The 140,366-nt window shown below is 50.4% G+C and overlaps 5 protein-coding genes across 10 annotated transcripts in view; 1 reads left to right on the top strand and 4 right to left on the bottom strand.

Annotated features, from left to right (window-relative positions):
* Window positions 1-19,399: 19,399 nt before the first annotated feature.
* On the bottom strand, window positions 19,400-61,418 carry Eif4e2 (eukaryotic translation initiation factor 4E family member 2). 4 transcript variants are annotated; one of them, XM_045146911.1, is made up of 8 exons: window positions 61,311-61,418; window positions 48,302-48,416; window positions 46,253-46,387; window positions 41,675-41,779; window positions 37,953-38,105; window positions 37,723-37,859; window positions 30,467-30,545; window positions 19,400-21,819 (listed from the first exon to the last, which is right to left on the bottom strand). In XM_045146911.1, exons 1-7 carry the CDS (start codon window positions 61,328-61,330, stop codon window positions 30,500-30,502), a joined length of 711 nt encoding a protein of 236 aa, XP_045002846.1. In that variant the 5' UTR covers window positions 61,331-61,418; the 3' UTR covers window positions 19,400-21,819; window positions 30,467-30,499. The 4 variants fall into 4 exon arrangements, with proteins under 4 accessions (XP_045002846.1, XP_045002847.1, XP_045002843.1 ...); XM_045146912.1 differs by lacking the exon at window positions 30,467-30,545; XM_045146908.1 differs by lacking the exons at window positions 19,400-21,819; window positions 30,467-30,545 and adding an exon at window positions 35,759-36,022.
* A 148-nt stretch (window positions 61,419-61,566) lies between these two features.
* Window positions 61,567-74,667, bottom strand: Chrng (cholinergic receptor nicotinic gamma subunit). 3 transcript variants are annotated; one of them, XM_045148533.1, is made up of 12 exons: window positions 74,603-74,667; window positions 74,160-74,299; window positions 73,854-73,898; window positions 73,592-73,701; window positions 72,944-73,099; window positions 72,125-72,222; window positions 71,036-71,236; window positions 70,735-70,849; window positions 70,425-70,539; window positions 69,388-69,607; window positions 69,080-69,210; window positions 68,506-68,817 (listed from the first exon to the last, which is right to left on the bottom strand). In XM_045148533.1, exons 2-12 carry the CDS (start codon window positions 74,253-74,255, stop codon window positions 68,644-68,646), a joined length of 1,461 nt encoding a protein of 486 aa, XP_045004468.1. In that variant the 5' UTR covers window positions 74,256-74,299; window positions 74,603-74,667; the 3' UTR covers window positions 68,506-68,643. The 3 variants fall into 3 exon arrangements, with proteins under 3 accessions (XP_045004469.1, XP_045004468.1, XP_004662310.2); XM_004662253.2 differs by lacking the exon at window positions 74,603-74,667 and adding an exon at window positions 74,455-74,553; XM_045148534.1 differs by lacking the exons at window positions 68,506-68,817; window positions 69,080-69,210; window positions 74,603-74,667 and adding exons at window positions 61,567-61,872; window positions 74,455-74,553.
* Window positions 74,668-78,681: 4,014 nt separating this feature from the next.
* Chrnd (cholinergic receptor nicotinic delta subunit) lies at window positions 78,682-88,864 on the bottom strand. The gene is made up of 12 exons (XM_004662249.3): window positions 88,813-88,864; window positions 88,422-88,567; window positions 88,039-88,083; window positions 86,887-86,996; window positions 86,579-86,734; window positions 86,319-86,428; window positions 84,448-84,648; window positions 82,908-83,019; window positions 82,717-82,831; window positions 80,832-81,036; window positions 80,625-80,743; window positions 78,682-78,944 (listed from the first exon to the last, which is right to left on the bottom strand). The coding sequence occupies exons 1-12, from the start codon at window positions 88,862-88,864 to the stop codon at window positions 78,762-78,764; spliced, it is 1,554 nt and encodes a 517-aa protein (XP_004662306.1). The 3' UTR covers window positions 78,682-78,761.
* A 1,932-nt stretch (window positions 88,865-90,796) lies between these two features.
* Prss56 (serine protease 56) lies at window positions 90,797-95,468 on the bottom strand. Its single transcript, XM_004662219.2, is given in 13 exon segments — window positions 90,797-91,018; window positions 91,330-91,436; window positions 91,776-91,838; window positions 91,933-92,082; window positions 92,163-92,339; window positions 92,519-92,681; window positions 92,930-93,072; window positions 93,290-93,449; window positions 93,535-93,634; window positions 93,959-94,148; window positions 94,260-94,313; window positions 94,608-94,715; window positions 95,306-95,468. Coding segments are annotated over 13 exon segments (1,740 nt in total). The 5' UTR covers window positions 95,409-95,468.
* Window positions 95,469-133,630: 38,162 nt separating this feature from the next.
* Ecel1 (endothelin converting enzyme like 1) overlaps window positions 133,631-140,366 on the top strand; it is an 8,472-nt gene continuing 1,736 nt past the window's right edge. The window contains exons 1-14 of the mRNA XM_045147783.1: window positions 133,631-133,676; window positions 134,634-135,506; window positions 136,138-136,206; window positions 136,298-136,408; window positions 136,499-136,591; window positions 136,729-136,853; window positions 137,457-137,679; window positions 138,088-138,186; window positions 138,407-138,481; window positions 138,640-138,743; window positions 139,018-139,076; window positions 139,152-139,203; window positions 140,069-140,136; window positions 140,252-140,366. The exon at window positions 140,252-140,366 is cut by the window's right edge and continues 10 nt beyond it. Coding sequence (XP_045003718.1) covers window positions 134,730-135,506; window positions 136,138-136,206; window positions 136,298-136,408; window positions 136,499-136,591; window positions 136,729-136,853; window positions 137,457-137,679; window positions 138,088-138,186; window positions 138,407-138,481; window positions 138,640-138,743; window positions 139,018-139,076; window positions 139,152-139,203; window positions 140,069-140,136; window positions 140,252-140,366 — 1,970 coding nt within the window. The 5' untranslated portion in view covers window positions 133,631-133,676; window positions 134,634-134,729. The remainder of the gene's footprint in view (window positions 133,677-134,633; window positions 135,507-136,137; window positions 136,207-136,297; window positions 136,409-136,498; window positions 136,592-136,728; window positions 136,854-137,456; window positions 137,680-138,087; window positions 138,187-138,406; window positions 138,482-138,639; window positions 138,744-139,017; window positions 139,077-139,151; window positions 139,204-140,068; window positions 140,137-140,251) is intronic.

Here is a 140,366-nt window from a genome sequence, read left to right as displayed (position 1 = left end):
GGCCACCCTGAGACCACAGGGTGAATGTCAACCTGGGATAGAGTGAGACCTTACCTCAAAAAAAAAGAAAAAAAAAAAAAAAGAAAAGAAAAGAAAAACCACAGGTCAGCCTAGCTAGAGCAAAACCCTACCTTGAAACACCAATAGTAACAATGATAGATAAGTAAACAGATTCCTTGGAATGCACAGGAGTATGTGCACTAAAAGGCATGTATGAATGTACTATTAACTGCAGCTTTATTCATAAAAGCCCCAAGCTGGGGGCTAGGGAGATGGCTCACTGGTTAAAGGTTTTTGCTCGATTCCCCAGGACCCACGTAAGCCAGATGCACAAGGGGATGCATGCATCTGGAGTTCATTTATGGTGGCTGGAGGCCCTGGTGCACCCATTCTTTTCTCTCTCCTTTCTCTCTCTAATAAATAAAATAAAAATTAAAAAGTTGGGCTTGGGGCTGGAGAGATGGCTTAGCGGTTAAGCGCTTGCCTGTGAAGCCTAAGGACCCCGGTTCGAGGCTCGGTTCCCCAGGTCCCACGTTAGCCAGATGCACAAGGGGGCGCACGCGTCTGGAGTTCGTTTGCAGTGGCTGGAAGCCCTGGCGCGCCCACTCTCTCTCTCTCCCTCTATCTGTCTTTCTCTCTGTGTCTGACGCTCTCAAATAAATAAATAAATAAATAAGTAAAAATTAAAAAAAAAAAAGTTGGGCTTGTTGGCACATGCTTTTAATCCCTCCTACTTCTGCCTCCTGAGTGGGTCCTGGGGAATCGAGCCTGGGTCCTTTGGCTTTGCAGGCAAGTGCCTTAACTGCTAAACCATCTCTCCAGCCCCATTGGGGCTTTTTAATAAGCAATATATGTGGTTTTTTGAGATAGGGTCTTGAAAAGGATGAATTTTGTGAAGGTCAAGAGGAAGATAGACGCCAAACAGGAAAGAACACAAGAACGTGTGGCATTCGCACCAAGCAAGACGGGGTAGAATCACGATGGCTTGAGAGCGGCACTGGGAAGTAGGCATGAGGGGAAGATTTTGATAATATTCTGTTTTTTTTTTTTTTGAGTCAGGGTCCAAGATAGTCCAGATTGGCCTTAAATTCTCCATGTAGCCAAAGGTAGCCTTGAACTTATCCTCCTGCCTCCGCCTTCCAAGTAATAATAATACTATCCCACACAATAGCTGTGCACCAGCATGTCTGGTTTATGTGGCCCTGGGGTTGAACGTAGGGCTTCATGCATGCTGCAGTCTACCAACTGAGCCACACCCCTGCTCCTCAATTTTCCACTTCTGTCTGGGAATTCAATTCGTCCAGGTTCCTCACACAGCTAGGATGCAGTTAGAATCCGTCCTTGGTGTGTCTGGCTGATTTTTTTGTCTGTTTGTCTTTTTGAGGTAGGGTTTCACTCCAGTCCAGGCTGTCCTGGGATTCACTATGCAGTCTCAGAGTGGCTTAAACGTTCAGCGATCCTCCTACCTCTGTTGGGATTAAAGGCGTGTGCCACCACGCCCGGCTTTCTGGCTAATTTTACTAGGCTGATGTCCTTCTGGCTCATCCCTATTGTACCATCAGGGCTCCCTTCCTTTCCAAGGCTGGAACCTATGCTTATTGCATGTATAGACCGCATATTTTTGGTCCCTCCATCCTGCCAGGGAGACATCGAGTCTTCCTGCTGTTGGGTGCTGTGGGTGGTGCTGCTGAGGCCACAGCACAGAATTCTGAGTATGGTGTCACACCGCAATTAATACCTGGAATGATGATGTGTGTCAATAAAAATTTATTAAAAGAAAATGACTACACCATTTAAAAACAAAGTGTCTCAGCAAAGCATTCCCACGTTTGTTTATTATTTAATGTTTATTAGGGACATGGATGCTCAGGGATGCAGCCCTACAATTGCTTTTCTGAAAACAAACCAAACTCTATGTGTCTGGCAGCACCACCCAGCATGAAATCCAGACAACCAGGACTGGGCATAGACAGGCACCAAGAAGCTATGGCAGGAGATATGGGGGGGGGGGGGTAGAGCCATTTAAATGCAGCACCTGGCCTAGCAGAGTGGTTCACACCTATAACCCCAGCTCTTGGGAGACGAAGACAGGAGGATCAAGAGTTTAAGGCCAAGGGCTGAAGAGATGGTTAGTGGTTAAGGTGCTTCCCTGTGAAGCCTAAGAACCCAGGTTCGATTCTTCAGTACCCACATAAGCCAGATGCATAAGATGGTACACACATCTGGAGTTTGTTTGCAGTGGCTAGAGGCCCTGATGTACCCATTCTCTATCTGCCTCTCCCTCCCCCTCTCTCCAATAAATAAATAATTTTTTAAGAGAATATTTTGGTTTTACTTTGTTTGTTTTGTTTTTCAAGGTAGAGTTTCACTTTAGCACAGGCTGACCTGGATTCACTATGTAGTCTCAGGGTGGCCTCGAACTCATGGTGATCCTCCTATGTCTGCCTCCTGAGTGCTGGGATTAAAGGCGGGCACCACAACACCTGGCTTGCTTTTTCTATTTTGAGAGAGGGTCTCACTATGTAGTTCAAGGTGGTCTCAAACTCATTACCCTCCTTCCTCAGCCTCCCTAGTATGGAGATTATTTCAAGACAGGTAAACCAGGCTGCCTTCAAATTTACTATATACCAGGGGATGACCTTGAACTTCTGATTCCCCTGCCTCCACCTCCCATGTGCTAGGATTACAGCCCAGTTTACGTGGTGCTGGGGATGAACCTGGGGCTTCCTAGTGGGCGAGCACTCTGTCTACCTCCCCAGACCCACTGGGATTTATTTGTTTATTCAGGGTCTCTCTCTAGACCAGGCTAGTCTGGAACTCGCTCTGTGGTTCAAGGCTGGACTTGAACACATGGTGATCCTCCTGCCTCGGCCTTCCAAGTGCTGGAATTATATGTGTGAGCCATCACACCTGGTTCCTTGTGATTGTAAATGGCATTTTCCCAATGACTAATATGGTTTTGTGTCTCTGTTACCCATCTACATATCTTTGTGGAGGGAATGTTCGCAAATCTTTGGTCCACTTCTGTTGGGTTGCAGGTTTTCTTACAGAGTTGTGAAAGCTCTTTATATATTCTGGGTACTAGTCCTTTGGCAGACAGATGGATTATGGGTACTTAATTTGTTCTTAGTGATTTCTGAAGCTCCTGCTGTCTCCCTGTCAACAAAAATCTCAGAGGAAGATCAGTGCATGGAGTGCCCCAAGCCATGGAACACAGCTGACGTGATGCAAATTTTGACGTATAGCTCTTGGCTGGTGTCATGTGGTTTCCATATGTTGGGCCAGGCAGGTAAAGGTCCCGAAAAAGTACCTGCAGGCTCGTGTTATATCAGACCCTGGCCACTGGCTGGTTTCTGCAATGGGCCAGGCTGGGGGAACATAGCCCCCGGGGGGGGGGGGGAGGTCGGACAGGCTGCCCATGCTGCCCACAGTGGGGAATGCCACACACACCTCCGGGGCCTCCAGAGCTCCCCACGCCCTGGCTCCAGGATGTGGGCAAAGGACATGCTGTGGCCACTGGACAATCCTTGCCTCAGGGGATGCCATGCCTCCAGGGTGGGGAAGATGGAACTTCTCTGCCTGAGGGGAGACTTGGGAGTGGGGTTTCTGTCAGCTAATGAGGAGTCTCTCGGCCTTTCTCTGCAGGAGCCTCAGGGCCCACAGCTGGAGCTGACCTTCCACATAATCAATTCCTTAGGTGCCTGGGACCCTCCAGCTATGGGAAAGCTTCCTCCAAAGGTACTGTGGGTAAGGTGTGGGGTACACATCCTCAAGATCCAAGTGGATCAGCTGCGGAGCTGGGGTCTTCTTTAGGACAGACTCTTTTCTTTTGATGCAGGGTTTCACTCTAGTCCAGGCTGACCTGGAAGTCACCATGTAGTCTCAGGGTGGCCTTGAACTCATGGCGATCCTCCTGCCTCTGCCTCCCAAGTGCTGGAATTAAAGGCATGCGCCACCATGCCTGGCTTGGGACAGACTCTTAAGTGGCACCTTTTTCTCAGGATGGCCCCCTCTCTCAGTACGCTGTTCTCAAGAGGCCCCTGGATATCCAGTAGGCAGCACTGCCGTGCCAGAGGATAGGTGCCATCTGGACCCTTAATGACTCTTCTCAACCTTCCTCCTGATGGAACTAGAGCTTTTGCCCCCAGAGTCTTGCTGGGCTTGTCAGTGGAGCCCAGAAAATAGCCAATGACAGGAAAGCAAGGACAAAGCATGGGGACACTGCTGGCCTCTAGTAACACCTACAGAGTCTGGAATGTGTTTGTATGGAAAAAAAAATTAAGCACACAGGAGTATAAACTAAGCCAATTATACTAAGAGACAAGAATCACTATATATTTCTGAGCCAGGACCTCACTGCATTGATATGAGCTCTGCTGCTAAGTTATCCCCAGTTCTGGGACTGGGAGATGATAGATAGGTGGATAGATAGAGAAATAGATAGATAGATAGATAGATAGATAGATAGATGATACATTGATAGATAGATGACACATAGATGATAGGTGATATATAGGTAGATAGATAGATGATACATAGATAGATAGATAGATAGATAGATAGATAGATAGATAGATAGATAATAGATAGGTAGATAGATGATAGATAGGTCGGGCATGGTGACGCACGCCTTTAATCCCAGCACCCTGAGACAACTTAGTGAATTCCGGGTAAGCCTCGGTAGAGTGAGATCCTACCTCAAAAAAACAGAAAAAGATGATAGATAGGTAGATAGATAGATAGATGATAAGATAGATAGGTAGACAGACAGACAGACAGACAGACAGATAGATAGATAGATATCCACACCCGTGGAGCGATAGGTGTGGTGACCGTGACTTTGCTGTCCTATTGTACCCTCTTGTAACCCCTCGTGGCATGTGAGATGGCCTGTACCCCAAGTCCAGTCCTTTCACCTCCCGAGTTAGGAGTGGGAGAGGTGGTGTCTCATGCCACAAGGAGCTGAGCGGAGAGGTCACCGGCCCGGGGCAGGGAATTTAAGGCGGGTGCGGAGCGCCCCTCGGTGGAGGCAGCGAGGCACGGCTGCGCGCGCGCGGGCTCTGGGAGGACTTGGGGCCTCTATGGCCGGCCGGCTGCGCCTCCCTCCCCGGCGCCCGGCATCCCCTCACCGTTAAGCCCCCGCTCTGCGGCCCGAAGAGCTCGCGCCACCTCGCGGAGCCCGAGGCTGTTGGCAGGGATAGCCTGGGCGCGAACGAATCTCCCCCCCCCCCCCCCACCAAATGCTCTTTGCGCAGGTACACGTGGGGCCAGAACTCCCGCGTCCCATCCGGACCCGTGCCTGCACCGTGGAGCGCCCTCTTCGCAATGCCACCACCCCAGGGTCCTCCGGGACGAGACTTCACCGCACCCCAAAGCACTTGCCACGTGTGCGTCGTTCGGTGAGAAAATGACACCCTGGGCCAGGCACGGTTCAATTCTTGGTCTCAGAGGAAAACGATCCCATACTCACGCGAATTCAACATGCGCTGGGATAAACGGCCAAGATGAAGGGACACGGCAGTGAGAACACCCTTACGTGGGGGAGGTCAGGGTGGGCTTCCTGGAGGAGGTGACATTGCTTCTGACTTACAAGTATGGATCGCACAATGTCAGGCAGGGCGCTTGGTGGAGCCTCCATCCTGCCGGACGCTACGGTCAACCTCAGGACCCTGCAGCCGCTGGCAGGGGACGCTGGCTCCAGCACACCGACACATGGGGACAGTTTACCAAGGGGGATAGGAAGTATGATCCTATTTACAGATTTCAACAAGGATGGTTAGTTGGAGGCCAGGTTAAAATGGAAAGTTGGAGCCTTTGATTCCAGCACTCCGGAGGCAGAGGTGGGAGAATCGCCCTGAGCTGGAGGCCACCTGAGACTACACAGTGAATTTCAGGTCAACCTGGGCTAAAGGGAGACTGTGAAGGTTAAGTTCGTGTCAACTTGGTCTGTTTAGGACTCCACAGACACTCCTCATAAGTGGGTCTCTGAGGTTGCTTCCAAGAAGGATTAGCTAAAGGAGGAATCCTTCCCCCAAGGTGAGCCCTTCCCCCACAGAGCCGAGGGGAGGCTTTATCCAAAGAAGACAGGCCTTCTCCTCCCCTCTCACCTGGCTGCCAGTGATGTTTGTTATTTTGCTGTTTTCCAGTGTGGACTGCAGACCAGCGTGGACTGCAGAGCAGCGTCTCTCCAGGACGCCTCCAGGCCTTCAGTGCCGGATTGGGACTGCTGAGGCATCCAGCCTCGTGGACTGAGCAGCTACCGGGTTCCTTGACTTCTCAGGCCTGTGATCTGCTATTGTTGGACTGTGGTAAGCTAATCCAATAAATCCCCTTTTAATACAATTCATTCTATCAGCTCTGTTTCTCTAGAGAACCCTAATACAGAGACCTTACCACACACGCACACAAATTCTACTACTTTAAAAAATATTTTATATTTTATTTTTTATTATTGTCTTTTCGAGGTAGGGTCTCACTCTTGTCCAGGCTGACCTGGAATTCACTCTGTAGTCTCAGGGTGGCCTTGAACTCATGGCGATCCTCCTACCTGTGCCTCCCAAGTGCTGGGATTTAAGGCATGTGCCACCATACATGGCTAAAAAATATTTTAAAAATATTTTAAATTTATTTGCAAGCACAGAGAGATAGAGAGAAAAGTGACAGAGAGAATAGGCATGCCAGGGCCTCTAGCCACTACAAAGGAACTCCAGATGCATGCACCACTTTGTGCATTTGGGTTTATATGGGCACTAGCCAACTGAACTCAGGTAGGGAGACCTTGCAGGCAAGTGCCTTAACCACTACGCCATTTCTCCAGCCCCTAATTATTTTTTGTTTTAATTTTTTTTTTTTTTTTTTGAGGTAGGGTCTTGCTGTAGCCCAGGCTGACCTGGAATTCACTATGTAGTATCAGGATGGCCTTGAACTCACAGCGATCCTCCTACCTCTGCCTCCCGAGAGCTAGGATAAAAGGCGTGCGCCATCATGCTTGACTTTATTTTATTTTATTTTTCTTAATTTGAGAGCGAGAAAGAGGCAAATAGATAGAGTGAATGGGCACGCAAGGGCCTCCAGCCACTGCAAATGAACTCTAGACACATATGCCACCATGTGCATATGGTTTACGTGGGTCCCAGGGAATCAACCCTCTATCCTTTGGCTTTGCAGGCAAATGCCTTAACCACTAAGTCATCTTTTCTCCAGCCCAAATTCAACTGCTTTTATCCTTGTTGGGCCAGTTTATATTGTCTGATTGTTCTCCAAGCTAAAGGCCATTTTCCCTTCTTCCTCCTGTGTTGAGGAATTTTTATTGGGTAACAGATGCCCTGAAATTTTATTTTGGGCTGCTGGACGGTGTGAGGTGCTTTTATAGAGCGTTGAGGTTCTGTGGTAGGCAGGTCATTGACTTGCACGTCATGCTGGTCTTTTAAGACTTGTTTTCAAGCCTTTTCAGAAGGGATCTAGAGTAACCATTCCTTCCTGGCTATGTCACCACACATTCAAGGAGTGGCGGTGTGCACTTCATGTACCTGAACTCCGTGACATGCTGCCTCCTGACTCTGGTACGAGAACCTCAAACCTTTACCCATGCTGAGGAGCATTGGGAGTTGGTCTCTCCCTGCCCATGGCTTCTGCCTAGCCTTGAAGTTGGTGCACACCTCTGTATTCTTCCAGAACCCCAGGGCCCTTTGGGTGACACCCCTGTATTCTGCCCAACCCCAGGGGTATTTAGGTGCACACACCTGTATACTGTCATCCCCCAGGTTCCAGACCACAGGGTTCTTGGGTGCAAACCTCTGAATTCTGCCAGATCCCAGGGGTCTTTGGGGACACACCCCTGTATTCTGTTAGACCCTAGGTGCCCTTGGCTGCGCAGCCCTGTATTGTCAGACCCAAGGGGCCTTTGAGCATAAACCCCATGTATTCTACCAGACCCCAGAAGTTCCTGGATGCACACCCTGTATTCGGCCAGACCCCAGGAACTTTGTGCAGACATCAGCTCCCACTTTCGGTTCACTCTGTCCCTCTCTTCTGTCTTGGTCTTCAGACTTTGATCTCTGTCCCTTCAATCCGGCAAGTCTGGGCTGCAGGCTCCCTGTCTCTGCGTCAGCAGGGAGACAAGAGGCTCACCTCAGTTTTTCTCCCTCTGCTTGGTTCCCATTGTCAGTGTCTGAAAATAGCATTTTTTTTTTCATATTCTGTGTAGTTGTTTCTAGGGAGAGAACATGGGAACTATGTTCTGCTCTCAGCCCAGAAAGTGGACCTTCACGCAGGAACTGGAGTTGGCAGCTCCCCCCTTACTGCTTTCTGGTTTTGCTTGTTTTTTTTTGTTTTTTGTTTTTTTTCAGGTAGAGTCTCACTCTAGGCCAGGCTGACCTGGGATTCACTATTAGTCTCAGGGTGGCCTTAAGCTCATTCCTCCCTCTGCCTCCTGAGTGCTGATATTAAAGGCGTGTGCCGCCACGCCCGTATTCTTACTGTTTTATCCATGTATGCTACGTATGTATGTATGTATACACATATGTATGATGGGTTTTTTTTTGGGGGGGTGATCTGAGGTAGGGTCTCACAGGCTCACCTGGAACTCATTGTGCAGTCCCAGGCTGGCCTCAAACTCACTTCCCAAGTGCTAGGATTAAAGGCATGCGCCACCATATTCAGCTATATATGGCGTTTTTGCGAAAGGGTCTCACTCTCTAGCCTTTATTATCCTGTAATTCACTCTGTAGCCCAGGCAGGCCTGGAACTTGTGGCATTCCTGTCATTTTACCATTCCAAGGGCTGGGATTACAGATATAAACTCCTGTATCCTGCTTTTAGATATTTTTCTTTTTCTTTTGGTTTGGTTTAGTTTTTTGAGGTAGGGTCTCATTCTAGCTCAGGCTGTCCTGGAATTCACTATGTAGTCTTAGGGTGGCCTTGAACTCACAGTGATCCTCCTACTTCTGCCTCCCAAGTGCTGGGACTAAAGTCGTGCGCCACCACACTCAGTTAAGATATTTTTAAACTTTAAAAAAATATATGGGCTGGAGAGATGGCTTAGCGGTTAAGCGCTTGCCTGTGAAGCCTAAGGACCCCGGTTCGAGGCTCGGTTCCCCAGGTCCCATGTTAGCCAGATGCACAAGGGGGCGCATGCGTCTGGAGTTCGTTTGCAGAGGCTGGAAGCCCTGGCGTGCCCATTCTTTCTCTCTCCCTCTATCTGTCTTTCTCTCTGTGTCTGTCGCTCTCAAATAAATTTAAAAAAATTAAAAAATATATTTTTTGTTTGTTTGTTTGTTTATTTGAGAGTGACAGACAGAGAGAGAAAGAGGCAGATAGAGAGAATGAGCATGCCATGGCCTCCAGCCACTGCAAATGAACTCCAGATGTGTGCGCCACCTTGTGCATCTGGCTCACGTGGGTCCTGGGAAATCAAGCCTTGAACTGAGGTCTTTAGGCATCACAAGCAAGCACTTAATGGCTAAGCCATCTCTCTAGCCCTTAAGTTTTTTTTCTACTAGCTCACACTCTACTCTTTTTTTTTAAACTTAAAAAAATGTTTTATTTTTGTTTGTTGATTTGAGAGAGAGAAAGAGACAGATAGATACAGAGAGAGAAGGGCCATGCCAGGGCCTCCAGACATTGCAAACAAACTCCAGATGCAGTGCCACCTTGTCCATCTGTCTTATGTGGGTCCTGGGGAATTGAATAGAGATCCTTTGGCTTTAGAGGCAAACACCTTAACTGTTAAACCATCTCTCCAGTCCTTTTTAAACTTAACAAAAAAATTGTTTACTGGGTTGGAAAGATGGGTAGGCAGTTAAGGCACTTGGCTGCAAAGCTTAAGGACTCACATTCTCCTCCCCAGGACCCACATAAGCCAGATGACACAAGCACAAGGTCACACAGGCACACAAGGTGGTACACACATCTGGAGTTCAATTGCAGTGGCTGAAAGCCCTGGTGCGCCAATTCTTTCTCTCTCTCTCACTCTCTTGTTCTCCCTCACAAAAATTTATTTTTGCTAATTTATTTGAGAGGAGACAGAGAGCGAGAGGGTGAGTATGTGCTTGCCAGGGCATCCTGCCACTGCAAACGAACCCAGACACATGTGCCATGTTATGCATCTGGCTTTACATGGGCACTGGGGAATCAAACCCGGGCCATCGGGCTTTGCAAGTAAGCACCTTTAAGCACAAAGCCATCTCCCCAGCCCTGCTTTCACATCTTATGGAAGACAGTTTTTAAACTAGCAGAAAGGCTGCAGGATTCATCCCAACTGCATCCCTTCAGCTGGGTGTGCTGTTCACATTCTCTCAAGTTGCCTTTAGACACACATAGGCCCCTCTTCCAGATGCCCAGCGCAAGCAGCTGCCCTCTCTGGTCAATCTCCACCTGAGCCAGTCCCTCGGGTGTTGACGTTCAAGGTTCAGCTCTTCTGAAGAATGTAGCTCAGTCATCTTAGATTTGCCCAGTGTTCCTCAAGATTACGCCCAGGAAAGGCACACCACACATGCGGTCCCATTGCTGGTAGTAACTCTGTCAGTGATGAGATGGCACATGTCAGTCCTCTTCTTCCCTTTGTGTTTCATACATGTTTTCTGAGAAGACAACTTGAGACAGTGTTAAAACCCAGGCCTTCCCTACTCTTGCTCACTTGTCTGAGCAGACCTGCCTGGCTCCTGCTGGAGCACTTGCTATGGTGGCTGCCACAGTGACATTCCAACGTTCCTCTGTGGCTGTCCGCCAGCATTCCACTGTGTGAGGGGGACGTTCTATTCTCACAGCGTCCACTCGTTTGTAAGGTGGACTCCTAGATTCTCATGTTATTTAAAGGATTATAATTAGTTACTGTCAGTAACTTGATGTCATATGTCCCAAGTTTAGCTACGGGAAGCCCTTTGAAGATGGCTTTCCTGTCTTTCTAAAAAAGTTATTTATTAGATTGTGTGTGTGTGTGAAAGAGAGAATGGGTACACCAGAGCCTCTAGCCACTACAAACAAACTCCCACCATGCACATATGCATCTGGTTTACGTTGGTCCTGGGGAATTGAACCTGGGTCCTTTGGCTTTGCAGGCAAGTGCATTTACCTTTAAGCCACTCCTCCGGCCCTTTTCTGTCTTCTTTTGCTGTGCGTGTGTGTGTTCGTGTGTGTGGGTGTGTGAATGCCACACCACACGTCCCAGGACCCCTCCAGCGCCAGTCCTCACCTTCCACCTGCTTTGAAGCAGCGTCTCTCACGGTTCACTGCCGTGTCCCCCAGGCTAACTGGCCCACCAACTTCTGGGAGAGTCTCCAGTTTCCACCTCCCTTCTTGTCACAGACACACTGGCTGGATGTAGGCTCTGGGGACCCAAACTCATGCATTCACATTTGCATGGTGCACACCCTCTCCACTGAGCCATCTTCCTAGTCAGGCTTTTGTTTTTAACTATTATTTTTATTTATTTATTTGACAGAGAGAAAGAGGGAGAGAGAGAGAGAGAGAGAGAGAATGGGCATGTCAGGACCTCCAGCCACAGCAAACGAACTCCAGACACATGTGCCACCTTGTGCATCTGGCTACTGTGGGTCCTGGGGAATCGAACCTAGGTCCTTTGGCTTTGCAAGCAAGTGCCTTAATTGATAAGGCATCTCTCCAGCACCAGTCTTTTGTTTTGTTTTAACTATAAAAAAATTATTGACAACTTCCATAATTATAGACAATAAGCCATAATAATTCCCTACCCCCCACTTTCCCCTGCACAATTGTTTTAACCTCTTTTTTTTTTTTTTTTTTTTTAATGTAGGGTCTCACTCTAGTCCCCGCTGACCTGTAGTCTTATGGTTATCCTCCTACCTCTGCCTCCTGAGTGCTGAGGTTAAAGGCGTGCACCACCACACCTGGCTCTTTTAACTTTTTTGAGGCAGGGTCTTACAGCAATCCTCCTACCTCAGTCTCCCGAGATCTGGGGTTAAAGGTGTGTACCACTACACCCAGCTAGCCTGGCTTTTATGCCTTAAAAAAGTTCCTTGGGGGAGGCAGAAGTAGAGGGATCGTCATGAGTTCGAGGCTACCCTGAGACTACATAGTGAATTCCAGGTCAGCCTGGGCTGGAGCCAGACCCTGCCTGGAAAAACAACAACAACAAAAATTTTTAAAAAGTTCCTTGGGCTGGCGAGATGGTTCAGTGGTTAAATGTGCTTCCTCCAGAGCATGAGGGGACCTGAGGTTGAGTGAGTTCAAATCTCCATGTCCTAAACCAGCTGGGTGTGGCCTCGTGTGCCTGTAGTAGAGGAGCCCTACAAGTGCTAGGGTTAGTAAAAGACTAGCTCCAAACAATACGAGGCCGAGGCCGTGATGGAGCTGGAGCAGCTGAGTGAGCGCTGCCTGTGGAGCGGACTCAAATGCAATAGAGGACAGCCACCACCAGACGGCGCTGCAGGCCCAGGGTGCTGCTCCAGGCTCACTGGCAGTGACTGCGCGACATGCGCCACCTGCTGGGTCTTCACGGCTTTTCTGGTTTTGGTTTACTGGGTGCTGATGCAGCCTTATATGGTCAGGGCTTCGCCTTCTCAGTGAAGACCTCCAATTCACACAGCCGCCAAGCAGCCAAGCTACCTGGCTCCCGAGCCAGCTGCCAGGTAAGAGAAGGTCACGTTCCTTTGGCAAAGGGACTCAGGGATATTAAGGCCACAAGACAAAGCCTTGAGTGGTTATTGCTGATGAAACCTGGGGTCTCCAAAGCTGGGCAAGCGCTCCGCCACTGAGCCACACTCCAAGCCGCTGGTCCTTCCTTAAATCTAATTTTTTTTCAAGGTAGGGTCTCACTTTAGCTCAGGCTGACTTGGAACTCATTCTATAGTCCCAGGCTGGTGCTGGGATTAAAGGCGTGCGCCACCACGCCCAGCACTTTCCTCCCCCCCACCCCCACTCAAGGTAGGGTCTCACTCTAGCCCAGGTTGACTATGCAGTGTCAGGGTGGCCTCAAACTCATGGTGATCTTCCTACCTCCCGCCTCCCAGTGCTGGGATTAAAGGCGTGCGCCACCATGCCTGGAACTTTTTTTTTCTTCCAAGGTAGGGTCTCATTCTAACCCAGGTTGGCCTGGAACTCATGTTGATCTCCTACCTCTGTCTCCAGAGTATTGGAATTAAAAGCTTTGCAGAATCATGCCTGGCTGCTTATTTCTGGAGAGAGGGTCTCATGTAGCCCAGGATAGACTTGAACTCCTGATCCTCCTCTTTCCACCTACCATGTGCTGGAATTATAGATATGTGCCACCATGCTGGGCTCAACAAATGGTGATTCAAAAACATGACTAAGGAATGGAGGTGTGGCAAGGCCCTGGGTTTCATTCCCAGTGTGTAGGGATGTGGGGAGTATGTGATATGAGTTTACACCCTGTAACCCTGTTCTCTATTGTGAAACAGACAGACAAATTTCTTTGGTGGTGCCAGAGATCAAACCCAAGGCTTCATGTAATGCTCCACCATTGAGGCACATCCCCAGCTGGGATCATTTGAATCCTCCTAGGGTAATCTCCATCCTCTTACCACAACGATCAGATAAGGAGAACCAGTTAATTGGTTCTTGGCCTTTCCTAGGTTAGGTTGGCCAGCTACTCCATCAAAGTCAGAGGCTCAGAGGGAGTTCCCTGCGGCTATGGGGAAAGACAATCCCTTGTTCATTAACTGCAGCTTCTGGATTCCTGCCCTTCTCGTCTCTCTGGAAGGAATGGGGTGCACTGTGAGTCCTGACAGCCTGCAGCCATTTCGGCTCCAGGACGGATGGTATGAAGGATGACGCTATCCTGAGGAAGACAGAGTACAGAGAAAGGAACCAGGTCCTTGTTGGTGTTGAGGAACCACCTAACCATAGCCACCTGAAGCCCACTGTACCAACCACACACATATGTACATGCACCTGCAAAAATGTACACCGATGTGTGCATACCTGCACACATGCATGTGTCTACCTACCTACACACACACACACAAAAGTAAAACCAACCTCAAAAAGAACCTGCAGAGACCCCATAGTTGGCCTTCTCTAGCAAGTGATGAATACAAGGTTATGCCACAGTAGAGAATCATTTTTTCTGACCAAACAAGATCATGGACTTTTCTAGAGCACCTCCCTGCTTCCAACCTGCACTTTCTGTGGATGGAGAAGCTTGAGATAGACAGGAGAGATGGCTCAGCAGTTAAGATACTTGCCTGCAAAACCTAACGGACGTGACTTCAATTCCCCAGTCCCACTTAAAGCCAGGTGCACAAAGCAGCACATGCATCTGGAGTTTGTTTGCAGAGGCCAGAGGTCCTGGTGTGCCCATTCTTTCTCCCACTCTCTCTCTCTCCTTGCAAATATATAAATAAGATTGACAGGAAAATCTGAGTGAAATGGAAAGTTCTCATCTAACCCTTGCTCCCCTCAGCTCTTCCCATTTGTCCGGCTACTGTGTACATTGATGGCAAAAGATAAGCGTATGGCTCTGTCTCACAGTCCATAGTTCACATTCGGCTTCACTGCTTGTGCTGACCACTCAGCAATATGCTGACAAGGTCGAAACGATGTTTCCATCATCGCATTAGCCCACAGACCAAGTTTCACTGCCTTACAAATCCCTGTGCTCCATTCGCCTCCCTCCCTACATAAGAGCTTCTTGCTGTCACCACAGCTCTATGTTTTACAGAATGTCATATAATTGGAAGGGTATTTGAGATTTTTAAATTTTTTTTTAATTTTTATTAGAATTTTCCATGATTATAAAAAAATATCCCATGGTAATTCCCTCCCCCCCCCCCACACACTTTCCCCTTTAATTTTTTTTATTTTTATTTTTTGGTTTTTAACTCTGGTCCAGTTGACCTGGAATCAACTATATAGTCTCAGGGTGGCCTCGAATTCATGGTGACCCTCCTACGTCTGCCTCTTATGTGCTGGCTTGTATTTGAGATTTCTTTGTGTCTTCTTAAGGTTTGCTAGTTATTTCCCCTCTCTCCCCGTTTCCTCTTTTCTTTCTTTCTTTCTTTCTTTTTCTTCTTCTTCTTCTTTTTTTTTTTTTTTGGTTTTTGGAGGTAGGGTCTCACTCCAGGCTAACCTGGAATTCACTATGTAGTTCACTATGGCCTCGAACTCATGGTGATCCTCCTACCTCTGCCTCCTGAGTGCTGGGATTGGGCGTGCGCCACCACACCCAGTCTTGGCTTGGTTTTAAAATAAAAAGCCTAGCCAGACGTGGTGGTGTACGCCCTGCATCTCAGCACTCGGGAGGCAGAGGTAGGAGGATCGCTGTAAGTTCGAGGCCACCCTGAGACTACATAGTGAATTCTAGGTCATCCTGAGCTAGAGTGAGACTCTACCTCAATAAAGAAATAAAAAGTTCTTTAACCAGGCATGGTGGGTGGCTCTTGTCTCTAATCCTAGCATGTGGGAACCTGAGGAAGAAGGACTGAGAGTGTTTAAGGCCAGCTTGGGCTATACTGTGAGCTCAGAGCTAGCCATGGATATGTAGTAAAAACCCACTCAAGGGGGCGGGGGAACACCAAAAAAGGCCTTCGTTTAGGTTAGAAATGTTTTGGGAGAGAGGAGGCATGCAGTGTTGGTGCTGGGGCAGTGTGGTAGGCAGGGAAGCCTGGGCGAAGCAGGGCTGCCAGGAGGAAAGATGGACGGCAGCAGCAGGTGCTGAGCGGGAGCCTGGGCCTGGGGGCCATCCGGGAGAGGGGGCGGGCACGCGACAGGTGCCGAGGCTGCTGAGATCTGACGCGGCCCCGCTCTGCACCGGCGCGAGGCATTTCCTGCCAGGCACCCAGGAGACGCATACCACCGTCTTCTACCTCTTCCTGGCAGCTGTGGTCTGGAAAGTCTGACCACAGGGCTGTCCTTTTGTGAAACACAATGGATGACTTTCCCAGAAGGCCAGGAGCTTCGAGCCTGGGCATCTAGAATCTTCCTGACCAAACTGCCAGGGCCTAAGTCAGCAGCTTGTCCGTTTGACATCACGAGACCTCCAGGGCAGTAGGGAGTTCAACTCCCCACAATCTCTGTTCCGAGATCCTCCCATCTCACACCTGGACAGAGGCTCAAAGCTCATCTGATCCACCCTTTTCTGCCACATCCCCTTCAGGCGGGCCTCGCAAGCCTGTCCATCTGCAGGGCCCTGGTGGCTTCTTCACTTTTAGAAAGCTTTCAAGCATTCATGCTCAGGAAGCTTTTTTTTAAAAAAAATTTGTTGTTGTTGTTTATTTTTATCTATTTGAGAGCCACAGTCAGAGAAAGAGACAGAGAGAGAGAGGGAGGGAGGGAGGGATAGGGAGTAAGGGAGGGAGAATGGGCGTGTCAGTCTCCAGCCTCTGCAAACAAACTCCAGACGCATGCGCCCCCTTGTGCATCTGGCTAACGTGGGACCTGGGGAATTGAGCCTTGAACCAGGGTCCTTAGGCTTCACAGGCAAGCGCTTAACCGCTAAGCCATCTCTCCAGCCCTTAGGAAGCTTTTCTGATACCTCAAGCTCTCCTCCCTGCAGCCTCAACCCTGCTGGTTCTCCACAAGGTCATTTCCATGAACAGTCACACCAGTATTTGCAGCCCTAGCCTGGCACCGTGCCTGCCTCCACATCCGGTGCCAGGGCCTCTTCGCACTCAGACTTGCCCTGGAGAACTGAGCAGTCCTGTGTAGTCAGGTTCTTTGCCCTCTGGAGGATCTGTGTAGACTTCCTGTTTCCACTGGGCTGTGCCGCGGAGCCACCACCTCCAGGGGCTCGGGTCTGTAACCCCTCTCCACACTGATTGGCCTGTTTTCCGACAGGTCAGGCAATTTATTCTATAAACTCACACCAGCTGCCTCGTTACTTTTCTTTTCTTGTAGCCATGGGAATTGAATCCAGGGCCTCACTGACACTGATGTACAGCTATAGCCACCTTTCCCCTGAATCTATTTAAAAGGTTTTGAGACAATGGCTCATGTAGACCATTCTGGTCTTGAACTTGCTATGTATCTGAGGATAACCTTGAACTTCTGACCCTCCTGTGCTTACCTCTGGCTTACACATGCACCATTATGTGCTTCTGGTTTCACAGGGGTACTGGGGAATTGAACCTGGATCCTTAGGCTTTATAGGCAAGTACCTTAACTGCTGAGCCATCTCTCCAGCCTGGCTTACCTTTTTTTTTTTTTCCTCAATGCAAGAGAAAGAGAAATGGCACGTCAGGGCCTCCAGCCACTGCAATCGAACTCCAGATATATGCAGCCCTTGTGCACATTGCCACACTGCATGCTTGTGTCACTGTGCACCTGGCTTATGTGGGACCTGGAGAATCAAACATGCGTCCTTAGGTTTCACAGGCAAGCACCTTAACCACTAGGCCATTTCTCCAGCCCTGTGGTTTACTTTTTAAAAAATATTTTAGGCCAGGTATGGTGGCATATGCCTTCAACCTCAGCACTCCAGAGGCAGAGGTAGGATGATCAGCATGAGCTGGAGGCCAGTCTGGAACTATACAGTGAAGTTTCAGGCCATCCTGATGCTAGAGCAAGACCCTACTTTGAAAAAAAGAAAAATTTTTACTTTTATTGATTGTATGTGTGTCTGGGAATCACAGATGGAGGCACCACTTTGCATCTGGCCTTTCATGGGTGGCTAGAGAATTGAATCTGGGCCAGCAGGCTTTGCAAACACCACCTTTAACCACTAAGCCATCTCCCCAGTCCCCATGGCTTACTTTTGCAGACTAAGTACTCAAGTTGCCCTTGACCTCTCAATCCTCCTACTTCAGCTTCTTGAGTAGCCAGGAATAGACTTGTCCCACTAGGAGTCATTTTTAATATTTTTATTTGTATATGTGTGTGCATGCACACACGTGCCAGGGTTTATTGCTGCTGCAGATGAACACCAGATGCTTGTGCTTTGTGTGTGTGTCTGGCTTTACATGGTTATTGGGGAATTGAATCCAAGCCAGCAGACTTTGCAAGCAAGTACCTTTAATCACTAAGCCATCTCCCCAGACTTCGGCCCCTGGCCTTTTTGTTGGAGACAAGGTCTACCTGTCTAGCTTCCTCATGCACCACCACACCCAGCTGCCCCTTGTTTCTCAAGCTCTGGTCTGCAACTGACAGGTCCTTTACATGGCCCACTGCCCTCAGCAATCGGCAAGCTTCAGCATGTTCTCAGTCTGCATCTTGGCTAGAGCTGTCAGAGATTCCACCATCTTGGTATAGGTCCTTTCTTGCCTTTCCCCCATGATCTGACATGTGACCTCCTTAGCAAACCCTCACCCTGGGGAATAGTTTACCCACTGACTGGTCAGTGAACTGGCACTGGTGGCAATTATCCTTTGGTTATCATAATCCAGCCACCATTCTGATGGGCTCCTTGGTGGGCCAAGTAAGCCATGCTCTTTTTCACTGTTCCCGCTCCACAGAGCCGAAGTCAGCTGGGAATGAAGGCATGAATCTGTAATCCCAGCACTTGGTAGGCTAGCGGCAGTAGAATGGAGAATGTGTGAACAGTGTGAACTACATAGTGAGACACAGTATCAAAAATCATAACACACTGCCCAAAACTCATTCTTTTTTCTTCAAGACAGGGTCTTGATCTAGCCTAGGTTGACCTGGAATTCACTATGTAGTCTTCTCAGGGTGATCTCAAACTCACAGCAATCCTCCAACCTCCGCCTCCTGAGTGCTGGGATTAAAGGCATGCACCACAACGTCCAGCAAAACCTAATTTTTTAAATGTCCTATTTCCTTTTCCTTATCCCTAGTTAAGAACTAACAGCATTATTTTGATACTAAAAGTAGAAATTGAGTCTGGACATGGTGGAGCGCACCTGTGATACCAGCAATCATAACAAAGTGGCAGGAGAATCATTGTAAATTCAAGGCCAGCCTGATCAACACAGTGAGACCCTATACAAAAAAAAAAAAGTAAACTGAATTATGGCAATGATTAGTACCAATTATAGATTTATTTCTATACTAAATCTGTATCAATGCATTATCTAGACTATTCCAGTTTTTTCTGGAATGCATTTAAAACAAAGACTAAGCTGGGCATGGTGGTGCACGCCTTTAATCCCAGCACTCAGGAGGCAGAGGTAGGAGGATTGCTGTGAGTTCGAGGGCACCCTGAGACTACAGGTCAGTGTGGGCTAGTGATACCCTTCCTAAAACAAAACAAAACAAAACAAAAAAAACCCCAAAGACTAGATAGCCAGACGTCGTGACCTACATCTGTAATCCCAGCACTCAGGAATCTGAGGTAGGAGGATTGTTATGAGTTCAAGGCCAGCTTGAGCTACAGAGCAAGTTCCAGGTCAGTCCGGGCTAGAGTGAGATCCCGTCTCCTAACACAAACACAAATAAATAAAACGAAGACTGGAACAGCTAGTGCCACCCGACCGCGTCCCAGGTCCCCTGTGTTAACAGACTGCACAGCTCTGCCGACATTCCCATTTATTACTGCAGCAGACAGCTGCTCTCAAAGTGCAGCTCTGCTCCCCCGCCACAGCCTTTGCTCCTGGCAAATTCATCCTTGGATCGTTGAAAGACTTCTCTCTGGATGGAGAAATACTGCCATTGCCAGTGTCACAGACATCACACACATGAACAGGACACAGAGAAGGGCTCTAGAGAGGGGCGGCGGCCAGTTTCAGACAGAAGTCAGTAATGGAGGCAGGGAGATCTGCCCCAATTGTGACTGTCCCTTCTCCAGCAGCAACGTATCACGTTGGTCACATCAGCCCTGGTAGGCCTTCTCTCATCTATTTCTAGAACAGGTGGTACTATAACCATAACCGTGTTAAAATTCAGTCTACCAGAGGCCTATGCAGTCAACATAAACGGAGACGCCTCCCAGGCAGGTTTGGAAAGAATGGGTGTTTGGGTAACCATCAATCTGCCCCTGAGCTGTTAGACAGAGTACCTGGGAGAACACTGGGCTTAAAAGCTGCCTAACAGGGACAGCCCCTTGCTGTAACTGGCACAGGGTCAGCATGGATTTGTTTTGTTTTTTCAAGGCAGAATCTCACTCTAGCCCAGGCTCACCTGGAACTCAACTCTGTAGAACCGGGTTGGACGACAACAAATGGCAACCCTCCACCTCTAGCTGGGTCAGCGAATTTTTGATGGCAAAAAAATTGACTGTCAAGTATTACAAGACCAAGAGCAAGGGGAAACATGAACAAATGGGAAGTGACCACTAGGACTGATGCAGCCTCACACACAGGCAAACTGCGCACATACACAGCCCCAGTCAGGGAGTTGTCCCAAGGAGGGCAAAGTCAGCCGCGTGCTCTTCTCTTTGGAGCTGTCATGGCAGTGAGTGGTGAGCATGAAGGCCCCTGGGCGTGCGTGTCATCTGCAGAGGCCACCTCTGCCCATGGTCGCCAAGCTGCTCCTGTTCTTCCCAAGCCTTTCACTACTGTCTGCACCCCAGAATGCCTTCTTCATAACCTTGGAGTTTCAATCAAGTTTCACCTGGACCGAAAGAACCCGGTCCTGGCTCCTGTACTTCCTGCTCTTTGAGAACAGCATCCCCAGACAGCAGTGATTCGAAGGGATTCCAAAGCTGGGGGGTCAGGAGAGATGTCTGTTGCTCTCATGTGATTCCTGACACCCGGTGTGAGAATCCCCAGGCTTCAAGGATATGTTTTAAAGAGAGGCCTTAATTTAAGGTACTGCGATCTCTGCTCACCAGAGCCAAGTAGACAGTGCTGCTTGCAGCTCCTGGAGTTGTTCATTCCTTCCTTGGATCCTGGGTGTTTGACCTCTCTGGCCTCAGTCCTTCTGGAGTCGGATGGCCCAGCTTTTCTGACGAGGGGCAGCCTGCAGGAGCCTTCACAAGGCCTCTCTCTGGGCATCGTGGCGTCACATTCCAGGTGATGAGGACTACTATAGCAGCACTTTACATCCACTGCAGACAGGCACAGCCATCAAGTTAAGCATCCAGCAAGGTCACCATTTCTTCAGATGTCCCAATTTCAGGGTGGAAGAAATGTATATACTAAATGTCAATAGGTGGCAATAACCAGCTGTCACTTCCCTTCCTCAATGTGGGACATGAAAGGACCCTCAGAAATAGGCATGGCACACAGGCCCTGCTCGTGTGGAGAGCTGGTTTCAGTCACTGCTCTCAGCTCCGAGCCTGCACTTAGGACCTGCACTGTAACCTAGCTCCCAACTGGATTACATCACCAAGGCAGACCCCGACTCATGTCAGCAGAACCAACACTGCTGCAGACTGGGTCACCCAAGGAGAGTCCCACAGAGGGGAAGTGGCAGGCATAAGGTGGAAATGACAAAATCCTAGGCAGTCACACATCAATGACATCCTCAGAGTGTAAGAGGAACACACAGCAACTAGACAGCAGAGCTAGAAGAGGCATTCGGTTCTGCTGGGACTCTCGGCAGAGGCTGTTTATGAGTGTGCAGGCATTCATAATACTGATAACCCTCAGCCCAGCCCCAGCACAGGCATGTTCACATGGCCACAGTGTCCTTTGCACAGCAAAAGTACAATAGGACACCACGAGGCATCTACACAGCACACAGCAAGATGAAAGGCTGCATCCCCCCCACAGAACCACACTGAAAACAATGTTTGTCTATTACAAAGTCCCATTCTCCATCTTTGCATGTTATAGTCAGTGATGCTGGAGGGTGTCTAGTGGAATCCATCCTCCAGGAATGAGTGCAAAAGGGGAGTACGTGGCTCAGGTACATCCCTTCAGTGAGCAGACAAAAGGACTGCCTGGAGCCTCCCATCCATTTCGGACAGACACACAGACAGAAAAGGGTTATTGCCAGCTTGTGTACTTTCACAATGTGATTTTTGTATTTCGAAAGCTTGAATTGTCCCTGAAAGAGAAAATGGAGAAATAGAGTATTCAATACATGCTGTCTAGACACGACCACACACACACAGGGGTGGACTCAACTCCGCAGCTCAGGCTCTCGACACCCCAGCACCTTCCTTCCTCACTTGCCAGTCTAATGCCAATTAGCAGCCTGCCTCCAGGTCCTGCACAAACTTCCACCCTGTGGTTTGCAAAGGCCAAAGATTAGCAGCCACTCAACGCAGAGCTGGAGGGCTCTGGTCAGACATGACTGTTACAGCGCATTCACACAAGGGAGCACTGCAGTTTTAAAGGACAAAGCAGCTTTCTACAAAAAGAGAGAGCCCGAGACTGACTGACAATCCCAGGTGGAAAGCAGTGGGTTTATACCACCCCTTTGGTGTGGGTGGAGCTGGGGGACAGCGGTTACACACTTGTATTTATTTGCTTGTATAAACCTTGGGAAACTCTAAAAGGCCACAATAAAAAACACCATCAGGAGCTGGAGAAATGGCTCAGAAGTTAAGGCATTTGCCTGTGAAGCCTAAGGACCTTAGGTTCAACTCCCCAGAACCCACATAAGCCAGGTGCACAAGATGGCGCATACATCTGGAGTTTGTTTGCAGTGGCTAGAGGCACACCCATTCTCTCTCAAATAAATAAATAAAAACATTTAAAAAAAAACAAGATGGGGAGGTAATATGATGGAGAATGGAATTTCAGAGGGGAAAGTGGGGGGGGGGGAAGGGAATTACCATGGGATTTTTTTTTATAATCATGGAAAATGCTAATAAAAATTAAAAAAAAAAAAAAAAAACAAGCTGGGTGTGGTGATGCACGCCTTTAGTCCCAGCACTCGGGAGGCAGAGGTAGGAGGATCACTGTGAGTTCGAAGCCACCCTGAGACTCCATAGTGAATTCCAGGTCAGCCTGAGCTAGAGCAAGACCCTGTCTAAAAAAACAAAAAACAAAAACAAAAACAAACAAAAAAACACAAAAAAAAACAAAACCAGCAGCAGTGTTTTGGGGTGTGGGACAACCTAGGTTCAACTCCCCAGAACCCACGTAAGCCAGATGCACAAGATGGTGCATGCATCTGGAGTTTGTTTGCAGTGGCTAGAGGCATACCCATTCTCTCTCAAATAAATAAAAATATTAAAAGAAAAAACAGCAACAGTGTTTCAAGGGTGAGGCACACAGGGCACAGTGGTCACTGGGCAGGGGGAGTTAGGGGAAAGGGGTTACAATCAGACCATGCAATAAACAAACAGGAACTTGCACTCTACAAATCTTCCATTTCAAACTGAACTGCTAAGCCAGTTGTGGTTAGACATGTCTTTAATTCCAGCACTCTGGAGGCTAACAAAGGAGGATCATTTGAGTTTGGGGCTATCCTGGGCTACAGAGTAAGTTCCAGGCCAGTGCCTGGACTACAGGAAGACCCTGCCACAAAAAATAAATAAAAAATAAAATAAGGGGCTGGAGAGATGGCTTAGTGGTTAAGCGCTTGCCTGTGAAGGCTAAGGACCCCGGTTTGAGGCTTGGTTCCCCAGGTCCCACGTTAGCCAGATGCACAAGGGGGCGCACGCATCTGGAGTTCGTTTGCAGAGGCTGGAAGCCCTGGCGCGCCCATTCTCTCTCTCTTCCTCTATCTGTCTTTCTCTCTGTGTCTGTCGCTCTCAAATAAATAAATAAATAAATTAATTAAAAAAAATAAAATAAGGCTGGCTGTGGTGGTGCACACCTTTAATCCTTGAATTCCAGCAGTCAAGAGGCAGAGATAGGAGGATCACCATGAGTTCAAGGCCAGCCTGAGACTACATAGTGAATTCCAGGTCAGCCTGGGGCAGAGCGAGATCCTACCTCAGAAACAACAACAAAAACTCACCAAACAATAAAAACAAAAACCTCCATAAAACTAAAACAATATACCAAAAAACCAAAACTGAACTGCTTACAAAAGGAGGGACCTCTAGGTGTATCTCTGTGCCCTGTCACAGAAATGGCTAAACTTCAGAACCAAGACCGAGTGTCAGGGATCTCCTAGCATGTGTCTGGGTCTAAGGCACTGGATGCACCCAAGCTTGGCCAGTCTTTCCTGCCCCACACTAGAGATCCAAGGACATCACTACGTGAACCTCAAAACCCCACCAAGTGCTCGGACAGAGACTTTTTTTTTTCCTGGCATTTTTGTAGCTGGCATATATGAACCGGTGGCTCATTTACCAAGTTAGTGACCATTTCAACTGTTTTCATCTAAGGAGCTGAAAAGAGATACCTATCTTTCTAGATGGCATACAAAAAGGACAAATTCTGTCACAAGCAGCCAGCAGAAGATGACAAGGAGTCTAATCACATCTCAGAGGAAAGCAGGTGTAAGAGCGTGAGGGTTTTCCAAGCCTCCGCAGAGCTGGCATGTCGTCACTGTGCCTGCATTTCAGGAGCTGTCTCTCCTACATGTGTGGAATGCTGAAGAAAGGAACCATGTAGATACTGCCTCTGCTTCTCGGCGCCCCTCTGTGCCCTGCTCACCCTGGATCACTGGGCACCGTCAGGAGGGCTCTGCTCTCGTGAGAAGAGGAACAGAGAGCAGGGCTGAGGAAGGCAAGCTGCGCGTGCTCTACCTGAGGAGGAAGTGCTGTCCTGGAGAAGGGAGAGGAGCAGGTGAGTGTCTGCGGGTCAGCTGCTCAGTGCCGGAAGAGGGTTTTCAGGCTCATCACCTCTGTGGGTGCCAGGATTGGGATGGAAGCAGCCATCTCTCGGTGGCAGGCAACCTGTTTTACTACACTTTCCTACAGTCATCAGATATTACTCCTGTTACTTCTCTTCAGGGTTCTCTTTTCAGCAGAAAACCTTCAAAGACCTATCACTTGATGGTCCACTTAAAAAGTGGAAAAGGAAGATTAAGGGCCAGGGGAACCCAGGTGAGATAGTCCAAGTTTGATTCACAAGAGAACAGGCAGCAGTGATACTGCCAGTGACAGGCTGGAGCAGGGGATGGTGACAAGGGCCTGTGACTGTTGACTATAGCCTGTCTGAAAACTGGGTTTAGAAGAGTTTGGTGCTAAGAACTATATTCAGCTAGGTCCCAGCTATAGCACAAAGAAATGAGGTAACAAGTGAAAGACAGATGCTGACAGGAAATGGCAGAGGCCATATGAGACTTCTTTCTCTGTGCTTCTATTCTGTTCTTCTTGTTTGAGGCAGGGTTTCACTACATAGCGTAGAACAGGCTGGTCTCAAGCTTGTGATCATTTTGTCTCCCAAAAGCTACCAAGCCCATCTCCTTCTCCTCGGTTTTGGATTTTCTTCGAGGTAGGGGCTCATTCTAGGCCAGGATGACTTTGCACTCTGAAGTCCTAGGCTGCCTTGAATTCATAGCAATCCTCCTACCTCTGCCTCCCAAGTGCTAGGATTAAAGGTGCATACCACCACATCTGGCTATGTATGTATATTTTATTTTTATGTATTTATTTGAGATATTAATTTTTTGTCCTGATGAGATCTCAGAAATACCAGAGTCCCTTCCTAACTAGCCTCTATTTTCACATTCCCAGGTGTCTCCTAAGATTGGTGTTTGAATACTTTGACCTTCTTACTTCCAGAAAACATGGTAAGTTTGAACCATGAAACAGTGATCAGGGACTCAGAGGCAAAGGCTAAGTCCTGAAGGCAGAGAGGGGCAGATGTTGACCCAGAAGGCTGGCCCCTGATCTGGGATGCACACCTGCCAGAGTGCTGGCACCCAGTAGGAGTACCAAAGTGACTCTGAGCCCTCAGGTAAGTGCTGGTCATTGATAAAGGTGGAGCACACCTGGGTCTCTTCTCTGGAGACTGGCTTGGAAGGGGTAGTTATCACTGGCAACTAAAGGTACTAGCTTGTGTGCTAGAGAGATGGCTCAGCAGTTAAGGTGCTGGCCTATGAAACCTAAGGACCCAGGTTCAACTCCCCAGAATCCACGTAAGTCAGATGCACACGGCAGCACATGGATCCAGGGTTCATTTGCAGTGGAGTGGCTAGAGGCCCTGGCATGCCCCATTTTCTCTCTCATAACTAAAGTCGAGAATTTTTTAAAAAGGTGTGTGGGGGGGGGGGCTGGAGAGATGGCTTAGAGGTTCAGGCACTTGCCTGCAAAGCCAAAGGACCCAGGTTCAATTCTCTAGGACCCATGTAAGCCAGGTACACAAAGGAGCGCGTACATTTTGAGTTCGTTTACAGTGGCTAGAGGCCCTGGTGCACCTACTCTCCCTCTCTCTCAAATAAATAAATAATATTTTAAAAAGGTACTAGCTTGCAAAGCTTGAAAGCCCAGGTTTGATTGCCCAATACCCCCATAAAGCCAGATACACAAAGCAGCACATGCATCTGGAGTCTGTTTGTGGCGGCAGGAGGTCCTGGTGCACCATTCCTTCTCTTTCTCTCTGCTTGCAAATAAATATACAATATTAAAAAATAAAATAAAATCTGACTGTCATGGTGGCACATACCTTTAATCCCAGCATTTGAAAGGCAGAGGTAGGAGGTAGGAGGACCACTGAGTTCAAGGCCACATTGAGACTACACAGTGAATTCCAAGTCAGTCTGGGCTAGAGTGAGACCCTACCTCAAAAACCAAACAATTAAAAAAATTATAAAATAAATCTGGGCTGGGGAGATGGCTCTGTAGTTAAGGTACTTGCCTGTGAAGATTAAGGACCCAGGTTTGACTCCTCAGTACCCACGTAAGCCAGATGCACAAGGTGGCACATGCATCTGGAGTTCATTTGCAGTGGCTTCCCTGGCATGCCCATTCTCATTCTCTCTCTGCCTCTTTCTCTCTCAAATAAATAAATACTTAAAAAAATAGAATATTTTAGCCGGGCGTGGTGGCACACTCCTTTAATCCCAGCACTCGGGAGGCAGAGATAGGAGGATTGCAGTGAGTTCAAGGCCACCCTGAGACTCCATAGTGAATTCCAGGTCAGCCTGGGCTAGATTTGAGACCGTACCTCAAAAAACCAAAACAAAAAAAATCCATACACACGTGTGCACGTTTATGTGTACGATGAGTGTGCACACAGAGATCAGAGGACAATCTCAAGTGTCGGTCCTCACCTTCACCGTGTTGGAGACCATGTCTCCTGCTGTTTGCTGCAGCACACATGAGGATTCTCTTGCCTGGGTTTCCCATCTCCCGGTGGAGACGGGATTCCAAGCAAGGGCCTTTAATGGCTCTGCACCCTAAGGATGGGATTACAGATACGTTCTATCTTGTCAGCTTTACATGGGTTCTAGGGATCTGAACTGGGGTCCTCAAACTTGTATGACAGGACTTTATACACTGAGTTATTCCCAGGCCCCCTTTTTGGTGTGTGGGTGTGCACACATAGTATATGTACATGTGCAGATGTGTGTGCCCATGTAAAGGCCAGAGGAAGATGTCAGTGTTTTCCTGTAGATGTCCCTGAGACAGCATCTCTCATTGAAGCTGGAGCCTGCTGCTTTTTGCTCAGAGGGCTAACCAGCAAGCCCCAGTCATCTCTGTGTCTTCCCCATGCCGACATTACAGACATGTGCATCTTGTTACATGGGTGCTGGGATCAAAGTCAGGTATCATGCTCTTCAGGACGTGCTCTTAAGCACTAAGCCCATCAGTAAGTAAGACAAGGTGTCATGTAGCACAGGCTGACTTCAAAGTTGCTATGACCTTGAACAGTTGATTCTTCTGCAGCCACTTCCCGACAGCTGGGACCACAAGCATGCAGCACTGTGCCCCTGCTTGAGGCTGACCTGGAACTCCTATTCCTTTTCAACTTTTAATATAGTGCTAGGGACTGAATTCAGGGCTCGTCCCACGAGACAACCACTCTAGCAATTGAGCTACATACTTAATTCATAAGGTAAAAGTCAACTTTCTTCTTGCACTAAATGCCAACTGCATTGCCTAACAATATTATACAACTGTTCTAGACTTGCTGGCCCAGACATGTGGAAACCAGGATCGTCCCCTAGTGGCTCACTGGGACTTCTACTGAAGTCATGGCTCTGTAATTAAAGTAAAAAAACCAAAAAAGTCCCAAAATAAGTAATGATACAAAATAGCAGAGAAATTACAAATAAATATTTAAAGTTTAAGATTTATGTATATATGTATTTTAATTTTTTGAGACAGGGTCTAATGTAGTCCAGGCTGACCTTGAACTTCTGATTCTTGTTTTCACTTCCCAAATGCTAGAATTCCAGACATATGGTATTATACCTGGCTTAAAGACTTTCCCATGTAACCTCAGATGTACCAAGCTGTAAAAGTACCACCATGTGAGATGTATGGTATTCTGCAGAACTGGGGACCAAATGAATCCAGAACCTTGTCCATGCCAGGCAAATGCTCTACCACTCAGCTGTACCCTCAGTCCTAAAGTATTATTTGACAGTAGGTAAACTGCCAGTTAAACTATGGAAAACCTTTTGTATGATCATCCAGACTGACTACAAAAGCATGTTAGAAAGAATTATCTATCACGAAAACAAATTTATCACCATCCTTCTGAAATTTTAACTTATTTTCTCTATTTTAATTCACACCTAACAACTGCTATTAGAGCTGCCATGCACTTTCATTCTTTCTTCCCATTCCCATGTTTTTTTTCTTTTCTTTTCTTTTCTTTTCTTTTTCTTTCTTTCTTTTTTTTTTTTGGGGGGGGGTTTCAAGGTAGGGTCTCACTGTAGCCCAGGCTGACCTGGAATTCACTAAGTAGTCTCAGGGTGGCCTTGAACTCACACGATCCTCTTACCTCTGCTTCCTGGGTGGGATTAAAGGCGTGCGCCACCACGCCTGGTTCCACGACCATGTTTTAAATTTTGTTTCTGAGACAAGGTCTCATGTGGCCAAGGCTGGTCTTGAAATCTTGATCCTCCTGCCTCTGCATCTCGAGTGCTCAGAATACAAGCATGAACCACCATACCTGGCTTTCATTCCTTCGTGTATAATTAGCAGCCATTTTGAACTTTATTTTAATGAGATCTTCTAAGTTGCATTTTTTAAATGTGTCATTTGGAAACTGAATTTATTCTTTTTCTTTTTGTCTTTTTTTGAGGTAGGATCTCTCGCTCTAGCCCAAGCTGACCTGGAATTCACTATGTAGTCTCAGGCTGGCCTCGAACGCATGGTGATTCTCCTACCTCAGCCTCCCAAATGCTGAGATTAAAAGCATGCACCATCACACCCAGCTATTCTTTTTTCTTTTCTTTTCTTAAAACAGGGACTCAAACTACAGGTTAGGCTAGCATGGGACTCACTATGTAGCCAGATTGGCCTAGAACTCTTAATAATCCTCCTGTCTCAACTTTCTAATGCTGAGATTACAGGTGCAAGCTAAAACTGAATTTATAGTAACAGAATCGAACTATGAAAGTGAGAGGGCAGCCATGTATAGTGGTACATGCTTGAATCCTAGCACTTGAGAAGTGGAGGTAGGAGTTCAACATCATCCCCACAGTAAATTTGAGGAAACTTGGATTACACAACTGTCTCAAAAAAAAAAAAAAAAAAAAGTGAGGCTGGGCATGGCAGTGCACGCCTTTAATCCCAGCACTCAGGAGGCAGACGTAGGAGGACTGTCATGAGTACAAGGCCACCCTGAGACTACACAGTGAATTCCAGGTCAGCCTGGGCTAGAGCGAGACCCTACCTCAAACAAACAACAACAAGTGGAGGGCTACATCACCCACATATACTAATCACACCAGACATAGTGAATTCCAGGTCAGCCTGAGCCAGAGTTAGACCCTACCTCAAAAAACCAAAAAAAAAACAAAACAAAACAAAACAAAAAAAAAAACTAATCACACCAGACCACGAAGCCCCTAGACTCAGAGCATCAATTCTGGAGTGTCTAAGGGCTGCAGGTCTTCTTTTCTGAAAACCCCTTACTTCCTTCCTGGGGCTTGTGGGGGACCCTCTACAGCACCATTGCAGTGGATCTCTGCTCTAATTTCAGAAGGACTGGGTCCCAGGGAGGGGTCACTTCACACCCAGAAGCAAGCTCTCATAGATGGCACATGCAGACACTGCTTTTACCCATCCCTCTCATTCCAGTTACACTCACTCAATCCTTCTGCTAGACAGACATGGACTAGACACTGTAGATGAAATGCACATACTTGAGTGAGTCCTGGAGTTGCCCCAGCCTTCCCAGCTTTGGAATCCCCAAGTTGTCAGCAAACATGACTGGTTAAAATACAGCTGCACAGTCTCTGACACAGCCCTGGAATCCACCCCCGCCCTGCTTACTTTCATTCTAGAAATGGAATGTATAGTAGCCTCACAACTGACAGACACCACCAGCAAACAAGACATACCTCTCACCTAACCCACCACTGGGCCTGTGGAATTGCCCTTTGGCCACAGAACATTGGCAGATGACTTGAAAAGATCTAGGGTACATTACTATCATGAAATGGCAGCATCCAAAGAGATCTCAGAGATCTGTTGGTCCACAGAGCCTTGTTTTCCAAACAGGAGCGCAGAAGAATAATGAGGTCAAATGACCTGCATAGGGTAGTTTAGGACTCCCATGTTTCTCTGAGACTTGATGCTGGCACGGGAAGAGGACATCCTTTTGGGAAGAGGGCTCCTATGGCTGAGAGGTATGTCATGGGGTTACAGAGAAGGTAGACAAGGCCCTACCCTGAGTGTGAGAGACAGAGGGGGAGCGTCCGATCAGCGGCCGCTGCTGTTCACCAGGCCATGAAACTCCTCCCAGGCCCTGGCAAACCAGAGACAAAAAACATAATAGCACATTCAGATCAAACACTTTGAACAAAGAGAGCAGACACCATTACCCCACCTCCCACTTCAATGTCCTCCAGGATGAGTGGAGCCACAAGGAGGTAGGTACAGAGTGGTGAGGATCCCAGACTTTCTTCTTAGATGGGCTGGGCGGCTGGCTTCTGGCCTGTTCTACTAGGGATGTGTGGAAACCTCCCTCGAGGACCTGCCAGTGTTTCTTCCACAAGGGGAGGCCAGGGCTAAAGCTCAGCCAGATCAGAAACACTTCAACTCACTGTGGCACAGGGTAACATTATCTCTTGCCTTCTTCACCAGGCCTGGCCCTGAGGGGAAATCCCAGCACCCACCAGCCCTGGGACACCTGGAGACCGTGAGGTTACACATCACTTTCCCGACTTTCTACCCTTCTAAACTCAGACCCTAAACATGTCATACCCCAATGTTTCTGAAATACCCATGTAACTATTATTTTTAAATTTGTGTAGGCAGTTCGAAATTTCCACACAACAGGGCTCTACTTTCAAGCTGATGAACTCAACTTAGAAATGGGGTTAGGAAGGAATGAGAAATGAGACTAGGGTCCTGGAGACTGCTAAGTAAGAGGAAAAAACTAGGTCCCCTGGGGTTTTGGAAGCTCTAACTTTTTTTCTAACTTTTTGCCTAACCACTTCTCAGAACCAAAGTGGTGAGTTTCCTGGTAATTATATGTAAAGCTGATGCTTCTGTATTCAAAGTTTCTTTACTAACCTCTTTTCCCCAGCAATTATTTTATTCTTGGTTTAAGTTCATAACATAGGACCCAGGGTGACAGGTACGTCACTCACTACACATTTAGAAATGTATTTCACTACCAGCTCTTACAAATAGTTGTTTTTTAGCTTTTTATTTTGAGGTAGGGTGTCACTCTGACCTGGAATTGACTCTGTAGCCTCAGGATGGCCTTGAACTGAAGTGATCCTCCTTTCTCTCCTGAGTGCTGGGATTAAAATTGTGTGCCACTGGCACATGCCTTTAATCCCAGCACTTGGGAGGCAGAGGTAGGAGGATAGCTCTGAGTTAGAGGCCATACTGAGATTACATAGTGAATTCCAGGTCAGCCTGAGCTAGAGTGAGACCCTACCTTGGGGAAAAAAAAAAAAAGGAATAACAAAAACAAAATTGTATGCCACCACACTTGCTAGATTTTATTTTTCTTTTTTAGTAGATTTTATTTTTCTAAAAAAGCAATGGGAGCTGGACATGGTGGTGCATCTTTAATGCAACACTCAGGAGACAGAGGTAGGAGGATCGCTGTGAGTTTGAGGTGAACCTGGGGCTAGAGAGTGAGTTCCAGGACAACCTGGGCCACAGTGAGACCCTACCTCAAAAACAACAACAATAATAAAAAGCAATGGAGCTTTCATATTCTAGACAATGTATTTCTCCTGAGTTACCAGTTACCAGCTGTGCCAATTGACTTGAAGAAAAATCATGACACTGTCCAAGAAATGTGCCAGGCTTTATGAATGCCCACACTCAGTTTCCACAGCAAGATGCACATGCATATCCCTTTCTGGAGACATGGTGATGAGTAGTCCTCTGCATCCAGGGGAACATTAGAGACAATTCCACTTTTCACTCCAGATGAAAACAAATACAAATCCAATGCTTTTTGGTAAGGTCCTGGGCAAACTCTTCTCTAATGGTGAGATGTGACTTTTATTTTAAGCAACTTTTGGCAATAAAGAATCACTTAGCTGGGCTGAAGTTCATCTCTTTCATCCTTGTTTCCACAACAGCTCGTATCTACCACACTGGGCTAAACAGAGCAATTCACCGGGTCAAGGTCCTGAAGAAGTGTGGGCTTCAGGGTTACTGCTACGCCACTCCAGTAACAAACCGTTTTCCCAGTTCCTTCAGAAAGACCTTTACTGTTTGTGAAACCTGGACATACGGACTGGGTTCAGAAATTTCCTTGCATGGATTCAGTAGAAATGAACATGTCATAAGCTTCAATGTAGTCACTCATTCTCATAGGCCAGCCAGATGTAAATTTCCAGCCAATTTCCTCCTGGCATCCCAGTATGTTGGGTACTATTAAAACTTCCTTCTTTCTTTTGGGCTGGGGAGATGGTTCAATGGTTACAGTTGCTTGCTTGCAAAGTCTGCCAGCCCAGGTTTGACTCCCCACTACCCACGTAAAGCCAGATGCACAAGATGGCACATGCATTTGGAGTTCATCTGCAGTGGCAGGAGGCCCTGGCATGCCTATATTCTTTCTATAGCTATCTGCTCACACACACACACACACACACACACACACACACACACACACAAAAACGTGCCTCAAAGGTAAAAAGTTACATTTAAAAATGTCATATGGAAAGCCAGGTGTGGTGGTGCACGCTTTTAATCCCAGCACTCGGGAGGCAGAGGTAAGAGGACTGCTGTGAGTTTGAGGCCACCCTGAGAATACAGAGCAAATTCCAGGTCAGTCTGGGCTAGAGTGAGACCCTACCTCAAAAAAAAAAAAAAAAAAAAGGTCACATGGGGCTGGAGAGATGGCTTAGTGGTTAAGGCATTGCCTGCAAAATCTAAAGACCTAGGTTCAATTTCCCAGTACCCACATAAGCCAGATACACAAGATGGTGCATGCATCTGGAGTTCATTTACACTGGCTGGAGGCTCTGGAGCACCTATTCTCTGTATCTGCCTCTCTCTCTAATAAATAAAATATTTTTTAAATGTCCTATGAGTGAAGTTTCTTAAAACAGTCACTGAGATAAATATAGCTTACTGGGAATTCTGAACAGATTCCAATGACAACAAGAGTCTTTTCAAGCTCACTAGTCCCATCTCACTTATCAGAAGGCAAATTCTGAGAGCAAAGAGACCTCATTTCTGTTGTCGTTCTATGCTTCCCCACCCCTGCTCAGAGGCCATAGGAATCAGAGCCTTGCTTGTGGCCAGCCCTCAATATCCCACTAAGAGCTCAGCCTGCAAATCTAGGCTTCTCTTGTCTTAAGTGCCAGCATGGGTGCTCAATGCACAATGCAAGGCCATGCCGGCCATTTTGTTGGTATGATCCAATGTTGCGGGTTATGACTTAGCTAGGGAAGAGTTGGTTCTTATCTGCATATTAACGTTCAATGTTTCCACAATACAATGATGCCCAGACCTGGTGAAGGAAAATCTCAATAAATCCAACCTGTCTCTTGTCTAGAATGAAGAGGAGCCACCAGTCCTCTGTGAGAGGTGTCAGCACCCAGCACTGTGCTCCACTAAGGGGAACTTTTGTCCCTGTCTGTCCCCACCCACAGCCTTTTTATTCCAGGCCAAATGTCCCTGGAATAATCAGTGGACAATTCCAAAGACATTCCTCACAAAGCACAATGCTGTTTGTATTACTCTATATCAGTGGTGTCCTGGGGGCCCTGGAATTCTGGCTGGGCATAAGTTTTCTTCTCAAAGTCAAGGATAGACCATGAGTCACTTAGTGCTTGCAAGGATCCAAACCTATGAAAACTCAACTACAAATATGCCTTATTAAGAGGAGCCATGAGCTGGCTTGGCAGGACACACCTCCAATACCAGCACTCAGACAATGAATTGGAGGACAGTATGGGCTACAGAGACTCTAGGCCAGCCTGGTCTATGCAGTGACACCATCTAACAATACAATGCAATAAGCGTCACACTTTAGGGACAGGTAGCAGTTAGACAAAGCACTTGCAGCAAAACAGTTCATCACTCCGCATGTGGCAGTGACACCTCCTGGTCACCTAGGGGAATTGCAGGAAGAAGCCACAGGCACAGGGACATGGAAGGTGGGAAAGAGGTGAAAGGACATTGGAAACAGGACTAAAACACAGCAAGCTGGGGGAATGCTTGACTAAAGCCACTGGACTAAAGAACCTGAGCCATCCCTAAAAACATGCTCTGCACTCTCTGAGCAGGCCCAACCACCTCCAGAGCACTTGGGAGAGAATAATGGCCAAGCTCTGGGGGCCTCAAGGTCAGCTGGCACTGACATACTCTGGAAGGTGACTTCAAGTTTATTCTCTGATAGTTACAATGGGGTTAAAATTAAGGTAAACACATGTATACTCACAGCAAAAGATAAGGTGGAAGGGGCCAGAGATCATTCTTTGGCAAATGTTAGAAACACAAATGAGCATTCCAGCACACCTCTCAGTTCCTGGGTGCTTTATCCAACTTTGGGAATGCAATCAGCGGAGGAGGAATGACACAACACTGCCAGAACACTAAGCCCACGGTTTCACTGTGAATTTTGTGGGCTCCTGGGCAATACAGAGACTGCTAGAGTTGTCAGCCAGAAGCACTGGGGCACTGCTATCAGGATGGGACAGCCATTCTAGAAAACTCAACTTTACACGTACTCCACAAGGAGCCTGAGCCAGAGTTTACAAAAATATTATTTTCAGTTTTAGAGGTAGCTCCCAAGAAAATCTAAAGTAATATGAAATTTGTTAAAATTCCCCATGCAGGTTAAGGGCCTGAAGGCCAAACTGCAGCACACATGAGGCAAAGCCAGGATGAGGGCCTCAGGGGCAAACTCCCACAGGACGAAGGCACCTCTCACCACAGACCCAGACACACTAGTCCTGGGCTGGGAGGAAGGATGGACTACCACCACGCAAGGTTACCAAAGACAAAGATGACCTGTTCTACAGCACAAGCACGAGGTAGAAGCTGGCAAAGAGCTTGTGGCTTGGGCAGCTTTGGCACCAGTAAGAACACCCTGTTAGCACAAAGGAAGGAAGTATGTATGTATGGCCACACAGAGACAGAAGCAGGACTTTAGCTCCAAGCAAGAAAGTTCTCTGAAGTACAGGCAAATGGAAGTTAGCAAAGAAATGCCAAGGATCCCCCTTTCCAACCTTAACAGACTTTCAAGCTGCATCAGAAATCAGATACCATTCTGGGTTGGTCATCAGTGTGAATGGACAGAAACTGGTATATTCAAATACCAGTTGTAGGGGTCTTTGAGAGCTGATATCACCTCATTATGTCAGACCTCAGCAGTCTTGGAACAAAGTACCACAAGACTATGTAATGGGCTCATGGATATGAAGCTGGTTCCCTGGACAGCCATGCATGGAGAAATCTGTGCCATCCCTTGACATGGTGACAGTCAGTCTGAAAGGCCACATCTTGATGCACCATAAAGAGCAAGAGCATGAGACAAGCTAGTTTAGCACCATTTATTTGTGATCTCAGCTGTTGTTGGAGCTGCTGTGTGTCAGCCTGTTCTCAAAGCATAACATGCTCTTCCATTCCTCTTGTCCAGGACAGAAGGGTCTTCCAGGTGGCACGCCAACAGAACAAGAGACTCCGATGAGGCCAGCTTCAATGATGGTGCCATCCAGAGAAGGAGAAGGTCATGGCACATTCAACCGCGGCTTCCAGAGGTTTTGAAAAAGGAGCCTTTGGGGGCCCAGCCTGCCTGGCATTCTAGTGGAAGTGCAAAAGGTGGCTCGTTGGGAGAGGAAGGAGAAGAAAGGGGGAAGCAAGGGAAAGTGGCATTTGGGTCTTGAGGAGGGTGTTACAGCTGCAGGGCTGGGGTCCCAGAGGCAGCCTCTGGAGAAAGTAGCACACAGCAAGGCCCATCTTCCTAGCAGGCTGTGGCATTGGCCCGCAGGCTCTCCTAGTCCTAGAAGGACTTGCACAGGTGAGCTACAAGTGAGGATGAACTGCCTCAGGCATTAGAAAGAGAACAGTAGAGAGAATGGTGGATGAGGCTGCTTGTTTTCTTTTACTACCCAGGTGCAAAGCTGGCTTTGGGGGATTGGTAAAACAGGGAAACTTGGGAATTTTGAAAGTAAGAGTTCTAGAAAAAGGTGTAGACCCTTGAGCCAGGACTGAACCTGACAGGAGGGCAGACATGCTGTATATAACCTGGAACAGAGTAAGACAGCTCTTCCTGCCTTAAGAAAAACAGTGGTAATTCAAGACTGCTGATGTGAGCATCCAGGGCCACAGATGGCAAAGAAGTGCTGGTGGCTATAGTGAGCCATAGCTTAGCCATCTGATTGTGGACCAATTCCCATGGCAGTGCTCCCATTTAAAAACTGGCAACTAGCTTGCATAAGCACACTCCACCCACAACACCATCTGTAAAAGTATGGGAAAATTCCCACATAGTCTGCCTGCTGACAAACACCACTGCTGGTGTGTACTAGTCCTGTAAGAGTGGCATGATGGTGACGCTACTGCTAACAATGATGACAGCACTGACACATGTTTCTCTTGAGTGTTCCCACTCTGAGGAGCCTCAGTTACAAAGATTAGGTCAGCCTCACCACAGTGTTATTAGATAAAGTATAACTGTCCTCCATTCTACAGCTAGGGAAGCTGAAGCCAAGTTGTGGAGACTCGCCAAAGGCCCATACTGACTTGGGGCCATGGGAGATAACTAAACCCTGACACCTAGCTGACTGGCTTTCCCTCCACCTTTGAGACAATCTCTCTCTGCTCCTCTTCCCGTCAACCAACCTCTCATAAAGAGCTGAGCTCACCTGTCACTCAGTCTCTAAAAAAGCAGTCTTCCCCAGTGATTCCCACCGTGGACAGCTCACTGCCCTGGGTCCTGAGCAGACTGCAAAGCTTCTTTCCCCTGTGATTCCACCTTCCCTTCTCCTTTCACAAACTGCCCTGCTTCCTCCAAGCTCTACACACAAGAAGTGGAGTCATCACTCCTGATAAGCAGTCAATCTCCCAAGACAAAGAAAAGAGACTAACACTAACAGGAGAAACAGGCATGCAAAAGTAGGGTGAGGAGTAGACAGGAAAGGGGACTTTACTGTCCAGTGAAATTATCTTAAAAATCAGCTAGAAAAAAGAAAGTATTTTGTCTTTCACTTTAAAATAGTGGCTAGCATAAGAAAGAGAAGACAGCTTATAAAAATGAAGCCAGCCCAGGCAGTACCACTGGGTTTCTGCAGAAGGGCTCTCTGCTCCACAGAACCTCAGTGTAGGTTAACAGGGAGCCATGCCAACAGGAACTGCAACAAGTGGCCAAAGCCCTGGAGGAGGCTAGTCCGGTCCTTCTCCACAAGCCAGTGTCATGTACGACTATATGCCTCTGGGCCCAACTATGGAGCTACTTCTGCTAAGCTTAGGGCCTTGGCCCTCCCAAACTCCCCAACACGTACTTGATGCTGTCGGTGTGAGTTTTGTATTCCATAATGGTGTTGGGAGGTAGGTTAAGCACACGCCGAAGTGTGTCCCGGATTCGGGCTGTGGTTGCTTGGTCGCTGGCAGTCTTATTCCATATAGAAATAATGTCCTCCTAAGGGAGGAACAGAGGTATCATCAAAGCAAAGCTGAGGCCACAGGGAGAGCAAGGACACACAAGAAAGCAAACTAGCCAGGGGCGGCTTACCTGGAAGCGGACAGAGACCACAGCCCCACAGATCTCCTCCCCAACCATGAACTGCTCCCCCAGCATGGCCAGGATGAGATTTTCCCAGCAACGGGAAGCCAAGCCCTTTCGCAACCGAATGATCCACTTGCCACCATTTTTATTTGCATCATCCTGTAGAAAGATAGAAAGTATCAGAGTTAAAATATGGGTCTACAGAGACTTGTTGCTGGTTCGAATTATCGGACTTAAGCTGGGCGTGGCGGCACATGCCTTTAATCCCAGCACTCGGGAGGTAGAGGTAGGAGGATCACTGAGAGTTCGAGGCCACCCTGAGACTCCATAGTGAATTCCAGGTCAGCCTGGGCTGGAGTGAAACCCTACCTTGAAAAAACAAAACAAAACAAAACAAAGAATTATCGGACTTGGAGATTTGTCACTGGCTAGAGTTGTTGGACTTGAAGCTACAGAGTTTGGTGTTTGCCCTGGTTGTTTTAAATCCTGTATTGGTTGAATATCTCTTTGCTATGCCCATGCCATCTTTTACAGTGTGAATGTTCATTCTGTGCCATTATGGATTTTTAGGAGATTTTTTGGTATTATGGCTCTGTTTATAAGACCTTGGACTATGGGGATGTATGAACATCATTGGAATTGATAAAAACTATGGGGACTTTTAAAGTTGGACTGAATGCATGGTATTTTATAACATGTATGAATATCAGCTTATGGGGGCCAGGGTGAAATGCGGTGGTTTGATTCAGGTGTCCCCCATAAACTTGAATGTTCTGAATGCTAGGTTCCCAGCTGATGGAGATTTGGGAATTTATGCTTCCTGGGGGCAGTGTATTGTTGGGGGTGGGGGCGGGCTTAGGGGTATTACAGCCAGTTTCCCCATGCCAGTGTTTGGCATACTCTCCTATTGCTATGGTCCACCTTATGTTGTCCAGGGGGTGATGTCCACCCTTTGCTCATGCCATCATTTTCCCCTGCCACCGTGGAGCTTCCCCTCGAGCCTAAACCAAAATAAACCTCTTTTCCCCAGGGGGGGAAAAAAAAAATATATATGGGTCTATAGCCTTTTCTTTTTGTTTTGTTTTTTTGAGACACGGCCTTACTCTGTAGCAGGCTGTTCTGAACTGACAGCATCTGCCTCAGCCTTCAAGTGCTGAAGCTGGGACTGAGCCACCATGCTCAACACAGAGCATTTTCTTTTACAAGAGTAGCATACAAACCAAAAATCCCTTAAAACACAAGGAAACATCCTTGAAGATAGCTAAGTCTGGTCATTTTCTCTTTCTTTCTTTCTTTTTTTTTTTTTTTTTTTGGTTTTAGATGTAGGGCCTTCCTCTAGCTCAGGCTGACCTGGAATTCACTATGTAGTCTCAGGGTGCCCTTCAACTCACATTGCTCCTCCTACCTCTGCCTGGGATTAAAGACATGTGCCACCACATGCTCTCTGGTTACTTTCTAATTGTTCAACTTTACAAAGGGTGGTTAGCCCCCAGGAAAAGAAGAAATAGGGAACAAAAAAAGAAAATCAAGGCATCAAGGCGAGGCATCCTTGGTATAAGCCATTAAAAAAAAAAAAACAAACAACTAGGTGGGGAGGTAATATGATGGAGAATGGAATGTCAAAGGGGAAAGTGTGGGGGGGGGGAGAGGGAGGGAATTACCATGGGATTTTTTTTATAATCATGGAAAATGCTAACAAAAATTAAAAAAAAATTAAAAAGGAAAAATAAAAAACCAAGTAGGAGCCAGGAGTGGTGGCGCACGCCTTTAATCCAAGCACTCAGGAGGTAGAGGTAGAAGGACTACTGTGAGTTCAAGGCCACCCTGAGACTCCATAGTGAATTCCAGGTCAGCCTGGACTAGAGTGAGACCTTACCTCGAAAAACCACACACACACACACACACACACACACAAACAAAAACAAACACTAGGGGCTGGAGGAATGGTTTAGCGATTAAGGCACTTGCCTATGAAGATTAAAGACCCAGGTTTGATTCTCTAGATCCCACATAAGCCAGGTGCACATGGTAGTACGTGCATCTGGAGTTCATTTGCCATGGCTAGAGGCCCTGGTGTGCCCATTCTCTCTCTCTCCTCCCTGTCTCTAATAAATAAATTTTAAAAAAATCTAAAAAGAACCCTAATTTTTTTTGTTTATTTTTATTTATTTATTTGAGAGCGTCAGACAGAAAGAGGCATACACACACACACATACACACACACACACACACACACACACACACACAGAGAGAGAGAATGGGCACACCAGGGTCTCCAGCCACTGCAAATGAACTCCAGATGCACGCGCCCCCTTGTGCATGTGGCTCTGCAAAGAAGTCAGTCACGAGGCTCAACTTGGAGTGTCTCATTACTCCAAGTATTTTAAAAAACATTTTTATTTATTTCAGAGAGAGGAACAGACAGATAGACAAAGAGTATGAACACTAGGGCCTCTTACTTTTTCAAACAAACTCTAGATACATATACCACTCTGTGTGTCTGGCTTTACATGGGTATTGAAGAACTGAGAACTGAACCTAGGCTGGCAGGCTTTGCAAGCAAGTGTCTGTAACTACTAAGCCACCTCCCCAGCCCATTCATGTTCTTTATTTACCACTTTAATCCTATGTCTACTATACAAATATATTCCATACTACACACACCCCTAAGAGAACAAGAGCAGTTTACTGCCCTTTTTTTTTTTTTTTTTTTGAAGTAGGGTCTTACTCTAGAGCCCAGGCTGATCTGGAATTCACTCTGTAGTTTCTGGATGGGAACTCACAGCTATCCTACCTCTGCCTCATGAGCACTGGGATTAAAGGTGTGCACCACCACACCCTGCTTAGAGAACGAGAGCATTTAAAAAAGCCTTTCCTGCTACAATACTACCATTTGAGTGACAGCACTATCTGTAAAACCACCCTGCAGCAGTAACCCTGAAGATAAGCAATGCTATCAATGTCTTTCCCTAGAGGTCCAAGTTCCAAGGACATATCAAATACTGTTACAGCTTTGAGAGTAGACTTCAAATAGTTTCAACTGGCAGCATTAAAAAAAAAAAGGATGGGGAGGGAGGTATTACCATGGGATATTTTTTATAATTATGGAAAATGTTAATAAAAATTGTGAAAATAAAAAAAACAACAACAAAAAAGAATACTGTTTATAGAACAATTTCACAGCATAGACACAGAAGACAGAGCTATAAAAATCATTATTTTTGTGGCAGGATTGGTGATGCATGCCTTTAATTCCAGAACTTGGAAAGCTGAGGTAGGATGATCACCATGAGTTCTAGGTCAGGCTGGGATAGAGTGAGACACTAACTCAAAATAAATAAATAAATAAAAATAAATCCAGCTGGGTGTGGTGGTGCACACCTTTAACCCCAGCACTTGGCAGGCAGAGGTAGAAGGATGGCCGTGAGTTTGAGGGCAGCCTGAGACTACTTAGTTAATTCCAGGTCAGCTTGGGCTAGTGAGACCCTACCTCAACCCCCCTCAAAAATAAAAATAAGTCCAGACAACCAATAAATAAATAAATAAATAAATAAAAGGACCCAGGTTTGATTCCCCAGAACCCACGTGAGCCAGATGCACAAAGTGGTACATGCATCTGGAGTTCTTTTGCAGTGGCTAGAGGCCCTGGTGTGCACATTCTCTCTCTTTCTCAAATTAAAAAAACCAAGCAAGCAAATCAAACTTGGTCAGGAAAGCAATGTACTCACCTCCCACATAGGTTTAATCCCTTCTTTGAAGAGATGAAAGTCACTGTGGCCTGTCAGGTCCCCGGGACGTACCATGTGGCTATAAAACCTCCAGAACTGCTCCACCTGCAGAAAAAAACCAGAGTACAAGAAATGTAACTTTTCTTTGACTGTTACATGAGAGATTTACTTAAGAGCATTAAGTGTGGAAGTGTGGAAGATACTGCCATACCTATCCTCTTTGGAGGGTATATTTTCATTTGGAGCACTGTGTAAAACAGAAAGCATACTAAGGGAAAAGCCTATAACATAGGTGGGTTTTTTTTTTTTTGTTTGTTTTGTTTTTTATTTTTCTTAGTAGGATTTCACTCTAGCCCAGGCTGACCTAGAATTCACCATATAGTCTCAGGCTGGCCTCGAACTCATGGCAATACTCCTACCTGTGCTTCCCAAGTGCTGGAATTACAGGTGTGCACCACCACACCTAGCCTGTTTGTTTTCTGAGGCAAGGTCTCATGTAGCCCAGCCTGGACTTGAACCTGTTCCTCCTGTCTATACCTCCCAAGTGCCAGGATTATAGGTATGTGCCATTACACCTAGCTATTATAGTTTGATCAAAGAAGAAAAAAACTTAACATACGCAATACAAGAACAAATTCTTTGGGTGAGAAATGCTGGCTTCAGCCGGAAGTTTTTAGGTAACACACACAGTGAGCTGGTATGTAACTTCAACCCCAAGCTATAGGATAATCATCTTGTAGTAAAAGCTCCAGCATTTTGCACTACAGAAAGCTCTGGTCTTTAGGTATGTTAAACATCACAAAGCATTTTCAGAACCAAATCAACTTTTTTTCTTTTAGTTATGTGAGAGAGGATCTACACTGTAACCCCGACTGGCTATAGTGGAACTCACTATGTAGCTTGGGCTGGCCTCAAACTTGTGGTAATCCTTCTGCTTCAATCTCCCAAATTCTACGATTAGTGGTGTGAGCCACAGCCAGCCCAAATCAATTCTCTCTCTCTCAGCAATCCTCCTACCTCCTACCTCCTAAGTGCTGGGATTAAAGACATGTGCCGCCTCCACACCACACACACACATTTTTTTTAAAACAAGGTTTCATGTAGCCCAGGTTGACCTCAAATCTACTATGTTCTCAAGGATGACCTTGAACTTCTGACCCTTTTGCCTCCACTTCCAAAGTCACTGGTGTGTGCCACCATGCCCAGTGGGATTAAACCTGAGGCTTTATGCATGCAAGGTAAGTATTCTACCAACTGAGCTACATCTCCAGGACCTCAACCAATTCATGATGAGACTATTTAGTTGGCCAATATAATATACAGTAACAATATAACATGAATTACATTTCAGCTCTGTTTAGCCACTGAGCATAAGAGACAGAAATAACCACATGTAGTACTCAATACCAGGTTGTCATTGCTGAGACTGGGACAGTGCAAAATAAAACAGGACAGTCTCTCAAAACTAGTTTCCATCCCTCTCCTCATCCAGAGTAAATGTTTCCCTTGATCCACCTTCAAATCCTGTAGAAAGCTAGATTTATACTTTTCTAAATGTATGCCATTTAAGGCCATGCGTGGTGGTGCTCACCTATAATTCCAGCACTCAAGAGACTGGGGAAGGAGGATTACCCAGCCCGAGCTAGAGTTTCACTCATCATTTTGATCCCTTTCTCTCATTAGCATCTTGATAAGAGACACTATAACCCTGTAATATGCAGAGCATATCTACTAATACTAGCCAACGAAGAGGCACAATTCAGGAGGAACGTGAAATCACTGGTGTCTGCCAACAGCATGCTGAGGAAGCTAAGTCACTCAGGAAGACACTGCAGTTGTGTACAGAAAACCGGTCCTGCCAGAGCAGATAAAGAGAAATTACTTTCCACCACATGAGATGACTTCAGTTTTCTCTGGAACAAGAACATATGAAATGTCTTACACATCTTAGGACTTCAATACAATATCTCATCCCTGCAATTGCTAGGCTTAACTACAAGAGAGCCGCTTAGAATATTAACTGGTCAGATGTATACAATGAGCAGTAATCTAAACCTTACCCACTCTAACAGAAAAAAAAAGTACACCCACTAGAACCAGCTACTTATAGGGAACATAAGGGGGTATGGTAGGGAAAAGTACAGCAATTCCTCAGTCAAGAAACACATCAACAGTAAGATTTCATACCTCTGATTTTTAGAGGCAAGCTGCACAATTTTGTACTCAAACCACAAGAGAAGTAAATTAATCAGCTTGAGAACTATTAAACTTTGGAAGATATCTTATGACAAATCCAATAATAAAATGAAGTATGTAGTATATGAGAAGCAAAAGGAACTCACAAGGCTGTCTCAACACTCTTCCTTACTATATAGCTGAGAAAATGGTTCTAGGACTTGCTCCAACACAAAGTCAAGGACTAAAATAGAACTTTCCAAGCTGGCCTTGAACTAGGTATTCTCACCATTGTAGGCCACTATGTCCAGGACTTATATCTTAAAGTCCAATGCTCTTCCCATTTCAAAATATTGCCACATTGATTGAGAACATTCAAGTACTATTAAATATTAGGATTAGGAAACAATGGGAAATACTGTTGTGGATTTGAAAAGTTTCACAGTATCACTAACTTCTCTGTGAGGAATTTGTGTCAGGAGCCATTTCTTTTTCTTTTTATGAGGTAGGATTTTGCTCTAGCTCAGGCTGACCTAGAATTTACTATGCAGTCTCAGCCTTGAACTCGTAGTGATCCTCCTACCTCTGCTGGGTGAGGTGGCACACACCTTTAATCCTAGCACTTGGGAGGGAGACTCTGCCTCAAAAAAAAAAAAACAAGAACTAGGAGGCAGAGTAATGGCTTAGCAGTTAAGGTGCTTGCCTGCAAAGCAAAAGGACCCAAGTTCAATTCCCCAGGACCCACATAAGCCAGATGGATAAGGCGGCCATTCATCTGGAGTTCACTGGGAGTGGATGGATGCTCTGGTGCACCCATTCTCTCTCTCTCTCAAATAAATAAAAATACTTTAAAAATTAAAAAAAAAGCCCCAAGAACTAAAGAACCACCCTCCTCCAAAAAATTGCTCAAGAAAATGACAAATCTGTTGGGTATGATGGCATAAACCTATAATCCCAGCACTAGGAAGGAGAAACAGATTGGAACACTGAGGTCATCTAGTGTACATAGCAAGTTCTACATTGTAAGACCTTGTTTAAAAAACAAAACAAAATCAGCCGGGCGTGGTGGCGCATGCCTTTAATCACAGCACTTGGGAGGCAGAGGTAGGAGGATTGCCATGAGTTCAAGGCCACCCTGAGATGACAGAGTGAATTCCAGGTCAGCCTGGACCAGAGTGAGACCCTACCTCGAAAAACCAAAAAAAAAAAAAAAAAAAAAAAAATCAAAACCAACCAACCACTAATAATACTACTAATAATAAATCTAAAAACCAACCAAACAGATTTAAAAATATACCAAAAACCAACCAAACCAAACCAATCAAAATCATATATGTGATTTCTACATAGAGACTATATCTCTGCTGAATAAGATTATTGTTGGAGGGCTAGAGAGATGGCTCAGTGTTTAAGATGCTTGCCTGCAAAGCCTAATGACCTGGGCTTGATTCCCCAGTACCTATGTAAAGCTAGACATACAAGGTGGCACAAGCATCTGGAGTTCATTTCCAGTGGCTAGGAGCCCTGGTGTGCCTACTCTGTCTGTCTCACTTCTATCTCTCTCCATTTACAAATAAATAAATTTCCAGGCCCAGTGGCACATGCCTTTAATCCCAGCACTGGGGAGGCAGAAGTAGTAGGATTACTTACAGTAAGTTCAAGGCCAACATGGGACTACACAGTGAGTTCCAGGTCAGCCTCAGCCACAGTAAAACCCTACCTTACAACAAAAAATGAACAAACAAACAAAAAACACCCAAATAAATAAATATTATGCCTGTGGAGCCTATGGGCCCAGGTTCAATTCCCCAATACCCACATAAGCTAGATGCACATGGTGGTGCATGTGTCTGGAGTTCGTTTACAGTGGCTTGCTGTTGCAGTGGGCCTGGCCATTCTCTCTCTCTCAAACGAATCAATTTAAAAAAAAATTTTTTTTTTAAGAAAAAGATTAATGTTGGAGTCAAGAACTTCAAATTCACAAATTTACTCACTTGGGTAAGACTGATGGCATGCACAAAAACAATTAGAGAATTTACTTTCTTTCTGAACACTGGGGGAAAAAAGCTACTTAAAATTTCAAACTGCTGTCTAACTGCACAAGGATAGGTAACATATATGACAATTTTTTGTGCAAAGACTCAATAGGTATCTGCCAAAATAAAGACCCTCAAAACAATAAACCTTTTAATTCTGTATTGTGTTACTCTAGCAAAGCTACCACGCTCACATTTGTTGATTACCTATGTTAATTAATAAGAAACCAAAGAAATGAACAAATCTGACCTGGAGACTCACATGAGCCAAGGAAACCAGACGTTAAACAGGTTACTAGGAAGACAGAGCAACAGTGGCATAATTACAGGCAGGAGTGTCTTACTCATTAAGACACTAAGTACTCACAGAGGCAAAAGTGCCAATCTGCTTAATGTTTTGCTCATAGCTCTGTGAGCTGGTGGGACGGCCGGGAGTCCTCCGAGAGTACCAGAAAGTATAGTTGTACTGCAGAGGGTGCTCTGCTGGTCCAGGGACAACAGCCTAGAAGTACAGAAGGTGGGTTAGTTCCAGACATTTGTCAGGTGCTGTGAGTCCAAGAAATCTTACAATGTCATTCCTTATTCCACAATTAAAAACCACGTTCAACCTTAATTACTTGCAATGTACTTAAGTCTGCTCAGAAAGTAATTTCCCTTGGTGGTAAATGATTCTAAGCTCCTATAACATTTGATTCTTGTTTCTAAGGTTTTATAACTATCTGCCTCACATAGCCACTTACGTTTACCATCTCAGCATGTGCCAGTCCATGCACTACTTCTCCTAGACACTCATCACTTAAACGAAGGTTGTTTACCTGCTTGTGCCTCAGCTTCCTGCCTGCGAGGTGGAGGACATACTGATAACTACTTCACAGGATTCCTGAGAGAATCAAATGAACTAGAACTGAACAAGCGTTCAATGAGTGTCAGCTCCTGTTGCCACTGCTATTATTAAATATATGCTCTGTGATTCACAGGCTCACTCATCTTTGTGTCTTCCTAACACATGGAAAGTGTGTATATATTTGGTGGAGCTGGGGATATACTTTGCTTGCAAAGCCTGCTGGCATGGGGTTCAATTTCCCAATATCTACATAAAGCCAGAGGCACAAGGTAGCAAGCACATAATTCTTGACTATGTCTGCAGTGACCAAGAGGATGCAGCATGCCTATTCTCTTTCTTGCAAATAAATAAATATTTATTTATTGAAAAAAGAAAATGGAAGGACCTCAGTATTGTGAAGTAAGTTGATTGCTCTCTAAGGGAAAAAATATGAACCTCTCATTCACTAAATTTTTTCTATTCCTAGTCATCTTTTTTCTTTTGTTTTTTTTGAGATAGGGTTTCACTTTAGTCTAGGCTGACCTGGAATTCACTCTGTAGTCTCAGGGTGACCTTGAACTCACAGTGATCCTCCTAACTCTGCCTCCCAAGGGCTGGGATTAAAGGCGTGCACTACCACACCCAGCTCCTAGTCACCTTTAAAAAAAAAAATTCATTTTATTTTAGTTTTTCAAGGTGGGGTCTCACTCTAGCCCAGGCTGACCTGGAATTCACTATGTAGTCTCAGGCTGGCCTCAAACTCACGGTGATCCTCCTCCCACTGCCTCCCAAGTGCTCCACCATGCCCAGCTCCCAGTCACATTTAACTTGGACTACTACGGACTAAAGAGTCTAAGCAGGGATGTATGTGCAGGATCTGAAATACGGAGTAGCTTCTGAAGCAGCTCCCAGTCCAGCTGAGCACCACGCATGCTCTCCACTCACATGAGGACACTGAGGAAGATTTAAGTCCCAAAACGAACTCTGGTGATTGCAAATTGTAACTAAGAATGATTTTTTTGTTGTTCATTTTTATTTATTTATTTGAGTGTGACAGAGAGAGAGAGAGAGAGAGAGAGAGAGAGAGAGAGAGAGAGAATGGGTATGCCAGGGCTTCCAGCCACTGCTAACGAACTCCAGACACATGTGCCCCCTTGTGTATCTGGCTAATGTGGGTCCTGAGGAATCGAGCCTCAAACCGGGGTCCTTAGGCTTCACAGGCAAGCGCTTAACCACTAAGCCATGTCTGTAGCCCCTAAGAATGATTATTAATCACTATGTGTGTGTGTGTTTTGCTGCAGTGCTAGGAACAGAACCTAGGGCATCACACATGCTAGACCAGGAATGTCCACTCTTGACATTGGGGTATGACCATGTTATCTACAAATGTGTTGGGCTGCATTCAGACCTATCCTGGAACCCATGAAGCCTGCTAGTTGAACACGTCTGTGCTAAATAAGCATCCCTACCCCATGATCTGTTTTGGAGAACAAAATCTGATATTCAGGAATAAGAAATAGAGTACTAGCAAGTTAATCTGATATTCAGGTCTCAAGTTCAAAGGTAACTACTTATGTATAGAGTAAAACATACCTTTCTCTTGCCACTGCTCTGACTCTTGTCTCGTTCCATTTTTTCCTTCTCACCATCTTTCTGTGTGCTGTTTTCTTCATTCTGATCATGGTCCCCACTGTCATCATCTTTCAAGCTACATGGAAAAGTAAAATAATGTCATTCTATGGCTAAGCTGATTAGATCATACAAACTACTATTTAAGCCAAAGTCACTCAAATCACAGGCCCATGAGATGTATCTGGGAGAAAGACAAAGAATGTAAAACCAGGAGGAATACCTAAAAATAAGATACCTTATTGCTGAAGACTCCATATACTTGGGCTGCAAGGCCACTGAGAAATCCTGCTGGAACTGAGCTGATCACCTCCTCCATGTAGACCAGCTGACAGAAAGCTGGAAGAAGCCATTCTACATGTAGTTCAATGGGAGCAAGAGATACCACCAGTGAAGATACTCAACAGTGGACACTGCAAGCCTTATAACTGGCCAGCCAGGCCAAATGAGCCAACAGGTGCAATAGTGGCATGTCTGTCATGGTGGAAACCAACTGCCCTCCAATTGGACTGGAGGCCCGCTCCATGGGGGGGAATACATCCCTGATACTGAAAACTTAAAACAGGAGTAGTCATGAGCCCTAATAGAAGAAACAGACACAGAGGGGTGGTGCCTCTGGCTAGAGGCGAGGTATTTGCTAGGGGGAAGAGAGGAGGATGCCGCCGGGCAGGACTCAGATTGCAGAGGGTCTTCCTTTTCATCATCCTTTATTCTAGATGGTAGGCACCAAGAGGGAGGGATGTAAAAGATGTGGAGGGTGGATAGAGAAGAGAGATTTGTTAGGGCCCCACTTAGGGAGTGATAGTGATTGAGATGACTGAAGAAGTGAGCAAACCAGCACTTGGGAGGCAGAGTTACACCTACGGGTGTAACATCTGCTGATGTCTGGAAAAATGTATATACTGTGCTTATCAAACTGCCCAGTAAGCACTTCTCTTAATATTTATACCCTTATATTAATGCTACTCTCACTTTGGGTAGAGAATCTTCTCTTTTCAGATGGCAGTGACCTTGGGATGACTCAGAAGGTATCATAGTGCTGGAAAGAAGTGACTGGAGTACTGAGTAACATCTCTATCACAACTTCCAAGGCTCAGGGTCTAATGTGGAAGAGGTGGTGGAAAGAATGTAAGAGCCAAAGGAAGGGTAGGACTCCTTACAACATGCTCCTCCAGGCACAAAATGGCCTGGATATCCATGACCTCATAGTGCCTGACACTACCTACTTAAGACCATCATAAGAGAAGGAAAAGATCATTACATCAAAATAAAAGAGAGACTTATTGAGATGGGGAATGGATATGATGGAGAATGGAATTTCAAAGGTGAAAGTGGGGGGGGGAGGGTATTACCATAGGATTTTTTTATAATCATGGCAAATATTAATAAAAAATTGAGAAAAAAAAATAAAAAAAAGATACCCGTCAGCTGGCTTGTGAACTGCAGAAAGCAATGCCTTTTGGTTTCCTAATAGGCTGCATGATAAAGCTAAAGGGATGGTTTGTGATGCCAAATATAAGCCAGTAACAAGAAATGTCTGGCTAATTCCCTTGGTATTTGAAGGTTAAAACCGTACCTGCCTACATTACATGCTACCGCTTCTCCTCTCCTACTCTTCCCCACTTCTATCTCTGCCTCCCAAGTGCTGGTTTGCTCTCTTCTTCAGTCATCTCAATCACTATCACTCCCTAAGTGGGGCCCTAACAAATCTCTCTTCTCTATTCACCCTCCACATCTTTTACATCCCTCTCTCTTGGTGCCTACCATCTAGAATAAAGGATGATGAAAAGGAAGACCCTCTGCAATCTGAGTCCTGCCCGGCAGCATCCTCCTCTCTTCCCCCTAGCAAATACCTCGCCTCTAGCCAGAGGCACCACCCCTCTGTGTCTGTTTCTTCTATTAGACAGAGTTTTCTTTCAGAGCAGTGCCTTCAGAATCTGATGCCCAGGACAAATGATGCTGGATAAATGCTAAGTGAAAAGGAAAATCAAAAGAAGGAATGAGTGCATTCTTGTCTCATAAGTAGCCAAATGTCAAACAACCTAAGAGGCCTTCAGGCACACCTACAATCCATCAGATGAAGACAAAAACACAGTGAGTGTACAAAGAATGTCATTTACTCCAGAACCGGAACATTAGCTCACCATATGTTTTCTCTAGAATCCTGTCCTGGGTTGCATCAAAGTATGTATAGTCAAAGGGAACCTGACAATTCACAAGACAGGTATCAGAAATACCCCAATTATAACTCAGATTATTATGCTATACAGATACAGAAACATGTCCTGGAGCATTCTGAATTTCTAGATTATGTTTTGTTTTGACCACAAATACCCAAAGCCTATTACAGAAAGCACTAGAACAGATCATCAGCTGGTCATATACTGTAGTGCCTACTCTGCCCAGGCCCCAGCCCTAGCTTTAGGACATAGTCATGCCCCGGGACATGAACCTCTCCATCTTTACAATGGTCAAGACACAACGAGGCAAGGCACAGGAGCACAGCTCAGTGCAGCTTGGCTATGCCTCAGGGCCTTGCTCCAAAATACAAACAGATCTTCCCCTCAGCATTGTGGCCATGCTGTTCCAGGCTGGCTGGCCTTGAACTCACAGCAATTCTCCTACCTCTGTGTCCCAAATGCTGAGATTAATGGTATACACCACCACACCCAGCTTTTTGGTTCGGCCTTCCCTAGGTAGGGTTTCACTCTAGCCCAGGCTGACCTGGAACTCACTTTGTAGTCCAGGCTGGCCTCAAACTCACAGCAATCTTCCTGATCTTCCTACCTCTGTGTCCCTAGTGCTGGGATTAAAGGCATGCACCACCACACTTGGTACTTTTTTTTTAAATATTTTACTTTTTATTTATTTATTAGAGACAGAAAGAGGGAGAGAGAGATAGAGAAAGTGAGAATGTGCACACCAGGGCCTCTAGCCACTGCAAATGAACTCCAGATGCATAAGCCACCATGTGCATCTGGCTTAAATGGGACCTGGAGAATCGAACCTGAGTCCTTAGGCTTCACAGGCATAGGCCTTAACCATTAAGCCATCTCTCCAGCCCTCTTTTTAAAAATGTATTTATTTATTTGCAAGAGTATAAGAGTATGGGTGTGCCAGGGGTTCTTGCAGTTGCAAATGAACTCCAGATGCATATGCCACTTTGTGCATCTGACTTCAAGTAGGCACTAGGGAACTGAACATGGGCCTGCAGACTTTCAAACAAGAGCTTTTAACTTCTGAGCCATCTCTCCAGCCTTCAGCATTTACTTCAGCCAGAAGAAGAAAGGCCAAAGATTCATGAACTAAGACAGCCACAGGGGCCATGAGTCAAGATATAAGCAATGGTAGAGGAAAGCCTGTGAAGGGAAAGAGAAGGGAGAATAAAACCAAGAAGTAGAGGAAGGTGTGGTTGTACTGTTGACACTGCCATCCCTCTGGCTTTGGGCAGCCTCCCTGGACTTCTCTGCGAATCTGTGCCTATGATACTCCCTTTCCTTTGATTAAATTTCCATTGTTTGATTTCCTTTTCAAGAGAAGTCCACCTAGGACAGAAGTCCTGTGGATTAAGACTTACCAACATTTACCAACCATCTATTGTGTATTAGCTATCAAGAGTGTCTGTCCCCAAGGATCTAACCAAGATAAGGGATACAGACTCAGATTGGTGCAAAAACTCCTGTTGTGCCCACATATTCCTACATCATACAACCTCTTATCTTATGCTTGGTCCAAACAAACTCACTCCACTGTAGTTGTTTCTACTTAGTGCAGTTACCCAATCTCCCCCACTCCTTGTGCTCAGCAGGAGGTCATGTCTTAACTACCCCTGGTTAGCTGTTCTTCAGGATGCCCATCTTCCGCTCTTCATATAACATCTGACTTGTCTTTGCTGTACTGTCACATCCAATTTTCTTCTTCCAATCAAGAATATCTCACGGAATTTTCTACAGCTTACACCCAAGACAATTAACTCTCCCTTCTGTAAGGTATGTGTCACAGCCAGGTTTGCAATGCTCGCAGAAATCACCTGACCACGAGCAGCTTTTGGGACCAAAAAAAAGGTTTATTTTGGCTTATAGGCTCAATGGGAAGCTCAATGGCAGGGAAAACAATGGCATGAGCAGAGGGTGGACATCACTTCTTGACTAACATCGGGTAGACAACAGGAACAGGAGAGTGCCAAACACTGGCAAGGGGAAACTGGCTATAAGCCTGGCCCCAACAATATACTGCCTCCAAGAGGCATTAATTCCCAAATCTCCATCAGCTGGAACCTAGCATTCAGAACACCTAAGTTTATGGGGACATCTGTATCAAACCATCATATTGCACCCCTGGACCCCATAAACTCATAATCATATGCAATGCATTCATCCAACTTGAAAAGTCTCCATAGTTTTTATCAATTCAAATGCTGTCCATACATCCCTATAGTCCAAGATCTTTTAACTGAGCCATAATACCAAAAACATCCCCAAAAACCTATAATAGCACAAAATAAACATTCACACTGCAAAAGATTGGGCACAGCAAAGAAATACTCAAGCAATACATGATTTAAACAGGGCAAACACCAAACTCTGTAGCTCCAAGTCCAACAACTCTAGCCAGTGGAAAGTCTCCAAGTCCAATATTTCTAACCAGCAACATCTCTGTAGTTCCAATTTCGCCCCTTCAGCTAGGCTACTCAAAGTCCTGGAAAACTTCATCGGGGCAGGCAGCTTTTTTAGCAACTGTCTAGTGGTCCCAACATCTCCACTGGGTCCCCACTGCAATCCATGGTTCATCTTCACGGCTTCATTGGGTCTCTATGCAGGCATCCAGCAAACCTGCTTCACACTGCCCAAGGCCATTTCCAACACACAAGACCACGTTGCAAACTCAATGACCCTCTCTTTCCTGCATTTCTTATACTCCACAGTATCAGGTGAGGTGCCAATTTGTTACTCCAAGGGGAATAAAGCAGACTTTGAAGAACAGGACACTCCTTGAGCACTCAGGCCCCTTCAAAAGAATCTACATTCTTCCTGTTGTCTCAGTGCAGGTCAGCTGGCCCAATCTCAAAGGCTGGAATCTCTCAAATGCAGCTGAATGGGCAGCAGTTCACCCAAAGACTTCATTTTTTTTTTCCTGTGCCATGTACCTCTGCTAACACCAGTCTGTTTCTATGCGAAGCAATCTTACACAACTTTTCAGGATATAGGCATAACAGCAAGTCTCTCATACAAACTGCTTCTAGCCCAGTCCAGACAAAGCTCCTTTTCACCCTCATAAGCCAAACCTCACAGTCCATAGTTCTAACTGCATTCAGGTCTGAATTTGACCAGAATAGTCCATCTAGCTGTACTTACAGCACTGCAAGACATCTCTTAAGCCAAGGTTTCAAATCCTGCCACATTCCTCTTGAAAATCAGCTCCTAAAGGCCAAAGCTACAGAGTCAGGAGTCTAGCAGCAATCTCACTCCTTGGTATCAACATTACTGTTGCAGTCAGATTTGCATTGCTGGCAGAAATTTCCCAACCAAGAGCAGCTTTGGGGGGAAAAAAAAAAGGTTTATTTTGTCTTATAGGTTCAAGGAGAAGCTGCATGATGGCAGGGGAAAACGATGGCATGAGTGGAAGGTGAACATCGCTTCCTGGGCAACAGGTACAGGAGTATGCGCCAATGGCAAGGGGAAACTGGCTATAATACCCATAAGCCTGCCCCCAACAATATACTGCCTCCAAGAGGCGTTAATTCCCAAATCTCCATCAGCTGAGAACCTAGCATTCTGAACACCTAAGTTTATCGGGGACTCCTGAATCAAACCACCACAGTATGCCCTAGGAATACAAACTATTTTTATCCTTTAGCTTCTAATCCCTATCATAACCTCTCAAGTCCTCTCTACTAGAGCTTGGCTGAAAGGCAGTCACCCACCCCAGCATCTCCAATTTTGGCCCCGAGGAAAGTATGTGAGTCCTTTTAAGTGGTTTTCCTGCAGTTATTGCTAGAAACAGAAATAAGGAAAGAGGGCTGGAGAGATAGCTTAGCAGTTAAGGCACTTGCCTGTGAAGCCTGAGGACCCATGTTCAACTCCTCAGATCCTACATAAGCTACACACACAAGGTGATGCATGCGTAAGGTCACACATGCATACAAAGGACACATGTGTCTGGGGTCTGACTGCAGTGGCTGGAGGCCTGGTGTGCCAATTCTTTCTCTTTATTGCGCTCTCTCGCGCGCTCTCTCTCTCTCTTTCTCTCAAAAAGGCACGTGCCACGACATCCAACAAAAAGAAAAAAAAAAGAAATAAAGAATTATGTCAAAAATAAATAATGTTTAAAAAACAGAAGCCGGGAATGGTGGCTCATGCCTTTAATCCCAGCACTCGGGAGGCAGAGGTGGGAAAAATCACTGTGAGTTCAAGACCACCCTAAGACTACATAGTGAGTTCCAGGTCAGCCTGGGCTAACGTGAGAGCCTACCTCAAAAACCAAAAAAAAAAAAAAAAAGGAGAAAAAAACTGTATTATTATCCTTCCTTAGACTATTTTGGACTCCCTCCTAAGCCAATAAATGGAAACCTGAATGGACCTTCATTTTGTGCAGCCCCCGAGTCCTCATTTTTATTTTGGTGATGCTGGTGAGAGAATTTCATTCATAGGCGGTCAAGTTATCTAACACTGAACTACACCCCAGCTCCACTGCTTTCATTTCTTGACGGAGGATCTAGCCAACCAAGGCAAACCTCTTACAACCTACTTCTCTGAAGCTGCTCTTCCTTGCTTGTAACTGGGTTTGAACAAAGCTCCAGCCCAAACTGACACATCAGTGCTTCACATGCTCAGGGAGGCAAGCTGTGTTAGAGGCCGCCCACACTGTGTGACACCTTGGCTAGCTCATCAAGCTTTTGCCCAGGTATTTACCTATACTAGACCAATTCTATGTAGACAGGAACTTGATCTAATTTACCAGTGTATCTCTAGCATCAGACACAGGAATCGATTTCCAAAATCAAGGTGATGAGTGACAAACAGGTGGTTAGGACAACAGTTAGACCAAGGGCTGGGAAGATGGTCTAGCAGTTAAAGGCTCTTGCTTACAAAGCCTGCTGGCCTGGGTTCAATTCCCTGATGCCTACATAAAGCCAGATGCACAAAGTTGTGTGTGCATGTATTTGCAGTTCATTTACAGCAGTAAGAGGCCTTAGCGTACCCATGTGTTCTCTCTCTCTCTCTTACACACACACACAAATAAAATAAAAATTAAAGATGGGCACAGTGGTGCACGCCTTTAATCCCAACACTTGGGAGGCAGAGGTAGGAGTGAGTTCACTGTGAGTTCAAGGCGACTCTAAGACTACATAGTGAATTCCAAGTCAGCCTGAGCTAAAGTAAGACAGTACCTTGAAAAACAAACAAACAAATAAACAAACTCCACCACCACCACCACAAAAATCAGCCAAAAAAAAAAAAAAAATTTAAAAAAGAATACACCAGGGGCTCAATGGATTAGCAGTCCTGCAAAGCCAAAGGACCCTGGTTCAATTCCCTAGGACCCACATAAGCCAACTGCACAAGATGGCATATGTGTATGGAGTTCAACTGCAGTGGCTAGAGGCCCTGGCATACCCATTTTTTCTCTCCCTCTCAAATCAATAAAAATAAAATATTTTTTTTTCTTAAAACAAAAACAACTCAGTAGCAAAGCCAGTAAGCTAGAAGACATATAAAGGGAAGAAAAAGGAAGGGAGGGGGGTACTTAATAGGATGGTACTGTATATATGTAAGTCAAAGAACAGATTAATGGGGGTGAAAAGGCCCAAGTGAGGTCAGGGGAAGAGACTGAATAAAGGAAAGGTGGAGGGAGGCCTAATCAAAATCTAAGAGGATATAAATAAGTCATATGGAAACCTACATTTTTGGACAGTGGAACACTCAGGAGCCATAGATTGTTGCTAGAAATTTTTCAGTGCCAGAGATGGGATACCTTCCAATGAGTTGTTGGCCAGGGAGGTCCCTGATGCCCCCAAAACATTATAGGCCATTGCCAAGGCCCTTGGTTTCCCACCAGGAATAGATGGTAAGACCCTATTGCTGAAGACTCCACATACTTGGGCTGCAAGGTCACTGAAAAATCCTGCTGAAACTGAGCTGAAAACCTCCTCCATATAGAACAGCTGACAGACAGCTGGAAGAAGCCATTCTGTATGCAGTTCAATGGAAGAGAGAGAAATCACCAGTGAAGATACTCAACAGTGGGCACTGCAAGCCTTATATTTGGCCAGCCAGGCCAAATGAGGCTGTAGGTGCAATAGTGGCACGTATGTCATGGTGGAAACCAATTGCCCTCTAATTGGACTGGAGGCCTGCTCCATGGGAGGGAATATATCCTGAAAACTTAAAACAGGGGTAGTCATGAGCCCTAGGGGTGTAACATCTGCTTCTGTCTAGCTAAATACTATGCTTCTTAAGCTGCCCAGTAAGCACTTCTCTTAATGCTCATACCCTTGTATTAATGCTACTCTTACTTTTGGAAGAGAATCTCTTTTCCGATGGCAATGACCTTGGGATGACTCAGAAGGCATCATGGTGCTGGAAAGAAGTGACAGGAGTGCTCAACACTGCAATATCTCTATCACATCTTCCAAGGCTCGGGGTCTATTGTGGAAGAGGTGGCGGAAAGAATGTAAGAGCCAAAGGAAGGGTAGGACTTCTTACAACATGCTGCCTCCAGACACAAAATGGTCTGGATATCCATGAATTCACAGTGCCTGACACTACCTACCATCATAATAGGAGGAAAAGATCATGACATCAAAATAAAAGAGAGACTGATTGAGAGGAGGAAGGGATGTGATGGAGAGTGTAGTTTCAAAGGGGAAAGTTAGGGAGAAAGAGGGCATTACCATGGGATATTGTTTATGATCATGAAAGTTAATAAAAACTTTTTTTGAAAAGAAAAAAGAATGCAACAAAAACTACTAATATAATGATGTAGAACAGAGAGCAATTCAAGATAAGTCTTGTCATCTAAAAGCAGGGCATGAAACAAAGCTTTTAACAGTTGGAAGTACAGCTGATAAGAAAGCATCTTAGATTTTACATCACCAGAGCAAAGGCAATGGGATCTAACAGCTTGGTGCCTCTTCTGACTAAAGCAGGTGCAAACTTTGGTTCCATTCAAAGAAGTAAGCCCAGAGTAAAGGAGGTGAGAGCTCCTGTTTACTCTGAGCACATCAGACAACACTACCTTTCTCACTGCAGGCCATATACACATACACCACACAAATGACTCTAGAAACCTGGAACTCATCTTTAGGGGAGAAGTAGCAAGAGTACAGACACCCAATATGTGGTAATAGTCTAAGCACTGCAGAATTTCCCCATGATAATCAAAATACAGCTGAGGATATGCCTCAGTGGGTGGATTGTCTGTCTAGCATGCACAAAGTCCTGAGTTAGTCCCCAACTCTGTAGAAACTAGACATGGTGACACACCTGTAATGCCAGCACTTGGGAGGTGGAGGCAGAAGGAACAGAAGTTCAAGGTCATTCTCAGCTACATAGCAAGTCCAAGATCAGCCTGGGCTACATGAGATCCTGTCAAGGGAAGGGAAAAGAAAGGAAATTAACACTAGGGGTAGGTGTGTGATCTCTTCAATTGCTAATTTCATGCTTTAATTTTAATTTAATTTTATTTATTTTTGTTTTGTTTTTCAAGGTAGGGTCTCACTGTAGCCCGGGCTGACCTGGAATTCACCATGTAGTCTCAGGGTGGTCTTAAACTCATGGTGATCCTCCTACCTCTGCATCCCAAGTGCTGGGAGAAGGCTTTGTGGTTAAGGCATTTGCCTGCAAAGCCAAAAGACCCTGGTTCGATTCCCCAAGGCCCATGAAAGCCAACTGCACAAGGCAGCATATGTGTCTGGAGTTCATTTGTTGTGGCTCAAATCCCTGGTGCACCCATACTCTCTCTCCTCCTACCCCCTCTCAAGTAAACAAATAAATAAACAAAAATTCATTTCAGCACTCCAGGGAGGCAGAGGTAGGAGGACTGCCATGAGTTTGAGGGCAGCTTGATATTATACAGTGAATTCCAGGTCAGCCTGGGCTAGAGTGAGACCCAACCTCAAAAAAACCAAAACAAACAAACAAACAAACAAAAAAGCCCAGATTAATTGATCAAGACAGCCTTGAACCAAAGTACAAGAGAAAACCTGAGCTGGCCCTTCCTGCTATCTTGGGCCAGCTACTTAACCTTAGAGAGCTGCATTTTCCTAACACGGACACAGACACACACACACACACACACACACACACACACACACGATCCTCTTTGAAGAGTTACTAGGAAGGAGGGAGTGAGAAATAGAGAGGGCAATGGAATGAATACATTCTGCAAAGCAGAAGGTGAACCAACTGGATAAAGAAAGAGAATGGGGGGGGGGTGGAGAGATGCCTTAGCTATTAAACTATTTGCCTGCAAAGCCTAAGGACTCAGGTTTGATTTCTCCCCAGTACCCACATTAGCCAGATGCACAAGGTGGCACAAGTGTATGGAGTTCATTTGCGGTGGCTGGAGGCCCTAGTGCACCAATTCTCTCTCTCTCTGCCTCTCTAATAAATAAATTAGTTAAATTTTTTTTAAAAAAAGAAAGAGGGCTGGAGACATGGCTTAGTAGTTAAGGCGCTTGCCTGCAAAGCCCAAGGACCCATGTTCAACTCTCCAGATCCCATGTAAGCCAGACACACAAAGATGAGGCAAGTGCAAGGCTGCACATGCCCACTAGGTGGTGCAAGCATCTGGAGCTCCATTGCAGTAGCTGAAATTCCAGCAAGCCAATTCTCTCTCCCCTGCCCTTTTTTTTGTTTTGTTTTTCAAGGTAGGATCTCACTCTAGCCCAGGCTGACCTAGAATTCACTATGTAGCCTCAGGGTGGCCTCCAACTCATGGTGATCCTCCTACTTCTGCCTCCTGAGTGCTGGGATTAAAGGTGTGTGCCACCATGCCTGGCTTCCCTTTCTCTCTCACTCTAAAATAAATAAATAAATAAATAAAAAAGAAAGAACAGGGGAGGGCAGTTGGGAGGGGTACGAATGAGAACAAAGTATAACAACATATACGTACAAAGAAGCCATGATGAAACCCATTACTTTGTATGCTAACCCCCCAAAATTAAAGAGAATGCATGAGAAGGAGACACCTAGCTAGAGGCCTTATAGAAGAAGACCATTATTACCATTCTTACTCTGAGACAGCTGACCCAGAGTATCTTCTCATTCAAATGAGCAGAGGGTTGCTGATGCAAAGCTTGGTTACTGCAGGGCTTCTGGTGGCCATGAGGGTGACAGAAGGGTTAGTACTCAGCTAAGCAGCAGGATGGGAAGACGCCAGCTCTTCCAATGTAGAGGTTCACAGCAACCAGCAAACCCACCCAAACTCTGGCTGGTTCGAGGGGAGGAATTCCAATCCTCCCTGAATCTGTACATCAGCACTTACCGTGTTGAAAAACTCCAGCTTCCCATCACAGCAAAAAGTCATAGTCTACTAAACAGTATTATGCTTCACAGTCCTGCCTCGTTATCAGCAGTTTACAAATGCACCTCCAAGCATCGTTGTGTGATTCTGATCCCTCTAGCAGGGGCCTAACCACTAAAGAGGTTGGGGTCACAATGGTTCATGCTGTCAAACAACTGGTGAGTCTGGGACTAGAAATGTAGACATGTGGGTCAGAAGGCAAATCAGACTACTAGAAAAAAGGTAAAAGCATAATCTGCCAAAGGAAGCAATACTTGCGAAACATTAACCTGGGTATTGTTAAACAAACAAAGACTGGAGAGGTGGCTGCGCAGTTAAGGTGCTTGCCTGCGAAGCCAAAGGACCCAGTACCCACATAAAGCCAGATGCACAAAGTGGCATATGTGTCTGAAGTTCCTTTGCAGTGGCTGGAGGCCCTGGTGCGCCCATTCCTATTCTCTCTGTCTAATAAGTAAATAAAATATTTAATAACAATAATAAAAAGAAACAGGGCTAGAGAGATGGCTTAGCAGTTAAGGTGCTTGCCTGCAAAACCAAAGGACCCAGGTTTGATTTCCTATGTAAGCCAGATGCACAAGGTGGCGCATGCATCTGGAGTTCCTCTGCAAAGGCTGATGGCCCTGGAGCGCTTCCTCTTTTCTTTCTTTCTTTCTCTCAAATAAAAGTAAATAAATAAATAAAGTATTTTCTTTAAAAGAAACAAAAATAAATAGATGCAAGAAAATAGAGCCACTGGAGAAAAATAACCCAAACACTTGGTATTTCCTCTCTTGACCTCCCAATTGCTTGATGCTGGAACTGGAGTGAGTACAAGAATCCAAGAGTGGGTGATGCCAAAGTGTTGGAAGACAGGAACAGGAAGGGGGAGGAGAAGAGGAAGCAGGAAGAGCCCCAGGAAGACAGAGAGCATTCCCTGCTGAGCGAGCAGCCGCCGCGGGCTGCCACATTACCTCATTGCAGCTGACAACTCTACGACACCGGGTTCTAGTTACCGTCCCCGCTCGCAGAAGAGGGAACCCGAGGTTCAGGGGGAGAGGTGACCTTCCCGGGGCACCCGGCGAGCGCGTGCGGGAAGAGAAGGCGGCAGGGCTGCGGCAACACCCAAACCGCCGAGGCCCCGCCCCTCCACGCCGCCCGCAGCCCGCACCCAGCGGCGGGGCGGGGCGAGCGAGATCTCCTTCCGGGCGGCGCGGGCGCCCCGGCCCCGGCACCCCACGCTCCGCCCCGGGCCCCGCGGGGCTCCGCACCGTCCTCCGCGCCGCGCCGCGCCGTTCTCCTCCCCGCCCGGCCTAGGGCGGCTCGGGCCGCGGCCACGCGCGGGAAAGAAAGGCCGGTGCCGCCGGGTGGACGCCGCCGAGCCTCGGGCGGCCGCGGGCGCCGACGGACGGTTGGGAAGGGCCGGGGCCTCGGGGGGAAGGGAGGTGGGGGACGGCCACGCGCCACTTACGCGTCGAACTTGTTGTTCATCCTCTCGCCGCCGCTGTCGCCACTGCCTCACCGAGTGACTTCCGCCCTGCCCGGTCCCTCCGGCGAGGGCCCGGCCACTTCCGGTTTCGCGCGGTGCAGCGGAACGAAGGATCGCGGGGCCGGTGCGGGACGGCTTTCCCGGAGGGAAGGCCCAGGGCGGCTGCGCCGGCGCGCGGCGGGTGCTCGGCCTCTCCGCTCCGCGCCGCCCGCCCAGGCGTTGACAGCTCGGGGTCGACCCCCGCCGCGGGTCGAGTCCCGGCTCCACCTTCAGCGCAGGCTGCGCGCGTCCTGGCCTCTTTGTCCCTTCACCTCCCGAGGCTGCTACCTCCACTGGCCACTCTGCGAACTCCAGGGACAGTGTCCGGCGCCAGATTCAGTAACCCTCAGTACATGGTACGAAGTGTCCACGGGAGCTACAGAGCTGATCTGCCCTCTGTGTCTTTTGGAGACATGGTGAAAAACGCAACCGAACCCATCCAGCGTTTGGGAGCAGCATTAACCTTGGCTACATGGTGAGAGGCCCGTCTGAGCTACAAGAGAACCTGTCTCAAAAAAGGAAAAAAAAAAAAAAGTCACACCAAGATGACATACGTGTAAGGCACTTACAGGAAGCTGAGATGGTCTCACTCATCAAATTAGCTCCACAACCAAAGCGCATGTTCCCCACATTCTCTAGGAACCTGTTGTAAAAACTACATATCTCTTCGGGCGTGCTGGCGTGGGAAGGCAGAGGTAGGAGAATCGCTGTGAGTTCGGGGCCACCCTGAGACTACATAGTAAATTCCAGGTCAGCCTGGGCTAGAGTGAGACACCCTGCCTCGAACCCCCCCCAAAAAAAAAAACAAAAAATAATATCTACATCCCTCTTGTAAGCCTTTCCCTACGCTGCCTGACAAAGCTACCCAACTCCCCTCACTATGGCCACGACTTTCCTAAACATAGGTACGTGCATGTATTTCTCATGAATAAAATGAACCGATAACCCTGTGCATATTGTCCCTGTACCCTCTTTCCCACAAGCTCATTTTTTAGGCTTTTAAAAAAATACTTATTAGAGAGAAAGACACAGGGAGTGAGAGAGAGAATGGGCGCACCAGGACCTCCAGCCACTGCAAATGAACTCCGGATGCCTGCATGCCCTTGTGCATCTGGCTTACATGGGTCTTGGGCAATTGAACCTGAGTCCTTTGGCTTTGCAGGCAAGTGCCTTAACCACTAAACAATCTCTCCAGCCCCATTTGTTAGGCTTTTATGTGGCATTTGAATCATTGGTGAGGATATATAGAAACTTGATATTTGAGCTGGGCATGGTGGTGCATGCCTTTAATCCCAGCACATGGGAAGCAGAGGTAGGAGGATCACCGGGAGTTTGAGGCCACCCTGAGACTTCGTAGTGAATTCCAGGTCAGCTTGGGCTAAAGTGAGACCCTACCTTGAAAAAACAAATAACAACAACAAACAAAACCCCAGATATTTGTATTGGTGGGTGCACAGATGTGTATGTCCATGTGAAGACCAGGAGACCACTGTGTATGTCATCCTCAGGAACCTGTCCCAACCCCCCCTTTTTTTTTTTTTGAGACAAGGTTTCAATGACCTAGAGCTTATGAAATAGGCTGGACTGGCTGGATAGTGAGCCCCAGGAATCCTATCTCCACCTCTCCAGTGCTGATGTTACAAGAATACTTCTGGGGATCCAGCTCAGGTCCTCATGCTTGCCTCACAAACACTTTACCAGCTGAGATATCTCTAGCCTCTGGTGCGTATGTTCACAGATAAGAAAACAGGCTCCCTAGACTGGTTCTGGTCAATTGCTACTTGGTCATTCAGACCTAGGTCATGCCTGCCCCCCCTCAGGAAAACCTCAGCTGATCACCCTATTTCTTACTACATAAAGTCAAGGGAGGCTGATGGAGACCTTTTCTTGACAGGCAGGTCCTTTGTTCCTATCCTCTTGCCTGCTTCTCCCTTGTCTTAACCCTCCTTTGGGACCAGTGTAAATGCCCTACCTTTTGCAAAGAGAGGGAAGAAGGAATCACTGGTCAGGCTATAAAATACCTCATATTAAGAGTGTCCATCCTCTTTTTTATCTGTTCCCTTTGCCCTTCAAACTGCAGATTTTTTTTTAAGTGGGGATTTATTCCTACTTGATTAAAGATGAGTGGAATTCTAGATGTGGTCATTTGTGTCATAATTTTTTGTTTCATCTTGTTTTTTTGATTTTTTCCCCTCCCTTGAGTGTATGCTTAGTTGTTGAGTATATATATTTGGGACCATTAAAACATTTTTTGATGTAATATAACCTAACGTGTTGGTACCTGTTTCACCATGTGTAATTTTTTGTTTTACATCACAGTTCTTAATTTGTTTAGAGTTTTATGAAAGATGGTATAGTTTTTATTGACAAAAGCAAAGGAATCTTACAACTATGTGCATACAAAAGCAATACTATTTTGTGACAAAATATTTTATATTAAAATTTACATCAGCAACTGTCTCGAGATTTCAGGGAAATCGAGTGGAATTTAAAACTTCAACAGTTTTGTTAAACCTAGAAACATGAAATTAGTATTCCAAATGGTACTGTGAATAAAGCAAAGAGGCAACCTACAGAATGGGAAAAAAATCTTTGCCAGCTATACATCTGATAGAGGCTTAATATCTAGGATATACAAAGAACTCAAAAAAATTAAATAATAAATCAAACAAGCCAATTAAAAAGCAGGCTATAGAGCTAAATAGAGATTTCTCAAAAAATTAAATAATAAATCAAACAAGCCAATTAAAAAGCAGGCTATAGAACTAAATAGAGATTTCTCAAAAGAAGAAATATGGATGGCATATAAGCATCTAAAAAATTGTTCTACATCCCTAGTCAACAGGGAAATGCAGATTAAAACTACATTGAGATTCCATCTCACTCCTATCAGGTTGGCTACCATCATGAAAACAAATGACCATAAATGCTGGCAAGGATGTGGAAAAGGAGGAACCCTTCTACACTGTTGGTGGGAATGCAATCTGGTCCAGCCATTGTGGAAATCAGTGTAAAGGTTCCTAAGATAGTTAAAAATAGACCTATTATATGACCCAGCTATAGCACTCCTAGGCATATATCTAAAGGACTCATCTCATTACTTTAGAAATACTTGCTCAACAATGTTTATGCAGCTCATTTCACAATAGCTGGGAAATGGAACCAGCCTAGATGTCCCTCAACTGATGAGTGGTTAATGAAGATATGGCACATTTATACAGTAGAGTTCTGCTCATCAGTAAAGCAAAATGAAGTTATGAATTTTGCAGGAAAATGGATGGATCTGGAAAGGATTATACTAAGTGGGAGGTAACCCAGGCCCAGAAAGCCAAGCATCACATGTTCTCTTTCATATGTGGATCCTAGCACAGATGATTGGATTTCTGTATGAGTAGGAAGAAAATGCAGTAGCAAAGGCCAGTAAGCTAGAAAAGAGATATAAAGGAAAAAGAAAGGAAGGGGGAGGGTACTTAATAGGATGGTATTATATATATGTAAATAGAAGAATGGATTAATAGGGGTAAAAAGGGCAAAGTGAGGTCAGGGGAAGAGAATGAGTAAAGGAAAGGTGGAGGGAGGGCTAATCAAAATCTAAGAGGATATAAATAAGACATATGGAAACCTACTTTTTTGGACAATGGAACACTCAGGAGCCATAGATTGTTGCTAGAAATTTTTCAGTGCCAGAGATGGGATACCTTCCATTGAGTTGTTGCCCCCAAAACATTATAGGCCATTGCCAAGGCCCTTGGTTTCCCACCAGGAATAGATGGTAAGACCCTATTGCTGAAGACTCCATGTACTTGGGCTGCAAGGCTACTGAGAAATCCTGCTGAAACTGAGCTGATCACCTCCATGTAGACCAGCTGACAGACAGCTGGAAGAAGCCATTCTGCATTCAGTTCAATGGGAGAGAGAGAAATCACCAGTGAAGATACTCAACGTGGGCACTGCAAGCCTTATATTTGGCCAGCCAGGCCAAATGAGCCTATGGGTGCAATAGTGGCATATCTGTCATGGTGGAAACAAACTGCCTTCTAATTGGACTAGAGGCCCACTCCCTGGGAGGGAATACATCCCTGATACTGAAAACTTAAAACAGGGGTAGTCATGAACCTTAGGGGGTGTAACGTCTGCTGTTGTCTGGCTAAATGTATATACTATGCTTATCAAACCACCCAGTAAGCACTTTTCTTAATGTCCATACCCTTATATTAATGCTACTCTCACTTTTGGTAGAGAATCTTTTTTCAGATGGCAATGACCTTGGGATGACTCAAAAGGCATCATGGAGCTGGAAAGAAGTGACGGACTGCTCAGCACTGCAATATCTCTATCACACCTTCCAAGGCTCAGGGGCTATTGCAGAAGAGGTGGTGGAAAGAATGTAAGAGCCAAAGGAAGGGTAGGACTCCTTACAACGTGCTCCCCCCACACACAAAATGGCCTGGATATCCATGAATTCACAGTGCCTGACACTACCTACACAAGACCATCCTAACAGGAAGAAAAGATCATGACATCAAAATAAAAGAGAGACTGATTGGGGGGGGGGATATGATGGAGAATGGAGTTTCAAAGGGGAAAGTGGGAGGGAATTACAATGGGATATTTTTTATAGTCATGGAAGTTGTTAATAAAAAAAATTAAAAAGAAAAAATACTGCAGCACAAGCAGTGACACCCCCCCCCCCAAAAAAAAGAGTGTCCATTGGGCTGGAGAGATGGCTTAGCAGTTAAGGCATTTGCCTGCAAAGCCAAAGGATCCTGGTTCAACTCTCCAGGACCCACATAAGGCAACACACGTGTCTGGAGTTCGCTTGCAGTTGCTGGAGGCCCTGGCACGCTCATTCTTTCTCTCCCTCTCTCTGCCTCTTTCTGTCTCTCAAGTAAATAAATAAAAATACAAGTGTTTGAGATTGGCCCAGAGTCGGTGTCGTGGTTTCAATGTGTGGTCTCATTGACTCAGGCTTGAATCTTGAGTCTCCAGCGGGCAGAGCCCTGCTGGGGAAGAGGAATATCACTGGGGGCAGATCTTGGAGTCCAGCCCTCGGGTTTGTGAAGTGCAGTTGGAGCTCTGGCTGGTGCTTGCTGGTGTTGGTGTGGTGCTGGCTGTCAGTGGTGTGTATCTGCTTGGATCTATGGAAGTGAGCCCGCTTACCTGGAATTCACTATGTAGTCTCAGGGTGGCCTCGAACTCTGGTGATCCTCCTACCTCTGCCTCCCCAGTGCTGGGACTAAAGGTGTGCACCACCACGCCCAGCTCTGTTTTCCTTAAGAAAAAAATTTTTTTGAGGGGGGTTCAAGGTAAGGGCTCACTCTAGCCCAGGCTGACCTGAAATTCACTACATAGTCTGAGGGTGGGCTTGAATTCATGGCACTCTTCCTGCCTCTGCTTCCCGAGTGCTGGTATTAATGGCATATACCACCACACCTGGCTGTTTTTTTTTTAAATCCTTTTTTCCTCTTTTTTTTTTTTGAGTTGTTCTTTGTAATTTTTTTTATGGGTGGGGGAGAATGAACTCACAAGAGCCTTCAGCCATTGCAGATGAACTCCAGACATGTGTGCTCCCTTGTATGTGTGTGTGACATTGTGCACATGTGTTACTGTGCATCTGGTTTACATAGGGCCTGGAGATTTGAACCTGTGTGCTTAGGCTTCACAGGCAAGCACCTTAACCGCTAAGCCATCACTCCAGCCCAGTTATATGTGTGTGTGGGAAGGGGATGTGTTATTCTGGGGATCAAATCCAGGACCTCACTTCCCAGCCTCTACTGCTGCTTCTGTTGTTTTCGAGGTGGGGCTCACTCTAGCCCAGGCTGAGCTGAAATTCACTAAGTAGTCTCAGGGTGGCCTCAAACTCACAGCGATCCTCCTACCTCTTCCTCCTGAGTGCTGAGATTAAAGGTCCACCACGTCCAGCTGGTTTACTTTTTATAAGTATGGTTTTTAATTTATTTCTTTGAGAGAGAGAGAGACAGAGAATAGGCACCCCAGGGCCTCTAGCCACTGCAAACAAACTCTAGACACAAGCACCACCTTGTGCATCTGGCTTTATGTGGGTACTGGGGACTCAAACCTGTGTCCTTTGGCTTTGCCAGCAAATGCCTTACTCTAAGCCATCTTTCCAGCTCCTCTCCTTTTTTTTTTTTTTTTTTTTTTTTAACAGTCTCATGTATCCCAGGCTGGCCTCAAACTTGCTGTGGAGCTGAGGATGTCTTTGAACTTCTGATCCTCTGACCTCAACCTATCAAGGGCTTGGATGATAGCTGTCCATCAGCACGTCCAGCTTATGTGGTGCTGGGAACTGAACCCTGGATCTCATGCATGCTCGGCAAGCATTTCACCAACTGCCTGCTGACATGTAAAGAGAATCCCTCAAGAAGAATCCTTCTTGGGCTGGAGAAATGGCTTAGTGTTTAAGGCACTTGCCTTCAAATCCAAAGGACCCAGATTCGATTCCCCAAGACTCATGTAAGCCAGATGCACAAGGGGTGCACGCATCTGGAGTTTGCAGTAACTGGAGGCCCTGACACTCCCATTCTCCCCCCCCCCCATCTATTTCTCTCTATCAAATAAAGAAAACTTAAAAAAAAGAATAGGTTGGTATTGTATGTATGTAAGTAGAATGATTGAGATGGGGAGGGAATATGATGGAGAATGGAATTTCAAAGGGGAAAGGGGGGAGGGAGGGTATTACCATGGGATATTTTTTATAATCATGAAAAATGTTAATAAAAATTGAAAAAAAAAAAGGAAATCCTGCTTTCTATTGCTTTTGTTTATTTGCTTTTTGTTTTTCAAAGTAGGGTCTCGCTCTAGCTCAGGCTGACTGGAATTCACTAAGTAGTCTAAGGCTGGCCTCAAACTCACAGTGATCCTTTTGCCCCTACCTCCTGAAGGCTGGGATTAAGGCGTGTGTCACCACACCCAGCTCCCTCATGCCTCTTGCCAACTCTTTCAGGCCTGAGTCTGAAGGAATAGGACCTGTGGTCATCATGCAAATGGTAGCCCTGAAAGCTTCAAAGTGATTTGGGAGTCAATAATGCTTTGCTGAAGTGAGAGGCATATCCTGAGTGACAGGGTGTAGTGCCAGCAATGACCCCAATGTCATCGAACCACACCCATCCCCAACCACTCCAGAGCTCAATTTTGTCTCTTTATTTCCCTAGCTCTTCTCGGGGCTGTTTGGGTCCCTCCCAAGGAGCACACTTGGGACCCCAGCAGCAGAACACAGCTCCTAGGACAGCATGACCCGGAGAGGTGACTCCCTGGCTCAGTCTGGCGAAGGCAGATAGGGGCGGGGGTCTCCAGGGAATGGCAGGGCAGGCACCTGGTTGTAGTGGGCCATGAGGAAGATACCAGCGGTGCCACAGATGAAGAGAGACAGCATGGCCAGGAAGCAGACGCGATCCAGCACTCGGCCCACCAGGAACCACTCCTCATTACCCTGAGGTGACAGAAGGTGAAGGTGTGACCAGCCACAGCTGCCTGCTGGGCTCCTACTGACATCGGCCTGGGCTTCCAGCTGGCCTCCATTCTTCATTTCCTTGGGTGGACTCTCTCCATCCAGGTCCTAATCTTCTATCATAATCCTGTCCCTAAGGTCCCTCCTCTTCCCTATGCCCATCTCCACTTTTCCCACCTCCTGCCCTGTGCCAGACTGCCCACTCCCAGGTAGTCACCCCACCCCACCCTTGTCCCCTGCTTACACTGTCAAAATGGCTCTGCTGGTGTCGGGCTCGGGCCATGAGGTTGCAGGCATCCACACAGGCCTGGATGGCTGGAGCAGCCTGCTTCAGGCTGCCACAGAACTGGCTCTGCCCGGTCTCTGGGCCTTTCTCTGATGGGGTCAGACAGTATGATGTAGGAGATCAGGGTGGAAGGTGACCTCTCCCTGGCGACCTCAGGTTCTCTCTCTCCAGTTCGAATGCTTGCTGGACACTTATCTATTGCGCCCAGCCAGCCCCACGTGGGATTCTTGGGCAGGGGTGCCCCCAGCAACACTTGTTGGACTCACCTAGCTTCTCCAATGCTGCCCGCACCAGGCCATTGCGCCGCCGCTGCCGGAAGAGGAGCTCACTGCGAGGTAGGTAGAGGCCCCCCTCTTCCCCAGTGGTGATGGGCCACCCCGAGGAGGAGGAGCCATTCTGGAGCGGGGGGCGGGCATCCTGAACAGTGGCCAGGGCCAGCGGCCGGACGTGCATCCGCAGCAGCTGAGGCAGGAGCCGCAGGAACACCTGCAGAGGAAGCGCTGTGGGTGGCTCTCCTGGAACGGCCAGGCTGAGCTTCCGAGTAGAAGCCCGAGGTAGGCGTGAAGGCAGCAAATTAGAGACAGTGGCTGTACCCTGGGACAGCTTGGCTGTTCTGTCCTAGACATGGATCCTAGCACCCCAAACTTCCGCGCACATCAGAATCACGCGGACACTTGCTCCAGACAAAGTCTTGTCCTCAGCCCCTGCTGTTCTGACCTGGGGTGCCTGGGCTGGGCCCGAGGATTATGCATTTGCAACAAGGGCTCCAGCTGTCTGTTGCAGGTAGGTTACAGATCACGTGGACTCTGGAGTCAGAGTGCCCGGGCAGAATCCTGTCCTCTCTGCTTTCTGGCTGTGTGACCTTGCGTAAACTATTTAACCTCTCTCTGCCTCTTTCTCTCTCTCTCTCTCTCTCTCTCTCTCTCTTTGGTTTTTCAAGGTAGAGTCTTACTGTAACCTAGGCTGACCTGGAATTCACTAAGTAGTCTCAGGTTGGCCTTGAACTCATGCCTCCCTCCCTCCCTCTGCCTCCCAAGTGCTGGGATTAAAAGGCGTGCGCCACCACACCCAGCTCATTTTTCTCATCTTTTAAATGGAGATGATGTTAATACCTGCTCCATGGGTTAAATGAAAATTAAATAGGCCAATATATGTAATATATATTGGTACCCAGTTCATCTATTGGTACCTTCCTGAAGGCACATGCAACATGGGTTTGCTGCGGAATTTTGGAGGAGAGGGGCTGGGACAAGAGTGCAGAGGCTGGTAGGGGGATGCCTGAACGGGCAGGGCGGAGCCTTGCCTTGTGGACCCCTCGGGCCATGGAGTGCGTGTGTGGAGACCGCAAGGACACGTTGAGCACAACCACAGCGTTCACGACGATGAGGATGGTGACCACCATGAGGAAGGTCAGGTACCTGTGGGGTGAGGGCAAGTGCGGCTGGGTGTTCCTTAGGTCTCCTGTGGGAGGACCTTGCTGGAGGGCCTGGGAAGGGGGGCTGGGGGTGTGGCTCAGTGGTCAAGCGCATGCTTCCTAAGGCCTTGAGCTGGACGCCCAGTACCACAAGGGTGGGGGCGGGCAGCAAGGTGGCAGGCATGAGGACCAGCCTTACTTGCTGATGAGCGGCACCGCTTGGGAGGTCTCTGGCACCTTCTTGGCCACGAGGAAGAGGAAGACGGTCTGGGCCAGGAGCACATTGATGGCCACCGTGCACTTCTGGCCACCCGCTGCCCATGAACAAGACACCCTCAAGAGGAGGTCTCCCCACTCCCTACCCCCAGAGGAACCCCCTCAATCCCACAGACAGCCCACTGCTCCCGTCCTGGGAATGTGATGCCACACTGTGTCCCGGGCAGGCCCCGCCCTGGCTCCCTGTGGGTCTCGGCAACTTGTACTCCCACGGGCCCGGGTACCCTTGGCAGGAAGGAAGTAGATGAGGATGGCGACCGAGGAGATGAGCACACAGGGGGCGATGATGTTGATGACGTAGAAGAGGGGCTTGCGCTGGATAAGCAGGTAGAACGCCACCTTCTGGTGGCCCGCCTCCTCTGCGGGCACCGTGGTGTCCAGCAGCATCTTGGCGGGCCGGTGCCGGATGGCCCACTCTCCATTCTCTGTGGTGGGCACAGGGGGGTGTGGCCTGGCTAGAGCTGTGGCCCGAGGGACCAGCTACAGGGCCAGCAAGAAGGAACACAAATGAGACAGGAAATTGGACTGATCTCATCTTCCAGAAATGGAGTAAAAGAACTCTATTGGAGCCTTTTGGTTTATTTATGTTGGGTTTTTTTGTTTGTTTGTTTTGTTTTCGTTTTTGTTTTTCGAGGTAGGGTCTCATTGTAGCCCGGGCTGATCTGGGATTCACTAATTAGTATCAGACTGGCCTCAAATTCACGGTGATCCTCCTACCTCTGCCTCCTGAGTACTGGGAGGGTCAAATCGTGCGCCACCACGACCGGCTTATGTTTGTTTGTTTGTTTTTAACTTATTTATTTGACAGAGAAAGAGGGAGAGAGAGAATGGGCATGCTGGGGCCTCCGGCCACTGCAAATGAACTCTAGATGTGTGCGCCCCCTAGTGCATCTGGCTAACATGGGTCCTGGGTGATTAAACCTGGGTCTTCTGGCTTTGCAGGCAAACGCCTTAGCTGCTAAATCACCCCTCCAGCCCTTATGTTTAATTTTTAAGATAGGGTCTCTGCAGCCTAAGCTAGCTTCAGACTTTTTTTTTTTTTTAAGCTCAGGCTGACCTGGAATTCACTACGTAGTCTCAGGGTGGCCTTGAACTCATGGTAATCCTACCTCTGCCTCCCAAGTGCTGGGATTAAAGGTGTGCACCACTTGGCTTAACCTCATCCTTCTGAATGCTGGGATTACAGGCGTGCACCACCACACCTGGCTCTCCCTTGCATGGGTGAGAACCTTATTCCATGGGCCACTGTAGTTTCCATCTTGAGTTGTGTGGGAGGGGATGGTCTTGGTCTAGCGGGGGCCGGGGTGAGGTACCTGTGAAAGCCTCCGGATCGATGAAGATCCACTCGATGGCTTGCCCATCTTCCTGACTCAGCTGCAGGTTGATCTCACTGGTACCGTAGGTCTGAGACCTGGAGGCTCATAGGGGAAGATGGTAAACTGGGGCAAAGAGACTCCCCATGAGGTCGCACAGTCACCTGAGGGCAGCTGTGGGCATTGGGCTCACACTTCTGAGCTCCCCGGCAAGCCCTATTGGTGATGTGTGGGTGACAGAGGGGACATGGGAACAAGGATGCGTGGGTCAGAGGGCCAGGAGGCTGCTACTCGGTGCTGTTACCTGGTCAAGGGGTCCAGGGCCACTATGTGCCTCCTACTTTAGCCACCAAAGAACTTAACATAGAACTGCATGCCTATTGTGACCTCAGATTTGAGGATCCTGTCAGCTTTCCTTGCAAAAAGTATTCCTGTGTTCCTCTGAAATATAGGAAAGTAACCCACAGGCCCCCCCCTCCCGCACTTAGCAATGAAGGAACCAACCCAGAGATCCCAGGCAGGGCTTGGCCACATACAGGCTCTGGCTGGGCAGCCTGGCCTGGACTCCTGCAGGGGTGCCCGTGTCACCCCTCCCCCACCCTGGACGTTAGTTTCTCCCCTTGAAGTACAGTCAGGGAAACCGAGGCAGTGAGCAAGGGCGAGTGAGAGGACTGTGAGTTGGCACCTGAGGGGTGTCCAGCGGCCTGGGAGAGGTAAAGTGAGGCCCTGGCTTCGAGGTGACACAGTCTCAGCTCCTCTGTCCAGACCCCTCACACATCAGCTCCTGAGTGCTCCCCGCCCACCCGTCGGTGTGCTCACTGGAAGACGAGGGAGCAGTTCTGCCAGTCAAAGGGAAAGTAGGTGACCGAGATGGAGCAGGAGGAGCGGAAGATTGCAGGTGGCAGCCAGTAGATACAACCATCAGGGGACACGAGGGTATTGCAGTAGAGGGCCACCTCGAACACACCATCCACGCTGTGGGCACACACCACAGAGCTGTTGGCGGAAACTCCACGGACCAGCTCTCTGGGAACCCCAATCCTCCCCAGCCTGTCACGCCCATGGCAAACCCTCACCTACTTTCCACCTACCCGCAACCTCCCAGCCAGCCGCTCTGGACAAGAGTACAAAAGCCTGGGCGGACGGTGCCAGGCCTGTTATGTCAAGATGGCGCAGGAAACCCTTGCCCACACTCTCGATTGTTGCTTTCCTTCCTCTGTGAGCATTGATAACCGCTACAATATGCAGCGTGCCTGACCCCCGAGTGGAACACTCCCGACAGCTCCTCTGATTGTTGCCACTGGCCCAGTTTAGTGGGAGGGGAGAGGCCCACCCACATGGGCCAGTGTCCGCATGTGGAACCGCACCCAGTAGCACCCCTCTCGGCTCCTCTTTTCCCCAAGCTCCTCGTCCTGCTGACCCCCTGGGTCTGGCATTCTTTGTTCATTGCCCCTGCCCCCTGCTCACTTGTTCTCCAGCACGATATCAGGGCGCCATACCATGGTGGACGGCACCCTTAGCACCCACAGGCCACCGTAGTCTTGCGGATCCCAGCGCAGGCGATAATCACACCACTGCTGCGGGGGGAAGGGTGGAAGCGGGGCCTCTGCTCTGGGCTGCCGGGGTTCAGTCCAGAGGGCCAGAGAGGCGGGGTGGGGCAGGCAGCTCTGATGGGGGACGGGTTTAGGTGGGGTGCAGGAGAAGCATGCCGCAGGGTGGCCTCTCTTACCATCTCTATCCAGACGTTGGTTGTGAGGGCCTCCTCTCGCTCATTCTGGATGCAGAAGGGAAGGCTAAGTCCCCTCTACCTTTCCTCCCCTGGGAACTCATTCTCACTGGCCGCTGATGCAAGCAGAAGCCTCCCCCCACCCCCCCACCCCCAGTCTCTTGAGTCTTAAGGGGACCTCATCATCGTGAAGGTTTCTTGCCTCCTACTCCCTGTTGAGACCCTTCTCTGTCCTGGGTGCTGGGGCCATGTTCCATCTCCCTAGCAGCCCTGAGGACCTGTTGCCCACCCTTTCCTCCTACAGCTCACCAGGGAGATGAGGTTGGTGAGGGTGAGCTTCAGGCTGACGTTGACCACATCCGATTCGTGCTCAGCTGGCCGCAGGTGGGGGTCGTAGCTTCGCATCAGGTCAGCCAGCAGCCGCTCCTCCTGGTTGTGGCTCTGGGCCCCTGCAATCAATCGACAGTGGAGCCTTGCTGAGGAGGTACAGAGGAACTTGGGGTGCTGGGCCTAGGAGGAGCCTGGAGAAGCCGTCAGCCCCTGAGGCATTGGACCCCTGCTCTGTCCCCTCCTCAACCCAGGTCTTGAGCCCCCTGTGCCACACCCAGGAAAAGGGCCAGAAGCGACAAGAGGAGATGAGGTCCCTGGCTCCCTTGCATGGTGCCTGAGCTCTCTTCAGCGACAGGGCTGGGTGGAGGCTCTATAGGTCTGGAACAGAGAGAATCGGGCTGGGGTGTCGTGTGTCAGCTTACATTCCTACCCCAGCCAGCCTGTCCTGGCCAGCTTAACCCAGCCAGCCCCAGCAGCTGCCTGACCAACCACAGCATTATCAGCTGTCCCAGGATGCACACAATGCTGGGCTCACATTACAGCCAAAGGGAGAGAGGCCCGGTGGTCCCAGCAGAAACAGCCCACCGCCATCCTGTCCCTAGCTGCTCCAGCCCCATGCCTGTTTTTCAACTGGGGGCCTCAGCACATGGCCAGGGACAGATGAGTGTGAGAGAGGAGGCAGTGCTATGGAGATTGGCAGAGGCTTATCAGGCAGCCCCCCCCCCACTCTTTTGGGGAGGTACAGAGCTGTTGGGCAGGTGTGGTCAGTACATGAGATTCTCCAAGACTTGACTGAGGACTCCAACCCACTCCCAGCAAGCAGCCTGATGCCTCTGGGAGTCAGTCACTTGGGCCAAGACACAAGAGTGAAGCTTCTAGAATAAGCTGTCCATGCCCCACAGACTTTGGAACTGACAAGGCATCAGGTTAGCTCCTCCCATACCCTGAGACTGAGACACAGACGTGGTAAGCTTTGAGATTAGGGGAGCTGGGGAGAGTCTGGAATGCTGGGCCCTTAAGACTAGGCCAGCTCCCACACAGGAGCCTATTCAACCACCCAAGAGACAGTGGCAGACCTCGTGCTGGACTGAGACCCGGGGACCCATCAAGCTCCTGGGGGGAAGGTGGACTCACGCTGGATTGGGGCAGGCAGACCACCAGACTTGAGGCTGTGTCCCTCAGAGCCAAAGGCGGGGTCCCACAAGGGAAGGAAGGGGGAGAGGACGGGCCCAACTGATTATGAAGCTTGTGACCACGAAAAGGTGGGGCTGAGGCTGATCCAAGAGCCAGTCCTGGCTGCTAGACATGGTCACCCCCAGGCCACCTGCTTTGTGACTGTCTATTCCCAGCTGCCCCCTAAGTGTGGGCCCATGAGTGCCACCACAGGGAAGCTACCCCAGGCCACTGGGGATAGGGAAGCATTTCTCCCCCCACTCCCAGCAATGATGCCTGAGCAATGCAGTGTGTTTTAGGAAACTGAAAGTCAGGCTCAATCTCAGGTCCCTCCAGTCCAGCCAGGACTCCATGGCTGGGGAGACAGTGGTGAAGGCACCTATCATCAGTCATTTCTGGCATCAACTCCTTCTCTTCCACACAGTATCTGTGGGCAGCTTGTCTGCCATTCTTATGGTCAGACCTGCTCTGGGCCCCGTTCCATCTGATCCCACTCCCTTCCAAAGTTTCACTCACCAAGTGTCTGTGAGACCTCCCCCTTTCCCTGGAGATTCCAGAGCCAAGGGACCCTTTACTACCCCAGAAGCTTCTTGCCTCCCCATGTTGTCCTGGTACCTCCAGACTCAGTTCCCTCCCTGTGGTAGTTTAAATAGATGCCCCCAATATATTCAGTGTTTTATTAGCTTGTAGTCTGAATCTGCAGCCAGCTGGCTAGAGGCAGTGCTGCTGGGCGGATCTTAAGGTGAGGTGGTGGGTTTGAGATTTCAATCTAATGATATGCAAAGTGTCCCCAGCTGGAGTTCCTGAAGTGGGCTGTGCTGTGTGGCTTTTGGCCTTTAGGCTTGTGCTTCCCTCTCTCCCTCTCTCTCCCCCACCCCCCCCTCTCTCTGTGTGTGTGTGTGTGTGTGTGTGTGTGTGTGTGTGTGTGTGTGTGTGTTTGGTCCTGTGAAGGCAGGCCAGCTTCTTCTGCCATTACTGAGCTTTCCCCTGGATCTGTGAGCTGCCTCCATAACTGTGCCTGGTCTGGAAGTTCATCTCAGCGAACCTGAAGCTGTCTGCTACACTCCCCGTTCAGCTTTGCAGTGTCTCCACCTCTTCGCCCACCTTCGCCAAAGGTCAGCAATGGTCTCTATGGTCAGGAAGTGGTGTGACAGTGGCCCTCTGCACACACAGCTACTATCCCCTTTCTTTCCACAAGTCTGCAAGGTAAAAGGGCAACTGGGAGACTTCTCTGATTTGCAGTATACTGCCTTCTCCCAGTGAAGGTTCTTACTCAGGTTTGCTCCCCTCTGTGCTCTGGGAGAGAGCCCCAGAAGCTGTCTGGCATTCTCATCAGGGAGGAGTGGAAACTTCTGGGAGGGTCAAGGGTGGAGAGGTGGGACCAACGAAGAGAGAAAAACATCACTTGTTGTTCCAGAAGGTTCTTCCTTGCCATGTTCTGTTGCAAGAGGTGGGCAGGCAAGTAAGAGTCGCCCCTTTGTATCCACAGGGGTTGTTTTCAGGACTCCCTCGGATACCAAAATCTGCCAGTGACCAAGCACATTGGGTACCATTGTGTAATATGTGCACAGAACCTGCCCAACCCTGCATACTTTAGCTCAGATCTAGATTACTTATCTGTGGGGTTTTGAATCAGGCTCCCCCATAAGCTCATGAATGCTGGATCCTCAGCTGACTGCAGTTTGGGAGGTGGAGCCTTGCTGGAGGAGGTGTGCTCCCTTGGGTGGACCTGGAGGGTAATTAGCCACTAGCTTGCCAGGGTTAGTTCAGCCTGCTCTCCTGCTGCCACCTGCCATCTGCTGTGGCAGAGGTGATGTCCAGCTCTGCTCATGCCATGTTTTCCTCTGCTGCCAATGAAGCTTCCCCTTGAGACTGTAAACCAAGATAAACAACTTTCCTGCCATCTGGCTTGGATGCAGGCGTCCTAGGCACCATTGGGTCCCAGAGACCCATCTTCTGTAACTGAGGTCCAAAACTGAGGACCTCTTAAGTTTATGGGACACGGGTGCATCTGCTCCCACTGGCAGATTCAGTGTTCACAACACCCCGTGGGCAAGGTGTATTGTACATGCAGCGCCCAGATGGGAAAAGTGACGGGCCTGGGGTGCAGCTCACCAGTAGAGTGCTTGCCTGGCATATGCAAGCTTGGCCAGTGAGTTCCGGGTCACACTTCTAGTGAGAAAAACCACCCAAGCTCTGTGGCCTAAAACATTTATCTGCCACAGTTTCTGCGAGTCCCGAGCCCAGGAGCAGCTGAGGTGTCACACGTCTGCAGGCCCTGCCACGGCAGGGTCAGGAGGAGCCAGTTCCCAGGTCCGCCACATGGCTTGTGCCAGGTGGCGTCTCTGCAGGGTGTCAGCACCCCAGCCGACTCCCCAAAGTGAGCGCTGACGGCATGAGCTCCAGCGCAGGAGGCATGAGGCCTAGTTCTTGGAAGTGGCATACCATCACTTCTGCCTCATTCTACTGGGTAACACAGTAGTGGGCACAGAGTGGCAGGGAATGCCCCAGAGCATGAATCAAGGAGGTGGGCGTCATGGACCATCCTAGAGGTGGCTATACCCACAGACCCAGTCCCCCAGTTCCCCCGGGCTAGAGCGGAGTGCTGGCTCCCTTTGGGGTACAGTTCACAGCTCTAGCCAACACAAAGCCTGAGTGCCCATTTAAATGTGAGTTTCAGACAAACAACGAATAATTGTTCAGCATAAGTGTGTCCCAAGTATTGCACGTCAGCCCTACTTTGGGGAGCAGGAGGAACTTGGGGTGAGGGTAGTCTAGTGGAGCTGGTTTCTGATGCTCTAGGATGTGTGTGTGTGTGTGTGTGTGTGTGAGAGAGAGAGAGAGAGAGAGAGAGAGAGAGAGACCTTTGGGATTTGGTGGACCCATCTTCCCACAAGGACCCAGACAGAATAGCCAAGGCATCAAGGGTTAGGAGATGACGCTCTGGACTCTGATGTTCCCCCCGCCACTCACCCCATGCAGACCACAACCTTCCCCAGGGGCTTAGAGAGGGAAGTATCTTCCTTGGGCCTCAGGTGGGCATGAGACGCCTGAATTTGAGGGGTGGGCGGGGGAAGGACCACAAGGAGCTAGGAAGCTCCGATTGTGACCTGCTGTCCCCTCCTAGCAGGGGAAGAGAAGACGCTCTGGTTAGCTGGGGACCCTTCACAGTGCTCTCCCCAAGAGGTCAAGCCAAGTGGCCCCTGACCGTGCCTTTCTACCTCTCATCACACCTTCCTCGACTCCCCCCAGCCATACTCTCAGCCTATCTCAGGTGTCTCCTTCTTTTATTTGGAAAGAAATTGCAAATGGTCAGGCTGGTGTTCCTCCCTCACCCTCAGCTCAGCCTCACAGCAGCAGCCAGGCCCCAGCACAAGGCCGGGAGCTGGCTTTCCCTTCAGGCCCACCCTACATGAAGCGCCTGTCCTTCTCATCATAGGAGAAGGGGTCCCCAGGAAAAGGTTGGGGTGGGGGCTGGTTATAGACGCCTTGCAGGAAGATCCAGGCCGTGCCCACCAGCATGATGGGCGTCACGACAAACAGGCAGAGGCGGTCTACTGTGCGGGCCACCTGGTTCCAGTTATCCTTCTCCTGGAAGTGAGGGCAGACACGACAGGGTAAGGAGGAACTTCCAACCACAGGCCCACACCCCCACACCAGGGCCCAGCAATAGAGACAGAAGCCTGGCCTCTGTATGGCCCTATGGGGGCTGCCTTTCTGATTGACAACAGACAGGATGGGTCAGGATGAGCTGTCATTGTCCCCAGGGAGGGCCCAAGCCCCTGTGGACATAAACATACCAGGGCATGGTGCCTGTCCAGGAGAGAGCAAGGACAAAGCCACCTCTCTGCTTTGCTGCCAGGCTTCTGGAGCCTGGGGACAGCAGGTGGTCTTGCCTCTCACAGATACTTCCAGCCATATGGGAACAGGAAGGGCACAAGGAGGAATTCATCCCCCCCCCCCCCGTGTGTGTGTGTGTGTGTGTGTGTGTGTGTGTGTGTGTGTACACGCAGGTGCTTGCATGCCACAGTGTGCATGGAGAGGTTGGAGGACTTCTGGGCATTGGTCCTTCCCTCCTTGTTTGAGGAATTCTTATTGTTCATCAATTTGTTTGCCAGTGTAACTGGCCCATGAGCTCCTGGGAGAGTCTACTGTCTCTGCCTCCCAACTTCAGGCTTCTACTTAAGGTCTGGAGATCCAAACTCAGGTACACACACTTGCTGGGTAAGCACCTTATCTACTGAGCCATTGCCCCAGTCCCCCCACCCCAGAGAGAACTGCAAAATGTTGGCCAGGTGTGGTGGCACATGCAGGAGGATTGCTGTGAGTTCAAGACCACCCTGAGACTACATAGTGAATTCCAGGTCAACCCGGGCTTGAGTGAGACCCTACCTCAAAAACAAACCAACAAAAACGAGGGGGAGGGGCTAGAGAGATGGCTTAACAGTTAAGGCACTTGCCTGTGAAGCCAAGGGACCCAGGTTCGATTCGCCAGTACCCATATAAGCCAGATGCACAAGGTGATGCACGCATCTGGAGTCCATTTGCAGTGGCTTGAGGCCCTGGTGAACTCATTCTTTCTATCTGCCTTTCTGTCTTTCTCATAAGTAAACAAATATCTTAAAAGGTGTACACCTTTAAGCCCAGCACCTGGGAGGCAGAGGCAGGAGAACTGCCGTGAGTCCCAAGCCACCCTGAGACTACATAGTGAGTTCCATGTCAGCCTGGGCTACAGCAAGACCCTTCCTCAAAAAAAAAAAAAAAAAAGCTGTACAAGCATGAACGACTGCAGATGGCTATCTTTGATTGTTTTTCTGGGGGTAGGGTGGGGTGGGGACTGAGCTCGGGGGGCATGGCGTAGTGGCAGAGCGCTTGCTTAGCATGCACAAGCCCTGGGTTCAATCCTCAGCATCACTAACTTGAAATAATAGAATACAGCCAGGCAAGGTAGTGCCTGCCTTTCACTCCAGCACCCCAGAGGCAGGAGAATCACTTTGAGTTCATGAGTTCCAGGTCAGCCTAGACGACAGTGAAATCCCACCTCATAATAATAACAACAATACAATAACATAAACATTTGGCATTCTTGTCATATCAAGCTTGGAGCTGTGCAGAAGGCAGGATCTAGACTATGTCCCTGGCAAGGTGGGGCTGTGTGTCCACCCCTAAGTGTGCCTGTACCTACCACGCCCTCCCTTGTCTAAGTGGGTATTGAATGTGAGGGAAATGCCCCCCCTGCACCAGTGCCCGTGGCAAGCTTGGGTCACTCACCTCATTGTAATTGTTCTGGTCCCTCATGTGGCTGACGATGAAATTTGCTCCGTCCACTGCTGGCTTCATCTCGTTGAAGAGCTCCTGCTGGGCCTGCTCAGAACTGGCTGGGGGGTGGCCTGTGGACAAGGGACAGAGGCAGGAGTGATGCCTGCCCCTGCCCACCTCCTACAGACAAGCCAAGCCCCAAGACCACCTGTCACGCACGTGCTGTGGTGAGGCGCCGGGCCAGCCCATGTCGCTCAGATTGCTTCTCAAACATGAGGTCACTGCGGGACTTGAGTGAGAAGTACTCCTCGGCCTTGGAGATGTAGCCCAGGGAACTGCTCCTCCGAATCAGAGCACTGGGGCCGGGGCCTTCTTCTGACGGGCGGGACATGCGCAGAAACTTGGGCAGGGTCTCTAGGAAGACCTTTGGCAGCCAAGGAGAGTTAAGAAAGTCATTTCAGGGCTGGAGAGATGGCTTAGTGGTTAAGCACTTGCCTGTGAAGCCTAAGGACCCCGGTTTGAGGCTTGGTTCCCCAGGACCCACGTTAGCCAGATGCACAAGGGGGCGCACGCATCTGGAGTTTGTTTGCAGTGGCTGAAGGCCCTGGTGTACCCATTCTCTCTCTCTTTCTCTGCCTCTTTCTCTCTCTGTCTGTCGCTCTCAAATAAACAAAAATATTTTTTTTAAAAAAAGCCATTTCAGGGCTGGGAAGATAGCTCAGTGGATAAAGATGCTTTTTTGCAAGGCCAGCTGGCCCAGGTTTGATTCCCTACTACCCATATAAAGCCAGGTGCACAAAGTGTTGTATGCATCTAGAGTTTGTTTGCAGTGGCTGGACACCCTGGCACACCCATTTTCTCTCTCTCTCTCCCTCTTTCCCTCTCTCGCTCTCTCAAATAAATAAATAAATTTTTTAAGATCTTTCTTTGTTGTTTTGGTTTTTCAAGGTAGGGTCTTACTCTAGCCCAGGCTGACCTGGAATTCACGATAGAGTCTCAGGCTGGCAGCGGACTCCTGGGTGCCGGGATCAAAGGCGTGCGCCACCACGCCGGGCCGCCTTCCCTTTTCTTTCGCTTGATGTTTCTCAATGCTGGAAACTGAACCCAGGGCCCGACTCACACTAGGCTAGTGCTCTGCCACTGAGCCGTCCTCCCGCTGCTGCCTGCTTTTCTCTGCAGCATCATGAGGATACAATGGAGGGAGCGAGTCTAGATGGTAGCTAGCTATGTAGTCACTGTCCTCGAGTGCGGGTACAGACGCTTTCAGAGGTCCACCTCTAAGTGGAGACAACCTGGAGCTGTAACTCCTTCGAGCAGGAGCACTGCGGCAGGCAGAAGCCACTCAGAAGGGCCTTATCTCCCACTCTCTCCATTGCCCCTGCGTCTCTTACAAAGCCGTGGCGGCGCACGCCTTTGATCCCAGCACTCCGCTCGGGAGGCCAAGGTAGGAGGGTCGCTGTGAGTTCCAGGCCACCCTGAGAGTGAATTCCAGGTCAGCCTGAGCTAGAGCGAGACCCTACCTCGGAAAAAAAAAAATCGATTAATAGGTTGATATTGTATATATGTAAGTACAAAGATTGAGATGGGGAGGTAATGTGATGGAGGATGGAATTTCAAAGGGGAAAGTGGAGGGGGGAGGGAATTATCATATAATCATGGAAAATGCTAATAAAAATTTAAAAAAATAAAAAAATTTGAAAAACCAGATACACAGTTCCCCCAGAAACTCCCACAAATGGACCCTTCACTTTGATCCATGATATCCACAGTGCACCCCACCCCCGGACCTCGGTACCCCATCTTGTTGCCTGTGGCATGGTGCTAACAACTTCTCTATTGAAGCCCGGATTCTCATCAAACCCATCTGCTCGTCCTTTTTCTGGTCACTTCTCCCAGCAGATAGGTCCTGGACATTACCCCAGACAGGTTCCGTCTTGCTCCCTCCTTTCCCATGGCACATCCCCTCCCCCCACAGAAGGAAAACTTGTGAACAGGTTTCCTGTAGGGCCTCCCACGCTGGCATTTCTGTGGCCAGTGGTTCTGCCCAGAGAAGCCCGTTCGGTGCCCTTTGCCCTTTCAGCCGTGGCTACTGCCAGCACCTCACCTTCTTGATGCCCTCGGACAGCACGTGGGTGCTGGGGGTCCGGAAGTGGATGTTGAGGACGATGACGCAGATCATGACGACCATGGTAACCAGCACCATACCGAAGAGCAGGAACCTGTGGGCACACACTGGGTCTGGAGCAGGGGTGGGGGACACAGTATGCCACAGGGCATGGGCGGGGCCGAACTCACTTGCCCACGAGCGGGATGGCCATGGAGGTGGCGGGCAGCCGCTTGGAGATAAGCAGCAGGAAGACGGACTGTGCCAAAAGCACGGAAATGGCCACCGACGTCTTCTCGCCACCTGAAGAGTCAGCCTGGCTGGAGGGTCTGGCCTCGAGCCCACAGGGTCCCCACCCACCCCCCCCCCCCGTGCCATGGTGGCCCTGCCACCATTATTCACAATGCCGCCATGCCCTGATAAACAAAGGACAAGGCCCTGCTGTCCCTGGCTCCCACTGGGTGACTTAGACAAATAACCTCTCTCTGCTTGTTTTCTCAAAATGCCATGAGCGGGGCTGGTGAGATGGCTTAGCAGTTCAGATGCTTGCCTGTGAAGCCTAAGGACCAGGGTTCGATTCCCCAGTGCCCATGTAAAGCCAGATGCTCAAAGTGGCACAGGCATCTGGAGTTCATTTGCAGTGGCTGGAGGCCCTGGCGTGCCCATTCTCTATCTGCCTCTCCCTCTCTCCTTTTCTCTCAAATAAATAATAAATATGTTTTTATTTTTTTGGTTTTTTGAGGTAAGGTCTCACTCTAGCCCAGGCTGACCTGGAATTCACTATGGAGTCTCAGGGTGGCCTCGAACTCACGCTGATCCTCCTACCTCTGCCTCCCGAGTGCTGGGATTAAAGGCGTGAGTCACCACGCCTGGCATAAATATGTTTCTTAAAATGCCATGAACATGGTGCTGGGTAAGTGCCCACCAAACACTAGCTATCACCATTAACCTACTCTCTTCCACTCCACTGAGTCACTCCCTCCTCAGAAGAACCCAGGGCATCCTGGTAGACCTCCAACATGTAGCTCCTCACACAGGGACCCCCCAACTCAATGCTGCCTGCACTTCCTGTCCAGCTTCTGCCCTGTGCCACAGCTTCCCTGCCTCAGCTTCCCACCATGGGCATTGCTCCCCTAACCATGCTGCCTTATAAAGTTCCACCCACACCCCAAGTTGCCTCAAGCTCCACCTCCTCTAGGGTTCCCCTAATCCCACTAAACTGGAATGTCCCCCCCCCCACCCAGCCCAGATCACCCCTTGGTCTTATGGCTTGACCCTATCTGCCAATGGCAGGGGCTTAGGTGGCCTTTGTGTCTGGAACTCACTGTGCCTTGTTCATAGTATCTAGACCCTCTCCCCTTCCACCTTTCCTTATTAATCCCTTGGATCAGCAGCGGATCGCCTCCTCAGTCCCAGGCCCACTGATGTTGTATTGATGGCTTAGTCTCTCTGTTCTAACAGCAGACAGTCCAGAGTTCTCTCTGTCCCCAAGAAGACCCTCCTGGGAGACACGAGTGGCACCCAGGAGGAGCCCCGTCCTGTCCACTGGGTTTGCCCATGGGTCACAGACTCCTCCCTGGCTTCCCTCAGGCCTTTCCTTCCCCATTCTCCAGGAGAGGTGATCCCATGAGGATCCAGAGGAAGAGAGGGCCAGGGTGTGAGTGCCTGTGCTGGGTAGCCTTGGAAGAGGCGGGGGGCAGGGGAGGGGAGGAGAGGGGGCCTGAGGCTCACAATCGCCAGGCAGGTAGAAGACCAGGTTGATCATGAAGGAGATGAGCACACAGGGGACCAGGATGTTGATGATGTAGAAGAGCGGCTTGCGGCGGATGATGAGGTAGAAGGTGACGTCCTGGTAGCTGGTGCTGTCCATGGAGGCACTGGGGTCCACGTTGATCCTGGCTGGCCGGTGCACTATCTCCCATTCCCCGTTCTCTGAGGGTGGCACATAGCTTGGCTTTAGGCCAGGCAAGGGGAACCCAAGAGGGACCGGATGAGGCGCTGGGGTGGAGAAAGCCAGGCCAGGGTGTTGAGGCAAGGAGGTGTCTTGAGCACCTGTCCCTAGGGATTGGGCTGGCGGGTTCAGTCCCCGAGGAGGAAGCTTCAGTCTGACTGGCGTGCACGCAGGGGTATGTGTGGTCTCTCCTTGAAAAACTCAAAGCTGAGGCCACATAAAATTCAAATGGCAAGTATATTTTGGCTCAAAAGATATCACAAGCCAAAAGTACATTATGTATAGAATAAAGAGTTTTAAAAAACATGCTCTCAGTCTTTGGACTTGTAGTTCAGACTGGCCTGAACTTGCTACATGCTGGGGTTACAGGCATGAGCTACCACACTTGGCTTTTTGGTTTGCAAGTTGTTTTGCTTTGGTTTTGTTTGTTTGTTTGTTTGGTTGGTTGGTTTTTTTGAGGCAGGGTCTCACTCTAGCCCAGGCTGACCTGGAATTCACTATGTAGTCTCAGGGTAGCCTCGAACTCACTGAGATCCTCCTACTTCTGCCTCCCCAGTGCTGGGATTAAAGGCGTGCGCCACCACACCTGGCCCTTTGGTTTTGGGTTTTGAAGCAGGGTCTTGCTCTACCCCAGGCTGACCTGAAACTCACCCTGTACTCTGCTGGCCTTGAATTCACCGTGATCCTCCTACCTTAGCCTTCTGAGTGCTGGAATTGAAGGTATGCACTACCATGCTGGATGTTTCTTTTTTTGTTTGTTTTTGTTTTTTCAGGTAGGGCTTCCACACTAGACCAGACTGACCTGGAATTCACTATATAGTCTCTGGGTGATCTTGAAATCAGGGCAATCCTCCTACTTTTGCCTCCTAAATGTTGGGATTAAAGGTGTGTGCCACCACACCCAGCCTCTTTTTTTTTTTTTTTTTTTTGAGGTAGGGTCTCACTCTAGCCCAAGGTGACCTGCAATTCACTCTGTATTCTCAGGGTGGCCTCAAACTCATGGCGATCCAGCTACCTCTGCCTCCCAAGTGCTGGGATTAAAGGCGTGCACCACCACACCTAGCTTCTGACTCTTGAGTGCTAGGATTACAAGTGTAAACCAGCATACTCATTTGAGCTTGAGTTAACAATGAAAACACTGTTGACGTTACCTGGCCACTCCATCTTGGCCTGCATCTTAGGTAGCTGAGTGTAAAACTACTTCCTAGTATGAAACTATTAGACTGTATTCAGCTCACGGGCCAGCCTTGGTGGTCCCAAATACATACCAGCAGCCCCTAGGGCCCCACTGCCCTGGGAAAGCTGGAACAGCGTTGGAAAAATAGTCCTATGTTGGCAGAAGATCTACTGGACAGGGCAAGCAGCAGGCCCCACAGATCTGAGCTGGTCACAGATGGTGACACATCCTCCATTCCTAGCCCATTCCCAACTCCACCCTGGCCTTTGCAGGTGCAGAAAAGCCCAACCACCCCCTTGGTGTTGGTGACATCCATTCTCAGAGACTGCCACACCCACAAGAATTCCCTGGAGGGGGTGATGGGGGGCCCTGAACCACCACGTGAGTTGGTGTCCTGGCTGCGTGTGTGTGAAGGACTGGCATGGCTATGTGCGTCCGTGAAGGCCGGCAGGTCGCAGCGGCTGCTGAAAGCACCTGTGAAGCCCTCAGGGTCTATGATGATCCACTCGATGGGGTAGGTGCGGCCATCTTCCTTCTCCTGTTTCAGGTTCAGGGTGATCTCCTTGGCAGTGTACTTCAGTGAACTGCAGAGGGCAGAGGGGTACCGTCAGCGGCCAAAGGTGGAGCAGTTAAGAAAAGCCATGACGGCACCTCTGTCTGTGAGTGTTTCATTCACCTCCTCCTTCTCCCTAGCAGGGTGCCCTGGGGTGAGGGACCTGGAGAAGTAGACACACCTGAACTTGAGGGAGCAGTTCTGCCAGTCAAAGGGGAAATAGGTGACGGAGATGGGGCAGGAGGAGCGGAAGATGGCAGGTGGCAGCCAGTACACATAGCCCGAGTCAGAGATGAGCACGTTGCATGAGTAGGAAATCTGGAAGGAGCCATCGTTGCTAGAAGGGACAGAGACAAAGATCAACGTATGCCCTGGCCAGAACTGGAGGGATAGAGGAGGAAGGGCAGGCAGGGGCTTGGAGGGGAGGCTGGGAACATAAGGAAGGGAGGCAGCACGAGGGAAGAGAGGCGAGGCAGGGCTCTGCTCAACTTGTTCTCCAGGACAATATCGGGGAGCCACACCCTATCAGGGGGCAGGCGCAGGACAGTGATGTTCCCAAAATCGTTGGCATCCCACTGGAGCCGGCTGTCTGTCCAGCCCTGGAAGCCCAAAAGGAACATCAGTGGTAGGCTCTGCCACTGGGCACCTTCCCCATGGCCTCCACTCCCCTAGGGAAAACTGAAGGGCACACGAGGAGTTAGATAAAGAGCGAGGACTCGGGTCTACCACAGACAGAGCTGTGTAGGATGTGCACAGCTCCATTAAGAAAGGTGGAGTTCCCTGGTGGAAGGGTTGTTTCTGTACTAAAAACTTCTAATCTAAAAAAAGAAAGAAGAAAGGGCTGGAGGGATGGCTTAGCAGTTAATACGTTTGCCTGCGAAACCCAAGGACCCAGGTTCGATTCCCCATACCAACGTAAGCCAGATGCACAGGGGTGCATGCGTCTGGAGTCGGTTTTCAGCAGCTGGATGCCCTGGTGTGCCCATTCTATCTGTATCTGCCCCTCTCTCACACTCAAAATGGATAAATAAATAGAAAAAAATGTTTTAAAGGGCTGGAGAGATGGCTTAATGGTTAAGGCACATGCCTGCAAAGCCTAAGGATCTAGGTTCAATTCTCCAGGTCCCATGTAAGCATTATGATGGCACATGCGTCTGGAGTTTGTTTGCAGTGGCTAAAGGCCCTGGCACGCCCTTTCTCTCTCTCTCCCCATCTCTGTCTCTAGTAAATAAAAAAAAATCCTAAAAAAAATACACTTAGCCGGTCATGGTGGCGCACGCCTTTAACCCCAGCACTTGAGAGGCAGAGGTAGGAGGATTGCCATGAGTTCAAGGCCACCCTGAGATGACAGAGTTAATTCCAGGTCAGCTTGGACCAGAGTGAGACCCTACCTCGAAAAACCAAATAAATAAACTTCTGACATTCTGACTAAACTACTTAAACTACTAACTTGTCATGAGAAGCAGGACAGTGATGATTTTCTCACAAATGAACCCTAATCTTCTAGGTGCCCTCAGAGGTGGGGAGAAAGGCAGTTGGAGCTTTTCTGTTGGGAGGAGCCGAGCCAGCGTGCACGGCAGACTGGCCATGCCTAGTGGAAGTCAGCACAGGAGACCACGGTCCCAAGCGGGGCGTCCTTACGTGTTCTATCCACACGTTGGTAGTGAGGGTCTCCTCTACTTCTTTCTGCAACCAGAGAGAAGGGCCATCCCTCATTCTTTTATCCCCACTCAGTCACCAGACACCTAATCCTGCAGACCCAGGGAGCCATGGCAGCTTGCTCAAGCACTCAGTCAGGGTGAGGGGCACATCATAGGGCAGCGGGCCGATGGCCTGTGAGGTGAATTATATATAGTTCGGGAGGGTTAGGGCTACAGGACTGTAACACCACTGGGCATGGAGGGGTCTGAACACATCTCGGGAAAGGGGAGCTATCACCAGTCAGGCTGAGGTTCTGAGCAGCTGTCTGCCCTCCTTCCTCCCTGCCCAGTTCAGCCCAGCCCAGCCTGGAGGGGACCACTCACTAGGGAGATGAGGTTGGAAAGGGTGAGGGCCAGAGAGATGTCCACACTGTCCTCCTTGCGGTCCACCGGCCGGAGTTCCTTGTTGTAGCCCTTCTCCTCAAACAGGTACTTGATCAGTCGCTCCTCTTGGTTCAGGCCCCGGGTTCCTGGGAGGGTTGGGGATGGGAGCAGGCACCAGGCATTGGGCCCAGGAGGGAACGTGCACCAAGGTCCTGCTGAGCCAGCCACAGGCTGGGCTGAGCAGAGTGGGGAGACACTCCTTAGGAGTGCGGACCCTGGAGGTCAGGAAGGGCAGGGTGGTAATGGGAACGGGGGGGTGTAATCTCAGGAAGAGGGCCATGCAGTATGGCACCAGGTGGATCCACAGGCAGGACATCATGTCCACCCTTACCACACACAACCAGGGCAGCCAGCAGCCCCAGTGTGAGCATGGGCTTCTCCATCCCCCGCCTCTGACCGGGTGCCTCCTTCTGCCCCTCTGTTCTGCCAGCAGTGGAATGAGGGTGGGCACAGGGAAGGGGCAGCCACAGCCGGAAATGCAATCTGACACTTCCAGACAGGTGACGAGGGGGTGCGGAATGCCAGCCAGGGCAGGAGCCCAAGGACAGAAAGCAGAGATCCCAGACTGGGACTGTCACAGCTAATGGGGAGGGTGGGGGCTGGTGGAGACAGCCGGAGCAGCACCGGGAGTCAAGGAGAAGGGTGGTGACACGCAGGACAGCTGCTGCCACTTGAGAGGCAAAGGCTGTGTTCAGATGGGGGCTTAGCCACTGCTGCGCCTCTTTAACATTTTAGAAGCTTATTTACTTTTTTATTTGTGGCGTGTGTGTGTGTGTGTGTGTGTGTTATATGACATGTGTGAAGTTGTGCATATATACAGAGGCTCTTCTGCATTGTTTCCTGTAACAGACACTCTAATTTGGAGCACACACAGTTTTTCAGTGACCCCGGATGACCAGACATCTGCCTCTCTCTGTCCCTTTCAGCACTGGGGCTACAGATATGTGTGGCCACACTCAGTTTTTTTTTTTTTTTTTTTTGAGATAGGGTTTCACTCTACTTCAGGCTGACTTGGAATTTACTATGTAATCTCAGGGTGGCCTTGAACTCATGGTGATCCTCCTACCTCTGCCTACCAAGTGCTGGGATTAAAGGCATGTGCCACCACGCCTGGCTTCATGTATATATACATACATACATATATACATACATACATACACACATATATATATGTACACACACATACATATATATATATAATTTGCTTATTCACTTTTAGTTTATTTTTATTTATTTATTTGAGAGCGACAGCCAGAGAAAGGAGAGAGAGAATGGGGGCGCCAGGGCTTCCAGCCACTGCAAACCAACTCGAGACGTGTGTGCCCCCTTGTGCATCTGGCTAACGTGGGTCGTGGGGAATCAAGCCTTGAAACGGGGTCCTTAGGCTTCACAGGCAAGTACTTAACTGCTAAGCCATTTCTCCAGCCCAATTTCCTTATTTATTTGAGAGAGAGAAAGAGAGAGAGAAAATGGCACACCAGGGTTTCCAGCCACTGCAAATGAACTCCAGAAGCCTGCGCCCCCTTGTGCATCTGACTTACGTGGGTCCTGAAGAGTCAAACCAGGATCCTTTGGCTTTGCAGGCAAACGTCTTAACTGCTAAGCCATCTCTCCAGCCTACACCCAGCTTTTTTTGTTGTTGTTTTTGTTTTGTTTTTCAAGGTAGGATTTCACTCTATCCCAGGCTGACCTGGAATTCACTATGTCATCCCAGGGTGGCCTTGAACTCACAGCAGTCCTCCTACCTCTGCCTCCTGAGTGCTGGGATTAAAGGTGTGCGCCTGGTCACACCCAACTTTTTTATATGGGTGCTGGGGATTGAACTCAGGTTCTCATGCAAGCGCTCTGGTTTTGGTTTGTTGAGATGGGATGGGATCTCCATCTGTAGCCCAGGTTGGCCTCAAATTCAGGCCAATACTCCTGCCTCAGCCTCTAGAGCACTGGAATTTCAGGCACAAGCCACCATTCCTGGCCCCTTCCAGCTTCTTTGTGACTGCTATTAGATGCTTCCGGAGGCTGGATCCCGCCTGTCCCGCCCCATCTAAGTGCCATTTCAAGAAAGCTCGAGATGGTTCTCGTGGGTTATAAATAACATTTATTAAAGCAGCTGTGATTGTCTGAGCACACATTTGAGAAGACATGGGAGGCCCAGGAACTGCTCCATTTACAAATACCCGGCTAACTGGAGCACTGATGTTTTGTAGTCCCTGGGAACTCCCTTAGCTCCTGGGGGCAGTGGGACCTCCCCAAGGCTGCCCTGCTGGGTGGTCCTGAGGGTTAAGTGGGTGGTATTCCTTCCTCCCCAGCCCTGAGACCTACCCCACACACCCGTCCAGAGTCCCTCAGGTTCCTTCTGTCAGGACAGCCAAGCGGAAGGCCTGTAGGGCCTGCACCATCAGTCTTGGGAGGCTGTGAGCCAGCGTAGAAGGTTCCAGGCCCACCAGGCCACTAAAGACCACATTCCGGCCTCCCAAGTCGGCCCTCACCCAAGCTCTGAAGAGACCAGTGAGTGTTTTGGAGCCTAGATCTGCCAGCACCTGCAGAGGGAGAGGGTCAGAGACCCCAAACCCACTCCTGAGTGGGAATCCTTGGGGTCACACCCTTCTCCTAGAGCCCAGGAACTCACCTAGGCCCTTTCCTCTCAATCCTGCTAATTTCCTGCACATTTAGACACCCCCCGGGACTCCTTACACTCAAACTTTTCCACTTCCCCTCTTCACACGCACCCAGCACCTGGCTAAAAACCCCCTCTGCCCACTTCCGTTAGACCGCTCCCACCCGTCAAAATTGTACCCTTGCCCCTTAGTGGACCCAGGCCATTATGAGTTTAGGCAGCCTGGGGACCCACCTCATGAAAGTCCATGGCGAGGTGTTCTGCAGGGACCTGTAGGATCCAGGCATATGCTCCTTGAAGGGTGGCCAACTTCTGTTGCAGGGGCTCCAGCCCCGGGCAGCCTTCAGGAGGGGGAGAGGTTCGGGGCTGAGAACAATGGGATCCGGGAGCAGACCCCCTCTACATGCTGTGGACGGGGAAATTCAGGCCTGTGGAGGGCAGGTTGCTCACACAAGGCGCAGTGCCTCTGCTTGATAACCACGGGGGCTCAAAGCCACAAGTCCCCTACAAAGCCATCCGCTCTCTCGGGAGGAGAAGAGTGGATCTGCCCTGTTGCCCGGTGATGTAAGTACTTTCCTAGCACACAATCCCAAGTCCCTTCCAGAAGTTTCTCGGGGGCCCCAGCCACCCATCCTCTGCCGCTACTCTAGTTCGAAAAGGCCGGTAGGGGGCACCCTTGCCTTTCGTCGGTCCACGCTGCTCCGGCCTGGGCTTGGGGAACCGCACGCCTGCAGCCCACGAGCCTGGGGAGACGCTGGTGGAGTTAGGGGCGGCGCGCCTCGCGGGGAGAGCGCGGCTCGGCGGCGCAGGGTTGGGGCCAGGGCCAAGGCGGGGTACCTGAGTATAGCCGCTGCTCGTGGGGTTCCCGGAGGGTTGGAGCGGGGCGAGCCTGGGAGGAGGTTCGGCTGCGCAGCCCAGGGCGAGGGCCCAGCAGCTCCTGGGCGCCCCGCAGCAGACCCAGCAGCGTGTGGGCCAGGGACCTCAGCTCTGCGGGTGAAACCAGGGTCAGGGGGTCGTCCCCGGGTGGACACGGCGCCCTCGCCCTCGCCTCGGGGACCGGGACTGACCGCACCGCCGCCGGCGCTGCAGGCACTGCTGGTGCGCCAGGTGGGCGCAGGCGCGCTCGGAGCCCGGGCACGGGCGCGCGTAGAAGGCGCAGAGCCCCGCGGCGTCCTCCCGCGGCTCCTCCGACGGCTCCCACGTTAGAAGTTCTCGGCAGCTGGGCTCGCGGGTGGAGGGGGCTGCTGCAGAGGAGGCAGAAGCCAGCTCGCCTCTTGTTGTTTTTTGAGGGGGCCGTCCCTAGCTGGCCCTGCAGACTTCCCTGGCCTAGAAGGTTGCTGGGGACCCGCGCGGCGAGGTGGAGATGGAAATGGCTGGCCGGGACTGTGTGCGGGACACGGGGACACGCTAGGGGGCCGCTCACCGCTCATCTGCTCCTGCAGCCAGTCCTTGAACACGGCCACGCGGGTGTACACCCCGGGCTTCCCCGGCTCCCCACAGCCATCTCCCCAAGAAGTGACTCCGAAGAGGACCTCTCTCGGGCGTGGGCCTGGCTCAGAACAGGTTAGAGGGCCTCCAGAATCACCCTGCGGGACCAGAGCCGAGAGAGAAGCGCATTCACCCACGCCTCTCCCATACGTCCTCACACTTGGTAGGGCAAGGAGGCTCTGGGCGCCTTTGGGTGTGTGTGTGTGGGGGGGGGAAGGGTTTAACACTTGCTCTTATCTTAGCAACGAGCGCATAGCGGTTCGAAGACAGTGACAGCCTGACCCAAAAGAGAAGGGGGGCTGTCCTGCCGAGGGAAGCAGCACCCTGCGTCAGTCCGAGCTCGTACCTGGCACGAGTCGATGCCCCCCGCCAGGTAACCGGCGCAAAGCATCGTGCTGGGGCGCAGCCCAGGCCCCAGCGACCTTTGGCAGGTGTCGGCGCTGAGCAGGGGGACGCGGGCCTCCCTCACCGCCGCGGACTCTGGCCCATCTGTAGGCAAGCGTGGAAGAGACCCCGGTTTGGAGGGCAGAGGCTGCCCCTCGAGGTCACTGCCCACCTGTCCTCCTCGACTCCTCACCATTTGTGGGGAGCTAATTTGCAGTGTTCCTTTAAACTCTGGTCTCCCCAAACTCCATCACCCTACATCCATCCCACCCCTATCCTTTTCCAACACACCAGGCTCACTCAAGGCCTTGGCTGACGATACCTTCGAAGAGGGCTCCCCAGCCTGCGATGGCACAGGGGGTGCCGGCGGGGGGTTCTCGGGAGCCCTGGGGCAGACACACGGGTCGCGCTGGCCCCGCTGGGCTCACGGGCGTCCACAGCTGGACCAGAGCCAGGTCATTATGGAAGGTCTGCGGGTCAAACTGGGGAGTGGGTGACATGCAAGGTCAAGGCGGGGTTGGGGTGCTGTCCCCAGCCCCGAGGAGCCGAAGAAGCCTACCCGCTCACCTTGGGGTGGGGCAAGATGCGGTTCACCCGCACCTCCTCTGCTTGCTCCCCCTGGGATCCTTCAGCTAGCGTCACAGTCCACAGCAGCTCATTGGAGGCCCTGGAGAGGGCAAGGACAGCGGGGGCGATGGGGGTCCCCTGGAGGCCGCGCCCCTCCGCACACCTGCGCCGCCCAGCCAACCCTTAAGCTGGGCGCTGGTGGACAGAAAGGGAGGACCAGGAAGAGGCAGCACCCAGGGGTGGGCTCTGTGGTCCTCACCGGGCAAGCCCCGGGGCACTCTGCTGCCCTTTGAGGCCCCGGGTCCGGAGCCGGCTTCCGCCAGGGGGCAGCGGAGACCCGCTCTCCCCGGACAGAGACGCTCCACCCAGCCCGCCCGCTTTGTTAACAAAGCTGGCTAGCTGGGTGCCCGGGAGCTCCACCTACCCCACGAAGCAGTGTGCAGCGGTGAGTACCCAGGACGCCGCCACCAGCACGCCGCCGCAGAGAGGCTGCCCGCCAAGCTGAAGCCTCACCAGCCAGGGCCAGGTCCCCGGCGGAGCCATGCTGCCTCCGACTATGCGGCCGTGGGCCCGGGTCACGTTGACAGCGCCTGGGAGCCTCTCGCCGCATGGTCCTAGGACGACAGGAATGACATCAGGAGACATGTTCTAGCTGTTTTCACATCCAGGCCCCTCTGACTCTCAACCCTGGAACTTTTTTTTTTTTTTTTTTTTTTAGGCCTCACCTGGCTCAGGTGGGTCGTGGAGAAGCGGGACTTCTGGCTCGAGGCGTTCAGATCCTGTTGAGAAACAACCCTTTGAACATCACTCCTACCCTCTTCCCGGGGCCTCCAACCTAGGCTGGGCCTGAGCGCCCCTTCTCCCCAACTGCTACCCTCCTTCCCCGCCTTCCAGCACACAGGTTTTGTCCCAGCAGCCACGAACTTTTGGCTATTCACCGGAGCCTATACTGTCCCCACCTCCCTGACTTTGCACATGCTGTGTCCCAAGCCTGTCATGCCCTGTCCACTGGGAGAGCAGATCCACCCGGTCTCGGCCCCCTCTGAGAGTACTGGGGTAACGCTGGGCACAACCTCGGCAGGCATGCAGTCTGTGTTTGATCTCCATCACCGCGCGCTTGACTGCCCACTGGGCACTCCTCTGGGCAGCCTGCAAGGCCTGGGTCCCCTGCGCTGACAGAACTGCTGGGACATGGGATACAAAATCATGTGTGGTCGGGGGGAGGGCCTCAGCCTAGCTCTCCCGAGCGCTGCCCTGGGGGAGAGTATGGGAAAATAGACTAGGCTCCTGGAACACCAGGGAGGGGAGAAGGGGTGTCGGTCCCTACTTCCCAGGCCCAGATACCTCCCTACTTCAGCTGAACTGGGCTGAACTCCCTCAAAAGCATGTGTCCTTAAAAGAATTCAGGGGAAAGTACAGTCCCAGGTACAGACATCCCAGAAGTCAGACCTGTTGTCACAGAGTGACCACAGTCAACGTCTCCATCTTTGAGCCCTGATCGCCAGGGCATGCTGCTCTGGGCACGCTCCTCCCTGCTAAGTCTAGAACCTTCTCTCCGTGCTCTTTGGTGGATGCTTGCTGCCTGTCTTTCCCAGGTGATCAGGTCCCAGCCTCATCTTCCTGTATCCCAGTTCTCACCCTTCTTCCCAGCAGGTGGGCAGAAGAGCCACTGGTCCTCTTAAGTGGGAATAATACGCTCGTCTTTATTGCCCAGGACTCCACCTCTGTGCCCCTCCCTTCTCAGTGGCTCCTGCAGAGCAGCCCGGCTCACCTTGTAGGGTGCTGGGGGACAGGCGCATGAACAGGGGGTGCCCACTGGCCATCCAGAGGTCTGGGAGGGGCCGTAGCAGCAGCAGTAGCACAGGCAGCATCATGGTGACTCAGAGCTGGGGCAGGTCCTCTTTCCTCCTGGAGCCTCCCTGTACTCCTTTCTGTCCCTGGGCACAAGATTTGTGTCCCTCAAACCATCTGAACTCTGTTGTCGCATATTAAAATCACCCGCTCCCCGTGGTCTGTGCCTCACCTGATTCTCACCTCCTGAGAGCTCTCAGGGGACCAGGGCTCAGGGGCTATATAGAGGACAGCGGAGTGGGGGGGGGGGTTGCATGGGAGGGCAGCCAGTACTGGGGGAGAGAATGAGGTAGTGGGCTCGACCCTCACCTTTGAAGTCTCTTCATCCCAGCTCTGAGCCCCCCCTCGTGTCAAAGCAGCCATTGTTTCTGTGGCTGCTTCAAAGGGACTAAGATGGGGAAGGAGAGCTGACGGTTGGGCTGGGGGCCAGGCAGAGAGGAACTGGTGGGCAGGGACTGGGGGGGGGGGGGCGATCCCCATCTGCCTCTGCCCCCTAGGGAGTCCGCTGTTGTGCTGGGGACAGACACTCTTGGAGGGAGGAGGGCAGAGGGTGTGTGGAGAGGGGTCCTCTGCCGTTCCACTCCCTGAAGAAGCCACTGGGCTCCCAGCCCCTCTGCCCCTAATTGCTTGGCAGTGTCCCTTCTCTGTGTGGCCATTTCTAAAGATGATCAAAGTATCCTAATTAGCGCCGTAATTGCCGCACTGGGGAGAGGGGGTGGGAAGAGGCAAAGGCGGGAGATGAAAGGCCCCACAGTGGCCCAGTTTGGGCACACAGGCCCCAGAACTGCCCACTCAGCCTGCCCAACATTGTTCTTCCTTGCTGTGACCCTTATCTGGCAAGAGGGAGTCTCAGGAGAAGGGCATAAATAGGCAGCTGTTCTGGGATTGAGTCGCCACCTGGGGCAAGGTAGGCCCTTGGGTCAAAGAAAAAAAAAAAAAACAAAAAACCAAACACCTTTAATCCCAGCACTCTGGAGATAGAGGTAGGAGGATCATTGTGAGTTTGAGGCCAGCCTGGGCTACAAAGTGAGTTCCAGGTTAGCCTGGGCTAGAGAGAAACCCTACCTCAAAACAAAAACACAAAAAAACCTGGCACCCAACTCATGCCCGTGACCCCGGGGTCATTTTGGTGGAACTCTTTAAGCACAGGAATTGGGGCATGTTGTGACTGGCTCTGTTCGCATCAAAGGCAGATAAGTGATTGTTGTATTTATCCCTCATCTCCATCTTCCCCAGTTAGCACCACTGAGTGTCAGAACAGTATCTCTGCTTGGTCGAGGAATGGGGGGGTGGTGGAATACTAGGCAGGATTGCTATGTGAGTGAACTTTATGACCCTATAAATGACCTGTTCCCCAGAGTTCTCCATCTACTAATCTCACAGGGTCAATTTATGTCATCTTCAAATTCTTGGCAGAAAAGGGTAAGCTCACCACAGCCCGCAGCTCTGGAGTTCCTCAGCTCCCTTGACCCAACCGCCGTCAGGCAGCTCAGAGCCATCTTCCCTCACTTCTCCTTGCCTCCCTGACATGAGAAGGCTTTGGCTCTGCCCTGATGTAGGGAAGTAGGTAGCAGACCCTGCCACTGAGAAATTGCCCCTCGCCTGCACTGGACAGGGCCTGGGGAAAAGAAGTCATTTCAAATCAGCCCACTGCTGACTCTGTGATGCCCCATAGGCTGGTCCGAGCCATCTGCCCTTGTGAGTGTGGGTGCCCGCCATGTGCCCATCATAGGGAGACACTTGTGCCCCTCCTTGTTTTGACTGTTGAAACAACAGACCCCAAAGGATTAAACTTTCCTCAGGAATCCCCATTCTGAGGGAGACTTGAGCTGAGACAGTGACCAGCTCGATGATGACCAGGAACACACCTTGACCCAGACTGTGGAATTACACTTCTCGCCCTTTATTTCAAATAAAACCTAGGGACTGGAGAGATGGCTTAGCGGTTAAGGTGTTTACCTGCAAAGCCAAAGGACCCAGGTTCGATTCCCCAGGACCCACGTAAGCCAGATGCACAAGGGGGATACACGCGTCTACAGTTTGTTTGCAGCAGCTGGAGGTCCTGGCGTGCCCATGCTCTCCTGGCTTTACCTGGCTATTTCTGTCTGTCAAATAACTAAATAAAAATACTTAAAAAATAAAAACAGAGCTAATCAACAGTGGGGGGAGGGAGCTGTTCCAAGTGCTTTCCAAGCATGCACAAAGCCTTGGGTTCGTTTGACCCCCAACACTGCATAAGTTACAGGCCTGTAATTATAGTATTTCAGAATCAGAAGCTCAGGGCCATCCCTAGCTACATAGCAAGTTTAGGAATAGCCTGGGATACATTAGATCCTGAGTCAAAAACAAGTAAAAGCAAACAATAGCAAAACAAGAACCCCTAAACTTCGTGTGGGTGCTCCAGAAGATAGACTGGGGCATCACCCCTTTGTCTGTGCCTCTTCACGTCGAATACATCCCTTCTCTGCTCATTACTATTACTTGTCTCCTTCACCCGCCTGCTGGGGCCATGTGTCCAAGCCTGGCTTGTGGGGCTGCAAGAGCCTACCCTTTTGTTTTGTTTTGTTTCCATAGGTAGGGTCTCACTCTAGCCCAGGCTGACCTGGAACTCACTATGTAGTCTCAAAGTGGCATTGAACTCAAGGCAATCCTCCTACCTCTGCATCCTGAGTGCTGGGATTAAAGATGTGCACCACCACGCCTGGCTCCAGACTTTTTTTTTAAATTTAATTAATTTATTTATTTATTGAGAGAGGGACAGAAAGAGAGAGGCACATAGAAAGAGAGCCAGGGCCTTTAGCCACTGTAAAACTCCAGAAGCAAGTGCCACCTTGTACATCTGGCTTACATGGTCCTAGAGAATTGAACTTGGGTCCTTTGGCTTCACAGACAAATGCCTTAACTGCTAAGCCATCTCTCTAGTCCAAGAGGCCAGACTTTTATCCAGTACCACAGAAAGTCCTCTCCCTCTGAATTTGGAACAAGGGAAGGAAGTTGTCCTCTTTCATTCATTTATTCTTTTTATTATTTGCAAGGAGGAGAGAGAGAGAGAATAGGCATGCCAGGGCCTCTAGCCATTGCAAATTAACTCCAGATGCATGTGCCACGTTGTGTGTCCGGCTTTATGTGGGTATTGGGGAAACAAACCCAGTTCTTTAGGCTTTACAGACAAGCGCCTTAACTTTGGAGCCATTTCTCCAGCCCTTCTTTATTTTTTAGGAGCTGCAGTCCAGCCATTTGGCCTAGGCTACCTTCAAACACCTGGGCCCACATGATACTCCTGCCTAAGTCTCTTACAGGTGTGCACCACTCTACCTGGCCTTAGAAGTTTTTTTTTTTCAAGGTAGGTTGGCCGTGAACTCAAGGAAATCCTCCCATCTCTGCCTCCTGAGTGCTAGGATTAAAGGTGTGCACCATTCCATTCGGCCTCTAAGAAGCATTTTTGAGGGGCCCATGGGCAGTGGCCACCTGAGCTTCATGTGGTTACTGATGTACATGAATATGACTCTCAGGTACACAGTGGGATGCCTCATCTCCTGCTGCTCTGTTCTCTTTACTTCATTGGCTGGAGGGGAGGGGACATGGTGTTGGTGGCTATCCAGGGTGCAGAGGGGCTGGGACCCAAGAGGACCTTTAGTGACATCTGTGTCTCCTGATTTCTCCTCTCTGTGCCTTTCCTTCTCCCTCTGGGCTCCCATCTCCTTTCCTGGTGTACAGGTGACTCTGTCTGCCCAGTGCCAACCTCCCCACATCCCCCAGGCTCTTCCCAGGGAAGGTAAAGAGCTTAGGTGGGGCCCTGGCAGACAGGAGGAGGAGGTCCTGGCGGGCCATGTCTTGGTCATGAGGCTCCTGTTCCAAGGAGCGAGGAGCAAAGAAAGAAGCTTGGGCCTTTCTGCCAGAACCTCTGGGAGGTTCCAGTGGACAGTAAGGAGGCCTATGTGGGCTCAGGTGAGTTAGCCACTAGCATAGACAGGATAGAGAAGGGACAAAGGAAGGGGGACAGATAATGGGAGATGGGTGGGCTGGGCCTCAGGTAGAAGCCAGTGGCGTCTATAGTGTGTGTTCTCCTTCATCCCCCTACTTAAGACTCTCCAGGTTATGGGGTGTTTGTCCCTCCCACATCCCAAAGTCCCCTGCCCTCCATGCTCCTCCAGGGGAATGGCCAAAATGGGGAATAGGAGGGAGACTCACTAGAGAAATGCCATGCTGCCTCTAGGGGGCAGTGTTCCTACTAGCACCGTGGCACCTGCAGCCACTCCAGCTCTGCTGACCACAAGGGACCTGCTGAGCGCAGCAGTGGCTACCAGACAGCGTGCGCGGTGCATTGAAGTGTGAGAGGAAGCTGACATCAGAGCCTTCCCACGAAGGGGCCACGCAGCTGTGATTCAGAGCTCTGCTCGGGCTTCTGTCTGTTCCCTGCAGGAGCATCAGTGAGTCACTTCCTGCCAAAGGCGGAGTTGCCCCATAAGAATCCACTGAGGTTGTAACCCCCAGTACCATCTGTGGAAATGGAGTTACCATGCAAGTAACTGATTTAAATGAAGTCATGCTAAAGTAGAGTGGGCCCACAGTCCAGTATGGTGTGTATCCTCAAAGAAGAGATGCACAAGGAGGCACATGCATCTGGAGTTTGTTTGCAGTGGCTGAAGACCCTGGTGCATCCATTTTGTCTATCTGCCTCGCTCTCTTTCTCATAAATAAATAAATAAATGGGGCTGGAGAGATGGTTTAGTGGTTAAGGTGCTTGCCTGAGAAGCCCAAGGACCCATGTTTGACTCTCCAGATCCCACATAAGCCAGACACACAAGGCGACACACACATGCAAGGCTGCACATGTGCACAAGATGGCACACGTGTCTGGCATTCAAATGCAGTGGCTGAGGCCCTGACATGCCAATTCTCTCTCTCTCTCTCTCTTTCACTCATTAAAAAAATACAAGTAAGTAAATAAAGAGGAGATACAGGGTCTGGAGATGGCTTAGTGGTTAAGGCGCTTGCCTGTGAAGCCTAAGGATCCATGTTTGACTCTCCAGATCCCACATAAACCAGATGCAAAAAGGTGAGGCAAGTGCAAGGTCACATATGACCACGAGGTGGCGCAAGTGTCTGGAGTTTGATTGCAGTGGCTGAGACCCTGGCATGCCAATTCTCTCTCTCTCTTGAGAAAGAAGAGACACAGGAGTCCACAGGATGAGGGCCATGTGGCAGTGGAGGCAGAGATTGGAGGTAGGGGGCAGCAAGCCAAAGCATGCCTAGGACTGACAGTAAAATGCCTGAGCATGAGAAGAGCAGGGAACCCATCTTCCACGAAGCCTTAGCAGGGCCCCTACTGATCCCAGGATTCTTGTCCCAGAACTGTCTCAGTTCCTTTTTTGTTTTTAATTTTAAAATTTTATTTTATTTATTTCAGAAAGAAAGACAAAAAGAGGCAGATAGAGAAATTGGGCACACAGGATCTTCAGCCACTGTAAACGAACTCCAGACACATGTGCCATCTTGTATATCTGGCTTACGTGGATCCTGGGGAATCTAACCTGGGTCCTTTGGCTTCAAATGCAAATGCCTTAACAGCTAAGCCATCTCTCCAGCCCTTGGTTCTTGTTTTAAGCCACCCAGAGGGCGCTACATGATAGCAGCTCTGAGAGATGGATGTACTTCTCTTCCTTGCACCCATCTTCTCATCTGGGAGATAGGATACCAACACCCATCCTGCTGGGATGATTCAAGGAGTTGAACCAGTAAGGCCTCCCACAGGGGGCTGGCAAGGACTGCTGTGATTGCTCTAGGTCACGTTGGCATTGCTGGGATGTTTCTTTGTGTGAACACGGGGAGACAGTGGGGGCCTTAGCCTGTGAGGCGGCATTCTAGAACAATGAGAGAAATGGAAGGGCAGGCGGGTGTATGTAACCTGACCTGTCAGAGGGTAGCTGAGCAGGGACCTTTCTCCTGGCTTGCTGGTCCCCTTCAATGCACCAGCTTTGCTGCCCGCTCTGCCTTTTCTGATCCCCACTTTTGGCTGAACGTGGCTGTAGAGGGGCCTGGAAAGGAAAGGGTGCCCTCTGGGGGTGCTGAATCTGGGGCTGCCCACTGAAAGCTCCATGGGTTGAGAGTGGCAGTTCTAGGATCTGCTTACAGAGTTCTGGCTGGGTAGATCTCCTCCTTACCTCCCCTGCCCTTTTTACCCAGTACTCTGCAGAAGCCATGCAGTGTGGACACATTCAGACCACTGCCTGTGTCACTGAAGACCCGTTCAATCCTGTAATTGGAAGAAAGCAAGTGTCTGGGCATAGTGGTATAAGCCTATAATCCCAGCATTTGGGAGGTGGGGGCAGGAGGATCAGGAGTTCAAGGCCAGCCTGGGCTACATGAGACGAGAGAGGGAGAGAGAGAGAGAGAGAGAGAGAGAGATATCATCTCACCTGTTTCCTCTCCTTAGCTTCATGCATGATATGTAAGGGCTCTACCACTGAGCGACATTCCCAGCTCTCTCGTCTTGTTTTTAGTTTTTGGTTTCTGTTGTTATCATGCTGGCCCCCTGCATGCTGGGTAAGCACTCTACTGAGCCACACCCCCAGCTGCTCCAAGCTTCTGTCTGTATTGGTACAAAGTATGTGATTCCTCAAAATGATGGCTGTTCATCAATATTAATACTGGCTTCATATCGTGCCTTTCTTATCTCTGACAGGAGCTCAGGCTGCTCTCAGAATTGAGATCTTTCTGCCTTAGCCTCTTAGTGCTGGGATTACAGGTGTGTACCATCCACTGTGCTGGGCAATAATGTCTCCATTTTAAATTTATTTTTACTTGTTTAATTTTAAAGTTTTTTTTTTATTTGTTTATTTGCAAGGAGAGAGAATGAGAATGTGAGAAAATGGGCATGCCAGGGCCTCCTGCCACTGCAAACAGAACTCCAGACAAAGTGGCATGCACCACTTTGTGCATCTGGCTTTACGTGGGTAATGGGGAATCAAACCTAGGCCATAAGGCTTTTCCAACAAGCACTTTTAACTGCTGAATCACCTCTCTAGCCAATGGCTTAATTTTTTATTTTATTTTATTTTATCTTATTTTATTATTTTTTCTCATGGCTTAATTTTTGAAATTGGTATTTATTTTTATTTGCTTTTTCTTTTCTTTGTGCTTTTTATGCACTGTTTGAATTATTTATTTCTTTTTTTTTCTATTTTTGTTTATTTATTACATGAGAGAGAGAGAGAGAGAGAGAATGGGCATGCCAGGGCCACCAGCCTCTGCAAATGAACTCCAGACACATGCATTGTCTTGTGCATCTGGCTTACATGGATCCTGGAGAATCAAACCTAGGTCTTTAGGCTTCATAGGCAGCACCTTAACCACTAAGCCATCTATCCAGCCCTGAATTATTTATTTCTTCATTTGCACATATGTGTGTGTATGTGTATTGAAATGCCAAGGCTTCCTGCCTCTGCAAATGAACAGATGGCTTGGGAATTAAACCTGGGCCTGTAGGCTTTGGAAGCATTTACCTTTAACTATTAAGTGCTGTCTTTAGCCCCTTGAATTCTTTAAAATATTTTATTTATTTATTTATGAGAAAGAGAGAGAGAGAATGGGTGTGCCAGGGCCTCTAGCCACTGCAAATGAACTCAAGAAACATGCACCACCTTGTACATCTGGCTTACATGGTCCTGGGGAATTGAATAGTGAATCTGGGTCCTTAGGCTTTGCAAGCAAGCAACTTAACCACTAAGCCATCTCTCCAGCATAACATCAGCAGGTACATGGATACACAGATAAAGAGCAGGGTTTTTTATTTTGTTAAATATTTATTTATTTGAGAGAGAGAGGGCAGATGGAGTAGAGAGAAAATGGGAGCACCGAGGCCTTTTACCACTGCAAATGAACTCCAGATGCATGTGCCACCTTGTGCATCTGGCTTACATGGGCACTAGGGAATCGAACCTGGGTCCTTAGGCTCCATAGGCAAGTGCCTTAACTGCTAAGCCATCTCCCCAACTCTATTTTTTGTTTTAAATATGTTTTTTTGTTTATTTTTTATTTATTTGTTTGAGAGCAGCAGACGGAGAGAAAGGGAGAAAGAGAGAGAGAGAGAGAGAGAGAATGGGCGCACCAGGGCTTCCAGACACTTCAAATGAACTCCAGACGCGTGCGCCCCCTTGTGCATCTGTCTAATGTGGGTCCAGGGGAATCAAGTCTTGAACTGGGATCCTTAGGCTTCACAGGCAAGTGCTTAACTGCTAAGCCATCTCTCCAGCCCCTATTTTTTTGTTTTGAGGTAGGGTCTCACTCTAGTCTAGGCTGACCTGGACTTCACTATGTAGTCTCAGGGTAGCCTTGAACTCATGGCAATCCTCCTACCTCTGCCTCCCAAGTGCTGGGATTAAGGGCATGCACCCATCATGCTCAACTTTAAATTTTTTTTATATGTGTTTATTTTCAAGGAGAGAGAGAGAGAGAAAGAGAAGTAAGACAGACAGAGAGGGAATGGGCATGTCAGGGCCTCTAGCCGTTGCAAACAAACTCCAGATGCATGTGTCCCCTTGTGCATCTGGCTTGCATGGATCCTGGGGAATCGAACCTGGGTCCTTAGGCTTCGCAGGCAAATGCCTTAGCCACTAAGCCATTTCTCCAGTCCAACTTTAGATTAGTTTTAAAAGTCCACCTATCCAGTGGACACATTTTCAATTGTTAGTGCAGTATTTCACCCCAAATATTTATTGATGTCAAAGGCTGACTGAATAAAGGCAATTTCATAAAATTTGAGGCATTGCAATGTACTAAACATTCATCAAAACTGTTAAGAGCAGTGTTATCCCTGCAGAAGAAGACATGGAGCCTAGAAGAGTCTGTTTCTGAAGACACCCCTGACGGCACCCAGCCCCACCACAGGCACCTCCTGAGGACTCACCCCGCAGGGGTTTCCTGAGGTACCACAAAGGGGGGACCTTCTGGCTAAGGCTTTTGCCACCTCATGAGTGAGACTGGGCCGTGAGGGGCTGTGGGGAGATGTAGCACAGCTGCAATGACATTTGGGGGTTAGGGGGTCTGCGGATGGCAGACAAGATGTCAGGAGACCAGAGTCCTGGAGGAACGAAGTGGGGAGCTCAGGGCCGCCTGTCTTCAGTAACCCTTTGAAATCCAAACAGAACAGGTGGGAAGTAAAGACAGGGCCTGAGGGCTTGTGCTCCGGACTGTCTGGGGTGCCTCAGCCATTCCTTCCTTTACTGTCCAGATGCCAAGTGCAGAGTGGGGAGTGTTGGGGAGCTGCACCTGCCCCCCTCCCCCGCTGACAGCCCCTGCGGAAAGTCTCAGGGAGCCACATCCAGCCCCTGCTCCAGGCTTTAGGCTCCGCTCCTAGGGCTCAGCAGAGGAGGGCAGCCAGGACAGGGGCCATGGGCAAGGCCAGGGGGGTGTGGGACAGCACACAAAGCCAGTGAATCCCTGGAGGCAATTCTAGCTTTGCCTGCCACAGCCGCCACACGTGACACACACACACACACACACACAGCACTGGCCCATTTGCCCAGTAATGACTTTGCGACAGCAGAAATCATCTGCAGCATTAGAGGCAGCATTTGAGGGTGGGACAAACTAGGGGGCTGGGCAGGGCCTCAGCCTGGGTCTGAGGGATCCTTGAAGAATAAACAGGTACTTTGTAGGCCAGAGTCTGGGCCCCTGGGAGCCCAGAAGAGGCGTGGAGAATGGTAGACAGCTGGGGGGCTTGGGGAGAGAGAGGGAGGGTCAGTGGCTGGTCTCTGCCCCTGAAGCCCACAGCCCCCTGGGCCCTGCAGCAGCCTGTTAGGAGGGAAGCATCTTGGAAGGAAGAGGAAGAGGAGAAACCAGGTCCCCCAGAGTCACCCCACCGTCCCTGCAGTGTTGAGAAGTGGCAGCTTTGGGGGAAGGACCAGATGAAGAAAGCAGAAGAGTCTTCATCTGGTTCCTGAGACCCCAGCTTTCAGCTGAGGACCTAGGGGCCAGTCTCCCCGCCCCCCACCACTTAGTCAGCAGGGTAAGACCCAGTAGAGACAGTGGGGCAAGTTCAAGTTTCCTCACTTCCGGGGACCCTGACGTTCACTGTGCCAGCGTGAGGTAGAGCTTGGTCCCCAAAGCCCCCAGTGTCTTCCTGCCCCAGGGTTAGCATCTCTGCCAGGGGGTGCTGGCCGTTGAGTCATGCCTGTTACCCTAACAATAAAGCCAGGCCCCACAACTCTGGCAGCAGTGGAGCATCCCGCCCACCTGCGGGCACACCCGAATTACATTTGCGGAAATAAATTGCTGGGGAAAATAAATCCTGCACACATGATTAATGGGAGGCAGGCAGCCGCCACAAGGAGCTCTTGGGAACAGAGTGACACTTGGGCACAAAGCCAACACAGATGCAGGGCCTCCGGGAAGAGGGTCTGGCAACTGCACGGCCACTGGAGTCACCATGGCTGTGCACAGGAGAGCTGGTCCCAGGACCCGGGCACGCCCCAGTTGAGCTCCTAGCATGGCCCAGCTGAGCTTGAATCTCTGGCTTGGACCTGACGAGGTCTGGTTTATGGGAGCCCCGCGGGCCAGAGTATTGGGAAGCCCCAGGAGGAAGGGTGGGCAGAAGAGACAAGAGGGATTCTCTCTGCCCGCTCCTCCACCGGCCAGCCGTGAATCCTTGCATTCCCAGCCTCAGTTTCCATATTTGTTTCATGCCTTCCCTCACAGAGCTGCTGGTGGGCCAGGCTGAAGCCCTCGTGCAAAGTACCCGGGAGACCGTTGGGCACATAGACGATCATCATGCAAAAAAATGGGGCTTAGATGCACAAGGGGGCGCACGCGTCTGGAGTTCGTTGGCAGAGGCTGGAAGCCCTGGCGCGCCCATTCTCTCTCTCCCTCTATCTGTCTTTCTCTCTGTGTCTGTCGCTGTCAAATAAATAAATAAAATTTTTTTTAAAAAATGGGGCTTCAGGGCCGGAGAGATGGCTAAGTGGTTAAGGCGTTTGCCTGGGAAGCCTAAGGACCCATGTTCCACTCTCCAGGTCCCACATGAGCCAGACGCACACGGTGACACAAGCATACAGGGTCGCACATAGGCACAAGGTAGCACGCACGTCTGGAGTTCGACTGCAGCAGCTGAAGGCCCTGTTGTGCCAATTCTGTCTTTCTCGCATATATATGTCCAGTCTGTAGGGCTTGCCTCATACAACATGGGGTTTCGGTACTGAGAACGTGCCCATGCTAAGCCAGGCCTTCAGTGCAGTTCTGGCCTTCAGGCTGGTGGGAGGCAGTGGTGTCAGGAATAATTATGACAAGACAAGTCAGTTCAAATGCACATGGCACTGTGAGGAAAGCTCTGAGGATGGGCTAGGGGAAGGGTCGGCCGATGCTGTGGAGGCCAAGGCAGTCTTGCTGAGGCAGAGGGCATTGATCATGTGGTGGAGATCAAAGTGAGACCGCGTGCTCTGTCGTTCTGTTGAGAGACAACCTTCACTGTGGATGCCAGTGGGATGAATTCCGTCTTGGGCAGCTGGCATTGCCACCCACTCAAGTCACTCACATGCAATCTTTTTTTTAAAAATATATTTAATTAATTGGGGCTGGAGAGAGGGCATAGTGGTTAAGCGCTTGCCTGTGAAGCCTAAGGGCCCCGGTTCGAGGCTCAATTCCCCAGGACCCACGTTAGCCAGATGCACAAGGGGCCGTACGCATCTGGTGTTGATTTGCAGTGGCTGGAAGCCCTGGTGCGCCCATTCTCTCTCTCTCTCTCTCTCTCTCTGCCTCTTTCTCTGTCTGTTGCTTTCAGATAAATAAATAAAAATAAACAAAAAATTAAAAAATATATTTAATTAATTAATTTATTTGAGAGAGAGAAAGAGGGAGGGAGGGAAGGAGAAGGAGAGAGAGAGAAAGAATGGGCATGCCAGGGCCTCCGGCCACTGCAAATGAACTCCAGATGCATGCACCTCCTTGTGCATCTGGCTTATGTGGGGCCTGGAGAGTTGAACCGGGATCCTTTGGCTTTGTAGGCAAAGACCTTAACTACTAAGCCATCTCTCCAGCCTGCTCACATGCAACCTTTAAGTGTGACGTGTGCGTGTGCCGTGATGCCCATGTGGCGGTCAGAGGACATCTCAAGGTGTCTGTGCTCTACCTTATTTGAAGCAGGCCCTCTTGTCACTGCCAATGAACTGATGTAACACTAGCTGGTCTCCACACTTCAGATTCTCAGGTTCTCCTGGCTCTAGCTTCCACTGTTGTAGGTAATTTGGGATCACAGATGCACGAGCCACTCTTTTTGGATGCTAAGAGAATTGCACCTGGCCTAAACCATACATTGAATGTTGCAGGGAGGGAACTGCTGGAAAGATGGCTCAGTGGTTAAAGGTGTTTCCTTGTAAATCTTGCTGTCTTGGGTTGGGTTTGATTCCCCAGTACCCATGTAAAGCCAGATGCACAAAGTGGCACATGTGACTGGAGTTTGCTTGCAATGGCAAGAGGCTTTGGCATGCCCGTGCACTCCTTCTCTCTCATAAATAAATATCTTTTTAAATAAAAATACATTAAAAGTTTACATACATTAAGGTTTCTTTTATTTTTATTATTATTTTTTTGTAGTAGGGTCTTGCTAGCCTAGGCTGACCTAGAACTTACTCTAGTCCCAGGCTGGTTTCAAACTCATAGCAATCCTTCTGCCTCTGTGTCTTGAGTCCTGGGGTTAAAGGGGTACACCACCATATCCCACAAGTTTATTTTATTTTACATTTTTGGTTTTTTGAGGTAGGGTCTCACTGTAGCCCAGGCTGACCTGGAATTCACTATGGAGTCTCAGGGTGGCCTCGAACTCACAGCGATCCTCCTACCTCTGCCTCCCAAGTGCTGGGATTAAAGGCGTGTGCCACCATGCTCAGCTCTATTTATTTTATTTATTTTTTTTTACAAGATTTAAAAAAGTTATTAAATTATTTATTTGAGAGAGAGAAAGAGGTAGAGAGAGAGAGAGAGAGAGAAAGAGAGGGAGAATAGTTCTGTTAGGGTCTCTAGCCACAGCAAATGAACTCTAGATGCATGTGCCACCTGTGCATCTGGCTTTACATGGGTACTGGGGAATCAAACCTTTGTTTTACCAGCAAGCACCTTAAACACTAAGTCATTTCTCCAGCCCTCTTTTTAAAAATAAATTTTTTTTTATTTGTTTCTTTTATTTGAGTCACAGGGGGAGAGAGAGGCAAAGGAAGATAGAGAAAAAGAGAGAATGGGCATGCCAGGGCCTCCTAGCTGCTGCAAACTCCAGATGCGTGCTCCTCCTTGTGCATGTGGCTTACATGTGTACTGGGGATCGAACCAAGGTCCTTTGGCTTTGCTGGCAAGCACCTTAACTGCTAAACCATCTCTCCAGCCCAAAACCTCTTTGTGTGTGTGTGTAATTTTTATTTATTTATTTGAGAGAGAGGCAGATACACACACACACACACACACACACACACACAGAGAGAGAGAGAGAGAGAGAATGGGTGCACCAGGACCTGTAGCTGCTGGAAATGAACTCCAGATGCATGCACCACCTTGTGCATCTGGATTACATGGGTCCTGGGGAATTGAACCTGGGTCCTTTGGCTTTGTAGGCATGCCCCTTAACCACTAAGCCATCTCTCCAGCCTGTTTCTTTCTTTTTTTTTTTTTTGATTATTCATTTGTTTACTATGTGTGTTAATGTAGGCACACGTGTGTTGAGCCACAGCACACTTGTAGAGGTCAAAGGACAACAGTTGGCTTGTCTTTCACCTTGTTTGGGACCATTTCCCCCTCCCTTCTTGCCATAGGTACACTGGGATTACAGAAGCCTGTCATAGCATCAGGCTTTTTTTTTTTTTTTGTTTGTTTTTGTTTTTCGAGAGAGGGTCTCACTCTAGCCCAGGCTGACCTGGAATTCACTATGGAGTCTCAGGGTGGCCTTGAACTCACAGCGATCCTCCTAACCTCAGCCTCCTGAGTGCTGGGATGAAAGGCGTGCGCCACCACACCCGGCTTTCAGGCTTTTTTTTTTTTTTTAAATAATTTTTATTTATTTATTTGCAAACAGAGATCAAGAGAGATAGAGATAAGAGAGACAGACAGACGGAGAATGGGCACACCAAAGCCTGCAGCCACTGCAAACAAACTACAGATGCATATGCCCCATGTGTGTCTGGCTTACATGGGTGCTGGGGAATTGAGTCTGTGTCCTTTGGCTTTTTGCAGGCAAGTGCCTTAACTGCCAAGCCATATCTCCAGCCCAGCTTCAGGCTTTTGTTGTGGGCTCTGGGGAGGCAAACTAGGATACTGGAAGTTGTGTGGCAAGCACTTATCCACTACGCCATCTCCTGAGCCCTTGTCTTTCTTTTCTGGACCCGCTGAGTGTGATTAGGGCTGCATGCACAGCATGAGTATAGGGTGGTTACTGGAGCAATGGCTGGACCACCGATGAAGGAAACTTTCCCTTCCCAGCAGCCAGTAACTGCCAACAGTGCTTCAGGGAGGAGCGGGCTTTCGTGAGCCCCTCGCCCACCCAGGAGGAAATGTTGAGAGGTCCAGTTGTATGCAGGAAACCATAGCCTCTGTGAACTCAAGAGTTTTAACTTCCACATCATGTCCAGTGCTCCACAGCACTCCCCCCCCCCATCCACCTCTGGCTCTTACACTTTTTCCTCCCTCTCTTCCACCATGTTCTCTCAGCCTTGGAAAGAATGACATAAATGTCCCACATAGTGCTGAGCACCGAATATTCACTTATTCTTAGCACTTGGACCGTTAAAAAGGAGCGTCTGTGGCCAAGGCTGAGAGTGCAGCACTAATGTATGGATCTAAACATCGATATTTAGAAGGCAGTTTGCATTCGACAAACCAACAGTAGTAACCCCCTGCTTAGGGCCTGGGACCTCTCCGACCATGGACTTTCGACCATAGTTACAGTACCAAGCATGGCCTCCCTCCTGTGGCGTGGGCCTCAGAACCAATCAGAAGTGGTTGATTCCCCCTAATAGTGATGCCACTGTGGCACTAATGAGCACACCTTGTCTGGCAGGTCAGCATTGTGACATGTGAGGTCCACGCTGGGTGGGACCACTAATGGCTCTTGTCCTCCAGCAGCTGGTACAGCGCCTTCTGGCACTATGACAGCCAGCGGGGAGAGAGCTTCCGGCTCAGTTCCAGCTTCATCTCTGTACATCCTGCCACCACAGCCACTAGTAATTTTTTGTGCAAGGTGTGTGTGGGGGGGGGTTAGGGGGAAACATGGTCTCACTTTAGCCCAGGCCGACCTGGAACTCACTTTGGCTCAGACTGACCTCAATCTCATGATAGTCTTCCTCCCTCAACCTCCTGAGAGCTGGGATTAATTTTTAATTTTTTATTCAATTTTTATTTATTCACTTGAGAGAGACAGAGAGAGAAAGAGAGAGAGAGAGAGATAGAATGGGCACGCCAGGGCCACCAACCACTGCAAACAAACTCCAGACACGGGTGCCCCCTTGTGCATCTGGCTAATGTGGCTCCTGGGGAATCGAGCCTCGAACCAGGGTCCTAAGGCTTCGCAGGTAAGTGCTTAACAGCTAAGCCATCTCTCCAGCCCCTGAATGCTGGGACTAAAGTTGTGTGTCTCTACACCTGGAAAACAAGTATTTATAAGGGGAGGGAAGGAGGAGAGAGAGAGAATGGGCACACCAGGGCCTCCAGCCAAAGCAAATGAACACCATACTCATGTGCCACTGTGCATCTGGCTTTGTGTGGTTACTAGGGAATTGACCCAGGTAGTTAGGCTTTGCAAGCAAGTGCCTTAACCACTAGGCAATCTCTCCAGCCCCCAAACTTGTATCCTTTAGCTAGTCTTTCACTTCACGGGAGGGGGGATCTGTCTACATATGTGTTATATATGTTAGAAAGAGCAAAATGCAAAACCCCATGACTGAGAAAGGGATTGGGCCTCACACAGACACACTACGCAGCTGTAGAAAAGAAACAATGAGTCTGTTGTCAAAGAACAGAATGTCAGGACAGATTAAATAAAAATGAAGAACAAGGTACACAGTGTGCTGCTTTCTATATAAGAAGAAAAATAAGGAAACTTCCCCTATATTTGCAGTGTTGGGGATTGAACCAGGGCCTTTGTGTTTAAGGGCTCCTACCACTGAGCTACACCACTGCCATATCTTTCTTTTTCTTTTTCTTTTTCTTTTTCTTTTTCTTTTTCTTTTTCTTTTTCTTGTTCTTGTTTTGGTTTTTCGAGGTAGGGTCTCGCTCTAACCCAGGCTGACCTGGAACTCACTCAGTCTCTGGTGGTCTCGAACTCACAGTGATCCTCCTACCTCTGCCTCCCAAGTGCTGGGATTAAAGGTGTGGGCCACCATACCCAGACCCCGGATCATTTTTGTCTTCTTTAGAAAACCATTCAGAAAGTTGCCATCTGGAGATATGTGGGGGAGGAAACCAGGTGCAACAGTAGTAGAGTGTCAGGGAGGCTTTTTATTTTGAATTACTTTAAAAATGTTTACTTATTCATGGTGGGGGGGAGAGAGAGAGAGAGAGAATGGGCATGCCAGAGCCTCCTGTGATTACAGACAGACTCTAGATGCATGCCGTTTTGTGCTTCTGAGTCTACTTAGGTACCAGGGAATTGAACTTAGGCCATCAGACTTTGCAAGCAAGCGCCTTTAAAGACGAAATCATCTCTCCAGCCCCTATTTTGAGTTACTTTCAATCATATGGATGCATTACTTAATATATCTATATTTTAGGAGCTGTTTCTTCCTGGAGGACAAAGGACTTCCCCAGTGGCTGGCTCGTAGGTATTTGGCGGCCCAAGTCTGAAGGCACCAGGAGTAGAGTTGGCCCGGTCTTTTTCTCCAGGCCTGGCCTCCAGCTGGGGTGGTCCAGGCATAGGCATTAACGCTTGGATGCATCTGAACCAAGCAGGCGTGGGAACCTGGGGACCGGAGTTCCATGGAAACTTGAGGTGGGTTGGAGTGAGTCCCAGCAGCTGAGATCGGGACCAGCCGGGACTCCTGGCAGGCTCTGTACCCGCCCTGAGGTCCGGTGGGAACTGAAGGACAGGACAGCAACGAGGACCCGAGAAGGAGTTGGACGGAGCTGGTGGCACGTCCGCCACAGTGTGAATGGAGCGCCGCCTGTGGGGACAAGGGCTGAAGTCAGGGCAAGAGAGAGAAAAGGTCGCCTCTCGGGGCGCTGGGTGCACCGATGCTCGATGCTCGCCAGCAGCCCCCGGAGGAGCAGGAGGACGAGGTGACCTCCAGGCTGCGGGGCTGGGCCCTCGCGCAGAGCAGGCGCGGGGCGCCTCCTGGTGGTGAAGCCTGGGAAACGCAGGCCTGGGCGGGCGAATGTACTGGGCAGAGCTGAACCAAGTTCCAGAATGTCAGGAGGGCTCAAGACTCACCAAACACAGCCAGAGAGTTTAGTGGGCAGTGGAAGGAAGGCATCAATGACACCCCCAGCCCGTGGCAGACTGGGGGAGTGGTTCAGAAGCCCCCTCTGTCCACGCGAGCACACCAGCAGAGGACCCCTCCTTCGGCCCACCCAGCTTACCAGGGCACCCGGCTCTGTCCGGGCTGTTTTTACTGCAACTTTTCTGCTCTCCCCGTATGTTTTTCACTCGGCACTCCCGAACTCTTAGCATCAGCAAGTCTGAAGGATTCCAAACTGCAACAGCAGAGAACTAAACCAAGTAGATGCCACCAGAAGGCACCTACGAGGAGCTGAGTGGGACCCAGGCTGGGTCACCAGGTGAAGGCAAGTCAGGGGAAGGCAGATCAGGGTAGTAGCTGGCTTCCAGGTCTCCGCTCTTTGCTCCTCTCAGGCCCTTGGGCTTTGGATTAGGAAGCCCTTTCATCTCCTAGTTGTGCCAGAGCTGGGTCTACTCTGGGAGGCTCCCAGACCTTCTCTGCTCCCCAATATGTGCGCCTGAAGGCATGCAGGGAGGAGAGGAAGGTCTTGAGAGCCGAGGGCTGGGGTGGTGGGCAGCCTCTGCAGGCTCATTGAGTGCTTACATAGTTCATCCCAGCACACTTCACTGGAGGCCCTTTTTACAAATGAGCATGTGGAGGCACTATCCACGTTGATGTCTCCCCAGGTGAATCATGATTCTCGGATTCTCTGAGCTGCTCAGGACTGTTCTCAGTGTCATGTTGCTGATGCAGTTGTGGAAAGAAGAAAGTCTCCAGTCACTCATGAAGGAAGGTCATTGAGCCTGCCCATTCTAGACATTCCTACAGGGGCGGTTGGAACCTGGGCCACTCACAGCCACCTGTGATTGTGATGGTCTGAGGGAGGCATAGCAAGGCCATCCTATAACCTGATTGGGTGGAGACAGGATGTGAGCCCAGGTGGGGAAGGTCGGCTCAAGGTTCCAGGATAGGCCTCGAGGAAGAGAGAGGGACAGGCTGTCCAGGGTTGAGTCCATGTCTGCTTTGTTTTTCTCTGTAGACTCTTTTCTGGGCTGAATGGACTCCACGTCTTGCTCTGGGCCAGGCAACATCTCCTCTTCAAGACAGACCCTCTGACCCCAACAGCCCTACCCTCAAGGCCTGACTATGGGGGCCCCGGATCTGCTGAGGAGGGGGTCACAGGGTGCTCATGAGAACAGGACCCCTGTGTGCTCCAGTCTCTCAGCATGGCCACTTGGGCTAGGACTGTTGTGTCCACCCTGTGTGCTCAACTCAGGGTCAAGTAGCGGGTCATCAAAGGGCATGCACGGGGCTCTGCCGCCAGCCTGGTCCTCCTGGAAGGCTGGGGCTAAAGCTGCCACAGGGGTCTGGACCCCCCGTTCTGCCCCACCATGATGTCTTTGGCCTGTGCGCAAGCAGTCTGCCTGGGGCTTCTTCTGCTCCTCAAGTCCTTGTGTGCCCAAGCCCCTCTCCTTTCTCTCTCCTCTGCCATCTCTGCCTGGGCTTCTGTCTCCCCGGCTCTCTGACACACCTGCCCTCCTCTGTCTCATGAGCCTTTCTTGGTGTCTCTCACTCCCTTTCTCCATCCTTCTCCGGAACCACCCCACCACCCCCCCACAGACCTGGCCTTCCCAGGGCCCAGTCCTCCCTAAGCCTCCTGCTCTCTGAGCTCTTCCGGTCTTGCAGAGGTGGGGAGCACATTTCTTCTTGGCCAGGCCTAATATCTTAATGCAAGGTCATTACTCACCGGGAGTCCGGGCAGGGCAGGCCTCTCCTGCCCTCGTTTGTCATCCGGAGTGAAGCCTCAGCACTGCTCCTTGGGGACCCGATTAAGGGACTGACAGGCTGGATGAGCAAATTTAGCTGCTGCACCACCCCCGATGCCTAACTCCGCTGCCCCAGCCTCCTCGCTCCGGCTTCCCAAACCGTGGTGACAGGCTCAGGGTAGGAGAGGCCTGGAGCAGGTCCTGATGATGCAACTGCTGCTCTACGGCCTGGCAAGGGGCGAGGGGCACAGGTGAGCATGCCCCTGAGAGAGGAAAGGTACAAGGAACTGGGTTGATGGTGACCTGGGCCTCCGTGGGCTGGTGATCACTAACGATGAAAACACAACGTAGGCTGGAGAGATGGCTCATTGGGTAAATAAACGTAAGCATGACGACCTGAGCTTGAATTCCCCAGGACCCATGTAAAAGCCAGACGCAGCAGCAAGCATCTCTAATCCCAGCCCTCCTGTGGCCAGTAAGAGGCAGAGAAAAGAGGCTCCCCAGACAACAGGCCCTGCCTCAAAAACAAGGTCGAAGGTGACACCTAAAGTTGTCCTCTGAGCTGCACCTGTGGGTGGCCGTTACATGTTGCTCTCTCTCGCTCTCTCACTAAAGCACAGCAGCTAACATGAGTCTAGGTGGTCCCCAGAGCCTGCCAGCCCTGTTCAGTCCTTATCACAATGCTAAGCAGTAGCTACAATGCCTATTTCACAGGGGTTCGAAAAGGCGAAGTGACTTGCTCAGGGTCACACGGCTAGTAAGGTGACTACATCGAGCGTAGTGCTTTGTGTTTATTATAATGCCAGCTGTCTGTGGGAGGGTGTTAGGATATCCCACTTTACACAGTTCGGAGCCCTCTGGCATGGCTGTGTCCACTGCCAGATGGAGCTGGTGGCCTGCCCTCCCACACTTGCCACCAGAGGAGAGAAAGCTCTCTCTCTTCCTTGCTGGCCGTGGCCAGTCCGGGAAGAAGTGTGAGGCTCCCTGGCTGGACTGGCCCTGCTGTTCAGGCCTGTCTATGGAAACACATGCTCTTCTCGGGCTCTTGGTCAGCAAGGGCAGTGTTCCGTGTCACTGCACCTCTCTTGGGTCTTACTCCTGGGCCCCTGCTGCCTGGATCCCTGAATCTAGAGCCCGAAGTCCAGAGCGGAAAGTTGCTTCCATGAGAGCAGTGAGGAAGGGGCCCGGGGTCCCATCTGGAGCCTTCCTGTTACTGCCTGGACACCAACTCTTTTTCCATCTTCCCAATCAGCCTGGTTCCCATGGTAACCACCGGTTTGATGTCTCCTAGCAACTAAGTGGTCCTCACAGGGGGAGAGAGAGTAGCGGAGTGGATGACATTTGAGTCCACGGCATTTGAGTTCAAATCCTGGCCATGCATGGTGTAGCTGTGAGCTCTTTGGGCAGCCACCTACCTTCTCTGGACCTCTGCTTTTTCTGTCTGTAAAATGGGGAGGTTCCTACTCAGGAATGAAGCATTTAGAGTAGAGCTGAGAATCTGAATCTGGGAAGGGATACAAGAAGGTGGGGACCGAGAGAGGGCCAGTGGCCAGTCCCGGGCCCCTGCAGGAGCAGAGAGGGAGGTGAAAGCACACAGGCGAACCGCAGGAGCAGGTGTCCCACTGTGCTGGGACCTTCTCCATGGAAAGATGCTAAGTAGCTTGTCCCACCTAGCAGTCCCACCCGGGCTCCGAAGCCCTTCAGAGTCCCTAAAACATGGTGGAAAAGTCAGGCCATAGAATCCATCCCTGCCCAGCGTTGAGGGGTGCATTTTCAGAGGCCGGGGGACAGTGGAAAGGGTGGGGGAGGGGAGAGGGAAACACATGCATTCTCACTGGGGAGTTGGCTGACTTCTTGGTACCCGGGAAAGAGGCAACATAGTGGGGGTGTTGAGCAGGTGGAGAGGGGAGTGAGGGGCCAGCAGTAGGTGCCCTGGCACGCACATAGCTAGGGGGAGGGGGAGTCTCCCAGCCCTTGTCCTCAGGGGGCCTTGGTCCCTAGCCAGCCCCAGGGAGCCACCCCGTGATCGCCAGGCCCCAGAGGACCTCACCGTGCTGGGGGTGAAGGGAAGAGCGAGCTGGACACCCACCTACATAGAGAGACCGCCCCAGCCTAGGTGAGCCCTCCCCCACCTGGCGGCCCTCCAGGCCTTCCCTGGGTGGGGTGGGGGGCAGGGCCGAGGTCACTGCAGCAGCTTTGGCTGCCTGATCCAATTAACTAATTCCCGACAAGACAGATGTGCATTTCCCCGTCGCCTGCCATTAGTCGGAGGTGGAGCACCCGGTGGGGGCGGGAGCGCGGCGGGCGGGGGAGGGGAAAGAGAGGAGCAGTGACGTCACGACCGGAGGCTGACGTCACAGGCGCCAGGTGCGTTGTCTCCAGTGATCTGGCCCGCCCCCACCAGGTTGCAATGAGTGAGTGTTTCCTACCCACACCTGGGTCTCAGGGCCACTAGGATCTTCACTAGGGCCATGTTTGGGTCCAACTGAGCTAGCTCCCAAGGGGGGAGACCTCCCGTATCCTCCCCCCACAGCCGCCCCCACCCCCGCCTTTCAACTTGCCGCCGCCCGCAGCCGTCCTCTGCACGCCTCTCACTTTGGGTATGTGCATCCAGCCGTGTACACACACACACACACACACACACGTGTGCACACAGGGGCCTACTCTTGCACGCAGCTGTACACCGCGGGAGCAAACTTCTGACATGCACTGCAGCGTTGTCACACGCACATGGTGACACACAGGAACCTCCCAGCGGAACCTGCACACGCAGGTGCGCGCACACACAGCCTTTCAGTTCTGTCTGGCTAGGCCGCTGTGAGGGTCCCTACCAGTCGGCTAGGAAACATTAGAGCCAGGTTGGGGAAGGGGCAGGAGAGGGGGAAGGGAAGCTCTGTCAAGGACACCAGCAAGGGAAGGGAAAAAAAAATAATAAAGTGGAAGAAATAAAATCAAAAGGCTTTTAAGGCTGCTCTCCCCAAGTAGTTGATGTCTTGGCTGCGATTGCCCGCAATGAAATATTGTGCTCTCTGATCGCTTAATGCATGGAGCCCCGCAGTCCCCTCTCCCTGCCCACTGCAGTGCCTCCCCTCCCCCTTCTCCCTGACAGAACTGCCTCTTGGCTCCCAGAAGGGCAAGGTGTGTGAGGTGGCATGCACAGCATGGCATTGACTCCAGGAGTGGCCCTTGGAAGCCATAGCTGGGGCATCACAGCCTGGGGCAAGAGGGGAGAGTCCATCCACAGGCTGGGTACCAGGACCCTATCCACTGAAGTGCTGGATTTGGCAGGTCTTTGTGGTGTGAGGGTACCCTTAGTCAGGGAAGCAGTTAGTCAAGGTTCTTTTTAAAAATTTTTTTTTTTATTTATTGGAGACAGAGAGACGGGGTGGGGGAGTGAGAATGGGCAGGCCAGGGCCTCCAGCCACTGCAAATGAACTCCAGCTGCGTGCATCCCCTTGCGCATCTGGCTTACGTGGGACCTGGAGAATCAAACCTGGGTCCTTAGGCTTCACAGGCATGTGCCTTAACCGCTAAGCCACCTCTCCAGCCCCTAGTCAAGGTTCTTTGTGGCTGCTAGGGATCCTTATCCTTACAGACCCAAGAGCCTGGTGACCTGGAGCGGGAGCTCTTGGACACTGTTGGTGTTGCAGGTGGGTGAGGAGTGAGTGGATGTCGGGAGATGGTCACTGGGTCTTTCATTACAAGTGATCTCACTGATGGTGACCAGGCCTGGCTTTAAGCCTCAGCTCTCCTTCCAACTCCATCACTTTCTGGCTGTGTGACCTTGAGCAAGCTCGGTGCCTCATGTACCTAAGTTTCCACACCAGTAAGGACAGGACAGAGCAAATAATAGCAATGGCCTCATAGGGTTATGAAGGATTAAAAGAGAAAATATATGCAAAGTGCTTAGCACAGGAGGGGCCTATAAGTGGGGCTAATTATCTCTGTAATCTCCCCAATGGTTCTGCCCACCCCCTTCCCTTGCCTGGACTGGGAGACCTCAGGCTGGAAAATATAGGGGAGTGGAGGCGGCTGCGGCCCCTTCTCTCCCCAGCCTCCTGGGCTGTGCCACCCCGCCCCGCCACCCGGCAACCATTCGCTGTGCGCCTTTCTGTCAGGGCAGCCAAATTGGCCAAATCTCCGTAATGCTAAAAAATTGGTCCATTAGCTGGTAGGGAACATTGACAGGAGGGAAGAGGGGGAGAGTATGGCCCCCACAGATGCCAAGGGTAGAAGGTAAGGTGTGTGTGTGTGTGGGGCTCCAGACTCCCTGGAAGAGCCAGCCTTGTGTGTGTGTGTGTGTGTGTGTGTGTGTGTGTGTGCATGGCTGGGCACCTGCCTTGCAATGCTTGATGTGCAGCTGGGAGCTTTCACTACCTGGCCTTGCACACTCCTCTTATTTCCTGGCAGACCGGCCCTGTTTGTTCTGACTGACACGGGGACCAGAGGGCTCTCGCTCAGCCAGTGCCAGGAAGAGGACTCATCCTCTGCTTTGAGATTGCTCTGGCTTCCATGCCTTCTCCTCAGATCTCAGCAATCCCCAAACACGCCCGGGGTGTGATCTCTGCTTTGCTCCTGGCCCTGCTTCCCCCCCCCCCCCCGGGGTCCCTTCATGCAGTGAGATCTGTCACATCCAGTTACCCCTGGAAGGAGGTGCCAGACAGACTGACTGCGCACTGGGTCACCCCTGGCCTCCCCCGTAGACACAGGGCTCTTCTGTGCCATGTTCCCATTTTCAGGTGAAGACACTGAGGCTTAAAGTACTCAAGTGACCCACTCGCAGCCAGGAAGTGGTGGTCTGGGATTTCATCCAGATTCCTCTGACTCCAGAGCCTGAGGTGCTATTTTATTTTCTCCAATAATGAAGCCAGTCGTGGCGGCGCACGCCTTTAATCCCAGCACTCAGGAGGCAGAGGTAGGAGGACCGCCGTGAGTTCGAGACCACCCTGAGACTACATAGTGAACTTCAGGTCAGCCTGGGCTAGAGTGAGACCCTACCTTGAAAAATAAAAAAACAAACAAAGCAATAATGAGGCCGGGCGTGGTGGCGCACGCCTTTAATCCCAGCACTCGGGAGGCAGAGGTAGGAGGATCACTGAGAGTTCGAGGCCACCCTGAGACTACATAGTGAATTCCAAGTCAGCCTGGGAGTGAGTGAGACCCTACCTCGAAAAACAAAAACAAAAACAAAAACAAAAAAAGCAGTAATGAGGAGCTATCTCACTTGAGATTGCAACCTGTTGGGGACAGTCCTAATCGTCAGACTGTTTTCAATTCATTTTCCATCCCATCGGTATGAAGTGCCTTCTAGTGTCATTGCAGCATGCTGGGGACACAGAGAAAATTGAGACCCTCCCTGCCCACAGACCAAACTGCTGCACACGGCTGAGGGAGCCCTCACATTCACAGACCTAGGGAGTCCCCGGCTCTTCCCTCCCCACCATCTCTAGCTCTACGTCATGCCACAGAGCTCCTGCACCAGCCATGAGGATGAACACGCAGGTTGCCATCCTTGCCTTGAAGAGGGAAGGACTTGATAGTAGGCCACAAGACCCCTGATCCTTCCTCTGCTGTCCCCCGAACTCCTCATCTTACCCCAGTACTCCCAACAGACCTTCACAGGGTGGCAGGGACCTGGTTAGTTCCTGAGTTACGGCTTCTCTGTGGAATTTCCCTTATTGACCAATATACCAATGGGGGCTGGGGACAGGGGAAGCTAAGGAGCCTTTTCTTTGGCCAAAATTTACCCTGTGTTCAGAAGTTGCCAAGGGCCTGGCTGGCCTGCTGTATGCTCTCTGATCTCACTGTCTATTTTGGACTACCTGATAGTGCCTCCCAAATTCTGAACTTGGAGCCCTAACGCTGATGGTATTGAAGACAGGGCATTTGGGAAGTGATTTGATCATAAGCGTGGCTCCCCCATGATGAGACTGTTCCTCCCCATAAAAGGAAGCACAAGGGTTAGAGAGATAGCTTAGCAATTAAGGCACTTGCTGGCAAATCCAAAGGACCGAGGTTCCATTCCCCAGTACTCAAGTAAAGCCAGATGCACAAGATGGTGCATGTGTCTGGAGTTTGTTTGCAGTTGCTAGGGGCCCTGACATGCTCATTTTCTCTCTCAGCCTCTTTCTCTCTCGTAAACAAATAAATACATATTTTTTTAAAAAAGGAGGAAATGCAAATGAGCCTGCTTCCCCTTCCTGTTCTCCACCATGTGACAATACAGTAGGAAGACTATTATCTTAAATCAGGAACAGGTCCTCACCAGAACCGGACCAGCTTCCAGAAGCAGGAGGAGTAAATGCCCCTAACCCACAATGTTTATGGGCAGTCTCAGCCAGGATACAGCTCATCCTCAGCCTGACCATCGTTGGCAAGAGGAGAAGATGCCCCTCGGAACCAGCCATGGCTCAGAGAGGACACTGGGGGACATGGAGTAGACTGGCCTCTCCTGAGATGGAGACAAAACTGGAATTTAGCCCACGTGTGTGTGTGTGTGTGTGTACACTCATGTCTGGAGGTCAGGGGACAACTCTGGGTGTCAGTCCTCACCTTCCACCTTGTTTTGAGACAGCATCTCTTGTTCCCAGGCTAGCTGGCCTGCAAGATTCTAGGGGTTTCTCCTGTCTCTGCCTTGCATCTCTCTGTAGGCACACTGGGATTACAGACCCTGAAAGATATATCTTAGTGTTTCCTCTTGGGGGCCTTTCTTCTCCTGCAGCTCTGGTGAAGCCCAGCAGGGCAGGAGAGCCCATGACAGACAGGACTGCAAAGCTCCAGGAGGGTACCAGGTGGCTTTCCCAGAAGTCCACGTGGATTTCTCCCAACTTCCTTTCCTCTTTCCCTCTGGAAGCATTGCCCCGGCCCGGGACTGACAGGGGTCATATGTGATGCTCACAGCTTTGGTCTCTGGGTCTAGTAGTTTAGTTGTTCGAGTTCTGCCTCTGTGACTTCAGGGCTTCGTGACTTTGGGTAAGCCACTTTGGTTGGGAAATCTTGGTCTGCCCACCTGAGAAATGCAGGAGAGAAATGAAAGCGTGGACCACTTAGTGTTCTGCATTTGTTAAGATAATAGTGCTGGGTACCAGGCGAGCCCTTTGGCACTGATGGTGGTGTGGTTTGGGGACTGTGATGACAAGGTGATGTTAGGCAGTGATCATAGTGACGATACTGATAATCATGGTGATGGCGTGAAGATAGGAAAGTTGGGCAGGAGAGATGGCTTAGCAGTTAAGTCGCTTGCCTGTGATGCTTAAAGGCCCAGGTTCGATCCTCCAGTTCCCATGTAATACAGCTACACAATGTGACACACGTGTCTGGAGTTCATTCACAGTGGCTAGAGGCCCTGGCGCACCCATTCTCTCTCTTAAAAAAAAAAAAGATAGGAAAGTTGGCAAATATGATGGTGATGGATAAAGTGGTGGTGAGTAAGGGGATAATGACACACAGGGGACACTATTCCAGACCCAAATGAGAGAACAGGAAAGAGGGGCTGAGCAAGGGCAGAGAGATGTTGCTCAGTGGACCTTCATCAGTGAGATCCACCTGCTGCTAGCTCGCCACCTGCCACCGGCCCAGGAGAAGATAGGGGCCTTTCTGGTTTGGTAATCATCTGGGCTCTCATCGGAGTGTGGCCAGTGCAAGTCCTGGCTCTCCTACCACAAGGTGACCATGGGGGGCTAGAGAGGTAGGCATGGACTGATGTCTGATGGCAAATGTGAGGTTTCCCAAGGCTGTGGCTCATCTCACAGGGCTCCAAAGAGGGTCAGCATAGGGCCGTGGAACTCTGGGGAAGGGGGCTCTGTGGGAGAAGACAATTATGTTGCTGGCTGGGCAGGTTGACATAGTGTTTGAGGTTGGCCCAGTTTAAAGCCAGTCTCACCAATGAGAAGCCCGGAGGGGGCGCGTTGATTCTGAGTCTCAGTATTATCACTGTCTTGATATCTGGGCTGATAGGGGCATCTCCCTGGCAGCGGTTGTTTGGGGTAGATGGACAGACAGCAAAATACATGTGCTGAGGAACCCAGAGACACTGCTGCCTGCATTATCACATCCTTTGTTGGCTGTGGTGGGCTGCACAGGCCAAGGCCTGGACCCCAACCAGGATGCTCATGGGTTGGGCTCGGGGCCTTCAATGCTCCACCTCTTGGACCCCTCCATGCGCCAGGTTCTCCATGGCCCCCGCCTCCTTGCTTCCCCCTGTGCCCTCTCCACAGCCTGGTGAGGGCTCTGACGTGTGAAATAAAAAGGGATTTTAATTACCTCTCAGCAAAACAGCAATTAGAGAGAGGCACAGCACAACAGCAGTCCCCTCCTCCACTCCCCCGCCAAGCCCGCCCTCTGCCCTTCTCTCAAGTCCCCATCCAGCAGAGACGAGATGTCATAGGAAGTCCTCTGGCTCAGCCCAAAGCCTCTATGCCATGCACTCTAGCAGGGGCTCTGGACTGAAAATGTGGCCAAGGGGTACAAGGGGCTGCACAGTGAAAGCCCCCAAAGCCCAAGGGCTGGCTATAGAAGTGGTTCCCACAACCAGGGGACTGCTGGCACCTCATCTGCTTGAGGTCTGGGTGGGCACTATGGGCTGTGCATCCATTGTAGGTGCCCTGGTCACTGCCCGTGCCTGTGTGCGTGACCAGCAAGTGTGCACACCACCAGTGTCCAAAGCTGCCGGCATCCTGGGTCTGCACGCGCTCAGGAGGAGCGCAGCACTGGGCGGGCAGCATTTCCCTCAACAGGCTTTTAAAATAATTGCTTGTGACCCTGAGCTGGAGCTCTCTGTCTGCTGGCTGGCCCCACCTCACGCTTGTGCTGCGGGGGGTCACATCTCTGGCCATCTGCAGAGCCTGGGGACCCTGGACTGTATTTGGGGAGGGGTGTGTCATGGATGAGTGTCCCCCATGGGTGACCTGAGGCTGGGGGCGGAGGGTGGTGGGTGGTTGATTGAAGTGGTAATTGCAGGCAGCAGGCCCTAGCTAATGCATGTAATGATTAAGCCCCATTACTGAGGGAGGCTGCTCAAGCATGGGGGGGGGGGTTTGAGAGGTAGGGGAGGCTGGCTGTGGGGGTACTGAGGTCTTTCTCATGAACAGAGAGGGGCCACGACCTCCTCTGTATCATTTCCATCTCCTTGAAGGTATGGGGGGGCAGAGAGAGGTCTTAATAGCCCCTAAAACTTGAGTATTTAGGGTCCCAACCTGTCTGAGCTCACAAGCAAAAAATTTCCTGGCCTTTAATCTTGGGGCTTTCTGAATCTGCAAAGCTTCCTATCCTAATGCCAGGGCCATTGCCATTGGGTTGCAGGGGTCAGACTGACTGTGGTTGGACGGATGGCATCAGGGACCAGTCTCACCCACTTCATGTTCAGTTCAGATCCCCAGGACCCATGTAAATGCAGTAGCGTACATCTTTAATCCCAGTGTACCTTTGGTGAGAAGGGAGGTAGAACCCCAAAAGCTCAAGTAAGTGATGAACAAGAAACCTTGCCTCAAAAAAGGTAGAAAATGAGAAAAAACACTTAGGGCTGTCCTCTGACACACACACACACACTCACACATACACACATTAAAAGGAGGCTGGAGAGATGGCTTAGCAGTTAAGGTGTTTGCTTGCAAAGCCAAAGGATCCCAGTTCGACTCTCTAGGACCCACATAAGCCAGGTGCACAAGGGAGTGCATGCATCTGGAGTTGTTTGCAGTGGCTGGAGGCCCTGGCATGCCCATTCTCTCTCTCTCTTTCTCCCTCTTAAATAAATAAATAAATAAGGGCTGGAGGAATGGCTTAACAGTTAAAGCATTTGCCTGCTAAGCCAAAGGACTCAGGTTCAATCCCCTAGGACCCATGTCAGCTAGATGCACAAGGGAGTGCATGCATCTGGAGTTTATTTACAGTGACTGAAGGCCCTGGTGTGCCCATTCTCTTTATCTGTCTCTGTCAAATAAATACATAAAAATAAAATGAATAAATAAAATATTTTAAAAAAAGAATTAAAAGGGCTGAGGAGATGGCTCACTGTTTGATGTGCAAGTGAGTATCTGTGTTTAGATCTCTGGAATCCACAGGAAGCCCAATGTGTTAGCACACTCATCTGTAATCCCAGTGTGCCCGCAGTGGGGGGAGACAGAGGCCGGAGGACCTGTGGGGAGCTTGCAGGTCCGCAAGCCTGGGGGAATAAGAGCCACTGCCCCAAAGGAGGTAGAAGATGAAGACCAACATCAAAAAGTTGTCCTTTAGTCAGGCGTGGTTGCACACACCTTTAATCCCAGCATTTGGGAGGCAGAGGCAGGAGGATCGCCACGAGTTCGAGGCCACCCTGAGACTACATAGGGAATTCCAGTCAGCCTGGGCTACAGTGAGACCCTACCTTGAGAAACAAACAGAACAAAAAGTTGTCCTTGGGCTGGAGAGATGGTTCAGTGGTTAAAGGTACTTGCCTCCAAAAATTGTCCTCCAAAACTCCATGTGTGCTATGAAATACACCCCCCCAACACACACACATACACACACACACACGAAGATAACCTGGCAGTTACAAGCCAGAGTCTGGCTCAGAGTTGTTGTTGTTGTTTTTGTTTTTTTTTTTTTGGAGTGATTGGACCTTCATAAAATCTGTTTTTAGATGTTTTTTAAAAAATATTTTTATTTAGCTGGGCGTGATGGTGCACATCTTTAATCCCAGCACTTGGGAGGCAGAGGTAGGAGGATTGCTATGAGTTTGAGGCCAGCCTGAGACTACACATTGAATTCCAGGTCAGCCTGGGCTAAAGCAAAACCCTACCTCAAAAAACCAAAACATATATATAACATATATATTTGTAAAAAGAGAGACATAGAGACAGAACAGATGCACCTGGGCCTTCAGCAAGTGGACTCCAGATGCATGCACCAGTTTGTGCATCTAGCTTTACATGGGTGCTGGGGAATCAAACCCAGGCCATTAGGTTAAAGGCAAGTGCCTTTAAACACTGAGAAATCTTCACAGCCCCTCTTTTGAAAATATTTATTTTGTAGATATTTGCAAGGAGAGAGAGAATGAATGTGAGCACACCAGACCTCCTTCCACCGCAAACAGCTCCACATGCATGCACCACTTTGTGAAGCTGGCTGTTACATGGGTACTGCGGGGTTGAACCCAGGACATCAGGCTTTACAAGCAAGCACCTCTAACCACTGAGAATCTCTCCAGCCCAGCCCAGTCCTAGTAGTCTTAGCATTGCCTTTGACCTCGGGCCCATCCTAGTGGTTGGCAGGGTCCTAGGTGCACGGTCCCTGGTATTCACATGCACTTCTTCCCGTTATTCAGTCAAACTCAAGTCTGGATATTGCTATGAAGGGATTTTCCAGTTGAACATCAAGATGGGGAGAACTTGGAGAAGGAAGCGGGAGAATCAGATGTTCAAGGTCACCCTGTTTTGAAAAATAATAAAAACAGGAGCTGGAGAGATAGCTCAGCAGTCAAGGCACTTGCCTGCAAAGCCTAAAGACCCTAGTTCAATTCCCCAGCACCCACATAAACCCAGATGCACAAAGTGGTACATGTGTCTGGCGTTCATTTGCAGTGGCTGGAGACCCTGGTGGGCCTATTTTCTCTGATGTCTGCTTGCAAAAAAAAATTGTTTTTTAAAATAAAAATAGAATGATGGGGAGATTTATCAGGATGGACTGACCTATCATATGGGCCTTCTAGAAACTGCACATTCTCTTGGTTGACCGATGTGAGGACAGCGATCTATAGCAGAGGAGATTCACTGTGGACCAGATTCCTTACTGATGGCTGCAGAGATGGGGGAGCTCAAGATAAGGAAAGTGGTGACACCAAGCCCTGGTTGACAGCCAGCTTGAACCAAGCGCCTGGACCCCACAGCCACTAGGAACAGAATTCTGCCACGTCAGCATGCATGCAGAGGGCCCTGAGCTCCAGTTCAGAGCCACAGCCCTTGCTGACATGGTCTTTAGCCCAGCTAGACCCTGAGCAGAAAACCTAGCTAGCCACCCTTGGACACGGACCTGGAGACTGAGCGTCTGACTGCGCTGTTTGATGCTGAGTTTGGGGGCACTTATTAGGCACCGATGGCAATTGTGGTGGAGCCTCCGGGACATCCTACCAGGAGGTGCTTGGACCCAGGCAGAAGGCAGCCCCACACAAGACACCTTGTTGCTGGTTACCTCTGTGAGGCCATAGCGCTAGCCCCTGGGGCCACTGGGGGTGAAAGAGAGGACAGAAACTTGGCATTAAGTCATCCTGGTCAGGGACCAACCTGGAGCTGGGGGTGAGGGTCCTGGAATCTTGCCACAAGTGTCACATACAGAGGATTCTACAGAAGCCCCTTACCAAGCACCACCCCCACCCCGAGCCCACAACTCCAGAGCAGGTGCGGAAAGCAAAGGTGTGACATTTACAACAGCGCAGAGGTGCTCCTTGGGGACTCCAAGCCCTGCGCTGATTCTCCATCCACAGTTCCCCTTTAATCTTTGTCAGTGCTCCCTCCCCAAACATACACGCAGACATTCTAGAAGGCGGCCCCACCCAGGCCTGGGGCCTCGTGCCCACCCCCCACCCTGTCTCCTCCCCTCTGCAGCCAGGCTCTTTCTCCTGCAAGGGACAATTAGTGGCTCAGCTTTAATTAGCTAACGATCTCCTTCAGCTCCAATCACTTGAAATGATGATGGAGGGCTGGGGGAAGGGAACTCAGACCCAGGGACCCTTGGAGCTCAAGAGGATTCCTTTCAGGCCCCCTTGGTTTCTTTGCTGTCTTCCCTGCGGTCACAGGCAGTGGCTGTGGTGACCATTTCAGGAAAGGGGTGTGTCAAGACTGTGAGGTTCACTTCCTAACAGACCCCAGCCTCCTTCCTCCCTCCCCGCCGCCTTATTTCTATCTATAGTGAGAGCTGAACTGTCTGCCTCTCCATCAAACTGTGAGCCCCAGGGGGCCTGGCTGTCAGAGCTGCAAGGCCTGAAGACCTGACTTTCTAGAGCTTTGTTCCCTACCCACCCCCCACTGACACTGTCTCACCTGTTCTGTTAGTTTGGCCCCAACTCATGCCCTGACTGGTACCCAGGCCTCACTGGGCATGAGGATAGTGTTGTGAGAAATTCTGCTTCCAATAGATTGAAAGAAACTGTCATTGGGAAAAGAGCAAGTCACAAGCTCATGTCAGGTGAGGACAAATTTGGTACAAGATGTACCCGGAACACCAGATGGAAAATGACTGGGCTGCTTCAGATAGGGAGATCCTCCCAAAGAGCCCTTGGAGGTGGGAACATCTAGACAAGAGGCCAAGGTCACAGCTTCAGGTCCTGAGATTCCTCTGAGGTCTCTGAATAATGCCAGTCTTGGTACCTGTCACACCTGGGACTCCGTACCCGCAACACAGTTCTTGGGCCTAGGGTCTCAACGGGGCCAGGGCCCAGCTCTGAAGTGTCCCATCTTCACCAGAAGAGCTGATCTTTGATTCCCTCGCTCCTAGTGTCCATGCCCCTGAGACTGCCAGGGTAGCATGAGTACTTATGAGCTGAATGAATGTGGGCAGCCTTCTCCCCGCTTTCCAGGTCGCTTTCCTTTTGTGAGATGACTTAGACACTTGGAGGAGAGGCAGATGTGGGGCTTGGCCCAGACCGTGGCACTCCGGGGCTCTTGCGCGGGTTGGATTGGCAGTCCTACCCCAGCTGTGGCCTGTCTCTAGCACACATCTCTCCTGGTGAGGAGACCCTCAGGCGGCTGCCTCAGCTGGGAAACTACATCACCATAGACAGGGCCTGTCAGGGTCCTGGAAGATCAAGACAGACAGAATGCTCAAAGCAAGGCACTCAGGCGCAGAGGATGGCTTCAACACAGGCACAGAGGTGGAGCTACACGGCAAGTACGTTGGGCCTGAGGTGGCCATGAATGAGGGGCGGCCAGACCAAGGAGGCCTCAGCAGGATGCCACCAGGGGCTCACGGGACATGGAGCTGGACGCATAGGCCTGACTAGGCGAGAAGGAGAGCTTTCACCCTTGCCCCGTGCATGCACATGTGATGCAAATCTTTTGAACATACTTACCTATTTCTTGCACAAAACAGTGGGGCTGGAGAAATGACTTAGCGGTGAAGGTGCTTGCCTGCAAAACCTAAGGACCCAGGTTTGATTCCCCAGGACCCATGTCAGCCAGATGCACAAGGTGCTTCTGGAGTTCGTTTGCCGTGGCTGGAGACCCTGGTGTGCCCATTCTGCCTCTTTCTCTCCCAAATAACTAAATAAATAACATTGATCTAGAGGCTGAGCGGTGACGGCGGAGTAGTGAGGAGCAGGAGGGTGGTGTGCGCAGGAGGAAGAGCAGCTCCTCCTCATGGGCTGACGGGGTTCAGAGCAAAGGAAAGATGTGCTCAGGATGCCAGAGTTGGGCAGGTTTCTATGTGGGCATTGGTGAGATACTTCCCACAGAGCCCTCTGTGCATTCATAGTAGCTGCGGTTGGTCAGATGTGTCCTCTGGGCGTGGCTCTGCCCAGGAAGGACAGTGTGGTGGGGGCCCAGGAAAGGCAAGCCCCCAGCCCATGAAGACATCACTTAGCCAGACCGGAAAGGCCACTGCTAAGATGACTGGCAGTAGGTCAAGAGGTGAGAGAAGAAGGGTGTTTCCAGGCAGCAAGTGCTAAGGCCCTGAGCTGTGAGAGAGCCCGCTGTGTTCTGGGAAGTGAAATTAGAACAGGCTTCCAGGGGTAGAGAGACAGACTGGGAAGGGCAGAGGACATAGAAGTGGCCACTGCCTTGAAGGCCACATTAAGGTGGTTGAACCTAGTCATGAGAAGTGAAGGAGTGGCTCTGAGGGCTGGAGGTCACTGGGGGGTGCTGGGACAGCTTTCCAGACTTTTGGGGACGCACTGAGAGGTGAGAGCATGACAGAGCTCAGCTGGAGTGGGCAGGTGGAAGAAACTCGGACCTTCCTCTGCCCCGCTCTGTCTCCCTAGCCATTTGAGAGAGTCATTTCATTTTTTTTTTCAGATTAAAAATCAATTTGGGGCCAGAGAGATGGTTTAGCAGTTAAGGCTCTTGCCAGCGAAGTCAAAGGATGGAGGTTTGACTCCCCAGGACCCACTTACGCCAGATGCACAAGGAGGAGCACGCATCTGGAGTTCGTTTGCAGTGGCAGGAAGTCCTGGGGTGCCCATTCCCTCTCCCTCTATTTGCCTTTTTCTCTCTTAAACAAACAAATAAATAAGTAAAACATTTTTTTAAATTAATTAATTATTTGTTTATTTGAGAGAGACAGACACAGAGAGAAAGACAGATAGAGAGAGAGAGAATGGGCACGCCAGGGCTTCCAGCCTCTGCAAACGAACTCCAGATGCGTGCGCCCCCTTGTGCATCTGGCTAACGTGGGACCTGGGGAACCGAGCCTCGAACCGGGGTCCTTAGGCTTCACAGGCAAGCGCTTAACCGCTGAGCCATCTCTCCAGCCCAAATAAGTAAAACATTTTTTAAAAATCCATTGCTAACTGTGGTAAGTGCCACATTATGCCTGAGGTCCCAGTTATTTGAGAGGTTGAGGCAGGAAGATCATTTGAGCCCAGGAGTCTCAGATTAGTCTGGGCAATATAGTGAGGCCCTGTTGCAAATAGTTTTAAAAGTCCATTTCGTGGGCTGGAGAGATGGTTTAGGCATTAACGTGCTTGCCTTTGAAGCCTGAGGACCCAGGTTCAATTCCCTAAACCCCATGTAAGCCACACATGGTGGTGCTTACATCTGGAGTTTGTTTGCAGGGGCTAGAGGCCCTGGCATGCCCATTCTCTCACTCTCTCTCTCTCTTTCAAATAAATAAATAAAAAAAATATTTTTTAAAAAAATGAAAGTCCATTTTTTTGATGTGAATACTGGAGAGAATAATCCCTGGGAAGCTAGAGGACTGGGCAGTGAAGATGAGGACTTCTGTTCTGGTCAGGAGCCTGGCACACAGACTCTGAAAACAGGTGGAACAGCACGGTCCACCAGCAGCAGCCTCTCTTCCAACCCCATCGGAGGTTCCAGCAACAGGGTTTGTGGAGATGCAGGCCTGGGTGGCAGGGTACATAGATCTGTGGGGCCTCTGATAACTCCTATGGGCACTTACCTCCTGGTGATGGGGTACGTGGGCCTGGGGGGTCCCCCAACACCTGCTACAGACACCTTTCCAAGGAAAGCCAGAGCCAGCCCCGTGCCATGCAACCACCTCACCCAGATCTGACCTCCCCCCCCCCACTTCCCTGCCATACCAGCCACTAGGGAGAGTCATTTCATTTCTCAAATTAAAAATCCATTTTGTGCGGTGAATAATGGATGGAAGAGCCCAGGGAGGCTGGGCAGAGGGCAGGAAGCTCATTGTGGCCTGGAAGAGTCCACGGGGCTGCTGGGATGCCCAGGCTCTGGCTGGATGCGTTAGAGGCTGGGGCATGGCCCAGTGCTGACATGTTGCGGAAGGTTGAGGTCCTGTCTCACACTGTGCAGGCCAGAGCTGAGCTGAACTGGGCCTCACCGTTGCTTAGGCCTCAGACTAGCCGGCTTGACTTTTGGTTACAGTCCTCCTTTAGGGCAAGGCTCTCGAAGCCTTGCTGAATGTCCTTGTCGAAGGCTGGGTGCTCCTCCCTGTTATATCCCAGACCCAGTGATACCCCGCTGGCAGGGGGGCCTGGGATCTGCCCTTGGCCTGGGTGGGGGCTGGCTTCCAAATACCTCTCTCCTACTCCTTATATCCACCACCCAGGCTTCTCTGGCTGCTGCCCACCCCACACTGGGTATCCAGTGCTGTTTTCAGGGCTTGGATGGTGTAGCTAGGAATGGCTATCCTGTCATTCTCTTGCTCATTAGCCCTGGAGTCACCTTGGTATTTGGGGGGGGGGTCTATGGGAACCTTAAAGTAAGAGCATGGAGCTGAAGAGCTAACCCCAGCATTCCCACTCATTTCTATCCTCACCTTCCCTTTCCAAGAAGACTCAGGTGGGAAAAGGAGGTGGGTATCTGGCCCCTGTCTATGAACAGGCTGACTATAGGCCACATCAGGGAGACCAGGATGGAATGGTCAGAGGGACCAATCTCAAGGCAACTCTAGCTGGCCCTACGCTCATGGTAGGGTGTGGAAGGTGAGATGCTGGACCGAGCAGGCAGGCACCATGGAGCAAGGCAGGCTGCGCTGCCCAAGCCACCTGACTGGGAGGTAGCTGAATGAATCGATGGAAGCTGAGTGTGGGCACAATGGCAAAGTCGGGGGGGGGGGTGTCGGTCCAAGAGCGGTCCTGGGAGGGAGGGGGCAGGGGGAGAGAGCTGAGGGCCAGGGTTCCCCATCCTCTGGTGGCTGGAGCTGAGAGTCCCTGGGGAAGCGTGTTTGCCTCTGAGCCTTGCTGTCGGAGGAGCCAGCTTCCTGAGACAATATCCATTTTTATATTTCTTGGAAATTTCACGGCATTCATTTCGGGGAAAATAAAAGCTGTCATTGCCGGAGAAATGATACCAATCAGGGCCTGAAAAGACTGGAAAATTATCCTCCTAGAGATGGAACATTGAGGGGAAAATGCAGATTAAAAGCACAAAGAGCCACTCTGCCACCGCCCTGCCCTCCCCTCCCCTCCCCCGTGTGGAACCACCACACTTTGCGTAATTCCATTTCTCCTCGGTGGAATTAATTGGACCTGAGAAGAATGCATGGGACAGAGGAAACCCCTACCATAGCTACAGCGGGAAGCATCTCTGAGAAGGGGGCTCAAAGATGGACAGACAAGACAGAAGCAGAGGTAGCCACTCAGGGCCAGTGACTCAGTAGCTGTCTGATGAGCGGCCGCAGGAGAATGTGACAGAAGAGTCACCCATCTTTGCAGTTCCACCTTGTCATGGTTTCCACCACACAGAGCTCTGCGGCTCTCTCAAACATTGCTTAGGCCAGTGCTGCAGGCTGGAGTTTCGGGCCTGGGGCTACTGCTGCTTTGTGGGGTCCCCCAGGAGAAGAGCAGGAAGAGGGAAGGGGTTGATAGGATGAGGCAGAGAACAGAGATTCCAGAAACAGTATCCTTTCTGGAAGAGTACACTAGTACTCCATGGCACATGTGGGCCTCACCCTGGGGATACAGTGGGGAGACAGAAATGGGTTCTGCCTCATGGCGGAAGGGATCTACATATAATTATATATATATATATAATATACAATTATATCTATAATATCTATATTACATATGATTTTTCAAAGCGCGCTTCTGCTAAGGGCGGTGGCCTTCCATTGTAAGTTAGGAGGATGGCCATGAGTTCAAGACCAGTCTGGGGCTACAGAGTAAGTTTCCAGGTCAGCCTGGACTAGAGTGAGACCCTGCCTCGAAGAGCTGAAAGAGCAAGGAAGTTCAACTAGAAGAAGATGGGAGACAGCTGGATGAATGTGTCCCATGGGGGCTGAGGTGTTGGGCAGAGCAAGCAGGCTCCCTACCTCCCTGTCTACTGCGTCCCTTCCTAGGTCTTTCCCTACCTGGGCCAGCGACTTCCTGAGCAGTGGTGCCTGCCTGAGTCAAGATCGAGGAGGTGGAAGGGCCTCGGCCTCTTCTTGCAGGCTCCCGCTGGGGTTGGGTGACAAGCGCTGCACCAACCCCAGCTGTGGGCAGAGCGGGGCAGCAGTTAAAAGGAGGACCAGCAAGTCGCGTCCTGGAGGCCAGCGCACCGGGCCAGGAGAGACGCGTTCTCTTCTTGGTCCTCGTCAGAGTCCTTCGTGGAGCCGAGCTCGGGTCTTGCGGCTGGAGCACCTCGGCGTCAGCCCCTGTCCCCAAGCGGAGGCCACGCATCCTCTCCTCTGGAGCAGCGGCTGCGCTTTCTCTTCGGGGACAGAGCTGGACTGAGTGGGGAACTGATGCTGGACCCCCGAGAAGCTTGTCCCCATCTCCGCGCTGCCGCCGCGCCGAGCTGACAGGTAGCCGGGAGGGAAGGAAGGAGGGAGCGAGGCGGGAAGAGGAGGGGGCGCGGGCGGCGGGAGGAGGAGGGTGGAGCCGCCGGCGCCCCCTCCCTCGGGGCCGGCGCGGTGCGGCGCGGCGCGGCGGCAGAGGAGGCGGCGGGCGCACGGAGAGAGCGGCCGCCCGCCCGGCTCCGGCTCAGGCCCGGACCTCTCCATCCTCGCCCCGGCCCCGGCGCGCACCTGCCGGGTAAGTGCCGCTCCGGCTTGGGTCGGCGGCCGCCCAGGCCACCGCCGGAGCCACCTCCACGGCCGGCCGGCCGCCGAGCCAAGCCTCCCGGCTTTGTCTGCGTCCTCCCGGCTCCGGTTGCGGCGGTGGCTGCGACTCCAGGACTCGGATCTCCAGCTCCGCTCACTGCGTCGCGTGGCGCAGCAGGCTCCGAGCCCAGGGCTTGCTTGGCACCGGGGGTGAAACTTCGCTCAACTTTGGGTTCTGGGGAGAAACCTGTTGAAGGCAGGAGTGGCCCGGGGCGGGGAATGGGTGGCAGATGATGGAATCAGTCCCCAGTTCTCCGTCAAGGCCGTCGGGGGAGGGGAGAAGGTCTTCTTGATCGGGGATGGAGAATTATGCTATCTGAGGACGGGGCTGATGGGCATTTGGGCCACTGACGGGAAGGATCCAGAGGCTGGGCTACTAGTGGTCCTGCGGACTTCCTTGAGGACCAAGTTTGGGTGCTTAGTCCCTCTCCAGTGCCCAGAGCGGAGGTGGCTTCAGGGTCTGCATAGACGCGCCTCTGGCCACACCTCTTTTCTCTTCCCTCTCTGCTTCCCTCCCACTCCACCCCCTTTTGGCCGTAGCTGGAGCAGATACAGGGCAAAAAAAGACAAAGGCAAGAGAAACAGGCTGCCAGGGCACTGTCCTACTGTGTGCCAGCCCGTATGCACAGCGCCCTCTTGCTTTCTAGAAGTCAGGGGTCTTCCAATTGTGTGTGTGTGGGGGGGGGGGGCATGTAGAGAAGAGGAGGGGGCGGGTTAAAAGACTGGTGCTTGTTCGCGAGCTGGTGACCACTCTGAGCCTTCTTCCTGGGAGTGGCGAAGGGAGCCCAGACCCATGCTTGGTTATGGACACCCCCTCCTTCCCCCGTAGCCTCCATCCCCAGTCGCCTGCTCCCCCCTGCCTGGTGACCTGCTTCTGCCCTTTCCACAGCTGCGCCCCAGGGGCCATGTGGACGCCGACGACAAGGCCAGACGATCAGAGCATCCTATAAGGTGCCAAGGCAGCCAAAACGCGCTCAGCGGCGCCATGGAGGCCCCTTATTCCATGACGGCGCACTACGATGAATTCCAGGAGGTCAAGTACGTGAGCCGGTGCGGAACGGGGGGAGCCAGGGGCACCTCGCTGCCCCCGGGCTTCCCGCGGAGCACCGGGCGCGGCGCCGGCGGGGCCCGGGCCGGGCTGCCACGGTGGAACCGGCGCGAGGTGTGCCTGCTGTCGGGGTTGGTGTTCGCCGCCGGCCTCTGCGCCATCCTGGCTGCCATGCTGGCGCTCAAGTACCTGGGCCCGGGCGCGGTGGGCGGAGGCGGCGGCGGCGCGTGTCCCGAGGGCTGCCCGGAGCGCAAGGCCTTCGCGCGCGCCGCCCGCTTCCTGTCCGCCAACCTGGACGCCAGCATCGACCCGTGCCAGGATTTCTACTCCTTCGCGTGCGGCGGCTGGCTGAGGCGCCACGCCATCCCCGACGACAAGCTCACGTACGGCACGATCGCTGCCATCGGCGAGCAGAACGAGGAGCGGCTGCGGAGGCTGCTGGCGAGGCCCGCGGGAGGCCCCGGCGGCGCGGCGCAGCGCAAGGTGCGCGCCTTCTTCCGCTCGTGCCTCGACATGCGCGAGATCGAGCGGCTCGGGCCGCGGCCCATGCTCGAGGTCATCGAGGACTGCGGCGGCTGGGACCTGGGCGGCGCGGCCGAGCGCTGGGACCTCAACCGGCTGCTCTACAAGGCACAGGGCGTGTACAGCGCCGCGGCGCTCTTCTCGCTCACTGTCAGCCTGGACGACAGGAATTCCTCGCGCTACGTCATCCGCGTGAGTGCGGGTCGCCCCCTCCCACGTCCCAGCCCCCGCCCGCGGCCTGGGGTCCCCCTCATCCCCGCCCCCATATCCCGGCGCCGCGTGCCACCCGCCGACCTGCCCGCGGTCCCCGCGCCCACGAGGCCGGTTCACACCGAGCGGGGAGGAGCGGGGCGCACGCGCGCGCGCGGGCAGAGCACCAGAGGAGGGCACAAGTAATTTCCCTGGAGTAATTGCGGTGTTTAGCTGAGCCGCGGGAACCGCAATTTCCAGCCTTCAGGCAGCTGGGGAGATGAGAATGGGGGACCTCGGGCGTCCTGAAAGGCTGGCGGTGGCCAGGAATACGAGGCCCTAACTCCCACACCGGTGTCCCGAGCGCGCGTGGTGGCGACCCTCCAGGAGGGCCTGGTGCGCAGTGACTTGGGGAAGGGGTGAGAAGTGGGCTCTTCTCGACGTCCCCAGGCTCCACTGAAAGCGATGGAGCTTTGGCTAGCTTGTATGGATGGACGAAGAAGGGGCTAGTCCGCGTGCTCCTGGGACTTGTCATGGTGGATATTTGACATCGTGTGTCTTTCGTGGATTTGGGTGGGGACTCTGGCAAACTTGCCTTTAACCTCTGACCTGGCATTGCTGTCCCTCTTCCCAGATTGACCAGGATGGGCTCACCCTGCCTGAGAGAACCCTCTACCTGGCTCAGGATGAGGAGAGCGAGAAGGTGCCCGGGCTTGGGCGTCAGGGAAGGATGGGGCCCCACAGGTGCGTGTCTCCCCACTCAGTCTCATTGAGGAGCCCCTGTGTTGGTGCAGATCCTGGCGGCATACAGAGCATTCATGGAGCGTCTGCTCGGCCTGCTGGGGGCTGATGCTGTGGAGCAAAAGGCCCGGGAGATCCTGCAGCTGGAGCAGCGGCTGGCCAATGTGAGCTGCGGGGCCCAGGCGCTGGGGCCCGGGCCGAGGCGGGGGCAGGGCGCTCAGGGCAGGTCTGGCTCAGTCTGCTCTCCACCCCAGATCTCCGTGTCAGACTATGATGACCTCCGGAGAGATGTCAGCTCCATGTACAACAAAGTGACACTGGGGCAGCTGCAGAAGATCACTCCTCATGTGAGTGTGGCCCAGACCCGGTGGCCCAGGATGCGGGAGTGACTGGGGACTCTGGGTCATCCTCCCCCGGGGATGTCCCAGCTCTTCCGTGGCCCTGGCTTCCCGTGCTTTCCCGTTGGCCCTCTGTCACCCCTCAGCTTCGGTGGAAGTGGCTGCTTGACCAGATCTTCCAGGAGGACTTCTCCGAGGACGAGGAGGTGGTGCTGCTGGCCACGGACTACATGCGGCAGGTGTCACAGCTCATCCGCTCCACACCGCGCAGGTGCGCCTGCAGCTGCCCCGCCCCCTTGCTTCTTGTCTCAGGGCCCCTCTGCCTGCGCCCTAAAGCTGTCTGCTTGTTGACTCTGAGTTTCCTCCTCTGCCCTGGGGCGAGGGGAGGCAGATGGGAGCACGAACTGGAAGCCGGAGCGCCAGGGCAGACGCTGGTGCTGGCTCCTGCCCTGAGGGAGCCTGAGCAGGTGGGAGCCCCCCTCCCTCCAGCTTTCCCGTCTTCCCCTGGATGAGAGTCTGGATGTCATCAAGGGAACACTGCCCATGGGCCACCTTGAGGAGGTGTGATAGAGGCCCATTGAGGCCAACTCTGAGGCAGCCTCCTCCCAGTACCCCCCCCCCCCGATTTTCTGTCACACAAGAAGGGGGATGCTTTAATGAGACCCATCAGCTGGGACCTCTGGTGGGTAAAAGATCATGTTCTGCTGTGTGACGGGCTCAGGACACTTAAAGTTGATCCCCGCATACTTGACTCTTTTCCCTTCTCAGTGGGTTGGGGGTGGGTCCCACGGTAATGCAGAAGCACAAGTGGGTGGGCCTGGAGTGGCCTACCCTCATGCGTTTCTGGACAACCCCTGCTTCACCTGGCCTCCAGGATCCTACACAACTACCTGGTGTGGCGTGTGGTGGTGGTCCTGAGCGAGCACCTGTCCCCGCCGTTCCGCGAGGCACTGCATGAGCTGGCAAGAGAAATGGAGGGCAGTGACAAACCCCAGGAGCTGGCCCGAGTCTGCCTGGGCCAGGCCAACCGCCACTTTGGCATGGCTCTCGGTGCCCTCTTTGTACACGAGCACTTCTCAGCTGCCAGCAAAGCCAAGGTCAGGCTGCTCTGGGTGTAGGGCGGGGGTGCCGGTGCTGGACTTGGTGGGGAGCATGGGAGGCCCCAGGTTGGATGTAGGACTTAGCTGTCTCTGAGGCTGCAGGGCCTCCATCCTGGGCCTCCTCCCGTGCCTCCAGCTGCAGCTGACTTCTGAGCCATGCCCGGGAGGTGTGGCCTGAGGCCTGTATGGAACTGGGCCAAGATGGTTTCTTCTTTCAGACTGGGAGGTTATTGTCAGAATGTTGGACGTGAACCCCTATCTCCCAAGTCTCTCCTTAGTTTCCAGCATGGTGCCCTGTGCTGAGGAACTGGCACTGGATAGTAGACGAACCCCTGGCGTCGGTTGCTGAGGGCTGGAGCTGAAGCCCCTTGCTTGATTCTTGGTCCCTCACTCCTGACCCGGCAGGTGCAGCAGCTGGTGGAAGACATCAAGTACATCTTGGGCCAGCGCCTGGAAGAGCTGGACTGGATGGATGCCCAGACCAAGGCAGCGGCTCGGGCTAAGGTGAGATGGGCCCCGAGTCCCAGGTGCCGGGTGTACACACATTGTTTTGAGCGTCTGTTGTGTGCTGGGCTGTGGGATGTAACAGGAGAGAAGAAGCAAACGTGCCTTTGTGGAATTGATATCCCCTGGCCTGCTCTGCCCTGACTTGACACCCCCCCCCCACATGCGGAGCTCCCTCGCCTGAGGCCCTTCGCCACTCCACCCGCCCTCTCACCTGCAGCTCCAGTTCATGATGGTCATGATCGGCTACCCAGACTTTCTGCTGAGACCCGAGGCTGTGGACAAGGAGTATGAAGTACGTGTTCTTCCCCTTCCCTGCCCAGCACGCTGCCTCACACCCTGGGCCCAAGCCTCAGGGAAACCCACCAGCACACGCGGGGGAGGAATCATGGCTCCTCGGCAAATGGCCTGGCCTGTCCCAGCCTGCCGGTGAGCATCGCTCGTCCGCCACAGTTTGAGGTCCACGAGAAGACCTACTTCAAGAACATCTTGAATAGCATCCGCTTCAGCATCCAGCTCTCTGTCAAGAAGATTCGACAGGAGGTGGACAAGTCCACGTGCGTGCCCGGCCCTGAGCTGGGATTTGGGGAGGGCTGTGGAGAGAGAGAGAGAGAGAGAGAGAGAGAGAGAGAGAGAGAGCGAGCTTCTTTCTAAGACCAGGAACCATGTACAGGGCTGGGGTGAGACCAGTACGGTGGTGGCCCAGGATGGAGGAGGACCAGAGGACACACTGTCAAAAGCTAGTTAAGGCATAATGGAAGGCTTGTGAGGGGGGAGGCTCCTGAGGATGGTGGGGCGCACCCCTCAGCTGAGTCCAGCCTCTTGTCACAGGTGGCTGCTCCCCCCACAGGCGCTCAATGCCTACTATCTGCCCAACAAGAACCAAATGGGTAAGGAGGTGTGTCCTGACCAAGGGCGGGGCCCGGAAGTGGACGAGTCTTGCGCTGACCAACCTTTTCCCTTAGTGTTTCCTGCTGGAATCCTGCAGCCCACACTGTATGACCCTGACTTCCCGCAGTGAGTTGGAAACCCAAGGGGCACAGCTGGGCCCATAGACCTTGTGTGCAGTTTGGGGGGCAGTGGACTCTTATTACTTCAGAACCAGGCTGAGTTATGTCAGCTGCAGACCCCAGGTCCCCAAAGACCCATGCCATCCTTGACTACTCAGGAGAATTTGCAGGCTCGTCTTCTCTGTATAACTTCCTGGGTACCCCCTTACCTGTCTTAGGTTTGTTTAGGTGTTTTAAAAATAGAGGACTCTAGCCGAGCGTGCTGGCGCACGCCTCTAATCCTCTAATCTAATCTCTAATCTAATCTAATCTAATCTCTAATCTAATCTTGGGAGGCGGAGGTAGGAGGATCTCCATGAGTTCAAGGCCACCCTGAGACTCCGTAGTGAGTTCGAGGTCAGTCTGGGCCAGAGTGAGACCCTACCTCAAAAAACCAAAATAATAATAATAATAATAATAATAGAGGACTGTAGTGATGAGGAAGGAGGCCAAATCCCCAAGTGAGTGCCTCAGTTTCTTTCCTGTCTCCATTAACTCCCTCACAGCCACTGCTGCCTTTGTTAGATGTTATTTTCTTTTTTTGTTATTTTTATTATTTTCACAATTTTTATTAACATTTTCCATAATTATAAAAAATATCCCATGGTAATACCCTCCCTCCCCCCCCCAGATGTTATTTTCTAAAAGGTAGCTGGGCAGTTGCCATTGGCCCCTTTCACAGAGCCTGTGAGGAAGCTGAGGGACCTGTGTACCAGAACTTTGGAGATGCCCTCAAGGCCTCCCTGGTTACCTCCCAGGGGCTTGGGCAGCAGTGTGGGGCTCTCAGAGGGTAGGTGAGCACTGGGGCCTGACAGTGCTGCGGTGGGTTCCAGGTCTCTGAACTACGGGGGCATTGGCACCATCATTGGGCACGAGCTGACCCATGGCTATGATGACTGGGGTAAGGCCTGAGGGGCTGCTGGGTGAGGGGGGACAGGAAGAAGCAAAGGTGCTCCTTATCCAGCCTGGTCCTGGGATGGAGGCTCAATCTTGGCCTGTCTGCATGGTGCCCACAGGGGGCCAGTATGACCGCTCGGGGAACCTCCTGCACTGGTGGACAGAGGCCTCGTACAGCCGCTTTCTGCGCAAGGCTGAGTGCATCGTCCGCCTTTATGACAATTTCACCGTCTA

This window comes from Jaculus jaculus, chromosome 4 (genome assembly GCF_020740685.1).
Source record: "Jaculus jaculus isolate mJacJac1 chromosome 4, mJacJac1.mat.Y.cur, whole genome shotgun sequence".
In the NCBI taxonomy this organism is placed as follows: Eukaryota; Metazoa; Chordata; class Mammalia; order Rodentia; family Dipodidae; genus Jaculus; species Jaculus jaculus.
This window is presented reverse-complemented; position numbering and strand designations above follow the sequence as displayed.

Coding starts and splice junctions, on each gene's coding strand:
- Eif4e2 (XM_045146908.1), bottom strand. CDS start 61,330: ATGAACAACAAGTTCGACGC. Junction 46,388..48,301: donor AGAGCAGTGGCAAGAGAAAG/GTATGTTTTACT, acceptor CTGTACTTCTAG/GCTGTTGTCCCTGGACCAGC. Junction 36,023..37,722: donor ACTCACACCGACAGCATCAA/GTACGTGTTGGG, acceptor CACTTCCACTAG/AATGCCAGGCAGGCTGGGCC.
- Chrng (XM_004662253.2), bottom strand. CDS start 74,509: ATGCAAGGGAGCCAGGGACCTCATCTCCTCTTGTCGCTTCTGGCCCTT. Junction 73,100..73,591: donor GATATCGTGCTGGAGAACAA/GTGAGCAGGGGG, acceptor GTGTGCCCACAG/CGTGGATGGTGTGTTCGAGG. Junction 68,818..69,079: donor AGCAGAGCCATTTTGACAGT/GTAAGCAGGGGA, acceptor CTGTCACCTCAG/GGTAATGAGGAGTGGTTCCT.
- Chrnd (XM_004662249.3), bottom strand. CDS start 88,864: ATGGAGAAGCCCATGCTCACACTGGGGCTGCTGGCTGCCCTGGTTGTG. Junction 88,568..88,812: donor GGCTGCCCTGGTTGTGTGTG/GTAAGGGTGGAC, acceptor CAACCCTCCCAG/GAACCCGGGGCCTGAACCAA. Junction 86,735..86,886: donor GATATTGTCCTGGAGAACAA/GTTGAGCAGAGC, acceptor TGTCCCTTCTAG/CAACGATGGCTCCTTCCAGA.